At 38.6% G+C, this 130,162-nt stretch overlaps 6 protein-coding genes across 15 annotated transcripts; 3 read left to right on the forward strand and 3 right to left on the reverse strand.

Moving 5' to 3' along the window:
- Positions 1-2,910: 2,910 nt before the first annotated feature.
- LOC105286700 (GTP-binding protein Di-Ras2) lies at positions 2,911-70,583 on the forward strand. Its single transcript, XM_011351836.3, has 6 exons — positions 2,911-3,093; positions 56,462-56,822; positions 58,969-59,600; positions 64,121-64,266; positions 64,605-64,870; positions 65,219-70,583. The coding sequence occupies exons 3-6, from the start codon at positions 59,414-59,416 to the stop codon at positions 65,421-65,423; spliced, it is 804 nt and encodes a 267-aa protein (XP_011350138.1). The 5' UTR covers positions 2,911-3,093; positions 56,462-56,822; positions 58,969-59,413; the 3' UTR covers positions 65,424-70,583.
- A 5,729-nt stretch (positions 70,584-76,312) lies between these two features.
- On the reverse strand, positions 76,313-79,721 carry LOC105286694 (regulator of MON1-CCZ1 complex). Of its 3 annotated transcripts, none has more exons than XM_011351826.3 (11): positions 79,353-79,721; positions 78,970-79,275; positions 78,703-78,877; positions 78,462-78,621; positions 78,272-78,377; positions 78,015-78,168; positions 77,840-77,903; positions 77,524-77,743; positions 77,261-77,430; positions 76,871-77,146; positions 76,313-76,783 (listed from the first exon to the last, which is right to left on the reverse strand). In XM_011351826.3, exons 1-11 carry the CDS (start codon positions 79,479-79,481, stop codon positions 76,525-76,527), a joined length of 2,019 nt encoding a protein of 672 aa, XP_011350128.3. In that variant the 5' UTR covers positions 79,482-79,721; the 3' UTR covers positions 76,313-76,524. The 3 variants fall into 3 exon arrangements, with proteins under 3 accessions (XP_011350128.3, XP_026830654.1, XP_026830653.1); XM_026974853.1 differs by having other exon boundaries at positions 78,970-79,256; positions 79,353-79,489; XM_026974852.1 differs by having other exon boundaries at positions 78,970-79,230; positions 79,297-79,437.
- Positions 79,722-79,825: 104 nt separating this feature from the next.
- LOC105286683 (ribonuclease H2 subunit B) lies at positions 79,826-81,490 on the reverse strand. Of its 2 annotated transcripts, none has more exons than XM_011351806.3 (5): positions 81,246-81,490; positions 80,911-81,149; positions 80,536-80,821; positions 80,211-80,428; positions 79,826-80,022 (listed from the first exon to the last, which is right to left on the reverse strand). In XM_011351806.3, exons 1-5 carry the CDS (start codon positions 81,382-81,384, stop codon positions 79,927-79,929), a joined length of 978 nt encoding a protein of 325 aa, XP_011350108.2. In that variant the 5' UTR covers positions 81,385-81,490; the 3' UTR covers positions 79,826-79,926. The 2 variants fall into 2 exon arrangements, with proteins under 2 accessions (XP_011350108.2, XP_011350116.2); XM_011351814.3 differs by having other exon boundaries at positions 81,218-81,488.
- Positions 81,491-81,908: 418 nt separating this feature from the next.
- LOC105286678 (protein KRTCAP2 homolog) lies at positions 81,909-83,007 on the forward strand. The gene is made up of 3 exons (XM_011351794.2): positions 81,909-82,136; positions 82,354-82,572; positions 82,727-83,007. The coding sequence occupies exons 1-3, from the start codon at positions 82,133-82,135 to the stop codon at positions 82,897-82,899; spliced, it is 396 nt and encodes a 131-aa protein (XP_011350096.1). The 5' UTR covers positions 81,909-82,132; the 3' UTR covers positions 82,900-83,007.
- Positions 83,008-83,176: 169 nt separating this feature from the next.
- LOC105286661 (stomatin-like protein 2, mitochondrial) lies at positions 83,177-85,198 on the reverse strand. The gene is made up of 7 exons (XM_011351757.3): positions 85,009-85,198; positions 84,820-84,933; positions 84,503-84,650; positions 84,176-84,424; positions 83,897-84,052; positions 83,556-83,800; positions 83,177-83,467 (listed from the first exon to the last, which is right to left on the reverse strand). Exons 1-7 carry the CDS (start codon positions 85,069-85,071, stop codon positions 83,288-83,290), a joined length of 1,155 nt encoding a protein of 384 aa, XP_011350059.2. The 5' UTR covers positions 85,072-85,198; the 3' UTR covers positions 83,177-83,287.
- Positions 85,199-86,481: 1,283 nt separating this feature from the next.
- LOC105286621 (trinucleotide repeat-containing gene 6C protein) lies at positions 86,482-114,953 on the forward strand. 7 transcript variants are annotated; one of them, XM_011351685.3, is made up of 16 exons: positions 86,482-86,784; positions 100,308-100,357; positions 100,688-100,800; positions 101,112-101,295; positions 101,629-103,956; positions 104,033-104,397; positions 104,502-104,817; positions 105,858-106,385; positions 106,516-106,892; positions 107,036-107,236; positions 107,964-108,122; positions 109,125-109,571; positions 109,654-109,974; positions 110,172-110,398; positions 110,473-110,851; positions 110,955-114,953. In XM_011351685.3, exons 3-16 carry the CDS (start codon positions 100,732-100,734, stop codon positions 111,294-111,296), a joined length of 6,243 nt encoding a protein of 2,080 aa, XP_011349987.1. In that variant the 5' UTR covers positions 86,482-86,784; positions 100,308-100,357; positions 100,688-100,731; the 3' UTR covers positions 111,297-114,953. The 7 variants fall into 7 exon arrangements, with proteins under 7 accessions (XP_011349987.1, XP_011350041.1, XP_011350049.1 ...); XM_011351739.3 differs by having other exon boundaries at positions 110,181-110,398; XM_011351747.3 differs by having other exon boundaries at positions 104,033-104,391; positions 110,181-110,398.
- The last annotated feature ends 15,209 nt before the right edge of the window (positions 114,954-130,162 follow it).

The raw sequence follows: 130,162 nt of genomic DNA on the forward strand, positions 1-130,162 counted from the left end.
GACAATCTGGATTTGCAACATTGAATGAAGCAAGATCAATGTGTGAATTTTTAGATTAATATAATATTTTCGTTAAGTATGATAAATGCATAATGGAACGGTGCAATTGGACCAATTTGGAAATCGTGTGAACGCCCGACATGAATTTTGCTGATATCGGAAATCGGTCGTACGATCGCGGTCGAGGGATCAAAATGATAATAAGGCCTTCCCTTACCTGTGGATTCAACAATTTAGGTGGAAGGATATCTACTCTTCGGGTTGCGTTCGAGAACGTATCTTTAAGCAAGTTCTATCACATTTGCGAGTTACAAGACTTTACATTTCTATACATTTGAATACAGTTTTTGTAGCAAAAAGGGATCAGAAACCGAGTGATTCAGATTGTTTTTAATTATAAAAATATTTTATAGATAAACACACACACATTCTTAAACTATATTCATTTTTAAGCGAAAGTCGTGTTAAGGCTACGTTTTCGAAACCTTAAGGTAGTGTGCGTTCACAATTTTTTCCATTGTTCTAGTGATATATAAGATAATTGAGGTTACTATTAATAATAACAATGATGATGATGATGATGATGATGATGATGATGAATAATAATGATGATGACAATGATGAGAATGATGATGATGATACTAATGATGGTGATGATAATGATGCTGATCATGATTATGACGATGATAATGATGAAAAGGATACTGCTGATGATGATGATATTTCCTAGAAATCGAAGAGATATATTTTTACTATTATGTAAAGAGCAGATGCATTCGTGACGACGAAAAGCTCTCAGGATCGAACTTACGACCCACTTTTCCTTCCCATTCGATCTACACAAATAGAAGAAGTATAGCGCGGGTGGTTTGCCACTTACTCTGTTGCTTCGGCCAAGAAAATATACGGCTTTTCTTGCTTGCGTCATAAAAACTCTCCGGTGTGTAGCAGCAATACATGGTTTTACATATTCTTTTTTTTATTTTTCTCTGTTGCTCTCTTTCTCTCTCTTTCTCTTTCCCTTCGGTCCTATCCTTTATCCTTACAGCAATCTTTCCGTTCGATCTCTATCGCATTCTTTCTCGCGTTGCGCAGACGCAATTCTTACTACCCAGTCAGTCAAGTCTGCAAAACCAGATTTCGCAAAGTATCTGCTACGAATTGTCTGTTAGCAGAACTCAAAACGATCTGATAACAGAGAATAAGACGGCAGATTGATGGCAGAAGTTGAGCAGCATTTGCCGTTTAAAATACACGTTACTTACATTTAAATAAATAGACCACAATTCTGTTCGATTTCTGTTCTCAATCTGTCGTCAAGTTTCCGCCGGCAAAATATCATCTTAATGCGCGACAACAAGTGATACCGGATTCGCTGCAATATTCTGATCGAATTTGTTGCTAATTCGCCGGCATATTGCTAACATGTTGCTTACTGGGTACATAATACTATTTGGTGATATATTTATACAATAAACGATGATAGACTAAACAACACTGTGTCCATTATTTCACAATGCCAAACTAACGTAATATCGCGTATCTCACATCTAATCTCACTTCTCGAACAAATATCTAATACGTCCAACCGATACGTCACGATTTCCATGATAAATTATCCTTCGCGACTGATTTAATCACCTAGCAATTGTTCGCAACGATCTGTACGATCAATCGAGAAACAGTCGAGAAACCGTCGTACAAAAGACAAGTAACAATGCCGTTTAACAAAGTTGTGGGTAAACTACTGCATAGTATGTTATAAACTATTACCTAAGTAAACCACGCCGTAACATGCGCGAGAGGAAGGTGCTTTCGCACATTATCACAATTTCGTACTAATTCTGAACACGATTAACAAATACTGATTGCAATCAGTCGAGAGAATCGTGTGACGTTTTAGTTTGGAAAATGGAAAATTGTAATAAAGAATTTTTTGCATAACATCATCTACTCTTGAAGTTGTGTCTGATACGGTAGCTAAATTATACAGATGACAAAAATGATTTCAGAAAATTTAGAAAAATTTAGAATGGATCGTTTCCGACTTTAAATTGCAAAATTTAATACATTTAGTCCTTTGGGTCTTTCAAAAACTGAAAATTCGACGAAACTTCCTACCCGATTATGCTGCTTCGCTGTTAATGGAATATCACGTCTATTTTGTTGAACGTCAACAGCCTGTGTATGTCTGTGTGTGTGTATATACATGTGCAACCTATTTCCTGGCAGTTGTACAAAGAGTTGCCTGATTGTCAACGAGAGGAAACTTCCGTTTGCAAAGTTCGCTTTGAAGGGCTTGCAAGTCTTCCGGCACGCTTTGCATAGAATTCGAAATCCGCAGCGAGGAGTTGATGATTGCGTTGAGAGGTGATCATCCGGAAATAATATTCGCACCGACAATTCTGAAGTGTTGTTCGAGTTTCTGCGTGTCGACTAAGTTGTTAAGGGAGAAATGACAAAGTTTCTTTTTCTCTCCCTCTCTTTCTCTCTCACTCGCTCGCTCGCTCAAATTCTTGCGAAGGTATTAAAAAATGACACGAAAATGATTTCCATATAGTTTCCATTCCAAATGTGTAAAACACATCAGCAATCCATCATCACTAGAGCAATCTCTAACAATCTCTAACGCCTAAATTTTTCCAAACATCCAATATTCTACCAAAAAACGCTGTTAACATTAAACTGAGGACTCGATACTTCACGATGATGATGTCTACTCGAAATTAACTCCAGAGATTTAAGGACATATTCCGGTCGCTGGCAAGAAATACTCTGTATCTTCTAGATTCGGATGCAGAAGGGGTAGCAAGAAAAATCGCTGGGGGGTTGGAAAAAATACGGCGGAAAAACGGATCTGTAGAGAGTCCGGGGTGGCAAGTAGTAACGGACGACGCCGCGCAGACTCCTCGAAGGCGATTCAGGCCGACGAGTAGTCAGCGTCAAGCGCTTCGCCCGACACGTTCAGTACCGCCTCGTCGTCGGCTCGAGGACGATTCTTTTTCGTGTTCTTGCTTGTCGCGATCGCTTCAAGTTTCCGGCTGTTACACTTGAAAGAAATTTGGAGCACGCCGAGAGACCAATTCGTCACAGGTGAGTTTCAATCACATCTTTACAAATCACTTCTGAAATGTTTATAAAACTTTACGCCCGGTCTGACAATTCCTCTTCCATTATTGATAAGATTTGACGTTTTTGATGGAAAAGTCGAATAATGCTCTGTGATCGCGTTTAGGAGCAGTAGTTCCGTTACGTTAGATAGCTAGATTCCTTGTAAATGGAATGGAAAGAAGAATAAGAATAGTCTTATGCAATGTCGGTTATAACTTGTGCACGAAGTGGATGTTTCTTATGCAACATGTTGCGCGTACGCGGTGAATTATAATATATAATTCATGGATTGAAACAACATAAGAATAAATCTAGGTTTTGAGAAATTTCGGTAAGTAAAATTGAAGAATCGTGGAAAGGAATAACAGTATGAAAGATATGAATGTATACATTTTTTAGAAAAATAGAAGCAAGCAAACAATATCTTAAATGTAAAAATAATAATACATGTAACTAGTGCAGTCAGAATTGTATATAATTATAAAATAATCATTTTCATTGAAAAAGGGAGATAAAATTATATTAATTAATTATCAATTAAATATAAATAATTAATACTTAATAATTTTTTTATATTCATACATTAGTTATTTAACATTCTGACATAAACTTCTGCAATTTTGATTGAACAATTATACATTTTTGGTGTGCAAATAATATGTCGTATTAATTGCTATATATAATATTATAAAAAAATTAATAAAGATATATTATTTGTTACACGAAAGAGCAAAAAGCGTTTATGATGGAAAGCTGTTTAACTTGTTCTTGTTGTTTGAAGCTGGCATTCATTTCTGAGCGTGCTAATGATCAATCTCTTAATTATCCAGTGAGACAAAAGGAAAATCGCGGAAAACGAATCACTAGCGATCGCTGACGAAACATGGTATTGTTTTAGTTGGAACCACTAGACGATGGTTAATTGCGAATGTTCGTGTTGCGAGATCGTAATCGACCGCCTCGTTTCTTGGAAACGCAAACGGGAAGTTTCCTCTTAATTTACCTTCCGCTCTCGATTGGTGTTTTTCCCAAAAGAGGAGCGAAAATTGACGAACGAAGAGCGGCTTAAAACATCAGCGATGAGGAATTATGAATACCGCCTACTAAAAGGCATTGTTTATTATTTGTTACATGCCGATGTTTCTCGTAAAAATTGGAACAAAAATATCGAATTGTTTGTAGTGTACGACCTGCAAAAATTAAAGATTAAAAGTCGCGCAAAAAGTACATTTTGGACGTACAAATAAATAATAAAATTTTGCTTTGCTTTGTACCATTTTTCGAGTAACCATTGCAGACTCATAAAGAAATCAAGTTGATATTAAATGAAATTTTCACACTGAAAAGCCCCACGAATGATCCCAGAAAATGCTACACAGTTTTGTATAATAAACGCTTCTTTAAATGCACGCTTATGTAGAGTCGTGTGGGATGAAAAAACGTCGAATAAAACCGGGTATAAAAGCATATTTTTCTCTCTCATATAACCACTGCGTGAAAAGAACATAATTTTTCGTCTGAGCGCCGTGCTTTCCCTTAACACCAACGGGTATACAGGAATTAATGTGGTGGCATGCACGAGAGGACAATATTTTTTATGTATCTACACGGAGTGCAGTCTTCAACTAATGCAATCTCCGCGCTAATGCAATCCCTGCGATTTGACGGGCGTGCGAATGGAATTACGTGTCAAAATTCGTGTAAAGGAAACGTATTGTGTGAATTCTGTACCGTCTAATGTAAATCATGATAGTCGATAATGATTCTTCATAATATAGTGGATATTCTTTCCAATCTATTTCTCATTTTATCTATGGATTTAGTTTTATTTTTTATTATACAGATTTTGTTTTATGGTCTATCTAATAATACAGTTCGAATTATTGCACCGTACTGTTAATAATTTCTTTGAATTTTTAGCCAGTATTTATTAATAACGTGTGTGTCAAAAAATACATTTTTAATGTATCCCTCTTTCACATATCTTTTATATATAATATAAAATAAGATATTTTGTATAATGATACATTTATGAGAAACATAAAGTAATGGTTTCCTACTTGAACGTTTCCCCTAGCACTAATACTCCTTTGCGATACGTAATTAAACGGGCTTTTCCTGATGTACGCTATAAATTTCATCGAACTAATCAATCGCGATAAATTATCCCGGCCGCGATTGCAGTTTACGATTCTGTCCTTTATCCTCGGCCTGTGGGGGCGAAATTCTATTAAAACGTCTCTTGACCTCCTATCTTTTCATCTGTCGGCTTATCGGCGTGCCGCGTAATATGATGATCCCATTCTCGCAAGGGACGCGATATTATTTTTTTTTATCTCGGTTCATCGACATTGTTACGGAGGGCGATTATCACTGGCGACGCTATTCGATCGTCGTGTAGGAGAGCCATAACTCCACTGCTGCAGAAGAGACGGAACGAGCGTCGATCCGTGATCGATGAACTTCCGGTAACTCCGCGTTTATCTCGCGACAACCTATTATAGGAGAGCGCGGCCAAGAATGACGTATTTAATCGGATTAAAGTGAACCTCGCGACCGCCTACTTTTTTTTCCTCCGAAGCGAGTAATCGACTTCCAAGACCGATCTCACCCTCACCCCCTCGTTTATTGCGATGCAGCTTGCGTGCCCTTCCCCGACGCGCTCTTCTCCGTTTCTTCTCTTTCTCGAGGGAGCAGCCACTTCAATGGCGTATCAACTGCCATTTCTCGGCGAGTTATTAATGGACTCGATATTCCGATGGCAAAGTTCTAATGTCAATACGAAGCGATAAAAGGGATGCTGCGATTGAGTACCCTTCGTTAGCCAATAAGAATGTTTTTACTATACCCCGGAAATTAAGAAGCACGCGGTTGTGAGATGGGTTTATTAAATTACAGCATCTCTTCATCTATTTTCTTTGCCTCCGAGATCTTAATTTTTATCAGCTATTCCATCCTGTTCTTTATGTATACGTGTGTACATATATATTTTTTTTTTCATAAAATAGATGCTAATATGTTAACAATCTTGGAGCTACGAGCGATGAAAACTGAATATAATCTTGCTTGTGGAAAGTAACTAAATGACGAGATATTATTTAACATTGAATAATTGTTTTCTTCAAAATTTTAACTCCTGATCGATTTTTGTTCATGATAATGAGAAGTTACATGTTTCATGGATTATTGTGCAAACAGAATGGTTGTAATAATAGCTCGCTCTTACGACAGCGAAGAGAGTTGTAGGTACTTCGACCTACTGATCTATAGCCAGTTGACTTTACGAAATTATCTGAATTCTGTAAAGAGGGTTCTGCTTCGTAATGAAAGAGAGACAGTCGGACATATGCGACATTTGAAACAATAACTACAGATCCCTCTTGGAGAAAAATGCTCTTCGCATATTTAATAGAGGAGAATCCCCTATTATGAGATATGCTCCTAATATGAGATAATGGGGTTTCTGCTAAACTAGTGAGCATCATCTGTTAGTTTCACCATGAACTTATTACTCTTGGTGTAAAATGTATTTAGTGAAAAATTCATTGTTCGTTATTGCGTTTAACCTTTGCAAGAAAAGGTTTGTGAAATTGTGAACATGTTAAAGGAACTTGAGGTAAGTCTTTAAACCTTGTTTATTATATGATAAAGAAATGGTTGGCAATAAATTCAGTATGCAATGATAGAGTAGAATCGTAGTAACAGGAAAATACGCAATTTGTTGAATTGCTTAATTGTAGAGGTTAGATTTCATGATCGCGGAACCGCTAGGCGTGTGGCTCGTATAATGAGATATTCAGGGTACTCTTAATATGAGATAATTATTGCTCGAATATGAAGATTATGTAGTGTAATAAAAAGAAAGAAAATACTACTTAAGGTTAAAGAAAAGGTAATACGAATTTATATTGCGAATTTTTATAGAATCTGACCATGGAGGTTAGAGATACGAGGAAGCGTCGACAGTGGAATCGTGAAGATTTGGCGAACGCTGTGGCAGCAGTATTTTTATAAAACTATCTAATATAGTTTTTTAATTGCAATACTGATGTATTTTGCACTTTTAACACCGATTTCTCGAGGTATTTTATATTAGGAGCACATTTTCTTGATTCTGCGTAAAGCTCTTTTTGCAAATTTTTTTAATTTTCAAAAACAAATATTTAAATTAGATTTTTCATTTGACCAACCTAAAGCTTATTAAATTCTCTTCAAGATAACGTATTACATTTTTTAATTCTGCCCATAGATTTCCTTACATTCGGCAAAATCGATATGGTATCTCATAATCGGGGACTTTCCTCTACTATTGTGCGATTATCTTAGAAGCTATTCATTACGAGTCACATTTGGGGTTTATTTCATATGCTCAATTATTTCAATTACATGCTCAATTAATTTTAATGACGTTGTAGAGATTATAGAGATATACGTATAATTTTAATTACGATGAAGTCTATCGTAAAATTATTGCCGTTATTTCCAAGAATTTGGTTCTGAAAAATAATTTTTAGTGATATCGCGTCGCGCACAATGATAATAATTCTGTGTATGTGATCAATAGAACATTCTAGTATTAAAATACAAGGCTGCTGTAATTTGATTGCTGAACTGTTCTCTCAAAGAATTGAAAAGTCACAATTGTTTGCAAAATGGAAGATATATCTTATTCGCTTTCCGCTTCTTCTTGCGATCCTTTTGAGCGAGCAAAGCATCCAATGATCCTCGAAACAAAGCTTTTTCCGGATCTCCCATGATTTGCAGCGAAATGGACGGAGGCTTTGAAACTCGATGCTGTTGTTGGAGACATCTGGCATGTTTTCCCTTTTGTGATAACGGATTAAATTACGAAACCAACGCGTTTCGAATACTGCTAATACGAAGTACACGTGTAAAGCACTACACAACTGACGTAATATTTCCTAAAATTATCTTGAGCGAGCTAAATTTGTTATACAGTGATTTACTCCGTCGCTCCCAGCATAACATTGAGTTAAATTCTTTTGACATGACGTATCGATGTAAAGCGTCGACGTTCGGGTACGAAGGTTCGGAAAAGCGGAGTTAATGGAATATCCTTGAACTACCGCTGCGTCTACCTCGCAAAGTAAATTAACTTGGAACCCAATTCTGTTATAAAGATCTCTACGGTTTAGTGAAATGTGTACTCAGTGATCTAGTAAGTTTGATCTTATTATAAACTTGGTAATTTTAGTATGGGAGCAGAAAGGATCTTTATCCTCCCTATAAATAAATGAACCATAGCACATGTTATACAATATTCTGAAAAATAGCTCACCGGAAATAAAAGAAGTAATTTGGCTACGTTTTGTGGCTCTAATAAAGACTAACATATCACAAATTCAAAAAAGTTAAATTTTTAAATTTATCGAATGACTGGACATGTAACGAATATACATTGGACAAAGTTAATTAAAATAGTGTAAAAAGCGTTGAAAGCCATTTGTTTTTTGACACAAAAAGATAAATTCATTAAGGTTATATTTGCCAATGTGAAAAGGATATTGGTTTTCATTCCTCGTGGACAGTCAATGAATATCGTTTGAAGATTTTAATGATTCGTTTGCGATTGCGATCTGAAAATATTCATTGAGATAATACGCTCCTAAAAACGTCCTAAAGATTGTGAAACGGCATTCCGCCAACGGGACATTCTAAAGTTCCAAACTGAGTTCAACGGAAGGCCTTCCTGCCGCTTTTACTAGTACAACTTCCTTTATGGGATTCATTCAGAAATTTTCTCTCGGTTTTGCCCGAGGAAGACTGGCTTCTTCCCCAGAAATGGAAAAAAGGTATAAGCAGAGGACACTTCGTAATCTAATAAGCACAAACCGCAGTTTGTCGGGATAATTACCGGAATAAAAAGATTGCGCTTGAATAAACCTTACTTCTTAAGATTCTAATAATGTACCTGCAATGTATATCATTTGTTCTTGTATTATAATAATAATGTTAATATGGAGACTTATAGTCAGCCAATTCTTTATGTTCGTTGCGTGAATACGCAATATTAATTGTGGAAATATAAACATAATGTGAAATTTAAAGTTTTTGTTTTTTATATACTTATATATTACATTATATATTTTTATATAATGTATTTTTATGTATATCTAATTATACATCTCCTTTTGAAAATGGAGTATTTCTCTGTTTGAAAAAACCTCGATATTACAATTAATAATTTCGAGCTTTTTTAGTTCTTTCGTAATTTTAGGTATTCCCATTATCATGACTTAAACATGCTGCCTACGATCGTGAAGGTTAAATTAGCTTCTACATTTCTGATATAACTGTAACTCTTTTTCCTCCCATCAATTATGTTTTAATGCTTCCCTTAAAATTCTCTCCCCTTTCGGTACACTTTGCCAAGATCCCTTCTATCTGTACTTAAAGTTCCAGTATAATTTTCTGGATATAACATAATTATAAGAATTCTCGTAAATGTATCTCTCGTAAATATAATGCTATCCGAATGAAAGACGTTGATTACATGCAAGGACTCGAGCCTATTAACCAATTCTCTATTTTAAGTTTATTAATTAACAAAGATAGTCCTTTCCTCCTCAATAAATGGGTTCGTGTTTGTATATTATATTTTGTGCGACTTGAAAATATTATTTTACAGCTTTATTGCATCCTCATAAAACGTGTGTCATTTATGAAGCAATTTCACAATTTCAACAAGTAGAAAATTTTTCATTTACCTTCGCAAAAACGGGGATGAAATTTCGCTTCCAGGACATCAATTTGAGTTATTCGCATTTTTCGATTAATTCGCAGCTGTTATTAACAAATAATGAAATATCGGAACAAGAATCATAAATTTGATCAGATTTCCATCTGTCCGTGAAATTGAAAGAAGCTTCAGATAAGCCGCGTTTTTAAATCGATTATTAATATGGCGAACGTTATAAACGTATTTGAGAAACCATATTAGTTGGTGTACATCTGAAATTTTCAAAGAGGACGAATGTCGTTCCGTGAAAGTCGAGTCAATTATATCAAAGAACTATGATGTCGTATAATCTAAAAAATAAATCAGTGCTCCAGGGAGAAAACAGCAAGAAAGTACACGTGTTCCAATTTCCGTTTGTGCCGTTATCTCATATTACTCTGAAAAATATCCGTTTTATATCGTTAGATCTTGTAGCAGAAAATGCGTCGTCTCTTTTATAATCCCAAGAATTCTAATCTCTGTGCAACAATAAATTTCTGTGATACATACGAAAAAGTATGAAAAATATAAGAACGTTATTTATTCACGTTATTTATATTATTCATACGCAAGCGCAACGAATGTAGAGAAATACATTTGCCTTATGAAGTTTTCATGCACAACGTGGAATTATAACTAAGGTAATTAATATGCATAATGTAGCTCACGCCGTGTTCAACTATCGCAAGTTGTTAATTAAAGTTATATAAGTTGTTGTTATATGTAGAAATAACATAAATGAGAAAACGGGGTCTTTCTGTCGTCTCTTTGTGACCGATTACGCCAACTTTTATAGTGAGGACGACTCAAATATGAAAACATTCGAATTACTCGACTGTTGAGGCATATTGAAATTCCTATAATTCTGAGCATATAGGCGCTTACGGTCGCACGTACACATATACGGAATTTTTCAGCCTGATGTCGATTAATCGCACGAGAGTTTTCATAAAAGAGCATGTCACAGAATAAATTCTCTTATCATTAACACTGTCGTTATATGTACGTAATTATATTATACGTACGTATATTATTATTACATATGCATTATGCATTGTTGAATCCTATCTGTAATGACAAAATATGAGAACCAATGTGTAATAATCAAAATTGCAAATTATTATTTGAAAATTCATTTATTCTATTAAATGTTTCCTTTCACGCGCGAATATAACTTTTTTATAAAGTACAGTAAAATTTGAAAAGTGATGAAGTTTGCATTATTCGGAAATCCCTTTTTTCATTGCAATTTAATTTGTCGTCATTTAAAAAATTCATCGCGTCTTTTCGTCCTAAAGCATCACTGACTCTCGCATCGTTCCGGGAGACAATGTGACGTGTTAGTTTTCTGAAATTGTTTTGAGATAGATTGAGAGCACGTGCAATGGCACGGAGTGCAAAAATTATTCAACAACTGCCCCAGAGAACGACTAAGGGAGGGTGAGAGAAACACCAACTGTCAAAATGCGAGCTCCCTAGGGTAGACAAACCACCCTTCTGCAAATGGAAACACATCGGCACCGCCATTGTATAACAATGCTTTAGAGCCATTTTCAAAATAAAATCGCCTTTTGTCTGTTTTTCAATTTCGTTTTGTATGTTTAATTTAAATCATTTTTCTATTCTTTGCAATCCTTTTTTGTTTCAACATTATATTAGCGATAAGATATCGATGTATCAATAAAAGAAGAGGAAAATTCATTCATCGATAGACGTTTTAGACAGATATTTAAGTGTGTGTTTGGATGTTTAAGTATGTGTTTCTGAAATTACTTTCTATATAAATCTCGCGAAGTTTGATCAGGATTGTTAGGTAGCAGTGTGTGTCGCCGTCGTGCAAAACAAATCAATAAAAAAGTTTTTCATCCGCTTCGGTAAGTTGAGTGAAAGGCATTGATGCAGACGTTCCTTCGTATCTTTCGTAAAACGCCATCCACGCTCAAACGCTTTTAATTAAACGTGCGCTGCCACATGTACGTTTTACCGTGTTAGCCGTTTTGACTTAATAACGAATTCGCGCGTGAATTGTCCGATACGCATCTTCGCTTACTGCTCCAGAAGTCAGGGATGAACAATCACGAAATATCCGTCCGAGTTTCGATTTATTCGGAATTGGCTTTGATTCTTCAATGGCTTGAGTTATCACTCTGCTTTAGGGGACGAGATTGACGAAGAAATATTTTTAATCTAAATTTACTTTGACACTGTTAAATAATAGATCGACTCACAAATATATTCATACCTTTACGTATTGCTTTCCTTGTTTGCATTTTTATTTTCTTACAAACACATTTTCTCATGTTTGTAGTACATAATTCAAACTGGTGGAATTTCCTTCTTTATTATCCTTTTGCCACATTTTGCCACATAAATTTGTACTTCGACTGTACACGCTTTCAGAAATATGACAAGTGTGTTATACTCAATTTCTCGGCATCACTCGGTGTCGATATTTATATTCAATTTTCCATTTTCTCGTGGCAAATATATATGTTATATCTTTATTCATAAGACTTAATCAGTTGCGCCAGCACGCAACGGATATTTATTGCACGGATCTGGCGTTGTCACTGTTTGATGACGTCAGTTATAATTTCAATGCGTTCTAATAAAAAAACACCGTGCTGAGCGATAAAAGATTATCGCGATTACATTTTATTTTGCCGCTCAAAATAAAACCGCTCGGCAGATCCGAGTAGTCACGAAAACGTAATGTCAATTTAATGGCCGGCCTGTATAAGCAATCTTCTCGAGATTACCCCTCGTAATCGGATAATGAGAATGTCGACACCAACGCCTATACGTGCCTGTACTGAAAAGTGGTAAGCTGGACAGCAGAAATAGTAAAAAAAGATTTAAAAAAAAATACGGCGCACGTGTCGCCCGATAATTTCGTGCTCATAAATTTTCTAGGTGCACTTCGCCCTTTTTATTCCGTCGACGCCTAATTTGGGAGGGCAGCCCGTTCAAAGGAAAAACGCGGCAGAAACCAGCAATACTCGAGAGAAACACGGAACTGCTGCAGGAACTGCTTTATTTCTTTTTTTATGGATTCTGCGTTACCTTGCTAATATTGTATAACAAAAACTTGTCGGACGTGCGTTATAAAGAATAAAGAGTGAAATATTAATAATAATAATGATGATAATGATGAAATTATACATTATGCACAGAAATTATGTTTATTTTATTTATAATGATGCACTATGTTCTATGTGTGATTTTTCTCGCTAATAATTAAAGAAAAGTAAAAGACCAATATGGGTCTAGAAACTAAATATGTTCTTTCTGCCTTATTAAAGCAACATCTGGTTGCGTTTTAAGTGCGAACTGTTGCACGCTAAGCGCTTATTAAGTCGGCGTATTGCGTGAAAGAAATTCGCGAAGTGCGGGTGATTAATCGGCTGCCACCGGGCTTCCCGCACCCTCCTCGCGCTCGCACTGAGGTTTTCCCGATAAAAATGCAAACGTCGATAATGCGGTCGGCAAAAACACCGAGAAAAAGAAGGAAGCTGATGGTCGAATCGGAGAATGTCCAGCAACTCGCGAGAGAGGATGCCAGACTAAAGTGCCATCCATCCATCGAGTGGACCAATCCGCCACATTGCGCAATGCATTGTCACTTGTTAATCGTAGATAGAAAAAATGGGCTCCTGAAATTCCTCCGCTTGCCGGATCGAACTTTACTTTCCCATCTCATGCAACTGTTGCACATGTTTAATAAATAAAAAATATTTTGCGTATGAGACTATATAAATATTAATTTTAAAGATAGATACGTGTAGAAAAGCTTCTTTGCGTGTGAGTGTTGTATGAAGAGGGGTAGTTTTATCACCTTTCTTAGTACGTATATGACATAAATTACAACTCGCGCATTTATGTTATTTTTTTAATGATAAGTGAAAGAAAAGCAAGTACAAGAGAACACATGTTGCTCCGGTTCGCATAAACGCGGTGGAAGGAAAGTATCTTGATTTCATCGTACAAGAGAATAAAGGAAAAGTGCCCTTAGGTGCAGCGATACACACGATACACACACACATGTACAGATAGGCAGACACACACTAATCTACCACAGCCTCTTTTAAGAAAAGGATACCACATTGCTGAAAGCGTTCGGCTTTGCACGACGTAACAGCTGGGCGCGATAAACCTTGGTGGATTATGGCCGGTTGGGCTTGAAAGAAGCAGATTAGAGAGAATCCCGCGTGGCAAATAAGGTTTGCGCCACGTCGCGACGATTTTACCCTTACTGGCGAGTAAACGCGATTAGAGAACGTTAGAGAGTTACCGTTAGCGTTCCCGTGCAATTGCCAAGAGTTCCGCTCGCAGAAAAATTATATAAACGACTCGAAACTTTATTCTGAAGAATCAGACAATTATCAGAATTGAGAAATTTAATTCTCATTGAAAAACTTTTCGGAAAATTCTTCCTGTGATTTAATGGAGAAGTTTATATAGATCAATTTATGGAATCTCGCAATGAATCTTTAAAAGATGAAATAATTTGATTCGCCTTGTAAGAACAATCATTTGATGGTAGTATTAAATAACAATATCGAATAATTATATTTCTACATCCATATCCATTTATTTTTTAACAAACATTTATTTTGTGACGAATTGGTAAGCAAAACTACTCTTTTAACGTATAAGAATTTTAAAATTCTCTACCAAAGGCAGGGGAGCAACCAGAGAGGAATATAAAAAATTCCCTCAGGCATTGTACTGTCTTCGGCGTTTTGATAAACGCACGGCCACGTTTGATTCACGCGTGACTTGCCTGTCTGACACCTCATTTTCTCTCGCTAAGTATTTTTACCGTCCGTAATCGTTCTGCCCGAGTCGCTTTCTCGCAATCGATGCATGAAGCTGCTCATCCCGCGATGGTATATTTTCACGACCACCGGCGGGTCCCTCCGGCCAGGGGGATACGTTGGAAATTGCATCCACCTCGTGACATGCTCTCTTTTCATGCACGAACTTTCAGGCTCTCTTCTCGCTTTACTTTGAAACTCGTTCGGAGCTGCTAATTTTCTGCCCGTCGTCTCCTTTTTTCCGCCGCCTCGTTGTCATATGGAGCATAAGAGTTTCAATTTCGCGAGTATCCGTCAACATCTTTTAGAGTATCTACCATCTGTATTCATAAGTGTAGTATTACATTCGAAATGTAAATTTTTATCTAAGAAAGAAAATCTTTCTTAAAGAGTAAAACTCTTGAAAGTTGCGCTAAGAGTTATCTGCAGATTTAAAAGGTAAAGCCATGGTTGATATAATCATACAGAATAATACACGCTGTTCAATCTTTATTTTATATGTTTTCGTAACACTTCTTCGGATTTTTGTACAAGATTTGTAAAAGACGATTTCACGCAACATGAATAAAGTTATGAGATTTATGAAATCTTTAATGGTAGAAATACAAATGGTAGAAATATTTCGAACGAAGGTATGTGTACTTATTCTGCCTACTACATTCACATGAAGACTTTTTCTATTTCACGAGTCCAATAAATTGCTGCTTTTTAAAGTGATAGCCAAACGGAGCGTAGCCAATAAAATAACTTTAACTCGGGCATCTTCGACTCGAACTTGGTGTATTTTCGTTAACGGATCGTAAGTAATGAAGTTTGAATTAACATTGACGTGCGATACTTTCCTTGCATTTCCGGAAAGTAATATTATTTGGAAACGCATTAGCTAATTGTACTTGTCTTAAAGGCAGTCCCGCGGGGGCGTTTAACCGGCGCACTTTTATCGAACGTTCTCTAGAAGTTAATGTGATAGTTCGTATTGAGAGAAGAATGGCTCGAACGCAACAGGAAATCAACTCGAATACCGCTTACTAGTCTGCGCATAAAATTCTTGGAAACTCACACTTCCGACAGAAAGTGTGGACAATAGAGAAAAATCGAGCGCGAAGTAACTTGTACAGGAAAACTTGTACATAAACGTAGAAGCACAAAAATAAAACTGCCAGTGATTCTTGATCCCTCTTTTTTTCACACGTACACGTCATAAGAATTATATCAATTATTATGACACGCTAATAAATTTTATACATCGAAACACATTCTGAAGGACCTAGAATCTAGCGATACAAAGTGACGCAAAACGTTATGTAAGCGAACGTCATTGCGCAAGAGCACGTACAAGCGATTACCAGACTTTACATGTGATACGCAACGCTTGTACACTTCCACCGCTGGAGATATCGTATGGCTTATACGCGAACAAATAGATCGACTGATATACACACGTATCGTACGTAGAAAACGTTAATCCAATAATCATTAGCACGGGCGATAACGAAAATAAACGCAAAAATTAGCGATCTATGGAAGAGATGCAAAGCGAGTGTATGAGCAACTATATAATTAGGAGTAATCCCAAATGGGTTGAGTGTGTCGCTAAAAGAGAATATACGATCAGGATATACGATACCGAAGATAAGATCCACTGTGCGCCACTTACATCAATTATTATGAGCGATTAGAATGAGCGATGCAAGAACGTATTGTTACTGGGGAAGTTAAAGCAGTTTGCAATAATTTTTATTTTATATTATTAATATTTTAGATAGTTTAGATATTTATATCAGCACGTGGATGCATTCTGATTTGCAAGTTAGTTATTCTGGACGCCTCATTCTAGCTTGCGCGTCAATTTCAACTTTCGCGTCTCGAGTTTCACGTGTATTACACTGTCGTGAGTACTAAGCACGCTGTTATCGGATATTGTTATTTGGCATTGTTAGTTTCAATGGCTTTCTCGGTTGCTACCGTGTTTCCATATTGAACGATTGAACGGATGGAACTGCGCGAATAGTATCTCGGTAAACGACGGCTCACACCATTTTGAATTCTGAACTATTATTTGATGATCTGCATAGCAAATTCTACCTTTACTGTCAATTTCGCAATGCGATTCTGATTTCTGATTATGTAATATGCACGTCTTGTCTTTATATTTGATAGGAATCAGATAAAACTGATATAATGTATAAGAAAAGTTGTGATCCTACACATTATTGATTGTAAAATGTTCTTAAAAACTCTTCGATATTTAGACATTCAGACGAATTATTATCTCTTCTAATTTTATTGAATTGTTCATGCTGTTGTGCTTAATTACATAATTATGCTGATAACGAACAAACATGCACACAATGATCAATGCACACAAATTTCACGAAGGACGAGTAATTTAAAGAAGTATACATATTTATGTAACGGGAACAGCAAATAAAAGATATCGAATTACGTATTTTTATTTGATTTACTAATTATCAGGAATTGCGCGCGAGACAGTGAAGAGAAGGCAGTCAGTAATTTAATAAACCCTCTTGTGAAGATGAAGAGGGCCACTCGTGGCATTTTTCACGGGAGACATCGAGAAGCATGATTGTGCTCCTTGACATTTAACGGTAATATGACGTACAGAAAGTTGAAGTTCAATGCGCTATTCATTGTACTCTTCATGAAGAAGCTGCCATAGATCTTATTTAATTATTGCAGAACAATGCGTTGACAGTAGAACAACTAACAATCAAAAGAATATGTCACGTAACGAATAATAAATACAAGTGACAATATTCTTAAAAGTATTTGAGTTGAGTATCAAGATACAGATAAATGTGATGACACGTTCAACAAACAATTGATTATTAATTAAACCTAAGATTTTTACATGTGAGATCACCAAGATATTACTACGTATACAATAATTGAAGAGCTTTTCAATTTGCTTTCAATACAGAAAGTTGTAATTATCGACCTGCAATTACAAAGTTTCAGTGATCAAGAGAATGGACGGATATATTGAAATTTCGATAGATTGATATTACATTTCCTCTGGTCGTCTATGTTAATGGTCTTTTGTGGTAAAACATCGGTCACGTATGCAAAGTTCTGCTCTATAAAGAAAAAAAGAAAAAACCGCTAATAAAATCGATACATCGATCCTCAAACGCCCTTTCCCTCTTGTGAAAAAAGAGAGAACTTGACATGACTTTCTTCGCTCTTCATTCTGTACTCGAACAAAGTTTCCGAAGATTGGATTAACTAACTCAGGATCCGTGGTGAATGTTTTTTAAGATCGCTTCAGTTAAATATTTACTGGCTTTTTACGTGTATTGCGTTTTAATCTCATGCACAACGTAAAATTAGATATTTATAGGATATACAAAATTCTCAAAATTGTATTTTTCCTTTTTCGTTTATGATTCCTTGATCAATCAAAACTACATTTTCCTAGCTCGGAAAATTGAGTAAACATGTTCTTTCACAACTTTTATTAGCTCGTTTTTATTTAAATGGTGCATGGATAAGTGATGAATTCAAAGTAATAAAAAATGCTTAAAGATTCCGAAAGTGCTCGATATTTAAGATACTCCTGAAGTAGCTTTATTCGCAATGTCCTTTTTCATTTTTCGAGAGAGTTTGAAGCCAGGGATCGCGGAATCCAATCAACTGGACATTAGGTCGAATACTCATCAGCGCAATCAGCGAAATTGATCCGCCTCGAATTACAGACAGAGCAAGTCTGCACTTCGGCGATCAAGTAGGATCTCGATCGAGATGAATAAGATGCGCCGGCGATCGAAGGAGAGACTTTGAGGGGCAAATTGGAAGTACGGCCGTCACGAAACCGCGGCTTTAGCTCGAAACGACGGAGCAACCTCTGGTCCATTAAATTTTCCTGTTAGCAACCCGCGCTACATAGGATATGCGTGGCTCATGCTGTCGACGACGGGGACATAATTACAGGCCACGAGCTGAGAAATGCGTTGAATGCCACACCTAGTCACCGTTAAGCTCTCTGTCGTGTCGCGTTCTGTCCCCTTCTTCGACGGCCATCACGAAAGCCCTGTTCCTCTACCTCTCTTTTTTGCTGTTTTACTCTCTATCTCGCATTTGTGACACACGTCACTCTAGCGCGCAATACACAATGTCGGAAAAGCCGTGCAATGCGTACTTACAGCACGAAGTTGACGGTGGCGACCACGAGAGAAAATCAATAGAGCCTTTTAACCCTCTTCTGTGAGAGCCTTCATGCAAGAAAGAAAAAACCGCTGCAGACAGATGATCGAGACTAAGCCTTGTTGTTTATTATTTATCGGTTAATTGTTCGGATTTTTTTAATGGAAGGGATGTTTTTGCTCTCACGTATAAGACAAAATTCATACTTTTTGAATTTTTCGTGCCAAAGATAAAGAGATTGTGAATTTGTTTTTCTCATTTATTTGATAAAGTGCAATATTATGTGGTTAATAAGTGTTGCAATGATATTACAATTTCTTGTAAAATAGTATTCACTGATGACTACAGCGTCAGAAGAGATTAACAATAACAGTCTGTTATTAACAATAACAGACCTGCAATAATTCAACACGATATTACTTCCTGTTAAATGCTAGAGATTACATCAACGCAAACAGGGATTATTTGGGGAAAGCGTTTCCATTTTCCGTTCGTTGATAATAGCGATCAAGTGTACTGTACGTTTCCGCATTGAGAACGAGAACGTGCCAATAAAAGGGTAATTTAAGCGAAGTAACATGCTGCTAACTTGATAGGCAGAGCCGCTGTACTAATCGACGTCAGAAAACTATAGCGAGGAAGCGAGGAAGCGAGGGTGTGGTGTTGATTGAACATTATCGCTGATTAATCGGTGGCGTTCAGGAATACATATATGAAGCAGATACCACAGAAAAAAATTATGCGATGTGTATAGTTATTTATGTGGATTATATTAAAAATATAATTATTTCTCGTATAAAAATGAGAAAAAATTTTAACACTTCAAAAATCAACTTTCTGTTAAAATACTTATTATAGAAGCACTTATATGTTAACAACAATATAGTATTTTTCTAGTATTTTATTAAGATTAATCTTAATAAGGTTTAATTTAAGCCATAGCTATAAGATCAGTAATCGTGAGTTAAAATATCCAATCTGCTGTGTGACTGAATAACGGTCAAGAGCTAATTGTAAGATGTTCGCGTCTCTTGAAACTCTTGACGCAGAAAGGTGCAGATTTATACTCTTAATCTTGGAACAATATTTATGCGATGTACGAGAAAGCACCGCACTTGGTACTTTAACACAACAATATTTTATAATTTTCGCAGTATTTATGTTATCAAACGAGAATATCGTAGTAACTGCATCGCGACAATTGGATTGTGCAATTTATTTTTAATCGGCGAGAAAGTTTTTGTCTCTTTCCTGTGGCAAACGTAAGCTGCCAGAAACGATCTCGCGACTGTTTATGACGGCCGCTAATCTAGATTAAATTGTCGAGGCGCAATTATAAGATCTCTCTCGGTGAGCAAGTTGCTTCCTGCGCGAGATTGTCGTGAAATTTCAGATTATTCGCGCGAGACATTTTCATTAACGCCGCTGTGATTACTCGTAATCGCAGTTTTTGTTCCATATATTATACACTACACGCCTATATTTTTTATGGACGAAGTTTTCCTGTATGATTCATTAATCTAGCGGATAATATGCGCCCACGTTTCTATCACGGCTCTCAAGAGTCAATGAAAAGGAACAAATTCAGGTATAAGATTCTAATAAAAGGAAAAGGTGAGCTTCCATCAAAGACCCCGCTTCAGGAAAATCACACCTGACAACGACAGCGACATTCGACCTTCCTCCTTCCCGTGTAGTATGAGTGAAAAAGTAACGTTCACGCTCGATTTGTCCGAGATCCTCTCGAAGAACCCACTCACAAAAATCAACCTGCACGATCGTCTCTGTCCATTTTCTCCGAGATATAAAGCAGAACATTGTTTTACCAGCGAATCGCTGGATGGAATGGGACACTTTTTCCTCCGCTTGATCCACGAGCTCACATTCAAGGGGACTGCAGAGCCCGCCTCTTCCAACGTTCTTATGCCATCCCAACAAAGCATCTAGATATAATCCTATTGCACAAAATCTCGATTCCACACAAAATGTTCCTTTCCTCTTTTCAACTTTTAGTTTTAGTTCCAACGTTGCACCGTGTCTTTATGAGCTGTGTTTCTCGTGGATAAAATGTTATCAATCTGTAGCGCGATAAAGTTTTCAATACGTTAAAATCTGAATCTTTTAATGAAATTCATTAAACAGATGACAAAAGAAGCTTCATTTTGTTTCAAAGAAGCATAACTATTAAATAAAGTTGCTATTAAATCAAATACAAAATATCATATCAAGATAATTTGACATTTTATTTCAAGGAGATTCTAACGTCGCAGAACATGCACATCCAACGACTGTTGGTTCGTTTGTTATTCTGCTTGCATGCAAATAAGTAATCAAGCTGATTGATCGCTTTTGCGATCGATATTTACTCGGTAAATACAGAAGAGCCGGATCTTTCGTTCGATGAGACAAAGATCGTAAGGGGATATTTATGTTCACCAGGTTGAGTGTCACACGTGCGACTATGTGCGACAGTATCAGCATTGGTGAACTCGTGCGTGGCGTCAATTTCTTGATTTCTACTGAATTGCGAGGAGAAAATGCCACGCGCTGTGTTCGCAAAAATCACCCGTCATTGGCCACGCGTGAAATTTGTCAAGGTTTCAATTTGGAAAATTGTCCCCCGCCCATACCGTTTTTATCAAGCTCAACAGGATGATGGGTATATAAAAGATTATAGATATTATCTTATTGTATTTTACTTTGCACTCTTAATTGATATTGCTTGCACCACAAAGGAAACTTGTCTCGATATTATTCTTGTGTTACATTAATTACATTAATGTCTTGTTGAAGATTCAAATATCTTAATATTTTTATAATATTTTCTTTTTCTCCCTTTCGTGCGTTTGGAGTTTTTAAAAAATTCGCAAAGGATCGAGTTTCCTGTTAACCAACGTGCCGGAAGAACGTTTCATAACAGCCCGGAAATTTTGATGTATATACGCCTGGTCCAACCCGTATATAATAATCTCAGCTGGCCAGACGGTATGAAAAGATTGAGCTGCACCGTTCCACGTGTATTATGAAGTGGGATTGCTATTTCGTTTCCTGACGGTTGCGTAAAACCGCTTCTAAAACCGAACCGTTCGCTCGCATCGCCGGTCGACAAACGTGAATGCCGCTACCGGTCTGCACGTTTCATACTTGTCCAACTCTCTCTCGTGTCTCGGCGGCAGCCTGCTCGTCCGATAAGCATTCCGACGTGGCTTTAAAATTAATGGCTTTCAGCCACGAAGCTTGACAGCACCCGCTATTGACATCGCGCGCCCGCAAACGAACGCGAAGTTGCACGAGTCTCGCGTGCGCGCGAAAATAATTAAACTCGAAAACGAATTGCACGCCCGGTCGATCGATATCTTCCGTTAAACCTTGCGTTTTCAGATTTACTGTCCCTCCCCCGCTCCTCTCCATCCAATTTGGGCAATCTAAATCGAGCTGCACGATAATCTTACAGACTTTTTCTCTTTGCTTTTTTTTTCTTTTTTAACGATGGTGTGAACAGATGGTATTAGCATCTCTTTTCCGTTTTAAAGCATTCTTTCTTTGCTGGTGGTATTTTTCGAGGGAATCCTGCGATACGTCTCGGAATTACGTGCCCGAGACCCGTCGAGCATTCTTTTAATCATAGATGAAAGAGGAAATTGAAGAAAGACGTTCGACGGCAGCAATATTTTGAATTATTTAGATTTGAGAAGTAACGTTTTGTTCATACATCAAATATAAACTACGTTAAGTAATCTTTTGTTATATTTAAGTCATAACGTTGTAAATATTTTATATCCTTGTTTATTTCTTTATAAGAATTTGATGCAGAATTTAATTTTCAAGACATTTGCTTTTCAAATGAACTTCAATTTTCAGCAAGTTGTGACGGAAAGACGCTCTGTACAAGTCCTGAATATGTAAATTGCGCAAATTGAGTTCCGTAAATTATTTACCCGATCGCGAGAAATGGCGACGATAACTCGGCTTAACGAGGCGTTTGCTCCTTAACATTACAAGAAGCGAAACGCGAACTATCGATATGCGCGAGCTTTCAGCGCGACTAATAGCTCAAACCACTTGTTGAGAGCAAATGCACCCGAAATTCCCCTATTTCAATGAGATCTTTGCTCCAAGTGAACGTGACTTCATCTTTCCCAATTTCAAGCAGAAAATCACATATCGAGCGAGTGGTTTCGATCGATAACTGGTCATGCAATAGAAGCTAATTGATTGACATGATGTCTGATAAGAAAGAGGATTTCTTGCTACTTAAAATTTTATATGTAATATACAAAATCAATTTCGAACTACCCTTCGAACGTCACTTGCTTATTGTTCATGAAGCAGAAACAATTGATTGATTGGTCGATCTTGCGACATAACTGCAATGAGATAATTTTGTTCTCCAATCAATAATTCACGATCTGATACGTTCGTTTTGCAGCATCCTGTAGACAATTTCCTGTCGATGTCTACCAAGGAGACAATTAATGGTGCGAACCAGTTTGTGGAACTTCTAGGAGTGCGTCTGGCCACCGAGAATTCATCACCGCGTAATTTCGTCCTGGCTCACAGATATATTGTATTACGGCATCTACATTTCGGTGTCTATGTATTCCTGAAGATACTTGTGATATCTACATAGCGTTCAACAATATTACGTTTGGAGCCTTTTGTGATATTAATATCTTGTTAGTATGAAATAATTTATAACATTGTTTTTGATATTGCGATGTTGATCGAGTCGCAAATATTTCTGAAAGATTTTAATTATTTCAAAATATTCAAATATAGAAAGTATTCTATCTAATTGATATGCATGTCTGTGCATTATTGATCGTGATTTAATGTGTGGAGAAATTTTTCATGTTAAGAAAAGAGGATTAGAATGCATTTGGAAAGAAAGAAACCAGAGTCGTTCGGAGCGTTGCGATCGGAGCAAATCGAAGTGTTGAAGGCAACAATTGCAGATTGTCGCGATGATAATTTGCAAATTGTGATCGGAAAACGATTCGATAGTTACCGCCCGTAGTAACTACCTTGCACGCATGGTGGTTTTGCACGCGCAATGTAATTTACATAACTGCGTTTTCACTCGAGGATTCTAGGACACAGTCGTGAAGCTCAGAGTTGGCAAATATACAGGCTGGATGTACGCAAATCTCTTCTTTCTGCTTCACATAGAGAGATTAAATACAAAAGTTATCAATAACAGAGAGAAAGAGAGAGCTTTCATAATATCCTGCGGTAGTATAGCAAATATCAGAATGACGTATTTAAAAATTAATATGAAAATGGAGAAATATAAGCAGATATAAGGAATAAAGAGGAAAAGTGAGCAGTAATGAGCAAAAAACGGTCGGGATCACAAAATTAAAAAAAAAGACTTTAAAAAGAAAATAACTTTACCCTGAAGTACCGCGAACACAGAGATCTGCGTACTTGAAAATAAAATACCCTACCCTAAGAAGAGTGCACAGCGTCTGTCGCCGCATATGCGACCTTTTATGACGCAATAAATAATGAGGCAACTGTCGTACGCGTTCCTTCTCTACGACCGTGCGGCAAGATGAAACAGTCTGATAGCCCATCCGCTGTGGACAGAAATAGACGACGGATACGGCGACAATCTCGTGAGATATTTTATGGAGACAGATATTATACCCTTGCACCTTTCATAGTGTTGTAAATGTTGCACGCGGTATTCTCAAATTACAGAGAGATAGGCTTCTTGCACCCTCGCCTGTACTCTCTTTCTCTCTCTCTCTCTGTCTCTCTTTCTCCCTCACTTCATTTATAATTAATCGCTAATGCGATTCATTCTCTCTTTGTTGTTTAGCGCATCCATATGATAGAGTGATGGAGGTTCGATACTACTGTTACTTTTTTTTAACGTGTACTTCTTTTAACATGTGCTTTTTTGTTTTTCAAGGTTTATTTTATTTTTGCTGTAATGAATGCAATCAACGCAAGTCAAACGAACTGTAAAATTGCGAACCTTATAAGTTATATTTCTTGCACTTCTGCGGGAAATGCGTCTGGGTTTTAACAATTGGACCGCGGAGAATATTTATCGAGCGTTTAAGAAGTCTTCACGGTCGAGAGATCCACTCGACCCTTTATATAAGATTTTGCCTAACACTCGTTTTTTCGATGACTCGAGCACTGGCCAGCTGCTAAACCCTCTTCGAGAAGCGCTGTCGAAGCATAACAAGGGTGCCGTGAGAAAGGACAAATTTTTTAAGTATTCATAGCGCACATTTACATCAGAACGTGTATTATTCATAAACATTAGAATGCCTAAGAGTTTGGATCTTTTGGAATTGATTTAAATAATTTGGATCTAAAACTTATTAGCGCGTATACATTAATTATTTATAAAACGGTTACTATTACTTTGTCAAATAGAGAAAAATTTTGTCAAATGGAGAAAATGGAAGTAATTAATAGTAAAAGTAATAATAAAAATAATTAATAATTACTAAAAGCAAGACAAACAAAGTATTCGAAATTCGAATTAATATAATTATTAAAAGTTTTTAATTTTAATAAAAATTTTTCAAGTATTCAACAATTATTGGAATAATGATCATTAATCATTCTATACCATTATTAATCAAATTATTAACTTGAAACTTTGTTTCTTCTTTCGCAGTGTGGTATCGAACTAACTCACATTAAATTATCTCCACATAAACGAAATCGCTATCAGGGAAGAGCTTTTGAAAAGTTTTCTTATTCCGAAGCTTGACCTCGCGTTTTCTCAAGTCTCATTGTACGGCGTGCAAGTTCGCTCTTTCGCGATTAAAGCTTTGACAAGGCGCCGCCCGAATGATGCCCGGACTTGGAAAATCGGCCGCCAAAGTTCCACTGTCGGAGCATCGAGAGCAGAATCTCATTTATGCCCGTGGGGAGGCCTCGTCGAGGATTCCTGACCCGGTTTCGCCGTATCCATATCTTTGGATCAACGCTACAGGGCACGCGCGCATCTTCGCTCTTTCTCTCAGCGGTGTGAATCCACCATCGCGTGGAGATTAGGCCTGAGAATATCAGGTCTGAAAATATCAGGCCTCGAGAACTCGCAAACAAGCTCACGGCCGCTTTTGGCAAATCCGCGCTGCGTGATTCCGTGCCGTGAACACCCCCGGTGGGGTGGACTGGAGGTGGTCGTCGTCGCTTTTCGATCTGCTCTTCCCCTCGCCAATCCAAGATCAACTCAAACATTTCAGGAACGTAATAAGGCCGTGACGAGGCACCTCACGAACACCCCGACGTAGGACCGGCCTGTTCGCCCTTCTTAATCATCCGAAACGCTGGGAAACAGCCTCCCAACATTCCATCAAAAACACCCATTTGCGTTCCCCGATCCACAAATGAAGCATCGTTGCGAAGTTGCGAAGAATCAATTTGTAAGATAATAAAATATTTTATTCCAATAATTTAAACTGATCAATTGTTAAATAGAAAGCTGGTTATACCACAAATATCGTAATGTCATACGTAATATATTCAGTAATGTCATATGTAATATATTCAATAGTTATGTATATTAGGATATCATTAAATAACAAGTGAATTACAGTTTAATCAGTTGCAAAGCTGAATTAACTGCAAATGTATTATTTTAAGAACTGTAACAATTTTGAAAAAAATAAGTTTATAATTCAACATTAAATATAATTGATATTTATTAAAACCATGGAAAAAGTATGTTTTGATTAAACAATAGGATTTTGTTATATAACTGCTTTTCAGTAGCTTTATTCGTGAAAAGCCTTTTATTCATAATCGTTTGTAATCTGAAAGTTAATGATACCTCGATATTTCAATGGGAGGAGGAATAAAAGGAGCTGAATTAATCAAAAAACCAATAGTTAAAATGGAAGTCAGGGGTTCTGGGACGCACCTTATATTTTACTTAGAGTGTCTCTACCCGTTTTAATTAGAGTGACACAAAATAATATCACAGCGTAGTCGCGAAAATAACGCGGAAAATTGATTAACAGCCCCCGTTTGTCATTTTAAGAATGTGCTTAGAACGAAAGAAAATATGAGAGCGTCAGAGATATGAACGGAATCATATTCTTCTGAAAGAATCTCCGAGTGGTGCCGAAAGCGTGACAGAAAGAATTTGTTTGAGGAAACCTTATATTAAAGACGAAATGGTTAAGAAAAGAGTCGGAATATTTTATACTTGTTAATAGAACATTTAATTTTTTTGCGAAAATTGAAAAGTTTATTTTAACTTACTTAAATTCTACAATATTAAAAAAATCATTTTTGAAAAATGTAAATGTGAAGATGAGCTCTTTGATTGAAAGCTGCAGAGTTGTCTAGCATCAATCGGAAGCAACAAATTTCGCGATTTGATGCCCCGTATGTAAAAATACAACAACGAGAGAAAATCGCGAAATGCAATACAAGATACTCGAAGCTGTCTTGCGGCTTGGTGCGATTGCGGCTTGCGACTCATCTTCGTTGTACCACTTAATGGATCAATTTGCGAGTCAGTTTGCCGAAGAAAGACAATCGGGAGGAACATCGCGCTCCGGTAACCACCCCATTCTGCGTTACCGTAGCTTCACCGCGAATCTTGTAAATTCTAACGGTCCCACGAACGGTCTCAATCTCGCTCGTTGTGCCATCACGAATAACGTGCGGTGCGGATTAACAAGGCACGAGATTCGTCTCTCATGGAGATTCGCGAAACGTAATAAACTCGCAACGAAGCATTGACGACGAAATTGCACGTTTCCTCAGAAAAGCAAGAAAGAGAGAGAGCCGAATCATTAAGGGGGGAGCCTGCTTTAGAACGTTGAAAATAAGGTATAATTTTACGAATTTTTTTGGAGAAACTATACAGCGGATCATTATAAAACTTTGATGCATTTATTAGTACATGTTTAAAGATAAAAAATTATTTTTTTATTTGAATATATCGCCTGTAGAGGTCGTTCTGGAGGCATCTTAGTGCAGTCGGCATTGTAAATTGGTGAGCATTCTCCTGCCTCCAAATTTCATCCAAACTGAAAAATTACAATATTTTCTTGTTATTTATGAATTCCCATCGTCGATGAACCTTTAATATTCATAAAAACATTAAGTTAAACAATTATTTTTGCATGAAAAAGTTCAAAAACTTTGCCTAAAAATCGTACTTTTGTGTTCTAAGCTCCACCATTTTGGCACTTTTCAACTTTTTTCTTCTCTCTTTGGTTCATCGACGATGGGAATTCATAAATAACGAGAACATATTTCAATTTTTCAGTTTAGACGAAATTTGGAGGCAGGAGAATGTTCACCAATTTGCAATGCCGGCGACGCGGCTGCACTAAGATTTCTCCAAGACGACCTCTACAAGCGATATATTCAAATCAAAAAATAATTTTTTTTATCTTTAAACATGTACTAATAAATGCATAAAAGTTTTATAATGATCCGCTGTATAGTTTCTCCAAAAACAATTCGTAAAATATACCTTATTTTCAGCGTTCTAGAGCAGGCTCCCCCCTTAAAGCGGATCTATTTTTCGCGTGTATCATGCATTCATGTCGACCACGTGCAACGCGAAATGTGCACGAGCTTGATGACCGTCCGTTTTTCTCTCACGTGATCTCATTTGGCGTGTCAGTCGTTAATCATTGCACTCGAGCGCCAAGAAGGACGTTTAAAAGCTGTCGAGTAAGCTCGATCTTGCACCGGAGGTGTAATATTGCATGGCAGGTAGTTACATTTAACAGAGAAATAATGCGGAAAATTTCAAACTCGATAGTATTCACGGTACACCGGTTCATAAAACGCATTTTCAACACGCCATTAATCGTCGACGGTTCTTTACAAATAGTTTTTTATGCCAAACGATATTTTACGCTCGAAATATTACGCACAAAATGATATACATGTGCATAGAGATCCGCACATTTTTCATGATGGAATCGTGTTCATCAGGCAGTCTCTTTCAGCACGGTCTCCTAATTCGACGCGGAACGCCGCTTCAACGAACTCGTGGCTGATACGAGCTCGAAAAACGCGGTGAAAAGAAAATAGCAAGATCGTGACAATAGCTGTGTCGTTCGCGAGATACTTCCTATCAGTCGTAATTTCCGCCGTGGCGTCGAAGCGGCGAAAGGAAACGAAAATGTTCCTTTCCGCCTGGAAAAGGGAAAAAGAAAGAAAACGTGTGTACTGATTTTCCGTCTGCGGAAACGCGGAGGGATCACGCGTGCACGTTCGCGATTTCCAGCATCCCCGAACGTTTCCGGTATTCCTTGTGCCAATTACCGAACCGTTTTGCTCGTACATGTGACGAAAGACCGAAATAGTACCATGCGCTGCGAGCGAAGCGATAGTGTAATCTCGTTCGAACCGGGTTACTTTAGCGACATAGTAAAGGGTCGCCATATACATTCGCGGGGCATTAAACAAAGGAGGAAACGAAACTGGAATTGCAGGCAGAATTGTATCGTGTCAGCCAGCCATGCACGGGCAAAGCGCGGCGGCATATCCGCGAGAATTACGATTGAGGGATTGTTTATTGGTAATTGAATTTGGTACGATGGATCTATAAATCTATAATAGAAGAGTGGACCAATATGTTTTATAATATAGTACTAATATATATTGAAGTTGAATCGAATAAATCGTTAAAAAAATTAACTTGGGAGAAATATTTGTAATTATTATAAATCTTGTTGATATATTTCGATTTTTATGTCGAATCCGGAAATTACCATATCCAATGTATTTTAATAAGAAATTCCTCACAACACATGTGGCATTTATGACTAAATATCGTGCGAAGAAACGTGATTTTAGAGTATCACGAGATTATCTCTCGTCACATAACTGTCACTGATCGTTTCAAAAGAGATGTCTTATGTACGTGATGATCGTCAATCACATTCGCTCTCTGTCGCGTTGCGGGTAAATCATTAGCGGCGGCTGCAGGATTAATGTAACCGACGACGACCACCCCCGAAAATGACGCGTCTCCCGATCAATAACGGTCTCGTATCAGCATTTTTCCGGGGAACCATTATGTCAGATAGAAAACATGGGGTAGTGAGAGGTGTGAATTTCATTTAGTCGCTATATTTTCGGGCGAAAAGGCATTGCGCGTGTCGCTATATCGTCCACCCACGAGACATTGACACGGTTCCACGTGGCATACGCACTTCGTACACGTGACTGCCTTTTCGTCACATCATCAGCGTCCGCTCATAAAACAATACTGCTGGGAAGGAGATTTGGTGCGCTCCTTCATCTCATTCTTGTCAGTCGATAAATGCATTCGGAGGGATTGAGAACAGATAAAAAAGCAGGAAGAGAATATCTCTCGCGTATTATATAAGAAAGCGGATCTCAATCGTGAATGAAAGATATTCTCCAGGTTTCCTCAAGTTAAACTCTCTTAGAGTTCCCAAAATGTGCCAAGAATGTGCAATAGAAGATAGAATTTGTGATTAAATTAAAACCGATTTGCTACGAAGTTGTGAATCGATTAAAGTTGGATGCATGTTTGCGAAACAGTTTTGTGTCTATAATATTACTATCTGCAATTGCGAAGAAAAAGATAATATAAAAATATTAAAGAAAAAAAAAACTGCTTCTAATATTTAGAACAATTTACGCGAACACCTAAAAGGGATAACAACAGTTTTCTAAGTTTTAATTTAAATAATTATCCAGCAAAGCACAACGATCTAATCAATTTTCGGTTGCAAAATTACAGAGAAATTAAGAAACATACATTGCCTCAGCATTTTCTTAAAAGGAAATTGATTCTGAATTATGAGAAGAATTTGTAAATGAAATTTGCGGAACATGCTGTGCGCTTTTACGTGCAACATCAAGCTAAAAGATCGATAACCGTTGGCTATTAATAGTTACCTTAAACACGCGAAAATGTGGGATACATTAGCGAGGCGGAAAGAGTATCTCATGTGTCTTTTTCGAACCTCGCGAGAGAAGACTTAGTGAAATATCAGCGCTATTCGAGGGGTGGGCGAGAACAGGGGTTGTGCGCCAAGGATTCTGATTTTGTGCGATCTATCCGAGAGAAGGGGCGACAGTCCCAGCGAAGAAATAGCAGGAACGAAACAGAAAGGAGGAGACTTACCACGAGGATCCTCCGAAGAGGTCTCGAGGAAATACCTGTGTCGTTATTCAAACCCTCCCGGCCGCCCTTGGAGAACGCTCGCGCTCTCGCGTGGGCGCGAATGGGAAGGAGGTGGTTATATCGTAAGACTCGTAAATTTCGGAGCTGTCGGGTGAAACCCAACTTCTCGTCCCGCGAACCTGCCCCTGCCGCCACGCGGGAAGAAAAATTGGGAACTATCCTCTACCCCGACGAGGGACGATGTCCCCTTCTGCGCAACAAAATGTCGCAACGGCAGGATTTAGAGTTTCAGACCGCCGACTTCAACCTCTACGTAGATTCCTTATTTTCGGGTGGTGTAACATTAATGTGATTTTAGTACCTAATTTTTTTCATCCCACAACATCACGCGGTTTTTCCGGAAATCAGTTGGTCAGGTTGTTTGTAAGATGCGTCTAATAAATTACGCAACTATAATAAAAAACACGAAATATTAAAAAAAATTTTCATCTTTACGTACAACGTTTTAAAAATAATACTATATTGTAATTCGTACTTTGTTGAAAATTTGTGTCACTTTCTCGATATAATCAATATATTTCAATTATGTGCTCAATTATTTTTATATTTGAATACATTCATGTACATGTCTGTAGCAACGAGAATTACATTCATTGAGCTATTTAATTAAATGCGTGCAATGTAATAATGAAAATTCAATTGATAAGTAGATTAGTTAGTAAATCAACGTAATTGATGCATTATTATTATATAAGGCACTTATTGAAAACGTTATTCGTGTTCGATTTATCGTGAAATAAAAATTTATATTTTTGACTTATATTTCAATATATAATTTTTTTAATCTTGAAAATAGCAAATTTAGTAGTAAGTGTTTTAATGGAAATAAATAAAAAAATAATAAAACGGTAATAAATAATAAAACGGAGATGTGATAAAGGGAAGAAAGCAAAGAAGTAGACTATCAGTATTAAAAATTTGCTAATATGATATATAATTTAATATCTGACAAAGGCATGACATATTATTTACTAATTAATGCGCAATTAATTTGAAGAAGCGTTTATGCGTGATGCATTGGAATATTGCCTTTGTATTACGAACATTGCTTCCTGTGCGCTGTGCTGCTGATAATTAGCGGCTTCTAATTAAGCGGTCATTCGATTATGGAAAATCCGAATACTGTTTTTGTTGCTAATGGAATTTTTTCTAATGAACAACTAATTGTAAAATATTTTGAGAAATAAAATAAACTTTATAGAATTAAATGCATCCAAGCATTCTCCATAATATTAATACGTCTCATATTGTGAAAAAACGCAATATATGATATTTACACATATAAATATTCGACTTTTACAATGGCACATGAGGAATTGTTTTATTGACTTTAAATATCTGAAAAATAGAACATAGTGTTGGCTGCAAGTTTAGTAATTAATATAGGAATTAGAATTTTAGCTAGTTTTAGAACTTTAATTAATGTCAGAGTCTGATTTGCAAAGTTGTTCCAGTATATGCTTGACTTTCAGTGATCAGTTATCAGTGACAGATGTAATTAAAATAAAAATAATTATAACGTTCAATTTTGGTGTAATGCATGATGAGATATGATAATTTATTCTCTTTCTTAAACTTTATTTCCATTCATAGTATTTCCTTAAACAGTTTATACTTGTAAGAGAATATACACACAATAGGAATTATATACAGCAATGTTTTCGAATTTTTTGAATATAAGATACATTATGCAACTTATAACTTCTCAAGTATAGGCTGATGAAATAAATCAGATTCTTCTAAACTCTCCTACAATGTCCTGTTCGTCATCATACGTTTTTGACAACTTTTGGTAAACAGGATGCAGTTGTTCATGACGTCATGTATACTGCCGTGTCTGACCGGGTTCCACGGCCTGTCACATGTTGTGCATGTTCGCCGGGAGGCTAGCACGTTCAGTACGTGTGTCGGTATCAGGGGCCGATCTTGCGTGAAACGATCAAAGGCAGGACAACACGTGCGACCAAACTGAGCCACCAGTCGATCTATTTCTACGTCGAGTTGGCGAGCTCGCCACCGTAAACGGAGAGTTCGTCACCACGCTGTGTCCTGCCACGGAGCACTCTTTTTGCGACACGGCCACCCCGTTATCGTCATGTCCGAAAGATCCCAAAGCTCATTTATTGGAAAAGTTCCCTTTAGCTCGCTCGACGAATTATCAAAGCGACGGCACGTCATCGCTTTTCTTTGCCACCTCCGTCTGACAAGAGTAAGCACACACACGCGAGAGAGAGCTTAACTTTATCCCGAGACTTATAGGACGTTCCTTTGGTCGTCTTCGTAGAGAAATGACAGCGTCGATAATGAAAATGTACATGGGTATCACTTTGGAAACAAGACATTTTTGCAGCACTTTTTGTGATGTAATAAGGATTATTCGATCCACGGGATCCAACTTTGCATGGCTACTGATCTCTGGAAAATGTTCAATAACGATATAGTTATTGAAATACGCACCAACGTAATGCAGAGATAATAGTGATAGTAATAACAACAGTGCTTTATGCAAAATACTTAATTTAAATAAACTTGGTATCTTTAATTCAGCTGAACTTTCCATATTCGTTAAAAATGTGATTTTATGCATGCTTCTATTATAATATATTGTATATTTTCATGACATGAAAATACGTGAAAGGAAGTAAAGAATGCAAAGACATTATGATAGATAAGACTTAGCCTTTGTAGAATCGCGTGTTTTTTTGGAAGAGTTCTTCCAGAACGAAGCGAGAGTTATGGAAAAATGCCAAGCAAGATTCCATTCTATTGTTTCTATTGAAAAGGACTTGACAGTATGAAGAGTTTCCCTGTGATCATACTGACGTCAAATTTGAAGATTGGCAGATGATCAATCGTACCTTCAATATTGTTTAACTCAAAACAAAATTCAATATACATATACAAAATGTAAAAATTGTTATTTCTCAAGTTATATTTGAATGTAATTTATTATTTGTAGCGTGCAATTTTTCATGTATCTCTCATTAGCAAACTACGAGGAATTACAAGGATTAATTATTAATTATATCTATGCATGGAGACAAGTTGATATATCTTGCAGAACCGACGTAACAATTCATTACCGTGTCATGCACGTGATAAATCCTTAAAGCGCATCTCGTGCGAAACAATACTGTACTGTACCCGCATTTTGGATATAAATGAATACTATTTACTTCGAGAAGAGTAAACAATTCTCGCAATTTACCAGGATAAAAAGCAGAATGCATTTATGTAATTATAACAAAGCGAAAGTCTCATAATTCGCATTACGGCATTTACGCAACTTCAAAAACGTTTAAACACAATAATCGCCTTTGTAATTGTATTTTTTTATAGCGCGTATTATTTCACGTTATATATCTGTAAACTATAAAAACAAACGCATACAAAAATTGAAGCTCAAATTAGATATAAAATCTAAAATGCAATTTGTAGATTTGATATTGTAACAGAAATACTAGTAACATCATTTTTATGATATTTTAATTTGCAGTATCTGTATTGTGTGATTTAAAACATATATATTTTACAAGACTAAACACGCATAAATTATTCGGAGATTTCATAACTAATAGCTACATTTCAGTAGTTCATAATGATTAAATAATGAAAATGTACTTAGCGCCCTTATGCGAACATTAACTAGTTTGAGAGCAAGAGAGCAAGAGATAGAGAGAGAGCGAGAGAGAGAGAGGAACATTTACCGTAATTTACATAATTTATACAATACAAATTAGAACACTCCACTTCATCAAATTTGCATCCTATCAAACTGAATGCGTTACTGCTGCATACGAGAACATGTTTTACGAACATGAAATACGAGAGAGCCGACACTGTTATACCGATAAATTGATTTAACTTAAATGCAAGCTGCTTTCGCGAGACACATTGACAACAATACAACATAACGGCACTTTCGGGGTAGGTTTGCAGAGTGCTTTGACGGAGAGTCTGCCCGATAGCGGATAGAGAGCAGGATACAAATTCGCAGGCCATAATGGAACTGCATCGCCCCCGGGGAATCTCGTTAAACGGGAAAATAATGAAATTGCTCTTTCTAATTCTACCACGCGTTGTACCTTCTAGCGGCGTTTGAAAAGGGACACTGAAAAAGGTACGGCAGACACGTGCGTTGATGTAAAACGAGCAGGATACGTACCACCGCGCTGTTTTACAATATACGTATAGTCGGCACAATTATTACTTCTTTCGTGCTAGACTCGACGAGCGCGCAATTCTATACAAATAAAATTCCGCGCTTTTGTATTATGCAGCTTTTATAATTATTACAATTATTATATTTCCGTTTGCGTTAATCTTTAGTGTCTTATTTTGTTTTTCATATTTCTTTATAATTCATCATAATCATGCGCGCTATTAAGAATATTTAAAGAGAATCTTGAATGAGACTTGCTTGACTATTTACACGTGATGGATGATTTGGACATTGGAATATTAATGGGAAATGATATTTGGAGTAACTCGTAAGTTGAAAATGATTTTTGCGATTAATGTAATTAATGTAATTCGCTCAAGAATAAATAGAATATTTAGATCGCAAGCCTGTACGCAAGCATATGTTGCTGTTAACCAGGCTGTTACCAAGTATTCGGTAGAATGGACGTGATCGCTTCCATCCGATTCCGCAAAATTCCCATGGGACGACGGCATCTAGTCGAGTGCGTTTGTGGAGTTCGAATTCTACGAATTTTCCGCGCGCGTTGATTTTCCGCGCAGTCCGACCGTACGGGCATGACGCTTTTCACCACGATGCGAATTCCGTCTATGTCGGTCGATTTATAAAAAATACTTATCGCTTTACAGTACATTAATTTCGAATATATCTTGCTTCAACAAAGCTATAATTCTCAACTTTGGCATTTAGCATAAAAACTTGATTCATACCAAGATTTCTCGTTCGATACGATGGACTCAATTTATAATACATGTATGTCTTGTCAAGGAAGATTTAACAAAAATAATTTGCGAGAAAGTAAATACGTAAATATTGGTATTTAATATACTTCGAATCTGCAAATATCGCAATTTGCAGATTACGGTTTTAATAATTATTTGTATCCGACAGCGGATGATGTGTACATTTCAATCACGAATTAATTACCGACCGTTATCAGTCATCGTGCTGTAAACTTTTCATTAAAGCGCGACGGAGCCGAGCTCTATAATTTTGCCTGGCGAAAGATAAATAGAACATTTAGCTCACCTATGCGCTTTGTAAAGTTCGAATACTGTGAAAATACGATGCTCTTCGACTCTCACGAATGACACCCGGTTGAGAATTCCGCGAATACGATCCCTCCATTATAGGAGTTTCGTTTCTCCATATTTAATCCCCCTAGGCAGGACTGAGAATATCTACCCTGCGTTTCACCATCGTTTCGTCGAATATAAATTACCGATGAACTTCAAGATAAATTTAATTAATCTCACGAACAAGGGAACGGATCGGCGAGCGGGAACGACCGAGGCCCGAAAAATCGGTATAGTGATTGATCGGGATGGTCTGGAAGTTTTTACCTCGCCATCTCTACACATTACAGAATTGATTCGATTATCTTGGTACGAAACCGAGCAGACTTCCCGTGGAGAGACTTACAGAGAAAATGAACTGTGAAAGGAAGCGAAAAATACGGAGTAGAATTAAAATAGTTCTCACGTTTGAATATAAAATTTTGTTTCACAGTTTATCGTTTTCCCTCTTTGCACAAAACCACTATTCTGTCGCCTGCGTTGATCTTATAATTACCTATTGTGGAACAATAATGAGCTTTAAGTGGCTTTAAATCACGACGTCAGATTGTAGTACAAATTCTAAGCGCATCGGAATACGATTAAATCGTTGAGGGGAATCTCTGGAAAAATGCAGGCGGAAAAATCCAGCAAGCGATGCACGAATTAGCATGCTCGTTACCGTTGCTCGTGTTTAATCAGATCAAAACCAGTTCACTCGGTCGACTTCAGCGTCCGTCGCGAGCCACGTTATATCAAACCAGTCTACCTCTTTGCATGCTTTTAGTTAAAGTAATTTAAGTGATAGTAAATCGTTCTCGAGAGTGGAAGAGAGATATACCGCGGAAAAAGCCCGGCTGAAAAAGTCGTGCAAGGAAGAAAGAAAAAAGTGGCATCGCGATGGAAGCCATGGTTGGGCATGAGCTAAGTGCATAAAAAAAGTAGTGTAATAATTTTGTAAAAATTAAATTGATTATTTTACGAAAATCAAAGCTCAATGCTATGATGAACACCAAGAAAGCTCAAAATTCTTTTTGACTTTTTTGTTAAATTTAACAGGATGCACGATTAGAGCGAAACAATTCACGTGAAAAACAAGCTACTAATCGGTGAACTTTGCTTATCTTAATTTTAATATGAGAGTAATGTTAGTATTTCGATATTAAGCCATGGAAACCGCAAGATTTATTCGCCGGAATTCCACAGTGCTTCCGGAGCAGATACGATTTGCTATATAGCTTTATAGCTGTGACACGATCTCAATGGCATTCTAAATTGTGTTTCTACTACTGACCGTTAGTCACGCTCGCCTGAACCACTAGATCCTACCAAGGTGAGATTACGCTGCTGGCAAAACGAGGAGAATCGTCTGTCGCGGGTGAAATTCGTGTTTGAATCTCTCGTTCCACTGTTCCATAGCGTAACCCTTTAACGCGGATTAAGTTACACGGATATTTGCATTTACACACCGTGCTTGACTCCCTTTGACTTCGTGGCTAAATAAGCTATCACGAAATTACAGTTACGAAATTACAAGGAGACGTATGTTAATCACGTGTAATGTAGTATACTACATACCGCGTAAAATTATATATCGCTGGTTTATTGAGCTATTGATTTTGTAAGTATCCTCTTTCGTGACAATTAAGTTACCGGGGAGATTTTAATGTGATTAAAATTATTCGAAACATTGAAGAAAAGTATTCGATAATTACAAGATCGAGAAAAGAAATATGTGGCGCGGCTGGAAAAACAAAATTTTGATAATAAAAATTGCTACTCAAAAGAAAATGTTTAATTTATAATTAAATTCAGTAACTTGGCCTTTATATCGAACAATTGATTATTCGTGAACAATGATGAAGAGCATGGTCGAAAATAATGTTACATGAATGATGATTCACAAGTAGAAATGCACGCTGCACTTTGCCTACCTAGCTTTCCTCTAGCGACCGATTTCCTCTATTTCCCGCTACAATGTGATGTCAGTCGGATATAGTCTCTGTCTCGATGGTGGATAGACAGTTTTATTCCTATCATTGACGAGTAACGACACTCGACCTACCGTTTATAGACACTGCCTGATTACGACATGCTGTTCACTTGCGGCGAATTGAAAAAACTACGGAGACGGAACCGATGCAACATCAACGGAAACGTAATCAAATAACGTTATCCATTTAAGAAGATACTGGAGTGACTGCCAGACGTCAAAACATGAAAACATCATTATTTAGATGAAGATGAAAAATGTCGCGATCGATATTGCCGACAATATTGACATTGTCGGGCAGACGTGATAAATTATGAAGGAAAAAAGACATTCGATTTTCTCATTGAAAATCAATGCCATTTACAACTACTGCAACTGCATGCATTATTGCTACAAGCGAAAAAATTGAGTACTCATCAATGCGCGATGAAATCCTACGAAGTCCATCGATGAAATTGATCGTCTGGAATCTCTCGAGCTTGGAATTCCTTGTCTTGTTGCGCATCCCTCATCGCTTGCACTCAGTTTTTACTTCACTTCACTTCACTTTACATTTTACACTCACATTCACAACACGATACTGTTACTAAAGTCGTTTAACGAATATTTATGTCGAAACACAATTCACTTCATTACACTTCAGTGACGGCGTTGCGATAAATTGCTCCGTATTACGACGGTGAAGTTCATTTCCGTAATTCTTAGTGGACATTGCTCCGCAATATGTTTGCAAAGACTATTTCGGAATGTAAATGTGAAAATGGTTCGCGCGATATATTTATGACTTTTTAAGGGTTTTATTTTAATTTAATTTAAAAGAGATTTCTTTATTAAAAAATAATTGTACGTTTGTGTATTTCAATAATATGATGCAAAACGGACACAACAAACACTTGTGATCGCGTTAATTGTTCACGTTTGTTTTAATGTACAATATTCGTGTCAATTAAACGACACAAAAATATATATACTTTCGTTACATCAAATCTTTATGAGAAATTATAATTATACGGTTGCTCATTTAGCTCTTCTAGACGTATAATGTCACAAGTTTTTTCGCAGTAGTCGATACAGGTTTTTATAAAACCTCGTATCTATATCGTATATAACTTTCATAGGCTTCTAACATTTTCTTTCATCTCTCTGTAACCGTTTTACGCTGGCCTTTGAATATTTATTATATATTTATATAGTATATTGTATACGACATGATACATGTACTATGCAATATACCTGCTATAAAATCTCATCTGCATATGCACATGTTAATCCTGGGAAAGGATTTCTATTTCTATAAATTTCCAATAAACATAAAGGTGTTTGAAAAGAAATCATAAAATGGACGATTCTAGGATCCTCTTAAAAAAGAAAAAAAAGTAGATCGAATATATTCGCTCGCGTTATGACGTCTGGAGAAGCATATTACTCAAGATGCATCTCACTGAACTCATTAATTATTGTCTCGACTCTGACACGGCGAATCCTGATACATTGTTTTTAATGATATCTCGTTTCCGATGCCTGACTGCTAACGATGCGAGATGAATGAGATCAGTCGGAACTGGCGAATGATAGCCGGTGGTCCTTGCGGAACAAGGATCCATCTTCGAGGATCCACGCGCTTGAGAAGAATGCTCGACATTTCGCGACAAGACGGCGAATGAGCTTTACGAGTCCTCGAAGCGAGCACAGAACGACGTTGCATCCTCGGGAACGTTCAAGTGGCGAGTATAAATCGGCGGCCAGAGTAGAAACGATGCTACGAATTCACTCCGAGAAATTTACAGTTATAAATGGACTCTTAGGCTTTCTTAGAACTTGCTTCCAGCCAGAGAGAGGCGGATAAAGAGAAGCAAAGTAAATTATATTATGTTTCCAGGACCAAGACATTCTCAAATACGACATACGTGTATACAACATTCATAGATCACATGAAGTGATTAAAAAAGATATTTTACGTGTATCTGTGTTGGTCTATATAAATCACTAAAAGTGTCCTTGTATTCTGCTAGTAATAATAAAATAATATTCTCTGTAATAATCGAAATATCATTGCGAAGATATAAACGTTATTAATATTAAAAATAAAAATGTATTGTGCAGAGTATATTTGACTATCATTAAGTTTGAACTAAGCAAGAGAGCAATAGAGAGAAAAAAACAGAGTGAAAGAAAGAGAGACGAAAGACGCGATGTTCCAATACCGGCAAACGCCTACCGTCCCCGTGTTTCGCTTTATTAAGCCTGCCTTTCCACCAATTAATACGGAAGAAATGATACGGAAGGGCGTCCTCTCGGAGCGCCGTGCTCGATAAAAGGGAGTTTGTGACGCTCAACGACTCTTGGAAGCGATGACGCCGCAATGTTCGAACACAGAAGCGACGATAGATGCACAGAACAGAAAAAATTAAGATACGAAAAATTGCGTGACTAGCAGAATTGTTATTGAGATTCGCGAAGGCAAGCGAACGCGTGCGTATCTTTCAATAAGACTAATTCTGGAAGCTGGAGACACATCATTATTGTTCAAGGTGGTGAGGAACGTACGATGTTGCCGTACAGATCGATAAAAGTAAGTCTCTATAGAAATCAAAAGCAGAAAGATAAAAGGAGAAAATAGAAATGTAAGATCCATTCGTACGAATACGTGATGCATTCGTACGCATTAATTCGCGTTTAAGTCGATTATTTTTAACCTTCCATTTTTTAAAATGGACTATCGCCTCCTCTTTAATTTCTTGGGTAATACGCGTGGTCTATGCCAAATTTGCGAATAAATTTGCATGTAAATTTAATCCATGATTGTCAACGCACTTGCATCCAAAGCGCTCGATTATGGCCTTGTTTCGCCTCGTTTGCATTTTACGCCGTTGCTGTGTATTTCCTTTGACTTACCCTTAAGGTTTCTTAATTAAAACTGATTTTCCTTACGTTACACGTAATCGATTTTCGATGGCGCTAGAAAAGACAGGGAGCTAATTGCGTCAAGACTAAGTCGTCGTGAATGCCGTCGCAAAAATATAGCGTTTTTTTATTGTGTTACTGCTATTATTAACTCCACAATGAAAGCAGTGGAACAATAGCAAGGGGATAATTGCAAATTCTGTTAGAAACACGCGAAGGAAACGCGAAAGTTCCGTTGCAGTTTACGCTTGTTGCAACTCCACTCTCGCCTTTTCGCGCTATTTTAGCGGAGGAAAGTTCTTTGCTGAGAGGAATGTTGCCCGTCATGTTTCGTGACCAAAGGATGTTTTGCGTTTAACACGGAGATATCTGCGTGAATGGAACAATTCCTGCGATAAATACATGGTACGAGAGAGAGAGAGAGAAATGAAAAAAATATGTAGCAACGTCATTATATTTCCGCGAAATTTTCCTTTTATCTCGCTCAAAGAAGATCATTCGAAAATAAAGAAAGAAAGAACCAAATGCGCCTTAGTGCCTGGATGCGAGTTCTTAATCTGCTAAGTCCCAAGCTGTTTCTCTCAAGACGATCTCTTATCCATAATAGCACCATGGAAAATGCTATTTATAAGACTCAACGATTCAGCAGAGGATGAAGAAAGCGCAGAAGAAATTGTAACTAATAAAACACTAATATTTCTTTCTTAGAAGAAAAAGAATAAAAAATAAATTAAAGCTGACGTGTGTGTGCGTAATTAAAATATATGACTGTACGATACTTGGAATCATATTATTTTATATTGCATATTGCACATCATGCTTTTAATTTGCGGATCACAAATACAGGAAAAATTGATTAAATATGCCGGTAAATCAAGTCATACAAGTCCCGCGAAATTTATTACGACACTTTCCAACAACACGCCCAGCTGTTGTCTTCAATTGCAATTAAGAGTGTCAACATTTATATATTTCTGCTTCTCCTCTCTTAGTAGACTTTCCTGAAACTTACATTTTCGCGTGCGCATCTGGCCGCGTGTTGATCTTCCGAAAACGAGCGAAGCGAGGCGCACGAACTTCGCACGATGTTGTACATCTCAATTTCTACACCGTGCAAAAGCAGCGCAATAGCGGAATTTCGTCTTTACATCTAGAGTAAGGACGCGCCCACGTTCTCGTTAGGTCTCGCAATATCGAAATTGTATTATCGAGAGAAATTTCATACGATATATTTGATCCAAACCGAACGTCAATAGTGAAGTTTGCGTGTGCTTCAACTATATACTTCACCATAAACTCAATTCCATGAAAGGGGATTTCAGGAGATAAAGAGCAATCTGTGCGCTGTAAATGCTAACACACTCCAACAAATGAATGTTGATTGAGGACTCAAAAACAATGCATAACATAAGGTAACAAGATATAACATGTAACCAGTTGCAAACGGTTTTTAATAAATTTTAGTACTTGGCTTTAAGACTTAATTGATATGTGTAACTGAAAAATCGATTAACTATGTAATAGACATACGTCTACCCAATTTTCCACGAATTATTAAGTAATCAAAAAATATATTTCTAATTAAATGATGCATTTCTCAATGTGCGTTTCGATTTAAAAGTTAATCACGATATCGATACTTTGCTATTATCGTCGAGACAATACACTTTTGTTGTTCCGCCTTTTCCATAAATCGCGTGCGTTTCGCATATTTCCGTTCCATCACGTCAAAACATATTCTAGCAGGATAACAGAAGCACAATGCCTGTTATCCTCGGGCATTGCCCAGTCCCGTGCAAAATACGATAAACAATTTTCCATCCGACACTCTCAATATTGGATAAGCAATAACGAGTGCGTTTAAGCGATCGCATTGTCGCAATGTGTATATGTATCAATGTGTGTATGTGCATGGAATTGTTTTTATCCTCACCTTATTATCATCACCCCGCCTGCGCGCCTTCGGAGACAGTTACGAGTGCTAATCTTCCGGTCAATCCGGAAATGCGCACGTGCTTGTGCAACGTTCACGTAACCCCGCCGCGCATTCGGATAATACGTAATGCCAGAACAAAGCGCGTTTGAATAAATCGCTGAGAAAAACGAGGCTGTCAACTACAGAATTATCAAGCTCTCGAAGTGCCATTGATGATGAAGCATGGTGAACAAAGTAGATAAGCGTAGCTCCTCTATAAAGAGAGGAGCGATCGATTACGTGATGGACGTGATGGAAAGTCGGGAACCTATTTGTCAATTCTCATGTCGTCTTAAGTTAAATCCTTTTGCACATTGTACACAATCGTTGATGTTTTGTATTATGTACCATTAAATATTTGGTTGACTTGAGACTGCCAAACGCACAACTTTGTATCAAGAATTAATGCAAAGGTTTGCGTTTGAATTTTGGTAAAAATATCTACACGAACTTTCCGGTCAACACAATGGTACCATGTGATTAAATCGATTCACAAAGAATATGATTTCCTTATATTTTTATGATGTACTTTTAATACTTAAGGAATATCTGATGTGAAAATTTATGTTTAAAAAAATCGCTTTGAAATTGAAATTTAGGTAGAGAATATTGTTCTGCTTTGTCAGACGAATTGTTGTTTGATACAAATATTGCATGACAATATTGCATACAAATACATTAAATACCGTCCAGTATCATATTCGCGTGCATCTGAACACTTGAAAGCATTTGAAAGAATCCTTTCACTGCCTGTCGACCCACTTTTATATGCGCACGATCGATATTACCGATTCTAATTTTCGATGCTTTTGCGTCGCACAGAACAATCTTTTAAAAAGGTGTGCGCTTTTTTGAAGTACATAAAACTTTATATTCTTTAATTGTGATATAATGCTTTTAGGTGTCACAAACTTCTTAATTTCATATTTTTTATTTAGAGCTCTAAATGTATGCAATAGAATAAAATAATATAAGAGAAATATAGAGTGTAAAATTAAGAGTCACCTACTAAATCTGAGTTACAAAAATTCTTCCTTTCAACGAATTTGATTCCCGCTTCATCAAAAACAATATATGTATAACTAAAAGACACATATAACAGTAATGCATGTCGTCTTGACATTACAAAAATATATTTTTCGAAATATAGTTTTCGCGGGACACATTCAAGTCCCGCGAGACTTAAACGGGGTTAACGTAATTTAGGACGCACATGTGATGTCACGTGAGAAAGAAATAGCCAGCCAATGCATTCTTGTGCGCGAACAAAAATTTCATCGGACGCGCTCGTCGTCTCGTTGCTCCTAGCTACCCTACAGCGCGATAGATGAAATTACCGACGAAATAAAGACAAAATGACGCAAAAATATTGTGCGCGTAAGTCCACGAGGAATTTGCTGAAAAATATTCTAAAAATGTTTCACGATGCCGGAAAGGGGCTGACGCAGGAGCGCAGCTTCATTTCGTTTCATATTGCTCACGAGATTTGCAGATGACGTCAATCTTTGTGATTACCACAGTGGTTCATGTCCGATCCTTTCGATTTGATGGCCGGGAAATGCATCCCTTCGTGGGGATTTTTACGAGCTGACCAATGTAATAAGTGAGAGAGAGCATCCCTTCGCACGTGGAGAGTATTAAAAGTATTATATAAGCAACATGGGAAGATCTCTCTCCATAAAAGAGTTCTTACGATTGCTCAGCAAATTAGAATTGATGACAAAAATTATGCACCTAATTTTGCCACCAAAGCAAAATCCAGATAAATATGTTTTTCAGATGAAAAAAATCTTGATTCTTTTAATGTCTTATTTTGGAAGTTTTAATAAAATCAAATTTAAGAAAAGTCCTTATTGTTTCTTAAATTTAAGAAAAATCTTAAGCAAAGCGGTATAAAACAAAGAATTAAAAATTGTATAGGTTTCACTTCAGTCATCAATCTTTAAAACTTTCTGAGATTAATCACAAATTAATTGCGAAAAGAATTATTGATTTCTTACCGTTAACTTGTGCATGATGCGGTGCGTTGCAACGATTTATCTTCTATAGTATCACAAATTTGTAAAGAAGACAATTTATCGGATGATAAATGGTCTTTCTCATTATCATTCGTTTTTCCTACCAGACATTTTTCCATTATTAATTTTTCCATCGTATCTTACAGACAGATTGCCTTATAGACAAATAAATTATAAATATATATACAATAATGGAATATCGTCCATGCAAAACTCATGAACAATAGCCTATAAATACCACTCACGTAATAACACTTCTCATGTCATTCTTGTGACGCTCTCGTGATACATGAAGTAAATTGGGCAATTCAGTGTGAAATACATCGCGCTAATGTGCTTATCTGCAGTGAGCTTTACCACGACGAGTAACAAACGGCGAGTCGTGTCGCACAGTCCTTGTGATGGGGAATAATTTCACGCTTGGCAATGACCGAGTGCTCGCCGGTTGATGCGGTGCGATCTTCTGACGCTCGAGCTCGAAACTCGCGTAACTATCTTCGCGACTAAGTACGTTACCATCATTCAACCCCCTTCGTTTGATGTCGCCGGAATATTATGCCATCGGTCTGTTGCAGATTACTTATTAGTCTGTTCACTTTGCACTGTCCAAATTAGACGTGACGATACTCGCGGAAGCTACGAATCAGCCATTATTAATTAGACATGAATCTAATTAAATCGAGCAAAAATAACAGCTGGAAAATATCCCCGATTGAGTTTACTCATGGAGGACACTTGCCATTTAATCAGCGCGACATTTTGCAATTCTATATGCTATACAAATGCTGCTCAGATCTATTCTACGCGTTGTTTCTCATTACTTTTTTGAAGCTTTAATTAAACTCAAATACTTTTAATTAAATAGAGGGAAAATGCTGAGATAAAGCTCCGGAGAATTCTCGAAGGAGGTGTATTGTCTCAATTAGCACGGTGTTTTATAATATATCGTTTATCACAGACACAGCAACTCTCGCGTGGGTATATCACGTGTCAGCAATTATTTGTTTCTTTTTTTTTATACGTAACGTTACGTTGTTATAACCAGTGCGGACGGGTCAGAGCAGCAACTCGTTCGTATCGAATTAATTACGGTCAAATGAACGGTTGCTCGGACGAGAGCATTTTCGATATTCTTGCACCTGGCCGAATCACCACTTCTTCGGCTATTTATTTATTGCTTTTTCTGTCGTCAGAATTTATTCGTGAGTAAACATCGCTTCGTTTAACGCGCGCGTTCGCTCGCTGGGTCGCTGCATTTTCCATGTGAAACGAGAAAATTGAGTAGGGCGGCTTGGTGTACGTATACATAGGATGTTTCCCGGTGTATCGAGTGTCCATTCGGCCATGGTTGCTTTGACGAATTTGTTATCGATTTTATGAAACTATGGAATGCCATCGTTTATAGCGTCTTTGAATTTTTCGCATTAATAAGTTTGAATTCAAGCATACATTAAATCCTTATTACGAGATTGTTTGAGATTTAACATGTGGAAAATGAGATTTACAACATTTTTTCCCCTTCGTTACATATCTATGCTTTTAAGCTTTAATAATGAGAATTGTATTATTATCGGAATTAAGCACGAGTAGCGTGCTTGAATTTAATTTTTAAATCATAATTAAAAGGATCTTCAATGAGCCAGAAATACTCGGTGTAATAAGAAATTAAAAATTAATTAAAAATTAATTAAAATTAATTTTATTGGAACACAAGAAATCAGACACACGCGCTACGTCGCGTCCATTTGTTTTACTGTGAATTCAAGACATCATGCGCCATAGAATAATCATAATTACAACAGGATAACAATGACGACTCGGTAATATAATTCATTAAAATATAAGTGAAGTTAGAGTTCTCTCTGTCTCTCGACATAGCACAAATCCCTGCAGCAGCAAGCACAAAGCTCCGCTTGTCGTACCTAAAACACACCACGACCGCTCTTCTCTATTGCTACAATTGTTTCTTCAGTACCTCAAAGGACCTTTGAGTGCAGAGGAACGGAAAGCAAGTGGAGAGATGTCCGAATATTATTTGAAGGCTGACACGTAATTTATAATGTGTAATGAGGAATACCACAAGTCACGAGTTTGTAAAGCTGTTAACGAAAGGAAAGCTATTAATTATTTATTGTATTCTCGCACATATTATATTTTCGTTATTGAAATTGTTTTGCGATCAAAATAGATGAATCTCCGAGCAGCACTTTGAGAGGGTTTACTGTTAGTTCAGCTGTTACTGTTGTCTTTCCATTCAATTAAACTTGTTAATTAATAACAAGTTCATGGCTTTCGCCCGAGTATTATCTGAGTACACGTGGATATCGACGATGCAAGGGTCAGAAGGCACGGAAACCGAGACTGGCGCAATTGATGATTCCCAGCTAATCAAATAACCGATCGTTTCTCAACTACGCTATTCGACACCGCAACTCGGCGAGAGTCCATCGTTACTTTTGTCCAGACATCCGAGGATAAACCAGAACTCGCGCTAACAGGCTCCTATTGACATATCCCGTTCTACAATCGCGTTCGAAACTAATTAGTGCCACGTCTGCTAAAGCTAGAGAATCCGTAACCCGCCCCTTTTCTATCCCATTCCCCAGACTCCCGCTCATTGTATCGGCATATACATGCATTCGATTCGGCATACCATAAAGAAAGAGCGAGAAAGAGAGACAGAGAGAAAGAGAGAAAGAGAGAGAGAGAGAGAATGGCAGAAAGTGATATAGAGGCTATCCCGTTTGTTAAGCCAGTACAATTAATCGCTCCGTTGAAAGCTGACGATTCTCATAGCGCCTTTGTTCCTCAGAGGTGCAACGTGTCGCTTCTAATTAACACTTGTCAGCCAAAATTCCGGTCGGCGGAAATACGCGACAAGCACGCGAGGCTTTTTTACACCCGTAGCGTTTCGCATGGCACTGGTTTTGTCGCACGTAATGTACATATAACTGCCACGACCGAATCGCGTTGTGAAATTTGCGAGAACACAGATCTCACGAACTTGATACAGGGTTGCACGAAACTTTTTATTGGCCTATTATAAAATATTTTACCTTTATCAAGATAAAAGAAGAGCAAATATTTAAGAAGATAGATTTAGCAAATTAAAGCTCATGCATAATCTTTGCGATCTTAATTTGATCTTAATATCAGGCTCTCTTTGACGGATAAATCTACATTTTTGACAGCAAAGAATATGCAAACTATTAAAATATCATACTTTCAACGACTACAGCCGTTCATCTGTATGGTGAAATACTATGAAAAATTATAGTATGCATATCAACATGAGTTAGTATCGCGGAAAAGAGACACTAACGAAAGTAGCACCCACTATTTTGTTTCCACAAAGTGAATTTTATAATAAAAACGAAATTTCCTTGATTAACACGAGCCTACATATAGCCTCCCTACATAAAGATCCATGCATCGGTAAGTCGAGCGTATACGTGTAGCACGCTGAAGTACCGCGTACCGCTTCGTTCGTAGCTCGTGTCAAGCTGAATCCAATGATAAGCACGCGATCCCCTTTCTAGGCTGATCGAATTTCCGAAACGTTTCTATCACTACTCTCTTCTTGCTTACGGCTCCATTAGGTCGCCGGAACGACGACAGGAAATCGCACGCGGCACCGTAGGAATCGAATTTCGGAAGACCCATTGAAACTTTCCTGTACTATCGTTGCCACTCACGATGGTAATCGATGACACCGATGGTGGCGAACGTTATTGAGTTGAGCTCAAGATTCCTCTCGTACGCGTGACACAAAGTATTGAGTCGAACGGAAAGTTCATGTCGACCACATTAGCAAAAGCCAAATCCCGCATTAAGAATTAGTACAAAGTTTTGCGTCCAAATCCTGTTTAAAAAAAAACAAGAACTCGCACGGACCTTTCGGTTTTAACGCAAAACTTTGTATTAATTCCTAATGCAGAGTGTTGCGTTTGGAGTTTGCTAGGACTTTGCATCGATTTTCCGTTCAATTCAATACAATGATATATCTGATTTCGCCTTGTGATTTATTTATATAATTCACATGTCCCTCTCTCAATACGTAAGCTTCTTTCCGCGAGAGAAGTCCGCCGCGACTTGCATTAGCTTAAAGAAACACCGGAAAGCTATGGTGAAATACCGGAAACGTTGCTGCTGAGAATATTGTCGGAAGGCGAAATTATTCTTTCGGCGCGGATGCTCGAATCGATCCGTAAAACTTGTATCACGTCATTTCCGCCAAAGAAAAGAACAAAGTATATATCTAAATCAGCGCGTGCTACCGTATATTAAGGAACAATAGTAACCATCACTAGTTTTCACATTCGCTGCTGTTATAGCGAATAGTCAATTTCTCCCTAATTCAATTTCGCTTCATTCCGCCCGTCATGCATGCTGGTTAATTGCGATACTATTTAACTAGAATTAATATTGATCCGTATAACTCTATCATGCGAACATATTATACATCTCCTGCTCGATAATTAATAAAACACTAATTACCTTCTACAGAATTGATAATAATAGTGCAGTATCTAATAAGTAATAACGCATTGTTGAAAGTAGCAATTGTAACATGGTACATTTACGTACATGCACTCATGCACATGTCATAATCGAATTCTCGGTGAGCTGAAGGTACAATGGCGCATGGAGCAGAAAAATCGGGAAACGAAATAACGACGGAGTCACGTACCTTTTAAACGATCCTCCAATTTACTTTTACGGAAGCTCCAAAGCCTCAGCTTGTACTTCGATCGAGTTTATTCGAGCGCGATACGTCTGCTCCACATAGCCTGTATAGATTGTTCCTAAAGTGCTTGCTATCCATCGTATCGATGAGACCTGATATCTATTTGCATCTATAGTTTTATGTTGCATGCCCGAGCATCTCTTGACATCTTCGCGAATTCTTTCACGATAATATTTGCAATTCGTATTGACACCTTCTTCTTCGCTTACAATTAGATCCATATTTACATTTAACAATTTTCACCATGAACATAAGAAAGATTAAATTAATCGGAAAACGAGATCTAACTGTAAGCCGCGGTTAGAATTGTCGATGAACGTTTGAACGCTCGTGGAGCGCATTTATGCATGAACAGACTTTTAATAAACCGGAATAATAGTCTCGAGCATTAAGTGGCGAAATAGCGTGCGCTGAAATACATACACCGAGCCATAATTGCGATATAATGAAGGGAAGCTCAAATGTGACGCGAGAGTTCGCGAAATACAGGAAAGAATGGCAGGTTCGCGACACCACTAAATATTCATAGAACTGCCCGTTGGGAAATTGGCATGTGAGAGACACATAGGTGACAGAGGGCCTCGTTTGTATCCTGTTCTAATGGCGACTAATATCCTACAGCGAAAACGACATGCATAATGCATGTCGGACACATATACGAGCAGCGGGGATAAACAGATCACTGCGGTTTAGGTTTATCTATATGAACATGCGGTTTGCCGCTGATCAAATGAAAAAACCAGACGAGAGAGAAGAGAAGAGCCATCGATGCAAAGTGATTGATAAGATACGTTTTTAAGCGTTGTAGCCGAGAGATGGAAAAGTCAAGTTTTACGATGAGAGATGAGTGGAAAGCATGAATAAACGGTGCACTACGAATGGTGGGTACTTGAGTTGATCGAATAAATGCATTTTATTGGTTGTGCCAGGCATACATACACGCGAAAGGCAAAATCTGTCCGCACACGCTTTCATCTGGATTTACAGGCGCGAGATTCGGATTTGTCACGAATGCTTACACGTCGTTCTACCAGCTGATAAATCGTCGATTTGAAGCTGAATGGGCATGTGGCGAAATTGTTCGCAATAAGCGAAAATAGAATTAAAGAAGCTCAAAGTACGTTTTTAGCAAAAACTTGCACTTTAAAAACAGAACTAATTAATTTTAATCTAATTTAATAGAACAGAATTAATTTTAATCAATGAAGACGTGATACTGATATGACCAGAGACTACCACATTGATGACTTGTATTGCTAGTTATTTATGAAATACTGCATATCTCTGACTTTTTCGTAACAAATTATGCAGGAAACTCTAACGCATTTTTATTAATATTCCAAGCGTCGCGTGGAAACGAAAATTCATGGCTGATTGGCCTATCGTAAAAGAAATAACAAGAAAGGATATTTCTACCCCGAGCTAATCTAAGCCAACGTACTCGCTGCTAAAAGCGTAGACTGTATATATTCAGCGGTTTACCCACTTACATATTTATAACCACTCCTTTCCAGCATCGATTTAATGAAATTCCCACGTTGCACAATCGGCGCAGCCGAGCGATCGATAGCGCTACTCTAAGCGTACCGTGAAATATAACGATTTGACGTGACTGCGAGCGTTGCCTTCTCTTCTTGCAGTATGCAAAATCCCGGCAAGTTAATTTGACTTGGAAATATCGCGCGTTAACTTTAAAATCCTTGCTCTCGATCAGATAGTTTGTGCCCACAGATATCATACAGCTCGGAAATCTAGTGCAACCAGCAGATATACATTTTAGACATGCACAGACAACGATCGTGGAGACGATTCAACCGAGGGTAATTTGCGATGATTCGATTGTGCGCTGCTGGAATTACATTGTTGAAGCGTAAACATATTGTTTCACATGCACGTAACTGTGTTTATCATATTATCTTTATCATATTAACAAGGTGACTTTCCCTCACTCGAAACTTCACACGGATTGAGCTTCCTTCAGTAAATCCTTTTTTCCGTAAAAGGATATTTATTACGTGAAATATGAAGGAAAGTCAAATATAATCCGCCGTGTCGATCTCTGGACCAGCGTGTTGTCTTTTGCGGCAACTGTATGATGTGCATTTGAAGCCACATGTGTACTTGATATAAATCGCTTTGAGCGAAACATTGATGAGGGAAACTAGTGCAGTTCAAAGGACGAAGAAACTGCTTTGCGAGCTTGTTCGTGCTTTATAAGCCTGCCGACTCGTGCATTATCCGCATCTGCCTTCCGGCAATGCGTTTGTAACGTATTCGTAAACCCGAAGACCGCATAATTGCACCCGCCACGTCGGGGAAGAGAGGGATGGAAAGGCAGAAGAGGAGAGAGAGAGAGAGAGGGGGGGGAGAGGGGGGGAGAGAGAGAGAGAGTAACCGGTGCAGCTGCATACCACACCTATACATACATAATTCCGGAATACGCGTATACGAGCGAGTCCAATGGCGCAAGCCGCAGAGCAAAGCCACAAACCGCGAAAATATGTCAGCGCCGATAATGAGCTTACATTCTGCCTACGTGGTTCAACCTCGCGGTTCAACATGATTTCCCAAACTCGGACGGGTAACAGGGGTATACCTGGGCAATATTATCTAATAGACTGACGACTGATATCCGTCAACGCTCGAAGGGATCACGGTCCAGTTAATGTCGTCGTCGCCTAACTACCCCGATTTGCATCTGCCCATTTAACGTAACAATTTGCCACGCGCTTGCGGCAAACCGACGTTGATTGATATCCCTTGATACATTAAGATTATACAGAGCCTCGTTTTACTAATTGCAAAGTGGTAACAAAAGGTAAGGCACTTTCTGAGAAAAAAAGGATGTAACAAAATCAAATACATTAATCGAAAGCTTTAGCTAATTTCATCTTTTAAGTAATCAATCCTAAGAAAAATTTAATTTTGAAACTTATTCTCTTTTAAAAAGAATATTATGCGTCGAGGAGTATTCGTTCGTTTTAAGACGGTGAAAGACAAAGAGAGACAGGAAAAGAGCGGCATGTAGAGAAAGACAAGTTACTTATTTAAATTTAAATTGATTTCGATTCGTAATTGGAGCGTAAGATCAGTGAAGATAAGATGTAACTTCCAACTTTGAGTTACGAGTTTCTTATCTCAACACGGCAGTTACTTTATTTATTCGAACGTGTCTCAGAGAGTACTGTCAGTCACAAAGTTTGTCTTGAATAAATACAAGAGAAGAAATATTAAAAAAGTTGCGACCATTCATAACAGTGCCGCGATCTAACTATTTTTGAACATTTGTTAAATTACTATTCGATAAAGTTTACGTCAATTAAAATCTTTCGGTATTTTTTTTATGGATAAGAGAATTCTATGGTAGTCCTCTAAAACAATATCAATTTTTTAACTTAACAATCAAGAGACTAGAAATAAAATTTTATGATTTATTGTAACTCAAACCTTTAACAATCACGCAGTATCGGAAAATATTTCTCAAAAATATTGTGCAGATGTGTAGAAAGAGAGGAAGAGAGAGAGAAAGAGAGTTTGTTTCATAGAAACCGCAAATCTAGCTCGTGCATGAATTTTTCTGAAACAAACACACGATTTCTACATAACGGAGCAAAAATAACAGCACATCCGTATAAATAAAAGCGAAATACTAGAAGAAAACAAGATACACTAATTTTGCAGATGGATATCGATGCTTCCCTTTTATCATTCTTTATACTAAAGAGTGTAAAAATTAATATGCGCAGCTTTTTCTCTCTCGCACCAATTTCTTGTTAATTTTGCTCAAAGGCGATATGCAAAAAAAGGCGTAAAAACGGAATGAACTTTATTACATTTCATGCTCACCAACCGACATCAAACGTGGTAAATTTAGCTGCAATAATTCCATTCTGATTCACGTGATTGTTAGTAGCAAAAGATACAGACTAAGTTCTTGTAAAATCGAGTGCCAATAGTGTTTTATTACTGTTACACGGCATTTCATTCTGTTCAACCAAATGTATCCAATAATCGCGTACCGTTGTAATCTGATTTCTCAAAGAGAAGAAATTTGTTAATATTAATTAAAATCGATTCATTTCGGAATGACACTTGTACTTCATCATTTATCAATCTAGAGTGGATTTTGTTACAGCACGAAGCCCATCAAAACATCAAAGTGCGAGTGATCGCGAATGTCGATACTGTGAAATTGGAATGTAACGGTAAAACAATATCGAATGAAAACGAAACGTATATGTATTAAATTAAAGCAGAAAAGCTAATAAATATGCAAAATTGAGGTAGAATATCACTGGCGATACTTTACAAATAAATAGAGCCAACTTTGACGATTTTCAATGTAAATACAACAGATGGCTAAAACAATTTCCTTCCTAAAAAAAGCAAAAATTAATAAAGGTAACTGCTTTCAGCGATAATCGCTGAGAAAACTTCTCCATGTTTCCAGATACCACAATATACCATCATAGGGGGAAGAGATATTGTTATGAGGAGAAAAGAAAAGGCATTAGCATGTATCGAGAGACGTGACGTGATTAGACGATGAATCGTTCACCCACCATCTGTTTGTACGCGGGCCGCGAATTAACGACTTCAATTTTACCAGCCGTGTCCGGGAAAGCCGTGCGGGAATTTTCGAGCATTATTATGTAAATCGTTGTGCTGATGCTAGCGGAAGTCGGTCGCCAGAAGCTAAAGAGATAGGGCGTGATAACGAAGTTCCTAATGCACGCGGGATGTCACACGACGCCCCTTATAGGATCATTAAAGGATAAGTAAAGCTTGCTATACCGTGCGCATTAGCGAATAAATGTGCACGAGAATAGTCCTGAATCAATGATCAATGATGGATGATGAATTATGAGAGAACACAGGAGAGAGGGGACAGGCGTGCAATACGTTTGTATTTGCCTAAAACAAAGTTGCCAAAATATCAGTTTCTCATTTCGACCGTATAATACATATACGGTTTTCAAAGCGCGTTAATTAAAAGCACACGACGAGCAATACCATAAGGAAAATATTGCGTTGAACGAAAAGTCCATGTGGATTTTTGTAGCGGAATTTAAACGCAGGAATTTGTATTAAGAATTAATAATTTTAATTTAGCAAAATTAATAATTTTAATTTTGCTAAAAATGTCCGTACAGACTTTCAGTGAAGCCAATGTTTGGCAAAGCTTTTTGTTACATGTTGCAATACATACATACGGAATAGCAGCTTTTGCGTCAGAAACCTGTAACGCTATTGCGTAGTTTTTTTTCCCCGCAGAGCTTCGACGTAATAAAAGGATATGTAATACATTATGGGAGATACGCATTCACTCGTGATGTTGGGTATATGTTGTATGGTAATCGGACATCAGTCACCTGCCCTTATACTCTAAGCCGCGTGTAACCACTGCCGAATCGCAAACCTATCCCGTGACAACCATCTTGTATACCGTGTCTCGTAGGATTTTGGATCTCCGGCTTTTCGAGAAGCAGCGTGCTCAGACTTAATCCGGGCATCATTCACGGTACATTAAACTTATATACACGTATTTTTCTATAGCTTACGAGCTGGTGAACCCCAAACGACTTCTTCGCATCTATCATCAATGTCACACAGTTGTTTTAACAAAATTAATGTCGATATTAATGCAGGTATTATCGATATATCGTTAGAAAATTTAAGCGCATTTAATCGTCGAAAGCGACGCAAACGCAAACGTGCAGAATGAATGCATTATTTATGCATGTTAATATATAGTTTACGTCAGTTATTGAAAGTTAAATACGGCGAAAATTGATACGTTTAATTTCCGCTCAAAGTGCGCTTAAAATGAATCATCGGCCTTTTTTATTTCAAGCATTCTCTTATAACACATGTAAATTTCCTCATTACGATTAAAAGCTCGATAAATCCTCGATGTTCCTGATAGATTACGTCTACGAGATACGAATGAAAAATATATTGAAATTGTGAAAAATATATTGAGATTCTCTCCGCAATCGAAATTATACGAATAATGCATATATGAATGCGGGGAAATTTCGAGAAACACTAATGGCGTGAATAATTATCCTAATAGCTCAGGGATGCTGCAGTTCTTCTCGTTGCTCTCGGCAGTTATGATAGGCGGATTGCGCAATTAATTCGTCTCGCTCGGCTTACCCAGTTTTAATCAATTCGAAAGAGAAAGGGCCAAGGATAATTCGTGAACAATTGATCGAACATTTTACATCGAGTATTCGTGTGTATCGTCAACAGAACGAAATTGACACCGAAAACAATCGAAAAAAAGAACAATATGTTTCTTGTAAAACTAACTAAATGGAAAGTATAGAGTCATTAATTTTCCAATTTTCAAAATTGCGATTTCCTTTCGGGAAACGAATCTCACGTAGAAAAATTGTATACCAGTTTTTTCGTTTATTTTTGCACGGCAAAATTTCTTTCCCCGCTTTTCAATTACAGCACAGATGCTCGATCGCAACCTGTGTACACTGCTATAAATATTCTACAGCACGATCCGATCAAATTGCTCTCTTGAGTCCCATTAAACTTGATATTCGCTTTTCTGTTGCAGAATCAAGATCCGCGCGACTGCGAGTGCGTCCGTGGGTTTCCGCGCGCAAAAGAAGACCAGCACCGCAATTGCGCGCGGTTGACGCGCGCTTCCGGGCTTTCCGTCATGGTCGCTTAATGAGGGCACGGCGATTAAGACCTTATTTCATAAAACAAAGCCAGCTGTCGTCGGCAACGTGTTTAGCGACGTCTTAATCCGGCAGAGCTCCCAGGGCGGAACGAGAAAAAGCAGGTCACTAGCAGCCACCTGTGACTCTTGCTGGAAGGGCTAAAAGGGGACACGCGATAGTGAAAAAGGGATAGAGAGGAAGAAAGAGAGGATGAAAAGGTATCAGGCTGCTGGGATAACAGAAGTGAGAGAGGTACGTGCTCCTTCTTTCTTCTCCATAATCCCTTCGGGACCCGGGATACAGAGTGAATTACTATCGTGTCAGGTCCGACACTGCACGCCCACGATGACACGTGCTTTTTCATCACGCGATTGTAAATACCATCGTACCCGTCGGCGAAATTTCATTACACGTATACGTATATTCGTTACCCGTTGTGTTCGTGCACCGAGATAGGATTAAACGCAATTAACACATATCCGTATAAATCTTCATCGGTTTCCGAAGATTCGTGTTTGTACAGGTTGAATGAGTTGGAAGGATTTGCTCGACAATGTGTCCTGTGAAGCGACATATCACCGTGTATTTAATTGCAAAAAATAGAACTTTCGGATACAATTAACGAAATGAAATGCACTCTGTATCCATTAGTCCGTAATAACGATAATCGAACGAATCTCGTTGAATTCAAACATAAAATAGTCTCCATGTTGTTTAAATATTCGATTTAATTAATTTTTCATGTTATCTATAACTAAATGTTAAATATATAAATTACGTTGATTCATGCAAATTTTCTTCCAAAGCAGATTTCCTTTATGCATTTTCCTGTACTCGTGAAAATGATCGATATCGATATCGAGTGTTCTAAAGTGACATCATTATTAGTTTAATAACACATATATTTAAGTGCAATATATTTGAACATAATTAATCACCATCCATATCAATTTCCTCATCAAGAGAAACTTTGTATCTATTTCACATAAATGGAAATCAATATCGTTTATTAATACTTTAATAGACGATACACGATACCTATCAGTTAATACACGATACACCATTATATGCCAATGTACGATAAACCATTAATACACGATACCTTTGAATGCAAAAGTATGCCATACAATGGAAAGAATTTTACGGATAATGAGATAAAATCTGGCGATATTCTGGTGAACGTGTGCAGCCATTAAAGCTTAATTATTATTAAATTTATTAAAAAAGCAGCTATCTTATTAACAGTCACACTTTCTATAATGCATCAAGCAATGAAAGGGATGAAACATTTGGAAATGACAAACGAAAGTAATGTAATAATGTAAATTAAATGTAAAGTAATGTTCAAAGTTAAATGATGAGGATTGATAGGAAAATGTTCTTGAGATCGAGATTTAATACACTGCGCACGTATGCCGCAGTAGAAAGTCTCGTTTCATTACGACAATACATTTTATAGAACGTTACGTATTCATTTCCCACGTGTGCTCTGAAAAAGAAGGAGAACGCGCACCCGCGCATACCGTGATCGCCCATTTGCACATTTTCACCCAACGAGCGCAAAATTCTGCAATGTTTCCGAGCCGCGTTAATTACTGCGGATAGCTTCATTTCTCACAGAAACGAAATATAATTTCATTCAGACTCATCCCTGCTAGTTTAGTGGCGATTTCATTAACAGTTAATTCATTGATAATTTGACGGACATTCGACGGCAATAAAATTTCCGCGACAAACGTAATTCCGTTAAATATTCGTGAATGTTTCAAGCATTGCTGAACTAAATAATGAATGCTCTAGTGCTGCCCAGATATTACCTCGCTTTAAAATTATGCTCGCTCAATTTCGAAAACGTTTTCTGCTAAAAATTATTGTTAGATATATATAAATATATTTCGTTTTGCAAAATTAATGCTCGTAACGATTAATGAAATATGAAAAGCACGATATTAACGTTGATGGGTAGCTTGAAAGGTCCATTACTGTACTGTCTAGCCCACATCTTTTTTCTCTTGACGGTCATTATCTACGATCCAGTAATAACTCGCCTAATCATTACATTTCGTTTCAGTTACTTATTTACGTAAAAAGCTACTGAGAATTTTTGCTTAGACACTTAAAATCTCATATATTGAATTTATTAACATAAAACAGAAGCTCAAGAGGCAGTAACAACGGGAGTTGCTATTCTGAACGTAATATTCTAATTAGCTCGAGGCGTCTATAGTAACATTATTTACCCTAATTTCTGGCTCGCTTGGCAATTCGAAATGACGTTTATATACCAAGTTTCTCTCTCTCTCTCTCTCTCTCTATCACATAATTCGGTCTCACTAATGCTATGCGTTTAGTGCGCGCAGATAAGCAATAACGGAACGTTGTTCTCGTCTGCCAACAGGAATTTTAATTCGAGTCGCGGAGCGGATAGGCGGTCGCAATTTTCCCCTGAGGAGGATGCGAGGCCTCGCGAGGGTGCAGCGTAAAAGGGGTAAGTGAATGGAGAGGCCGTCGGCGGCGGGCGACGTCGTCAGGCGGAGAAACGCGTTTCTTTCGGACCGGCATCGATCACGATCGATCGATCCCGAGGAGCCACCACCATCGCCGACTCGCTCCTGACCGCGATCCTGGCTCAGGGAACCGCCGCGGGGAATCGAATTAGTATCCTTTGGACGAAGAGGAACGGCGGGGGTGTCGGACGGGAGAGCGTGAGGCGATCATATTGGGTTTCCAGGAGGTGGACGAGCGACTTCGACCGCCCGCCGAAACCGATGCCTTCCTGAGGTGGTGGCATTCTCGCGGTCGTGCACGAGGTCACCGCCGAACGGTGCGACTAAACCGTGAACATGGCAGATCTCGAGAGGATCAGGCTGGTGGTGCTCGGCGGGGCCGGAGTTGGCAAAAGTGCCATTATACGACGATTACTCGGCCAGGGTTTCAACGAGCGATATCGACCCACCGTGGAGGATTTGTATTCGCGCGAGTGCATCCTCGGCACTCTCACGCTCAAGGTCGATCTTCTGGATACCGCGGGTAAGATGAACTAATGAACTATTAGCTTGCTGCCCTTCCTTTATTTTTACTGTTCGATCATTTCGTGCGAGATGCGAGATTTATCGTTATCTTGCAAATGAAGAATTAATGAATAAAAGTTACATGGATGTATTAGGGGTGTGATTTAGTTTTGAGGGTTTTTTTGCTCAAAAACGCATGTATTTAAATATGATAATGAATGAATACCTTAATCCAAATATTTTCCTTCGTTTTCTATAACTTTTTCCCATCTTTCTGGCAAGAGATCGATTCCACCACGATAAAATCACTCTTCTTTTCGGTTGATCCATTCGTCGACGAATTTTCGCATTTCTTCCAAATTATGAAAGTGTGTATCCTCTAAAGCGTGTTGCATCGACCGGAACAAATAATAATCGCATGGAGCAATGTCCGGAGAATACGCGGGGTGCGGTAAGACTTCCCATTCAAGCTCTAATAGTGTTTGTTTCACTGATAACGCAACGTGAGGTCGAGCGTTGTCACGAAGAAGAATCACTTTCCGTCGTTTACTCGCAATTGGTGGTCGTTTTTGGTCCAATGCTTGCTTCAACTTGTACAATTGGTGTCCATAACGATCAGCCGTGACAGTCTCATGCGGATTTAACAGCTCATAGTACACTATCCCACCAAATACAGAGCATTACTTTTGAACCATCAATATTGCGTCTCGGAGTGGATGTTGATGGTTCGCCTGGATCCACCCATGATTTTCTGCGTTTCGGATTATCAAAATAGATCCACTTTTCATCCCCAGTAACAATCCGAGACAAAAGACTCTTCTTTTTTTGCCTGGCGATCAACGAAATGGTTCGCAATGGCACTTTCCGATAATTCATGTCGAACCCATTTCCCTTCTTTCTGAATTTTTCCCATTTCATGTAAATGTTTGGTAACTGTTGTACGATCAACATTTAATGCTCTGGCAAGTTCTGAAGTGGATCGTGTTGGATTTTCGTCCAATAATGCTTGGAAGTCTGCATTTTCAAGCTTTCTTGGTTGTCTCGAGCGTTCTTTGTCCTTCACATCAGTATGACCACTTTTAAAGCGTCTAAACCAGTATTCACACGTCTTAATTGATGGGGCAGAATCACCATAAGTTTCCACAAGAATTCTATAACCGTCAGCCGCAGTTCTCTTTTGATTAAAAAACAAAAGCAACGCATGTCGAAAATGCTAAAGAGCTTTCGGAAGTTGCATTTTTACGATGATATAAACACGACTGTTATTGCATCTATTGCTATAATGCTACTAAATGTCATGGATAATGTCAACACTGTAAGAAACAACAGTTATCGGAAACAGCTATTGGAACAAACTGACACTACAGCCATCTGTTGCAAAACCCTCAAAACTAAATCACACTCCTAATAGAAAGTTTAAAGAAGTAAATGGTATACTAATATTGTGTATGTTATCAATTTATGATATTTCTGTCTTGAAACTCTTTCATACGGTATGTAGAATTATTTGTGAAAGCTCGAACCAAAAAAGATAGCAAGTCCACGAGTTATTCCTGTTTTTTTAAAAGCCATAATTTCCTCTTGCTTCCTTCATCATTGAATCTGTACCGTGCAATCAAAGAAAGATATCACGATACAGGATAATACGTTCTCATGCATTCTCGCAGCTGGAAGGGGTGCTGAATGTTTTGATTGAAAACTTAGAAAGTTCCACCTTCTTTCGCCGAGACGGCGCATGGAATAAGCGTAACTCAGTAGCGCGCAATGTAGTTATAATACATACAGATGTGCGCGTGCATGAAAGTATGTGTGATCCAATCGGGATTGCTCGGGGATGCATCTCCTTGGTGACTTTATAACGAAAGAGCAGCGAGTATCGGAAAAAGCGGCCAGATAAACGCGATACAAACATCGTATATACACCGTCGTACGTAACGTGAGTCGCTTAACACACGACGAACATTCGAGCAAGAGAAACAGCATTACGTGGATGACGTTTGCAAAAATGTCGTGATATAGTAAATTGTTCCGACGCAGTCTTTGAATTTTGGCTCTTCGTGTGCCGAGTAAAAACAAGGAGCGGATCGGGTGTAATTAAAAGAATGGAATATTTGCTCGGTGTATGATGAACACAGCCCGAATTTTATTCCGAGTCCGAATGTACAAAGACACGTCCGCTCGCGTAGACGATTACCAGTCGAATCCCTTATTTGTCGACCTCTTGGTCGTCGAAAGCCTACTCTCACGAGCCTGTTTGTTTCGTAGGCCCTCTCGAAGGTCCTTTTGAATTTCCTACGGGAGGAATCGTTCCGCCTATTTATCGCGCCCTGCTTCTTTCGGTGACCCGCGCCTCCATGACGCGATCACCACACTTTCAGCCGCCGCGCGTATGCCTCGTCACGGTCGTCGGTACGGAATCCCCCGACATTTCGCGGAACACTTGCAAATCTGCAACGGCTCATTGGGGATTCCCTATCTAACGGTCTAGTCTATCATCCGCTAATCTGTTTATTTTGACGACGTGTTTTTCGGTCTATTTGCCTCGCCTGAGTCTAGCCGCGCGATACTGCCGACCGTCTAGGCGATGACGTACGTGGCCATATAATCGCCACAGAATAAAAGGAATCAAAAGCAAGTCCTGAATAAGACGTTTTCAAACAGCAATTTCAAGCAACTCAACTGTATAGTACAACGCTGTGGGACGATCCTAAATCTAGCGATGCGATTATCTCGCAAAATATCGAGATCATAGTGTACGAGTACACGATCTCATCGTTCTATATGTCCGTTATTTTCCGTCCAATTTCCGTCCGATTGGTTCAATGATCGGTGTACCTGAGAGGCCATTTTCGTTTGGTTTCCACTCAAAGGTACCATTATACCTCGAGGAGAGATTAATTCCGTCCCGTGAGCGTAAAAATCATACCAGATCAATGATAACGTTACACGTAATTGCGCTTACATTTCTCTCACAGACGATCTCTAATTTGGTTCGTGAACTTTGTATTACATTTTACGATATTAAATGCTGTTTAACGAGAACAAAGAAGAATTGCCATAATTATAGTATTGGGTTGGCAAATAAGTTGGTTCGGTTTTTTAAGGTGGAATAAAATACAATTTTTTTGATACACGAAATAAATTTTAATCAATTATATATTGACCATTTTTATTGATGACTTCTTGCCATCTTTCCACCAACTTCATTATGCCGCGTTCGTAAAACATCTGAGGCTTATCGGCGAAAAACCAATCCAGGTGTCTTTTGGCGTTCTCTTCATCCTTGAAGATTTTTCCGTTCGAAGAGTTCTGCAACGACCGGAATAAATGATAATCGGAAGGGGCCAGGTCCGGTGAATACGCAGGATGAGGCAAAACATCCCAGCCAAGACTGAGTAATTTGTTCCGAGTTGTCAATGATGTGTGAGGTCTGGCGTTATTGTGGTGGAAGACAACACCTTTTCGATTTATCAATTCTGGACGTTTTTTGCGGAGTGCTTGGTCCAATTTTGTTAACTGCGAGCAGTATATGGTTGAATCAATCGTTTTGCTTGACGGTAACAGCTCGTAGTAAATGACACCTTTGAAATCCCACCATACGGAGAGCATGATCTTCTTCGGATGCAATCCTGCCTTCGAGGTTGTTTGTGGTGGCTCGCTGCTGTGTCCCCATGATCTTTTCCGCGTTACATTCTCATAGACGACCCATTTTTCATCTCCTGTCACTAACCGCTTCAAAAATGGATCGTTTTCTTGACGTTTCCGCAGCAAATCGCAGATGGATATGCGAGTGGCCAAGTTGGCCTCGGTTAATTCATGCGGCACCCACACATTGAGCCGAGAAACGTATTCCAGTTGGCGCAAATTGTTTTCTACGCTTTATATGAGATATATTAAGTGCTGTAGCAATCTCTCGCACCGATTGGGATGGATTTTTATCGATGATAGCTTTGACATTACTTGAATCAATCTCGATCGGGCGACCGAAGCGAGGCGCATCATTGACGTCAAAATCTCCAGAACGGAATTTGGCGAACCACTTTTGACATACGCGTTCTGTTAAGGCATCATCTCCATAAACACGGCATATCTTTTTATGAGCCTTTGCAGCTCGTTTGCTCTTCTTGAAATAATAGAGCAAAATATGACGATAATGCACGTTATTTACTTCCATTTTTACAGCTACGCAGCACACACAATATTGATGTTAGTCAAACCAAAATTTACAGAAAGGTTATGTGAAACATGTACTTTTAAATGCACTCTGAAGTTGCGCGATAGTATCGAGAAAAACAAGAGTGAATTGGAAAGAAGTTGCACCGAAGCGAAAACTGAACGAACTTATTTGCCAACCTAATATATGTTCCTTAAATTAGCTTAAATTGAGTTTTGATTTTTAAGTAGCAGAAGTTCATAAGAATCGAAAATTGTTTAACTGCCATGCATGACTAACAGACACAAGAGGCATTAATCACATAAGAAAAATTTTCCAATTTTGCCAGCTGCTTTTGAGCATTTTGTTTGTTTTTATTCTTCCAGGTGATCTACAGTTTCCCGCAATGAGACGGTTGAGTATAGCCACTGCTCATGCATTCCTCCTCGTATATGCGACAACATCGTTACCTAGTTTCGAGTGCGTGAAACGCTGCTTCGAGGAAGTAAGAGAACAACGACCCGATTTTCAGGTACACCATCATTAAACGAATTGTAATATGTGCGCGCGTTCGCGGACTTCTTATCTTGTAAAGCGTGTAGCACGTTCAGCAGCGGCGGCAGCTACTTGCAATTTCCTGCGCGATCTAAACGAAGTTTCCTCTATCCAGAATTCGAAGCAGCACGAAGCAGAATTTCTGCGGTGCGTTCTTTTAAAAGTCTAAGTCTTTATAGGCGATATGTAAAATTGACGGGAGACTTCGTATAAGAATTCTCTTTGAACTGAACCTGTCGATTACGCTTTACGAGAGGAGAGATCGGCTCTTCGATGGATATTGGCTACGTATGTGACGCATTGCCCTTTCGGCAGGAAGTACCGATAGTCGTTGCCGGGAATAAGCTCGATTTGGCACCAGCGAGAAGAGAAGTGCCCATCGAGGACGTGAGCGAATGGTTGTTCTGCGAATTGCCGAAGCTACGAGCCAAAGTGATGGAGTGCTCAGCGAAAGACGACTATAACATAAAGGACTTATTTAGGTGTTTCGTCACGCTCTCCAAAATCGTGCCGAAAAATCCGACCGGTGAGGCCGACGAGTCGGGACTTAGGCGGAGATGCTCAGCGTACGGGTCACGCAGGTAGTTTATTGTTAACGTTATCCCTCCCTCGATGAACTGTCGACCCTCACATATCCGACATTTCTGTCTATCTATCGATTGTACCTTCGTATTATTATGTTACGTCGTAAATATAATTGATATAAAAAAAGATGAACAAATGAGATCCCTTTGATAATAATGAATACCCTATTCTTGGGAGAAGATTGCCCTGACAAGCTCGGGAAGTGATTCTCTCATAATGTGCTATGAAAGTATACGGATATTTAGAATAAAGAAACGTTAATCATGAGTCTATTAAGACAAAGAAAATGAAGAAAAGAGTTTCAATCCTTTGAAATTGCTCATTGTTATTTTGTCATTTGAAAGATCTGGTAGTCCTGGAGGTAGGACTGGCAGTGCGGGTCCCGATGGGAATTCTCAGCAAATTGTCGCGGCACAAGGCTCCAGTGTCGTCGCTGTCACCGAGGAAGTGAAGAGCAAGCCGCGTAGCCGCAGTCTGATCAGACGTGCCTCTCGAAAAACGAAGCAACAGATCAGAGATGCCCGCGCGGACGATTGCAACATCTCCTAAGCCGACTACCCCGATCATAGATTGATGGAGAAACGGATCTCATCGCGATCAGAAGCCTGCTGGTCCTGTCTGCGAGGAAAGCGCAGCTACGAGCAATTGTTTGGTTTAGCAACCGTAAGTCTCTTAAAATAAGGCACGAGTTGGCTTCCACGATTTATGAAGTGCAACTCATGAGGAGAAATCTTTTCATGACCGCTAGATCACGGATCAGTGTTTGCCACTTATATTGTATTGATTTATGGGATTCCGAAGGTTTGCAGCGGGTAAACGGCAAGCCAAAGAAATGACTCGTTCTAGAAGAAGCCCATCTCAAAGTTTGAGGAAATAAATCGATTTTATAAGTCGATTTCATAGGATTCATATCGAGAAACGTGTGTATCAATAGCAGAGTGTATCATAACTAAATTCTGAGTTTGCAATTAGCTTCTTTTGACAAATATTTGTAATATTTAAAATATTAAGTTTTTGATAAATTTATTTTTATGTCAATTTTAATGTTAGAGATGGAAATGTCATACTAACTAGCCGATTCGGTAAATTTATATTTTCAACACTCAGCTGTCAATATACACTCTCTTTGGAACATCCTGTATATACATTAACGGTGTGAACGTGAAATGTTTGATGTTTAATAGCGAACATAATTTTTTTCAACGAATGAATGAACTCATATATATTTCTCGGTGTAAAATATTTTCAAAGATTTAAAGTAGAAGATCACGTGTCAAAGAATTTTATATTTTTAACAAAAAGAACGAATTACGGAATTTTATCGTCATTATTTTTACAGAGTTTTCAGAGCATTCCGAAATATATGATACATAAAGAATACGATTTACTGCAAATGGAAAAAATTTTATATTTGGATATAAAGAAACGTCTCTCTCTTTCTCTAATCAAAATAGTTTTTACTTAATTAATGGTATACAGTATGCGAAGTGTTGAAAATGTTGTCTTGTTTTTAAAAATTAATTGTAAATGTGAGACTTGCTAGAAAAATGCAGAAAGTTATTATTACAAGGAAACATAATAATAATAAAAAAAACAGAGAACAGGAAAGAGAAGAAGTAAGGAAACACTGAAATAATGGAAAGTGCATAATATTGAAAAATACTACAAAATTAGCAAAGCCTCGACCGTATAAAAAGATCAAAAGAACTTTCGTGTGCTCAAAAGAGATAAGTCTGGAATCAAACTAAAGACAAGAATGAAACTAGAAACGCCAATTTAAAAAATAAAGTTGGTTCTTTGAAGAGATATTTTTATTAGAGAAAATTTTTACTAGAGAATGCGAAAGAGATACAAAGTTACGATATTCGATATTGTTTGAAATTATAACTAGCAATTTGCAAATAATTAAAATTTCTTATTTAAAACAGTTGCACACAAACATCTGTACGACATTTGATGTAATTTAATTCGCTTTAAATATAATTTAGACACGAAAACGTTTTGTGACACGTGCACTTAAATAAGTATTTTTTACAGTCAATTAAAATATCCTCGTGGCAAAGAGAGAGACACTTTTCAAAAATTTTTCCAAGCGATGCAAAACGCATCGTTGCGAAAATATCAATTTCTCTCGTGTCACGAGAAACATCGAGTTTGACGCGAGTATCATCGCCGAGTAACAAGAAATTCGTTTTACAAATTACGGGACGCATAATCGTCAAAGCACAAAGTACCTTCTCCTTTGCCTCTCTACTAAACTTTGTCAACAGATACGTGCTTCTTTCTCGTAACGTTTATGAAATAACGACGAGATATTGTACGTTTCACAAATCTTTATGGTTTAATATATTGCATGAGAAGTATATTAAAACTCAATGACCTTATTTCAAATAAATAATTTCCATATGTGCAACAAAAATTTTTGCTTACCGTAAATAATTTAAAATTGGACGTCGCTTTTTGATCAGTTTTTAAATTTTATCTATCTTGGTAACTAATACTCATCTTGCGATTCTGTCAACATAAATTTTAAAATTAAAATAAAATCTATCATTCTTGACGCCGAAAAAATATCTCGATGTTTAAATTAACGACAAATCGAGTTTTCTTTAAATAAAAAGTTCGTAGATAAATAATAATAATTTTAAGATGTTTCATACAGTTTCTATCTTTTGTAAAAGTACACATGTGATAAATTAGGTTTTATTTTATGTAACGAGTGCACAATAATTGATCATATGAATGATTCGCGATTGTTGGACATGTTAATACCCCGAAAGTATACTACAATTTAGAGAAATTATATATTCATAAACATTTAAGGGACATTAGACATTTCAAGAACGCGTACCTACGGGAAATATATCGAAGCACATTATTTTAGATATTCGGACCTAGATAGGGTGCTGATTATAATATAGTTAGGGACGACTCGATAGAGAAACGATTCTCCTTCTTGTTCTGTATTTTAACGTATCTTACTTCGATGCTCTAATTTCTTCAAACTGTTACAATATTTAATTGCTACTGCTTTTTGCAAAACATTCTTTTATCATTGAATATTGAATATTGTCTAAATGATATATGTTATAATTATATAAGTCATTAGAAAAATTTTATTAAGAAAAAACAATAACGATAAAAAATATAAATTTAATGAAACAAGAATTATCAAAATAAAATGGAACTTCCTTTGATTCCTGGACTTGAATCAAAATTGTATGCATCAAAAGTATTATTAGCAATATTTCAAAACTGAAGACTTTATTGATAAAATCAGGAAAAACTCTTTTAAATTGACGTAGGATTATTTGCAGTATAATATGAGGTTTTACATTTTGTAAAATTAAATCTTTTCACTTAAGGTATAAATAAAAATAAGAAATGCAAAGAAGAAGATACGAACGTTTTGTATATAGAATTGTAAAAAGTGGAAAAGAATCAATCTATATTCTATAAAATGGAACAAGCAGGAGAATCACAAGCCATCGTAACTGAACCGATGCACAAAAGGGATTGAAAGAAATATCACAATTTGAAACAACTATTCAGTACTCAAGTACGTGAAATACTTGAATATATATCACAATTGACACGTACATGTTAAAACCGTATAATGTAATACTACTGTTAAGCAAGTAGAATTCAGGTAGCAAAATATGCGAATGTTTCATACAGAAGTCTCGCGCGAACTAATTGCAAACATTTCAGAGTTACATTATATATCATAATTACAATTTTGGTAATTTGCGCTTCTACGAAAACGTAAAAATATCTAAAAAAATTTAACAACTCATGAAATTATTTTAACTTGTATTTTATTCTATATTTTGCGACATTTAATTTGGAATATGTTTAACACATCCTACATTGTAGGATTTATTTAGAGCCATAGAAAGAGATGAAAATAGAAATTTTAGTTGAGAATAAAATATGATTCTTGCAATAAATTAAAGAAAGACTCTAATATTTGTAAAAGAAACTTATTTACGATTATATAATATTACTGTTTGTCTGTCATAATAATTGAAGAGATGGAGCTTGCAAGTGTGAAGCACATCTAATTTACTTGAAATTAAATCATGCCATTACATCAAGAATAAAAATTAACTTACGATATCTTAAATAATTAAGCTAATGAATAAGTTAACAATTGTTATTTGTTAATATAAATATAGAAATCGTAAGTCGTGGATATAATAAGATCTCTTTGTAAATTTACGATCCTATTATAATTTTATTATTTGCAAATAATTTTGTATTTGTGCATATTTATATGGCAATTATAATTTATTATATACGTTATTGGTAAATTCATGCTTGAAAGTTTGAGTCTAAATATAAAAGATAAGATGGAAAGATAAGACAAATTTCAGTGGATTTAAGTAAGAATTATAGATTAAGACAAAGAGGCGCAGATAAAAAATGGAGTAATCGCGGCTCTGTTAAAGTTAAGTGTAATGCGCGACTAGACTATATATTACGAATATTAATAACCGTCCCATTAAGATATTTTTCGCGCGACCAAGAGGAAAATATAAAGGTGAAAGGTACGTTCGGTGAAGAAACCTGAGATCGTGAGACGTTTGCGAAGTATGTTGCAAAAGGATCTGAAACTGTTGCAAAAAAATTATGAGAATTTATCCTTAACAAACACCTCGCAAACGTTCCGCGCAAATGTACGAGTAAAGTTTTGTATTTTAACATTTTAACGCGAGAAAGCAGAATATTTCTATCAGTTCTATCACCTTTGTACAAATGCGTGTGTAGTGTATCGTTAATGAATGTGGAAAACCTGCGAAGAAAATTATGTCTGATTTCTTAAAGCAGTCAGAAGCTGTTGAATATCACCAGATTTGTGTATACATACGCATAGCTTAAACTTAATTGTCATATTTATATAATTTATAATATGCACTGGAAAAATCGATAAAATATCTAAAAAATAAATTCTTCATACGAAATATTAAAATGCCGCTCTGCAATGTCGAGAGCCGTCTGAGAGTTTATAATTAAAATATAAATTAAAACATTTTTTGGACAGACAAGGGATTAAAATAAATCAAAGAAGTATCAAGGATTCTAGCTGGACTTCCGAGTAGTAAACGATTCACGAATAGATTTGATTGCAATGTTACATCTAATCTTGCATGGATCTCGATGCGGTCATCGACGATACACTAACGCGGTTTCATTGCGGCTATTGTGATGTACATTCTATCGTGTGTCCACGAGATTTTGCGCAACCTCAACGGAGACTTCTTAGGATGGAGCCTGTCGAACTTCACTCGCATCTCACAAAGCACCTCCCACCAAGCTTTACACGCGAAACGCATATTCTAAATAACAATCGAGCTAATTTCCCAGTACCTATATATTTACCTAAATAATAATCTGTATCTAAACACGAATGCACAATGGACCAAACGATCAGCGCTTAAAGTTCCGATCCGAGCACACGTTGACATAATGCAAGCTATTATCCTGCTTCGAACGTCAGACTCTAACAAGATAGGTTTTGCAGAGAAGGTTCTTGACAGGACAATGGTTTTTATCTACTAGCTAGTACAAATAATAACCGGTGTTATCCTTCGAAGTCTCGTTTTCAATAGGACGGATAAATGTACGCGGTAAGCTTCAAGATGAAGGCAAGATGAAAATGTACAATTGCCCTTTTGGGTTTTTTTTAATAATCAGACTTTCTCTCAACGGGCCAATACTTATTCTGTATACGAGTACACTTACCTTTAATCCGCATCTGTACCGTCGCGTGGAAGTCAAGGACACAATCCACCCTTCTTCTCGAAGCCCTCTCGAAAGGGATGTTGCGTAAACGTCTGTCCCTCCTGGTTTCGAATTCCTTGAGCTTAATCTCGCAAACAAGCGGAACGATCGGGTAATGATGTCCCTGTAAATAATTGATACCAAAATTTTCCATGTAGTCAAGCATGTATTCCCAATCGACACTCTGCGCGTTATCGATAATCGAAGCGGCCGTGTGATTACAGTACACACACATACACGTGCGCACATACATCCTATATACATTTTGTCGAGAATCCTATTGTTGTATGGAATATTTCTAAAAAGTGTACGCGCATAGTTTGGATATTTATTCGATTGTTCTTACGCAAGGAAAAACAACAATTATATTTATTAGTATTTGTCCATAGTATTATTATAAATGAATATTCACGCGCTCTTAGAAAAATGTAACGAGCGACAGGAACAGACTAAATAAAATTCCATATAATTAATAATGCAAACAAAACGCGATAATATAAAAATCTCAGGGATTTAGAACTTATTATAGTTCAGGTGAGTTTTACTTAGAAATAATATTCATGTTTTTTTTTAAAACGTACAGTTACTATTAGAGCAAGGCATAAATTGTTAAACTCACCTGAATTTTAACAATTCTCATCCTTAGGTAGATTGATACTTGGCCCTCTCTATTTGTGCAAAAGACGGAAAATGTCCAAAGTATGCGTACATTTTTGGCAGCGTGTACATATAGCGAGTAAAACAAAAGGTGGCTAAGCTACGAATCAAAAGTCGGAAACTCGGTTTTCGAGCATCTGTCTAATCTGTCTGCAAGTGCTAACTTGAGGCGGCCGTGCATCTTAACGCCTTGCTTACCGACCGGTGTGAGTGACACTCTTAAAACGCATTCAAGTCGCGAAATTCGCGGTCCCACGAAGTCTCGGACATACCTCACGTATCACGTATCGGCGTGTAAATCACGCGATAAAATTATAACAATATTATTTATAAACGAGTAAATCAGAGCTAGCGGCATGATGAAAGCGAATGGAATAAACAAATTGACCTCATCAGACTGGCGTTTCGCGAAATTAGATTTTTTTCTCTTTTAGTAGAGCAACCGCGATTAACTCAGACAGAAGATCGAAGATGATATTTTTGTTACATCTTGATTATCATTTTCCGTTTCAGCAAAACAACATCGCTACATGATATAAAAGTGATGCTAATAGAATCCCGACTAGCAAATTGAAAAGAAGGCAGACGACATAACAATGTTACTTTGCTATTTGGGAGGACAGGTTATATATCTCATCCGGTCGTTGCGTTAAGATTGTAGAAAATTCCAACGTCGTGCGGTTTCTAGAAGAGCTGGGCGGTAATAAAGACGTTAAGAGAAGAACCAATAAAATCCGAATTCAAGCTGTTGCCTGATCCGTATATCTGTGCTCCTTCTCTCTCTTTCTTTCTCTCACTCCACTCCACTCTCGTTGTCAGAAAACGTAATATGTCGTGAATGAAATTTGATTTACCTGTCATCACCGTCGACGAGCTTATGGAACAATATGACAATGCCAAGAATCGCAGACCGAATGGAACGAAGTGAAGTCTAACGTTTACGCGCGCGTTTATACAGGGTGTTTCCTAAGTAAGTAGACAAACTTAAGGAGGATATTCCTTGGCTTATTTTAAGAAGAAAAGGTCATATAAACATATGTCCTAAACTGCTTTGTTTTCCAAAAAAAAGTATCTGTCATTGTAAATACGTCTTGCTGGACGAGCGTTTCCATTAGCAAGACCGTATACGAAATGCATATCTGCCATTTCGGCGTTTGTGTAATTTACCATAATTAATAAAATTACTAAACTTAATAGGAACTAATAAAGTTTGCGTCAAAGATAACGTGATAGCAGTGATGCCGGATAGCGTGCTTTTGCAGTATGAGTCAACAGCGGTGGGGATGGAACGAGAATGGTCTCGCGGCGGCCGCGCGGCGCAGTCTGAAACGAGTGTTCACTTGCGGCGCCGCGAGACCATCCCCACTCCATCCCCACCGCTGTTGACTCGTACAGCAAAAGCACGCTATCCGAAAAGTGAACGAAAACAGTGATGTACTTTTTTTGGAAAACAAAGCAGTTTAGGACATATGTTTATATGACCTTTTCTTCTTAAAATAAGCCAAGGAATATCCTCCTTAAGTTTGTCTACTTACTTAGGAAACACCCTGTATATGTTCGTCTCGCTCTCATATTCATCGATTATGATTTCCTGAAAAATGACGTTGATTCGTATACCCACGTGTGCTATTTGATTCTAATCAATATTCTATTGCTTAAGATATGCATGGTATTATTACACATTGTGCCATCATACATGTAAATCAATTTCTAGACATTCAAGTTACACGAAACGGTTAACACACTAACCGCCATGATGGTCACCGGTGACCAACTTGCAATAATTGTATTAAGATACGTAAATAATATTGTAATATTGTTATTTTTACTTACTTATTTGAAAAAGAATAGATATTTAATAGAAGTGTAACGAACAAAGGGTATTTGTAAGCTTAATAATGCATTGAACGCAAAGAGAGCTACAATTAGCGGTGAATGTGTTAAAGTACGCGAACTTTGTAAGAAGAGCCAATTCGAAATGACCCAGATAGCCAAGTCTGCCGAAAGCAGATGATGTTAACTATCTGCTATCAACTATTGCCAGCCAAAAGACAACAAATTTGATACAGAAGTTGTTATTAACGATTAATTCGACAAATTGGTGCCAGAAATGTAACAGAGCTTGCTCACAAAATCTAAGAACAGATTGGCGGCAGAAACCGAGCAGAATCTGCAAACATGGCTTGAAGTCAGATTGTCGACAGAAACCGAGCAAGATTTGCGCGCGCGGAATCTAACGGCAGATTGGCAGCAGAAACCGAGCAGAATCTGCAAACATGGCTTAAAGTCGGATTGTCGACAGAAACCGAGCAAGATTTGCGCACGCGGAATCTAACGGCAGATTGGCAGCAAAAACCGAGCAAGATCTGCGCGCGCGGAATCTAACGGCAGATTGGCAGCAGAAACCGAACAGGATCTGCAGCTTTTGACAGTATTCAAATTTACACGGCTATGAATATGTGTTTTCGCTCCGCACCGCTATGCGGTGCACACGTCGAGTTCTTACTCGATGTTAAGATTTAGCCTACCAGTTATATAAGTTAATATACGCGCCTTGGCATGATATTAATTTTTCTGAAAATTTTTGCACTCGCGGCACAGAGGCTCCCATGGACAACGTCCATGTAGTTCACGCACGCCACGAGCAATCTGAAGTTCGAAAGCAAAATTCGGACTCCAGATTAGAATAAATTAACAATAAGAGAGAGATTATGCAACGAACTGTCAGAAAGACACATCAAGCCAAATGTACTTTAATTTAACAAACAAACAATGCGTTCTTTTAACACATGGTAATATAAAATGCCAATTTATAGTGTGTTAAAAGTAAACACATGCTTTAATATATCGTAAATATGAATGGCCAAAAGCTGCGGATTCTGTTCGGTTTCTGCTGTCAATCTGCCGTCAAATGTTAACAAATCCTGCTCGGTTTCTGCCGCCAATCTGCTGTCAGAGTCTGTTAGCAGGCTCTGCTGGCAGATCACTATCCTAATGCGGACATAACGGATGCCAATTTGCTATCAACTTCTGCAGTAATCTGTTGCCAATCTGCTGGCAGATTGCACACATTTTGCTTACTGGGGAAGTAATGTACAGTACGAACCAATCAAAATGGCAGGAAGCAGTGATGCAACCTCAAAATTCGAACTTTCGAATTTGATTTTACGCGCCTCTTTAAAAAATAATGACTGTAAAATTGCTACTTTAGAAAGTAAAATTTTGTAATACATTTTGTTCGCGCGTAATTTTTAGTTAATATGTAATACATTTCTTCATACTTAATATATATTTTTCATTCATTTCAGACATTTCTATATTAAATTCTTTTCTTTAAATTGGAATTATTTTAACAAAGTACTACTGATGAAAATATAATTAACTTTCTAGCTTACTTACTTACGTCTAAGAAATGCGCGTTTTACATAAACATTATTTTAATTGAAATATTTTTCTATTATCTGGATAAAGTTATAATAATACAATTAATGTGCAACCTCTCAATAAAGTTTCTGTATTTAACGTGTCACGTCAGTGATCTTTTTTAAAACAAATACTTATTCAATTTTCAGAAAGAAAAAGAAACGAATAATTATGTTGAAAGCAACAAACTATATCTCTCATTATTCCATAAAAATAATGAACGTAAGAGATAATTGGGCGAATTATTATAATTTATACATCTCACATTCTTATGTATAAGTTTAGATAAATTATCATACAATATAAAATTTATGAAACTTATAAGTAAGATAAAGTTATTATTTATTAATGTTTCAATCTTTTTTCTCGTCGCGTAAGTTAGACTGAACGTTCACAAAACTTCCACCGTCCTTCTCGATAATCGCAAAGTATCAATATCAGAGAAGCCGGAATCGACATAGAACATATTGATCTTTTATAAGTCCGAATTAGCGCTTATTAACAAAATCAAACTTCCACGTTTCAGAGCTTACAGCGGGAGGGCTAAAGTGGACAAATTCCATTACAAACTTTATGATAAAAATAAAGATATTCTGAAAAAATACATTTATAATAGGCGTTGTCGCGAGAAAGAGAAAACAAATTCTTACTACCTTCAATCTTTCATCATCAATTCAATGATGATTGAGAATGTTGAAAAAGAGATTATAAAATTGAAGAAGTTTTGGGAACTATTACTGACGAATCAATCAACTGTCGAGCTTAAATACATCAAGCTAAAATTTATATTGAACGATTCCGGAGTCGCCTGAATCATCGCGATTAACGTATTTGACCAACTTCCGGCAATCTCGTTTCTTCGCGAGCACAAACATAATTCTTAAGAACTCTATTTGTAATTCTTTGCATGCTACTGTGGAAATTTCAATGTTTTGTAACCACGATGATCTAGGTAGAACTATGGGCTCGATGTTACTCGGCTGCAACCAGTTGCAACTGGTTGCAGCAACGAGAGCTTGCACCGAACTTGACCAAAGCAATTTTCCACTTTTCCTTATCTACTCGTTATCGTTGTCTAGATCTATTGTTAGTTAAATACGGCGCCTTTTACTGTGCGATCTTTGGTTCACCGCAACTACAGGCTACATCTACTGTACACAGATTCTGCTGCGTCTCTATAGTGTATATGCACGATCTAACATCCTATTGTAAGCTCTACTAGATAGTGGTATCCTTGTACCTTCCCGACTGGCGACCAATTGTTTACCGTTTACCACATTATCGCGGCACAAGAGGCGATTATTCGTTTTTTATTAAGTAAAGAGAAATCTATATTGTACAATATTGTCTTGAAATATATCAAAAATAAAGAGAACGAATGCTGATTTGAAGAACGTCGTGAGAACAATATCTACTATGCATGCCGCATAATTAAGAGTATTAAAAAAATTTTATAAATTTTGCACGCACAGTTCTCGTTTAAACAGAATTCTGCAATGTGGATTTGTAAGAATAAAGGAATCAGGATGGAATGGAAGCAGCGTATCGTGAGAAGTAAGTAGAGTGCACACATGTGTCGCTTAAAAACTTCCTTCATTTTCTCTTTCTTTTCCATAATAAATAATCCATAACAATGTTTATCTATACAGTATCATAGGAATTCGTAAATTCCTACAATCCGAAGCGGCTACAACGTTCAAGCGTGAGCTCTCCATCAGTTTCATTAAATAAAAATAAAAGGCGAATCATTACCCATCATTCACGCCGATATTATTGTACAATCCTACTAAGAGGTGGTGGTGAGATTTGAGTTCGTATCCGAATTGCACTCATTGTCCGTCTCTTGGAACAAGTACTTGAAGTGCTGAACGTACGGCTGGCAATGTTCCCCCCGCGTGAAAGCCGTGGTGTTGTGCAGTCTCAAGTTACGCTGCTCGAAGAACTTGAACACCGAGTGAAAGAGCGTCGCGTCATCCGTGGCTTTTGCCGCTTCTAAAAATTTCCTCGCCGACACCTGATCCGCCATTCCCACCGATCGAACGTACCTGCAACGACACACGGGGACACGTGAATTCGCGCGCCCGAAGATAGAACGAGGGATGAAAGATGCAGCGGATCGGATCTAACTTTACCGTAAGGCGGGCAAGATATGTCCCTTCGATAGCAGCACTTCGATTATCTCCTCGTGCGCGTTGCCCAATCGCTTCAGCATGTCCAGTGCCAACTGATGCGCCGCTGGGTATAAATTTTCCAGGGAGAGCAGCAGACATGCCAGAGGCTTCGAGTCAGCGACCACGTGGTACTGCAGCAACTGATGCAGCTGATAGTACGCCTTCCGATGTACCAGCGTCGTGATCACCAACTCGTGCAAGTAATGTTGCACCGGTATCTCATGCTCGGCTAATGATCTGGGAAGTCGAACGGTTACTTGAAGAAAATTCGCTAGCTCGATCGTAAGCTTCTGTCTCGGGCGATTTTCATTTATGTTGTCGCTCGTAATGATTTATCTCTTTGACGCGTACCTAATATATTCGAGCAGGACCCATATCACCATCTTTGGCTCTATCGTGTTTTCGGGAAACTTGGATAGTATGTGACTGTACATGTCGCTCTGATCGAGCAGCAGCTTATACTTGAAATTGTCAGCGATCGTCGTCACGTTCTTCACATTATTTTGCAGTGGTGTTCCCATCTGCAGTTGATAAATAAAATCAGCACAAGTGTGAATAACGTTGCCACTTGTCGTAGAGAGAGAGAGAGAGAGAGAGAAAGCCTGCCAAGTTACCTGGTTTTGTATTTCGTTCTCTAAATAATTTCTGTACACGGAATTAAGTTTGTCGAATATGATCGGCATCTCCATCAAGCTTACGGGTAACTGCGTCATAAAGCTTTGCAGAACTTGTATGAGTATCTGTTTAGCGTTAGAGCGCTGCATTAGAAATTCCACGAGGACTATCTTGTCGGTGATCAGCTTCACCAAAGTTTCCAATCTGAGTTCGATATACCTGCAGTAATGTTAAAACGATTGCATAAAGTACACGAAAAATTATTAAAAATGTGTGTATCTCTGAAAGATATTATATTACTAAGTGGAAGCGTACCATAAACAGCCGAGCTTTACGTCAATTATAATATTTGGTTGAAAAACAACCCAATTTGGGGAATCTATAGAATTATGTTAAGACTTGAATCAATTTTAATTAGAATTGCTATTTTATAAACGTGCAAATATGATATTTGCATTAATAACAGTCGAGCCTTCTAATCAAAGGATACATAATTGGCACGGCTGATACATCTGATCAGACAATGTTGCGCCTGGTACCTTCAGATTGAATGGCTTAATTGGCTTGGCCACGGCCACACTGGTATGATGCATCACAGTGCCATCACTCACACCAGAAAGCATAATATCGAATATCATTGATGTCTGTATAAAAGTTAACATTTCAGTCAAGTTCCCTTGTTGCAAATTCTTTCATATATGCTTTTTATACTTAAAATAATTTTTCTTCATGTTAAACAATACCTACTTTTGACGCTTGATGATGAACAATGATCAGATTATCGACGACATTTATGGCAAACCTGCCACCAACGTCCAGTTTCAACATATGGCTTTTCTTAATGGTCATCATTCTGCGAGAGAACATGGATACGACATTATGCAAAGAAAGAAAGAGCAATGTTGGCCACTGTATCTAGAATATCGAGCAAACCCACTTGTGTATAGTATAGACATATACAAATGCAGTTCCCATTGAGCGATTGACTCCTGGTTGATGCCGCAACAAAATTATACAAGGCGTTCCGTACAACACAGCCAATGCCACGTCTCTCTCGGAAACAGCTAACTTTCCTGGCTTCGGTACACTGTGTTCGACTAAAATAATCAGAAAAATAATTGTTATCAGATTTAATTCTAGTCAAAGAAATTTAACAATGTATCGACTGCTGTACCAACTTTCAAACTTGGTTAACTTGTGAAGATTGCTGGGCGTAATGTGCAGCGCTTGTATCTGATTACCAATCGTGCCAGATGACAGTAATACTAGAAAACTCTTGGGACAAAATACAAACCAATTTATGCCTAAACTCAAGCACTTCAGTGCCCTGACGCATCGTTTCTCCGGATTGACCTGAAACAGCACAGAGTTCGGTCCCGATGAGGCACACAATTTTGTTTTTTCAAGCCTCAAGTAAGCGTGAAATAAAATCCGAGGTTGTTTACATGAAACAATTCGACTCCGTGATCCGTGATAACGAGTATTTCAGTGCCGTGCGTCCAGACGAAGCCCAATATCGTGGTGTTCTTTCCTTTGCACGCCTGGGAGTACTCGATGTGATCTAATCCAGACACGGGCGAGTAATTAACAAATTCCACGGACGAGCTGGTGCGTTGGATCGCGAGGACGTTCATGTCCGGGGAAAACTTGATGGAGATCACGGGACCCCTGTCCTCCATGCGAAAGTTCAGGTTCTGGTCCGGGCCCTTAACAAGCACTCCTGTAACTCCTCCTGAGCGAACAGCAAACACCTGTATACGCATCATGTTTACCGTAATTGTGCGAGGTAAAAATTCAACGTTCATGCCGATCGAGGGAAGCGACTAACTTGCTGTTTCGAGTCATCGAAAAACACGTTTGTGAGGCAGCTGACTGATTCGAACCTGATCGGATCAGGAGATAGCTCCAGGTAATAATCATCGCTCTTCCCTCGGTCGTCAGCCTCCATGTCGGGCATGCCTGATCTGTGTATGTATGTACGTTTGACAGTCTCGAGAATCTAGTGCATTAGGCACAAACTACGAAGGCGAGATACCGTGGTATCAAAGCTACGAAGCAGAGCTACCAGTATCCAAGTTCGAAAATCTCTTGTCTAAGTATTCCCTATATTCTCGTCGAAGATAGGAATTCAAAAATCCCTAAACTTTATATATCGAGGTAGATTTCTGTGTCGCATGAAATGTTTCCATGTAGAAAAAAATAAAACAATTCTATATACATATGTAAAGGGATTCTATTTTAATTTTCACAATTATTATGTATAACTAATTATATTCGTGATGTAAAATAAAGTACATGTAAACTTATATATAATAAAATTTATAAAAACAATCTATAAAAGCACAGAACACTAATTGACCAAATAGATCATAAAAATCCCCCCCTGTGTAGTTATTTGAAATTTATTTCTTTTTAAAAAAACTGGTGATACTTTTGGATCCTGCAGCTGCTCTCTGTCTGGCCAATTCCTTTTTACCGGGAGCTGGACTTTTGTGGATCTGCAAAAGATGTTTAGATATCCTAGATTGTAGTCTTGTTCAGAAACATGGATGTCTTAGAACTTATTTTTTTCACTTTCCTACATGCAATGCCGCGTAAATTTACAACAAAAAATCTCCGGTCTATTTTATTGCAGGCAACTTAACGTCTACTAATAATAAGCTAAAATTCACGTAAAACAATTGACCTTTTCAGGTTTAGATAATTCCTTCACTGCCCTCTTCTTTGGGCTTTCCTCAACCGAATCCTTCTTTTGCTTCTTTTCGCTAACTTCATCTTTCGGACTACTTAGCTTGCGTTTCTTATTCTCGGTCTCATCAGGTATATTCAAGTGCTGTGCCAATTTCTTTGAGAGATCTTCAGCAAGATACTCCGATACGATACCATACGCGTATCTCAAGTATTCTATAAAAAGATTGTCATGATTAAACAACATTATCCTGCTCATTCCATATCCTGCTGATAATTTATTTACAGGAAACACAAAAAAAAGCTTCTCATATTTTTCTCACCTGCCTCTGTGGCTACTTCAGATTTAATACTTGTGACGTAAGTAGCGCTTATGGCACTTTGGGACACATGAATTCCCTTCTGTTTCAATACACTAGCTACTTTCTCCGTCTTTGACTGTAACCACTTCAATGATTTGTCCTCATTAAATTTAAAAGCTTGTAATGATTCGTCTCCCTTACGGTCGGCCACTAGTGACAGTTTCAAATTTTTACACTGCGCTAGACGCGAGGTATCTGGAAAGTCTTCGTCCCAGAGACATTGTTCTAAGGGTTGCGCTAATTGCGACTAACAAGAAAAATGTCCGTTAACAGCGAACTCTTAAATTTTTACATAAAAAAAACCAAGGAATAAAATAAAATGAATTCCACAGTTACCTTTCTTAAATACGGTAAAACTAGGAAGATCGGGTCGATTGGGGTCGACAGGTAGAGCTTGCCATCGGACTTGACGCTATCGTTAATGAACCAAGATCTCTTCTTCTCGTCGAAGATCAAGATCTCTTGCACCGTGCGATCTGCAGATCCAAATACAAACATAGCCGGTTTGTTAGAGGCTGGATGCCTGAGTCTCACGATCTCCGATTGATCTTCGTCCATGCCAGCCACTGTATCCGCTAAGATACAAGTATTCTCGTTAATATCCAGTGCAAAGACTGAGCGACAAGTTATTCATAATTTCCACCTTTCGTAAGAAATACCCAGGTATTCACCGACGACTGGCTGCTCGTCGTCTTCGCGCATTTTTGTGGCGAGCCTTTCGTGTGTTTTGGTGGCATTTTTCTCGCGAGTTATTCCCTCATCGGCTATCCAGCGGAATTCAATCAAGTGGCTCGTAATCTCCGCGCGCATAAATACGGAATTTTAATGATTAGTTATCATTTAGAGAGAGATGTTGCTTCTCATGCATGACGTGCCGCGACATTACTCCGTTTCGCGCGCAACATACCTCGAAAACTGCTTGCGAAAACAGCCGGCATTTGAAAGCCGAAGGCGCGCGATTGGACAGAGTCTAGTAAAATCTGGTAACGTGAAGTACAATTCATAGAAAGAGACCAGAGATCATGTTAAGGGGAAGCTGAAGTTGCTAGTGAACTATTTTTTCACTATAGCGATGGTAATTGCAGTTTCGAAAATTCTCTTTATTGCTTGTGCAGGATAAAAAATCCTTTTCCACAAATGAAGTATAGATAGAAAGAAAGCCCGCTCTACAAGATTTTATATTCAAAATGGAAAAAAGTGAAAAACTTGCATTTGTCTTTTCTAACTTTTTTCCATTTTGAATATAAAGTCCTGTAGAGCGGACTTTCTTTCTATCTATACTTCATTTGTGGAAAAGGATTTTTTATTCTGCACAAGCATTAAAGAGAATTTTCGAAACTGCAATTACCATTGCTATAGTGAAAAAATAGTTCACTAGCAACTCCAGCATCCTCTTAGGTGAAGAATGTGGTATTGTGGCAACCGCTGACGTATATCGGCTGTGCCGGCGGTGCGGCGTGAACCGTGGATTGACAGTAGTTGAAGAAGGCTGTGTAGAATTTGTAGAATTCCCGTGAAACTATTTTGTCAGAAGTTATAGTCTAGCCATTTATCAACGATGGGTAGGTATCTCAACATTGACAGGTGTCACAAAATTATCTAAATATCGGAAAAAACTTTGATAGCTGCGCTAGTTGCAATCTAAATATCATTATAATCATTAAAAAAATGATGTTATTGAACATATTGTATATCGGCAATTTAAATTTGCGAATTCGCAAATTCTTTGTTAATTCTGCGTTGTGACGCGTAATCTACATTGTTGTAATATCCTTACAGCTGTCAACAGTGGAGTGTCGTTTGTTTTGTCGTCGATATTGTCAGTGTTGCTGTTCTCCTGGATGCAGATGTACAAAGCTTGGCTCAGCTCGTCGCAATTGGGAACCGTGCTGGGAGGTTGGATGGGATCGCTGTTGTTCATGTGCACACTAACTGCTGTGGGAAACCTTGAAAGTATCTTATTCGGAAAGTACTTTCAACAGAAGCTGCTTCCAGAAGGTAAACTTGAAAGTAAAATTAGCGCATTCGATCACGTTTCACAACATTGCAAAGTCAATTGTTTGCACAGTTGGTGCACGGACAGTCAAACTTTCGAGTTATTAAACGCTACAAATATTTAATATAAATTAATGCATTTTTTTATTCGTTGCAGTGGTTTTCTCATTGACTCTGAGTCTAATCGCATCAGCTCTGATCCATCGTGTGTCCACCACGACGTGTTTAATATTCTCTATGATCGCGCTCTATTACATGAATCGAATCTCACAAGAAACGTATGGTGTGTCCGTGCAGAATCCAGTGGTGCAACTGAAGAAGCGTAAATGAACGTATATATATTGTATACAAATACAAGGATATTTGTATTATATTTTTTCTATTATAACGCTGTACGTGAAACTTCCAGTTTATAAAATTAAATTTAATTTCACTATATCCGTTTAGTCTTGCGATGGATGTTATCTCCTTAGTCTTCATTGAAAATAGATTTCAATTTCCTGGAGTTAATTACCTTGCGTGCACACGAAAGCTTGAACAAATTTTGTGATACGTGTGAAAGGAGTGACGAGAATTGATCACGATAATCAATGAGACAGCTCCAACTTGGTGTAAATTTTTACTTTTATATCGTATTTACAATGTAAAATTTAAACGAACAATATGTAAGAAATAAGAACATATATTTCTATTGCAGATGGAAGTACTTAAGTAATACCTAAGGCTTCTGTTTTCCTTTCTTGTGTTTTTCGGCCTCTTCTCTGTCGCTAAAATACTCGTACGTTTCATCGGAATTTTCCACCTCGACTGGAGAATTTATATGACTATCGTCTGTTATTTGTCTTCGCTTTTGGTTAGTACTTTCTTCTGGTATTATTCGTTTATAAATTGTCATCGCCTGCGAACACGAAAAAAAGTGTATTAGTTGTTACTGAAATTCTAGCCGAAGATCTTACGTTGAAAGAACGTAATGTGGGCTTACAGACCTGTGCGACGAATGTCGAAACGTCTCCCACGTTGCTCGGCAGTATTAACGTATTATTAACTTTCGCCAACTTGTTGAACGCGTTGACGTACTGCTCCGCCACGCTGAGCGCGGCTGCGTTCTTCGCGTCCGCCGTGCCCAGCGAACTTGCGATTATCTGCAATCCCTTCGCCCGCGCATCAGATACCGCCACTATAGCCGCAGCTTCTCCAGCAGCCTTGTTGATTTGCTCCTGCTTTACCGCTTCTACAGTAAAAATTAATCAGGCTCATTATTCTTCGAGTGAAATATTCCCCACTGATTATTGATAAAGAGCATTGTACTCTGATCGCAATGTATTACCTGAAGCTAAAATTTGCGCGAGCTTTTTGCCTTCCGCCACGTTTACCTCCGCCTCTCTGATACCTTCGGATTCCAATATAGCGGCGCGTTTCTTCCGTTCCGCCTCCACCTGCATTTGCATCGCTTCCTGCACTCTTTGCGGTAGACTTATGTCACCTGCAAATGCAGATTTCACATCGAATTCATTATTCTCTCGATAAAAATTGAGACTTCTAGTTATAATAACATATTTGTTCACGTTCGTTGTACAACAAGGCAAGCGTTGCTAGGGCAACTTACGTATTTCATACCGCAGACACGTTATTCCCCATGCTTCGCTGGCCTTGTTGATACTTTCGACGATAGAAACATTTAATTCTTCCCTTTCTCTGAACACTTTGTCCAAAGATATCTTTCCTAGTTCGGATCTCATGGTAGTTTGAGCTACCTGAATTACAGCAAACTCGGCATCTTCGACACCATAAGATGCCAAGTAAGGATCAGTTACTCTTAAGTACAGTACTGCATCGATACTTAGAGTTACGTTATCTGGAAGAGAAGCGTGATTGGATTATCGTAGAAGTGTATGTACTTATAACGTATGTTCCTGTTTGGTAATGTAATAACCTGAGGTAACTGCACTTTGCTCTGGTACATCTATTGCTAATTCCTTCAAAATTTGTACATATCTAACTCTGTCAATGATAGGAAGTAAAATATTTAAACCTGGGTCTAATATCTTATGGAACTTCCCCATTCTTTCTATGATCCATGCCTAAAATGCGTTTATTTATTAAATTATTTTTGTCCAGAATTTTTTATTCTGAATTCAACAAATTAATTTTATTAAAAATGACTTAATACTGTATTTTTAAATATACACACAAGATATACATAAACAACTGCTGATATTTATATTAGAAATATATTAAATAATTACAAACCTGTTGTTGAGGAACGAACATTATGATAGTATTTATTGGAGTTGACGGTCTGTATCGAGAAGCTTGACTAGATGAACTAAGCATTCTCCTTCTAACATCTGCAAGTGCATGGTCCTGCAAAATGTACGTTTTATTAACCCTCTTTTAATTAAAAATGTTTACGTCAATCATGACGAGAGAGCTAACTACCTTAAGAAATCCCAGATTTCTTGCCAACATCGTCGCACATCCAGACACTGTACGCTTATACATTTTTAACTGTATTCGTTTTTATTAGCTACAAAAATATGACACTAAATATATTTACACCTTATATTTTTGTAGGTTAAATTGTCCCGGTAAAAGTATTCCAGTACCTGTAGAAATACATCGAAAAATAATCCAGAATTGCCATAAAATACCTGATACGGTAGAGGGGAAACCGAATAATTTGTAGTTACATTGTAACCAGCACAGTCACTGCAATTTATTCTAGTCAATTGACTACAGTCGCAGCTGCAGGTATTTTATTATACTATAAAGTCACAATGATGTATGATCTGGTATGATCATGATCAAGTATTCACATATTAATACTTTTACAGAGAGTGAAGCTTGCAGCTGATGACTTAAAACAGAGTGAGAAAGTTGAATTGCCCCTAGAGCTTTCTCGCTCTACCAACAACGCTTCATGTGCTATATACAAGATGGTACAGAATAAAACAATAATAAGAATTTTCTTATATAGAATTGACATTTATATTATTTTAATCGCGCACAGATATACAATTATTAAATACGATATTTATCCAACATGATGCTTGACATAAGCGTGATCACGTGATGCCTCTGACCATTCTGACAGTTTCCACATCTGTCTTGTTATATGAGACAGGGTGAGAAAGCTCTAGAGGCAATACAACTTTCTCGCTCCGTTTTAAACCGCCAACCGCCGGCTTCTCCTCTGCTAATAGTAGTATCACAGTATAATGTACAGTAGGGACAAAGAGCGTCGGCACCTTTGATCTTTTTCAGCCGATCCGCCATGTCTTCGGGCGGCAAGTAGCGTATCAATAATATTAGAAACCACCGCTATCGGCAAATATTTTTAATGTGTTTTCTTAAAAACAATTACATATTTTATAAATACATAAGTAATGCATACCTTTCTTTCTCTTTTGGAAAGCGAAAAAATGATATATTATCACTGTGAATCATTGTGAAAACAATTTTGCACCGCACTCGATGTATTCTCTTAGACATTGTTTTTAACAAAAGCACAAAACAAACAATACAATACAATATGCGAATTTTTATGTTTGGTTATGTTTCTCTATCTATATGTGATCACAGTTACGGAGATAATGTGCGTTCTTTACTTTGAACGGGATTGGAAGCCGCCCAAGAACATGGCCGCTTGGGATGCGCGAGCAAATCTGCGCGGCTGACTCGAAAAGGGTGCTTGTCCCTACTGTATATCCTTATACTGTGGTAGTATAGTAGTAGCTATAGAGTATGCGAATATTTGGTTAGGTACATACGTCATCGATCATCGAATATGCTCTAATAACGTCCATCGTCGTCCGATTCATTTATTGCGATACTTCGGTAGACGGGACGCGCCTGTTGCGCATGTGCCGATTCCCCTCCTTCTGGAACCCCCCTCCCCCCCTCGAAGCACGCATTCCTCGGCGGTTGCCGTTCGTCTATACGCATCGAAGACTTGCTTCGTTACACGTCCCGCGCCGGTGCGCGCCATCTTTGAAGCCGTCCGAGAAACGGCCGTCGCTGTCACCGGATGCACCGGATGCCCCATTTAGCCGCCCCTCTCGTTCTCTCTGAGGCGCATTTTCAATAAGAACACTGTGATCGTATGAGATGTGTTTTTTGCGTGTGTGAAAAGTGTGATTTTTTTGTGACAAAGTGAGACCTTCTCGTCGATCCCGGACGACCCGGACGCCGACGCGCAACGGAGCCGTCTCGCAGGTAAGCCTACTTACGCAGGATTTACGCCGCTCGGGAAGATCTCGTGCGGGTCTCGTGCGAAAATAACACGTGTATATATATGTACATAATCAGAGGGCTGAGTGTGCGTTAACGAAACTATTTCATTTAAATCGAAACAAATAAAAAGGAAGAGGAGGAAATATATGTGCAACGTTAGTTATATAAAAGTTGCGTGCGTATATTTATGTATGCATATACGTGTGTATATATATATATATAGATGCTTCATCACGAAGCCGTCATATCGCGAGAATACATATAGAAGCGACTTTAAAGGAAGTCGGCTTATGTAAGACGATCACACAGCGTGCTCCTCGGTTTCGCGTTTCTCGTCCCGCCGCGCCAGCTACCATATTGCATGGCTCTGGCAATTCCCGCTGGCTGCCGTTTCGGAGCATTAGCTTTCTAACGCGAGGAACGCGGTGTCGGGGTCGGGACGGACGGACTCGCCACAACAAGTTCTCTCGGCTTCGATTGCGGAACGAGAACGCAATTGAGGCGAATCGAGGGAATCGATATAGGTAGTGGCGAGCTGCGGGACTCGCGTTGTAGAATCCGCACACTACCTGTTGTGTGGTAGTGCGCTATTATTATCGGCCGTGCTTCTTTATGCTGGACCTCAAACCATAAAAATGCATGTGTGTATATTTACACACCACACACACACACACCTATATATGCCTGCACACGCGCGCGCGCGCGCACACACACACCCCTACACACGCTCGCGCGCGCGCACACACGCACACCCCTACACACGCGTGTGCGTGCGTGTGTAGGCATATATAGGTGTGTGTGTGTGTGTGTGTGTGTGTGTGTGTGTGTGTGTGTGTGTGTGTGTGTGTGTGCCTACACATGCGCATATGTGTGGTACCAAGGTACAGCGGATATCGGACATCGCGATCGCGACAGACGATTCCAATGGCGTGACTCCGTCCTGCGAGAATCAGCGCGGCCGTTTCGCCGGGCGAGAGAACTACTTGTCGTGCTGCGCCACGATCGCATCGGTGTTCTTGGTCGCAGATACACAGAGTCGCCGTGGGTGCGCGAAGGAACGAGGAGAAAGTCCCCCAGGGGCGCGCAAACTCTCGCACTCCCGGCGCATTCCGTGTCCCCGTGAGCGAGAAGCGAGATTTTTGTTTTAACTTGCAGAGTCAAAACCCGATGGATGTTGGATATGTTGTGTCTGCGTTAGCAATCGCGATAGCTCCCGAGGAATTGAACTCGCTCTTCTAGACGCAATGCAATGTAAAATTGTTGATTGAAACGTTTGGAGCGATAGAAACATTTTTGGAGTGATAGAGAAATAATGCTGAGATTTTAAGTCTTCTCTTTTTTTTACAATTAATGTAATCTGCATGAATGTCTTTTAGTTGACGATAAAATCGTTAAATACAATCTTTCGTGTTAAATGGTCTATAATTAGAATGTAAGGTATGAAACTTGAGCTTTTTAAGCTTTAAACTATAAGAAATTGATCAATCACAGTCGATTTCTATTTCATATTTGACTGCGATTTTGGTCAATATTCCTTACAGCTCAAAACTTAAGTAGAATCCGCTTTACAAGTGCAGAAAAGTAGATCCTACGCCACCTGCTCCATTTTTCCTGTCAGCGAGAACGTAAAAGTTATTCTCGTATTTGTAGAACGTCTAAAACATGCGAAATGAATTTAAAAAATTGGATCTACTTCGATTTTCAATTTTAAGTCCTTTTTATCGTACAATTTTTCAGGTTTCTGTGGCTCGCGATAGAAGCACGAAAAGCGAGAACATGAGATCGATTTTTTCTCGATTTACGGCGCTGCGATTCGATTCGATTCAATGACGATTATGCTTATTTCGCTCTTGATGATCTCACGTGTTTCTTCAGTGTGGTCATCGCTTTTCGATTGGTGCGCAAAGTTTAATTGAGCATTCGATCAGATATCCAAATACCTAATGGATACGTAGCATGAATAAAAGGTGCACGCGTTATGTTACACTGGATGCACTACGTGGCATGGCCGGCGCGTCGAAGCCAATCGATGTTAACCGGCTGAGGGATTGACCATTTCTCTTGCTCTCACGCGGCATGGGAGAGCATGCGAAACAGAACGGGATAGACTTCCGATGGTGGATAGGCATAAACTTTCGACAATCTAAATACACGTATATCGAAAAAAATATTCGACTGACTCCTCGACCGTTCCACGGCGTTCCACGACGAGAACGCGTTGCAAAGATAATGCGGCCTTTTTTCGCTTCGCTGCGAGCAAGATAGGTTAGGTATTGCAGAGAGGTTAGGCCGTGCGACACGCGCGAGCGCTGCGATAAAGGGTGACTCGTCGGGTTCGCTTCGTAATTGTGCCTGAAAGTATTGTTAAATTTATCTTATCTTCACAGACACGTACGCAGTCCCGTGATAATCGACGTTGATTATTTTGGAAAAACCGACAATTTCTCCACATGTTTCACAAGATATCCGTTAATGAATATCATTAGCTTGATATTGTTATCAATTATTATTGAAAAATTCTTAAAAAGTTTAAAAAATGAGCAAATTGATAGAAAAATAAATAATATTTCACAAGATATTTATTAATGAATACTATTGGCTAGTTTTGTGATATCGATTATCGTCAACAATTATCTAAACATTTTTAGTAATTTTCAAAAATGGATAAATTGATAGGAAAATAGATTGATATAAGATGAAATCCTTTTCTTCGACCGAACTAGCTACTTTATTAATATCAGTTACAACGTTTCAACCTTCATTTTAGGTCCTTCTCAAGTAAACACAGTTATTTTTTACAATAAAGAAAAAGAAAAAAAATATTACGCAATTATAATAAGTTAAGTCATACACATCAATAAATCGAAAGTAAGAAATGTACAAAAATGATACAAACATCATTTTTGTATCATTTTTGTACATTTCTTACTTTCGATTTATTGATGTGTATGACTTAACTTTACTGTAATTGTGCAATATTTTTGTATGACTTAACTTATTGTAATTGCGTAATATTTTTTGTTTGCTTTTTCTTTATTGTAGAAAATAACTGTGTTTACTTGAGAAGGACCTAAAATGAAGATTGAAACGTTGTAACTGATATTAATAAAGTAGCCAGTTCGGTCGAAGAAAAGGATTTCATCTCATTTGTTATTCTGGCGGAACAAACAATTTTTACTAGATTGATATAATTTCATGTTAATATTGGACGCAAATTATATTGAAAATATTAACCCTCACTCTGCGAATTTTTTAATATGATCGACCAGTAACTTTAGCATACTTTTTAACTAGACACTTCTGAAAGCTAATAATTGCTTTGAAAAGAAAAAAAAACAAAAATCCCAAGTTGTACTTACCCTAACATCATTTGTCAAACACTGATGACAACTGATGCACACCCCGTGTTGCACATATATAGCTTTATAATGTGATATGTCGCTGCAGCTAATGGAGCTATGACGTTTTCTATGTGCATCGGCGGTGGAGTGCAAAAAGCTGATAATTAAATTATTTATTCTCCAATACGCGTTAAATCAGAATGTAAAGTCCGTACTCGACATTAAATACTCGACAGCCCAATTCGGATTCTATTTATATTCAAAGCGATCAGTACAGCCAACATTTAATTCAGGAATCGAACGATTATATTTTCTGCTAATTATGTACAGTTGAAATACGGGAAATCTAATGAAATTTTGATCATTAACAGAATGGGCGGAATATATACGTACGTATTTTATTTGCAGTCGCCACGTGTATTTCCAATTGGATCGCCAGTATTACAAAATTATATTAACGCTACGGTAATACACGAAAGCTTTACACACCTTTTTCTCGTAATAATTGTAACTTCTTTACAAGTTACAATTTTATCATAGCGTTTTTTACGGATTTTGCAGTTAAATATAGTAAAATGTTTTTAATAAGATGCGTATATCTTCGGTGATTTTTAATCAATTTGTTTTTCATCAATGGTTATTAATATTTAAATCAAATATTTTTATGCAACGTTAGTAGTTGACGCTAGATTGAGTGTTTTTATTAATTCTTCCGCAACAATTTAATATTTGTTTTTATATACTATATTTATATTTAACGGAAGCTATAACAATGTGCGCGCGCGCGTGTGTGTGACATAAATAACATGCATCGTAATAGATTCGCAATTAATAGATTCTCGTTATTAATAAAATCGAAAAACCGGCGAGAGAAGAATTACAACTGTGCGGTTGTAGAAATCAGAATAAAATTTACTCTCGTTATTACTTTAGACTGCAGACTGGCAAAAACTTATCGGCTTACACATGCATTCAGTATTTTGTAAAACAATCGAGTAACATCTTGAAATTCGGATGTATTAAATACGTAACTTAATTCGGTGCCTTTTCTTACTAAATTCAAACTTTATTTATACAAAGAGCACACAAATTTAATTTTCAAAATAATCCCCATTTTCGTTTTCTGACTCGTCGTGCCACGTTTCGATCAACCCGAGTCCATCGCAAAAAAAAGATGTGGAGATTATTCGATTCGATGAAGTCATCGGTCGAACGGGCGGAACTAGAGGTGGAACGGAATTAAAATTCGCATCTAGTATTGAAAATATTCCCTCTGTACGCGTTTCTTTCTGCATTTGGTGCGGCATCTTCCTCTGGCTCCTCTCGACTTCCGCGATCGACAGTGAGCAGACCTGTGTCGGAATCGTAATTCCTTAACCCCTTCAGCGGCAAACAGAATATCACTGTTTGTGCCCCTGGTGGCACCCAAAAAAAAGTAATCGGATTGTAAAGACACCTTGTATTTAGGGATTTTTTGGCTCGCGAAATATGAATTTGAGGTACAAAATTTCATAATTCAAAATGGCCGATCCAATATAGCGGTCAAAAAACCAAAATCTATCTATTTGTTATGAAAACTGGTATTTAAAGGGTTTTTGAGCCGCTGAATACGAATTTGAGATACAAAATTTCATAATTCAAAATGGCGGATCCAATATGGTTGTCAAAACACCAAATCTATCTAAGAACAATTGAAAAACTGACAAGTATTTGTATCTTAGAATTGGGAACCCAAACTATCTTTGGAAAGATGCATCCAAAAACTTAGTGAAAAAAGTTTTTATTTATTTTGTGCCACTTCATTGGGTTCGACATTTTGAATTTTGCAATTTTGTACCTCAAATTCAGCGACTGAAAAAATTCTTGGATACCAGTTTTCATAACACTCGGATAGATTTTGCTTTTTTGACCGCAATATTGGGTCCGCCATTTTGAATTTTGGAATTGTGATCTGAGATTCGTATTCATCAGTCCCAAAAACCCTTAGATATCAGATTTAATAACATTCCGAACAAATTTTGATTTTATGATTATATTTGATCGCCATATTGGATCCGTCATTTTGAATTTTGAAATTTGGACTATGGATTTGTATTCAGCGACCCAAAAAGCTTTTGGGTACTAAGTTTTATGAAGATCGGCCCAATCAATCGAAAAAACTACAATGACGCCGAAGGGGTTAAGCGAGCGGGCTAAGCACACGTGCGCGCGCACGCCCGCGCACGCTGTGGCGATATATACGGGAGTTTCGTAATAAATATATGGCTGGGATAAAATAGTTGGGGGAGAGGGCCGACCTTGCCCTGCAACCGCCCGCCCGCTTGTTGCCAAGCTAACTTCGTGTGTATAGCGGAGCGCGTACGGCGGACGCAATCGGTGCGCCGCACACACACACGTTCCGCACTGTGCGATCGTGCGAGTGTCGAGCGCTCACGCGGATATCTAGGGATGCTGGTGACACGTCGGTCGTACGTAGTACCCAGGGCTGCCTCGGCAAGTATTGATAATCGCCGGTATCACGTGTTCTCGGTGCCAATTTTTTGGATCGGATGGCTCTGGCCATCAGCTAGCTGCCGATATATTTGAAGGATAGCATCGGATAAATGTCACGGACGTACTCGGGGTTTTGAATGGAGATGACATTTCTGAAATTCTCCGCGTCTGTTTTTAAAGTGCACGCTAATTATGCGCAGCGACGTTTATTATAATTAAATCTCCAGGGGAAATAATATTAGTTTCGATTACCATGGGAAGTGTGGCAACGTGTATAAAATAATTCGTCAGGTGTAAGTGTCTCTGATGGGTGTGCTTCTGTTTTCCAATAAAACGTCGATACGACGCGTCGATACTTTGTAGGAACGACACGCTATCCTTCCCTCAAAAATATCGATGACGAATTCGAGTTATCTCCTCACGTATCTTCGATATCGTGTATTTCGTTAAAAGTTCGCTCGACTCAAACGCGATAGGCGGAATCGTAGAAATTTCGTTGAAAAAGCTTCGTCAAAAAAGGAACTAGTTGCGATCGATAGACACTCATGTTCAAAAGTATTGAGTTCGAGCCAAACGGAAATATTTCTTCTTCGCTATCAAGCGAAAGTATTATATAATTGTTGTATTTAATTAAATGCCATTGTATTATTACTTCCTAACGCATCACAACGTAATATATGCGCGTATGTATATACACATGTTGCATGTATAGCGTGACGCTCTGGTGTGTCATTTCGGAGCGTTCGAAAATAAAAATAAAGACGTTACGTAATACGTGTATTCCCGTAGCAGTGTGCGTCAAAATCTCGTTCATTATGTCTTGTTGCTGTAATATTAATCTGTTTAGAATGATATCGGTCACGCCGCCCGGTGTGAGATGCACAAACAAACGAGAATCGATTTTCTCATGTGTTTTCTTCTTTCTTCGTTTCTGCCTTTTACGTCGATATATGTAATATTAAAACCGTGTATATTAATCGCACTTGTCATTGCACAGTGCCTTTTTTCATAAAAAATTACATATAAATAAAAAAATATTGATACTTTACCGAATATTTTTTTTATCGTACGAGGGAAAGAAATATACGGTAAATCCCCATATAACGCGGCCTCGTATAATACGGATTCGTGTAACGCGGCAGTGCTTGTGTAACGTGGTAAATCAGCCCCGTTATATATATATATATATATATATATATATATATATATATAACGAAACACAACCCATTCTTATGCAACTAAGATAAAAGAGATTTGCAGGTTTTCATACACAGGCATACATGAAAATAAAAATTTCGGAATATTTCCAAATACATACGTACGTGTAATCCGTGTGATTCGTAGGATTCACATAACGCGAAATGTAGCCCCACGTTATACTAGCCAATATATCTGATTACTTTTGAAAAAAAAAGAAAAATATATAACCTGTTTTTCCGAAAGTTTTCTACGTTAAATAGATATGTTAAAACGTGATGCATATGTAATTCGAGCGCAACAGTTCTGTTAGATAATACGTATCGTAAATAGTGACCATTATTGATAGTACGCATTATCGCGCTAATTTTCAGTGATGTATTATGAAACAAGTGTGCTCTATTGCTGCAAATGTACGTGAAGTAACTCGATAATTTTTCAAAAAAAGGAATGTCGCGGGTATTAGTTTCAGCTTTATCGGTTGAGGAGTACACAGTCGAGGTTTCCGTCGACACTGAATGTCTCTTATTGATCGGCCACAGTGCTTGCGGAAGTGGCTTGCGAAAACTTTGTTTCGCAAACGAAATCCTGTTTTCGAGTGGGCACGGTGGCGGCGTTTTTTGTATTTGCGATCGTTCTGTTTGACTTGTGCCTCGCGTGCATCGAGGGCTTGAATCGAGTTAGGATAGGTTCGGTTACATACAATTTAATTAATCCAAGCCTGTGAATATAACGTGCGATTTTTAATTAATTTTAATTCTTGTTCCGGTGTGTTCACCTTCGCGTTTGTCGGCATATATTTTGTTTTGTCATTCCCGTAATTCAAAGTTAACATTAGTGCCGTAATTAATTAACATTGAAGTTTCAAAATTGGATTAAAATTTACACGATAATTTGTTGATCATTTCAATTACTCCCGCAATGTGTTAATTAGATTCTAGAAGCATTGGCTATTTCTGTCACGACATAGTTTCGTTTTAGAAAAATGTAATATCTCGTTTATAATTATTTTCTGTTCGTGCTGCATCGATATTGATATCAATTGTTCACTCGGTAAAATTGTTTCATCTGTCGTGAATGCGGCCGTTAATGTCTTTCCATCAAGTTGACATGATCGAATTAGTACATTTAAAATTAACATTATCGCATAAATTAGCTACTGCACGCGAATCGTTTTATCGCGCAAAAATTCATTACGGATATATCCATTTTTGCAAATAACCTTAATAACATCTCTGTCTCTCTCTCTGCACACAGCACACATACAGACGATGGAATCGATCACAAATTTTTTCACGTACACTTGTTCCAGAAATATTCGCTCACGCAATATTGCGCAAAAATGTATGCCACACTACCGATACCATATCTGTTGAAAATGCAGTATGTTGAGGCATTTTGCGTTACGTTAGCATTAATTTGAGCAGCCTCGTAGTATTTGTATGCATTTTTAGGTCTACCAAATACGTTTGGGAATCAGACAACAATCGTCAAAAACAGACTGTAATAAGTTAGTAATAAGAATGAAAAATTAGTGCACAATAGGACGATAGAATTACTCATTCTTTTCGTTATTATTATTATTTAATCTTTATTACGAAGGAGTCGTAGATCTGTGCGAGTTAATTTCGTCAATATTTTGAAATGGGAGGATAGTAGTTATAAAATGTAGCTTCTATTATTGCACTATCTCTAGGAGATATTCGAAATAGCGGCGATTCTCATAGCAGAAGGGCAGACGTGCGCCAGAGAGAACAGCGCGTGTACTCGTCGTCGTGTGCATTTACATGGACATGCACACTGTGTGCACTCGCGCATACGTCAGCGGTTCTCAACTGCCGCTACGTGATTTTCTACTCGGAACGACGCAATTCTCCAACCGTCATGATTGGAGTCGCTCGCGCCAAAAGTGAGGTGTTTCAGTTTTGGGAATCTCGATAGAATCGATATAGATTTCTTTTATCGTATCCCGCGAAATACCTGGTTTCTTCAAGTATAAATATTATATTTGAAACAAGTGGACTAAAATATATTATTTTATAATTTCTCTCGTGATTTATCGTTGACCTGATTCGGAAAGCTAGTAAAAAGTTTTATTAAAGGAAAGAGACAGAGTTTTAACATTTGGCGAATGTGAATGTTAATAAATTATATTTAGAGTGAAATCTATATCTGTGTGAAAATTATCAAATTTTCTGCTGACAATGAGTCATGTAGAAAAATTATAAAAATAATAAAACTATCTTTGATATCAACAAATCGAAATTTGAAATACGTAAACTATCAAAAATTGTTTTTTTAATTGTATAAGTATATGAAATTTAAATTGAGATATATCGAACATTACCTTTAGAATGACAGTTTTAGTTAATTAATTATGAAATTGTTTTTCATGGAGAATTATCTGCGATCTAGTCTTTCCGAATACAAACGAAGGAGAAAACTTCTCGTTAAATGTCGAGTGAAGTTCATTAAAGATTTGTTTCAAAGTAGAAGCGCGTCAAGATATTGAATATTAGATCATATGACAAGATGGCACCCACACACGTGCGAAAATCGCTTTTTCCGAGACCTCCGCGGATTCACGCGGTGAGAGTACCTGACCTGGCTATGCAGTTTATGACAGATAGGTTAGGTTGAGAGTTGCTGCGTTGCGAGCGCACACAATGACTACCTGCGCGCGCGTACACGCAGCACACACGCGCAGTAGCATCGAGTGGATCAATAATTTTTGATACTCGCGTACAGGACATTCAAAATACGCGCTTGCCGCGCATGCAACGCAGTACGTCGCGTTGAATGGGGAAGAGAAACGCGCAGAAAAACGCGTATGGCAAACGCGATATTCCTCTCCGTGGATCACGGGATGATGTTTCTTTGCTCACGAGCGGAAAGCAGAGTCGAGAGAGAGAGAGAGGGAGAGAGAGAGCGCGCGCGCATGGCGAACTTGCGTCGAATAGCGGCGCTTCGCGTTCCGATGCGCTAGAGACACTCGGAGTCGCGAGCCGAGTCCGCCATTTTTAATCGATATAAGCCAGTCGGATGCAGTTAATAGATTGAGGAACATGTTGCTCGGCCGTTGCTCGGCTCATCATTTTTTTTCCATGACATTCTTATTCGAGATGGTACATACGTTCGGTCGATTCCCGAAATTCGATACTTTCTAATTTCAGACATACGTGACGACGTGTCGCAATTGATGCAATCTGACTAGATAATAGATAATAGGCTGGCAACGCACAATGATGCAAGTGCCAAAAACACGCTCCACACACATGTGTATTCTCGCATTTTATTTAGATGATATACGTTTCGTCTTTTCTTGATATTGACCGAATTTAATATAAATACAGTTATAAAAATTCTTCCATTTATAGGAACAAAATTACGCGTTGCTTCAAAACACTTGGTTTCAAATTACTTATTACTTCTCAGAAATACTTATTATTTTTAAATGTAAAATTTATTCTGTGTAATTAAGCAATTTAAGCTTCTCAAAAAATTATAAGGTGGATAAAGGAAGAATTTTGCAACGAATTGGACATTTTACACAAACATTTATTTAATGTTTAATAATTTTGGGTATTTAGTGTGCTATACAGTGATTCGCATTCGGCGTCTTGTTCGCTTTAACGGACGCCTGGATTTTTCTACTGCCAGGATCGTGATGGGTTTGCTCTGTTTCGTGTCTCGAACTCGCGTTTTCTCTCGTGGCGGAGATCCGCTCGAGTGTATGCTATAGCGGCAACGCGTCGGAAATTATTCTCGGATGGCTTCCCATTTAAGTCGGCAAGTCGTACGGAAATAATGCGGCCCGTGCGGACGCGAGATTACAGGTGAATAACGCCAAATCCGAATGAAGCGCGCGACCTCGCACAAGATTTTTGCGGCGTCGGTCGTCGTAAAGAATTATTATTTGCATGCGGTATACAGTGAGAACTCTCTTATTGACGGGAAAATAGAGGTGGGGAGGCGCGGAGAAGGCACCGGTGGAGGAGAGACAGAGAAATGTGGAAGGAGAATGATAGGGGAAAAAAGGAGAAGGCAGACAAAAAAGAATGAGAGAGAGAGAGAAAGAGGATGGAGGGGAGAGACGGGATGAGATTGTATGCATGTAAGATCAGTGATGGCGGAGGTAAAAAATAGACATCGTAAACTTCAATCTTGGGAATAATTATATTATATATATATAAAGTGACGTTCTGCGCGGTGATCTACGTAATACCGATTAGTTTGCCACACTTATTTTCCTATTTTCGATAATAATTTTTCTCGAGAGAGAATCATCGAGCAGAATCAATGACTGTGCGAAATAATATAAAGATAATAAATCCTCGGGGGAAAAATAAATGCGTAGTGTAATCGATCTGTCGTACGACAAATCCGTGTGCCCTGAAGTCGGGCGATGAAGTATCGCTCGCAGCCGTTCGCAGGCCCTGCACGTCACGAGACGGCCAATCAGAATGAACGCGAGGATTCGCGAAAAGTTCGGTTTTTTCGATTCGTTGCATAGCAGCAAGAGCGTGGCAGCGGCCGAGCGCGGACGTAACGTAGGTAAGCGCAGGAGGACGGCGAGAGGAGAGGGGGGGGAGGTCGCGTGCATGCGAACGTGGCGCGGCGGACGCGCACCGTTGCGGAGCCGCCGCCCCGCCCGCGCCGCTGATCGCACCGCCGATCGCGCGGACGCGCGCGCGACGGTCGTACACACGCAGGCGGGGGGAGGATGGTCGCTCGCGGGAACAGCCGTTCGCTAGCCGAGCGAGCGGACTAACGCTTCGCTATTCCGTGCGTTCTAGCGAAATAGCTCTGCGCGCGGACGGACTGACCTACGTTCTACGTGCGCCCGGGAGCTGAGTGTAAGTCCGACCGTCGCAACCGTCGCGTACGAATCCGCGCGTCCGCGGGTAGGACGATAGGTCGACCGCGCGCGGCACTCCCCGGTGCGTGACCCTTTTCTCCCTTTCGCGTCCCTGTGCGCCGCCGCCGCCACTGTCGTCGTCGCCATCTCATTATCGTCTAACCTTCTTTGTGGAATTTGCGCGGCTACGCCGATGTTCGTTCGCGAATGTGTTTCGTCGCTGCGAGGGGGCGGGCGGGGGGGAGTACGCAGGATCCGACATCGACTGATTCTCAATCGTCCCGAGTGACCCGATGTGTAACGCTCGGTTCGAGGTACGTTCCTTTTCGGAGCAGATATTCCTATCTCTCTCTCTCTTTGCTCCTTTTCTTCTCGCTCTCGCGCGCGCGTGCGGTGTTTTCCGTTTTCCGTCCAAGTATCTCTATCCTTCTCTTCATTATATGCATATAGACATATTGAAGCTGTCGCGTATCTCACGAGCTACGCTCGTTCCTCGAGAGAAAAGTGCGTCGTGCGGTGCTCGCACAGTGTGACGTTCGCTGCTCCGAGCTGCTCGGCCGGAACGGAGCGCCTCGGAGACGGGAGTGCGAGGTGGCATTACCAGGACGGTTCGTAAATAATGTCGCGCTATAAAACGATCGTGCGTCGTTCCTCTCCGTCGTGCTCGTCGCGATCGAATAATCGCAGGAAAATCGAATAGTTTCCTGCGAAGCCCGCATCGCAGCGAAATGAGTCGAGTGTGCGATATTACTTTTGGGTGTCCGATAAGCAAATCCACTCGATAATTAACATCGTCGTGTAGGTTAGGTACGTGCCTGTGTTATAGGCACGGAGTTCGTAGCGATGGGCCTCGAGTACCCGCGAAGTAATCGCGGCGGTGAAGTACTGCTTAGATATAACCTTGAGCGGATCTTTTACGCACTTCTTACTCGTTTTACTTCTTTGAGGTGCTCCGATCGATACCAACAACGAGCCATGGTCGAGTGTCTGAAGCGGAGCTATAAACCGTGCGCTGGGTTTAAAACCCGATAAAACGGAAGTGGAGAGATTTCTGTTCTCGCTGTTTCTTTTTAAACAATCGATGTTTCATCCGCGAGTTGTTTTATTCTCTTTGCAGTTTGCGAAGCGAACTACCGTAATTATGTGTGCGCGCTGCTTGGACACGAGATCGTTATGTTTGTATACTCGTAATTAAATGTTAACACTGATATCTATTATTGAAATTCAGCAATTAATCTTGCGGCAAAACTTGAGGTTTAAGTAAAGTTATTTTTAAAGCTAGAGCAAGAAAAAAGCGCCAGATGTTTTGATAAATAATACTTAAATATTTTATATAAAAATACAATATAGTAAAATATCTGATTTTTATGTAACTTAAGTGGATTTAGCTCTGACGGAATTTTTATTTGCATAATCCCATGCAGATCTGATAAATGACGCGCACGCGTGTGTGCACGTAATTTCTGCTGAGTTCTTTACTGAGACAATTTGGTCACGAAGTCATTAAATACGATAACTTACATAATATGAATAAAATATAGACATACATATACATATATACATATAATGCAAGTCTTTGTAGTGAGATTAGCATAATATGTTTCTTATACTTTCAGATCTCCACTGGCATGGAGCTAGGAGCGCACTGATAGCGTTAGTTTACGAGGTAATTAATTGCTATCGAAGATAATTACAGATATTAGGAATATTGTTTATTTTACATAATTAAGACGCCTGTTTGTGTATATATTTGAAGCATTTGTTTGCAGTTTCCAATGAATTTATAATTTCTGTCATATATAATTATTATCTACAAAGCAGGAATTTTATTATTCTTTACGAGTACTTACGAGTGGACATTACGATCATTAATGGTTAACTGTTATATTATTTGTTGCTTTTCCATTTCCATGTTATTGAAACGAACACTGAATAGGATGAATGGTTTTTGTAAATATTTCAATAAAATATGCATTTACGCGTATTCTGCTTACAGATCTTGGTTTCTATGCATTGCCTGCCAAAGAAGAACTGAGCCCAATGTTTCCACACAATTCTAGTTCACATGAGATTTCTACAGAAACAAATGCCTTCGTACAAAATTCCATGGTAAGCATTTTTCATGCATTACACTACGTTACTTCTACTGTACATGTGTACATATTGAGAACTTCAAATGAATTACTTATGCTATAAAGATTTCAGTTTTTCAAAGTTTATATCAATTATTTTTGATTATATATTACGCGCATTTTTTCTTAGATAAAAATATTCTTGCTGTACCCAGTACAGCATTCTTGAAGTGTGCATACATCACGCCTGTTAATTATTACCGTTGTTGAAGATTGAATTAATCTTATTTTTACGACGCGGTTACAATATTTCAAGGTACAAAATATATTCTTTTTTTATATGTGCAGGGGGATGTAGTAGTATTAGGGGAAAGCAGTCTGCGGGTAGTAAGGTTGTGGGAAAGGGAAGGATCAGAGCACACTAGGTACTGTGATATCGAATCCACAAACAGCAGCATGATGGCAGCACCTATTAGCCATCCCGAAGCTACCGCCGCCAATGACTTTTCAACCGTCCTGCCGAACCAAGCTGGTGAGTTATTAATAAAATGTTTTAACGATTAATTTGCAGAATGTTGATATTATAATTTTAGTCTTGTATACTTTATTTGCGTCTATCTTATGTTTGCTTAATCAATTGGAAAAGATAAAATTATATTTGCTATTTATAAAAGTTGTTGAAAAGCTGAATAAAATTGTAAGCTCAGCTTTAATAGAAATAAAGGAAACGTAGAAAATTGTATGTAACAAGAATAATTTTGATATTCTTTGAGTATTAAAAAAAAATATTTTGAGAAAAATAAACTGAAATTATAAAGGTTAAAATTGAGTAGGTGTTAGAAATTGCGACAACTTTGAATTACAGGTGAGTTCTACTCAAACAGCAAAGGTAAGGCCTGCCAGTCAGTGGCGCCAGCAACCACAAAATACCCAACAAATCACCTTCTAATCTGCGATAATAATAATAAAATAAATAATCACAACAATGCAGAACATAATCATCACAAGTACAGAAAGCAAAACACACCGGGCTTGCTTGGTCTGCAGCTGGGCAGCTCCGCCAATAACTCTAAGTCTATTTGTAAGGCGTTAAGTGATAATAAGATTAGCTTTAGCCATCTTAACATTAGGGTACTAAGTATAAGTGTAAATCTACAAGTTATAAGGGACGAAGCGTTTCGCGCCGTTGGGGTACCTAGCCTAGTTAGGATACCCAAGTCTGATAGTCCCCAACGGTTGTTGCGCCACCCTAACTCGATCGACAATTACTCCTTACTAGGGTCCTGCCTTGAATCAGGCGACAACAATAAATATAAGGTTAATTTTAGTTATATAAGTAATAACAAGTTCAAGTCTGTGATATTGCTCAGCTCAACCAGTTACAGTAACCATTACCTCCTGTTTAGTGGTGGCTTTGACAAGATAGCTGCTGTTATCCTGGTACTTTGTATTAAAAGGGACGATACCACCACCACATCGAATAGAATGAAACTACTAGGTGATAAGTACGCCCTAGTTACCAGTTTTGCTCAGACCTCCAGACTGCTTGCAAACGATACGATTCTGGATGATGATAACTCTGACATCCGAGTCTCGCTGAGCCGCCGAATAGCGCGACACCTCTCGCAGACGCATTTCAATGGCGACGCTCCGCGTTCGGTGTCGGTCTACGCTCAGAATTTCGCCGCCAGTTCTTCCATTACGCTTATCGTTTCCAGAAACGAAGTAATTGACCACACTTTGCGATCTTTCCTGAAAAATCTCACGCAACTATATGTACAATCTTCTATTTCTCCATTATGTAATGTCACTGTGACCGAGCTGATGCAACACATATGTGTTCCAATATTAATAACGTGTAAAAATAATGATGATTACAAGGTTCGTAATAAGTATAATGAATATTATTATTATAACGGTTACAGTAACGTTGGTAGTATTGAAGAAGAAATTAATATTAGTAATAATAACCCAGATGTTATCCGAGACATTGTTGACATCGCCGTGTGCTACAAGACTAGTGTAATACCTACTAATGTTAGGATTTTAGGGTCTCAAAAGGATCGTATTAGTTGTACCGAAGCAACAATATTTACTGTTGGTGCTCTTTTGTTTCAGGATAACAATAAGCCTTTCAACACTTGTTTTAAGATTAGTCAGTATAGGGAATTGGTCGCTACCAATCGCGAATCTAACTCTATCATTAAGTCTGTATCTAGGTCTACGCTAAGCGATAAGTGTAGTAATATTAAGTTAGAAACATCTCACGCCGCTCGACTTGACGAATCTGACAACAGAAAGCAAGTTAAGTTGACTGTCAACATTCCTATAATGACTACCTGCAAGCCTACGATGACGCTTACATGCCAATCAGCCACCGTCGCATCCCAAACAATTGTTGTACCTGTATCTCGGGCGGAGAGTCGCACGAACGACAATGAAATGCGATTGGAATATTTCAATATACTCCAAAATGACCAAATATCTATCCAGTCTATGCTAAGTCATACCACTGATGATCTTAATAAGAATGACTCGCGTCATTATGACGCGACTAAATTTAAAGACGCGCAAAATTATGCTATTGACCAGCTCAAGGCTACTACAACATCGAAAGATGACGCTCAGTTGACCTGCGAGAATAAGCGAGATGCTCTTCATCATTTCGACCAAAATCGTACCAACCATCACGATCACGATAACGCCATTATATGCAACAGCAACGAAGAACCCATTATACCGTGCGGGTTGCAATGGTCAACCTTTGTCAAGTGTGTGCCACCGTTCCTTCGTTATTATCGAAGAGCAAACGAAGAGACTAACGAGTGCAAACCTCCTCGACTGCACCAATTAAAATACATGTTGGAGCTCCTGGCTCGGAAGCAGTCTCAAAAGTGTAATGAGCCTATCGCGAGTTATAAGCAGCGTTGGGGTATACCAATGACAGTGCGATTGGTAGGAGGCGGAGAGAGTTCCTTGAACAGCGGGGGAGCTACCAATTGGGGAACCACGCAAACTACTACGTCGAATAACAATAACGCAAATCAGAGTGGATGGGGCGGTACACCGGGAAATCCATCCGGTGCCGCTAATGCACCGAATAATTGGGGCGGCAATACTGTCAATCGATCCGTCGCAGGAAATCCAAATCAAAATCAAAATCAAGGCCCACCTGGAAGCCAAAATACTCCAGGTAACAGCACTTAAATATCGCTTTGCCTCTTTCAATTGCATATACATTTAGCGAATAATATTCAATTGCAATTTAGGTAACGTGAGTAAAGTTAATAATCCCAATCAACAATCGAATCAACAATCTGGTCCGCCAACGTCTCAATCAAATAACCCACCACAAGGGAATCAGAATAATAACCAATGGCCTCAGGGAAAGTCTAATAATCCAGGTGCTCTTGGGCAGAATCCGTCAGTGCAAAGTAACAACAGCGGTAGCGTTCAGCAGCAGCAATCTTCCGGTTCGAGCACCAATACTAATCAACCCAACAATCCTGCTCAAGGGACTGTCAGCATCGGTAATACTGCAGCGGCTAATAATCCATCTACCAAACAGCAACTCGAACAACTTAATACCATGAGAGAGACACTCTTCAGCCACGATGGATGGGGTTGTGTAAGCGTATGATTATTTTTCGTATATATAAAATATAAATTTATTCAATTTCTTTATTGAAATTGCTGACAAATTATTCCTATTCGTGATGCATGAATAATTATCCGCAGCAAAATGTGAATCAAGACACGACCTGGGACGTGCCGTCATCTCCCGAGCCAAGCATGAGCAAGGACGGCGTTCCAATCTGGAAACCTCCAGTGAACAACGGCACCGACTTGTGGGAGGCGAATCTACGGAACGGGGGTCAGCCGCCGCCTCAGCAACAGTCGAAAACGCCGTGGGGTCATACTCCGGCAACGAATATCGGTGGCACATGGGGCGAGGACGACGAAGCGGCGGATTCCTCTAACATGTGGACCGGCGCACCGACACCATCGCAGCCGAGCGCCGCTCAGTGGACCGGTGCTGCCGGTAATCAAGCCGGTATGTGGGGAGGTAGGCTGGTGAAGGCTGGAGATGCCAACATCTACATAGGCAAAATCTTTTTTTCTAAATTTCTTGATTTTTCACTGAGAGGTACACTTGATTTTCCTAGCGTATCGCTAATGTATTTCCTTTATGTGACTCTGTTCAGACTCCCGAGTCTCAGATTCAGTTGTTATAAAGTTACGTAGACCTGTAGATAATATGAATAAATAGATAATTCGATTTTGGCCACTCTGAACAAAGTCTTATATATATATATATATATTTTGAAAATTCTTCGAACGAACAATTGGTCACAAAGTGTACTTCAGAACTTACACTTGTATTCGCGCAGTTGAACCTAATGCAAGATAATAAATTAGTTATATTATTATGCCTCCGACACATTCAGCTGCGTTTAGTGTAATATCGTGTTGTCGATATATGTTACATATATATATATATATATATTTGCCTGTTAGAATTGAGACATAGACACTCCGGCATTCACAGAGCTTCAATATAAATGGGGGGGATACAAGCGATTTTCAAGCCTGATTTTGTATATTTGCCTCCATTTGCAAGCGCTATCAGCAGTTTTTATCATTATTATTTCAAAAAGTGTGTTTATATATGAAAATGCGCTTTTTAAGGTGCTTTTCCTTGAACCGAACATGCGCTCAATTAGATAAAACTGGCAATATAAATGCAATTTACATTCTCTTTATTCATAGTCATGTTTTACTTTTCTTGTTTCACAATATCTTACAAATTATAATAAAATTGTAAATGTTGCTACATGTAGAGAATTAAGGATACAACCAACTTAATTTATTTATTGAATATGAAACTGATGATGTTATTATAAGTGGCTGCAATGCAAAATCAAACCAATTCGATTTATGAGTGATCGCATGATAGATGAATATTGCGGACTTAAAAAATATTACGTTCTACTGGAAAATAAATGCAAAAGAATGACGATTACTTATAAATCGATATGATTAATCGCACGCGGCGAAGGTAATTGTGGTTACAAGAATCGATGATTGCGACAGGGTCCAATTGGGGTGATCCTAGAATCGATCACAGAGACCCGCGGGATCTGCGCTCCGTAGAGAGCGTAAGGGAGATGCGTGATCCCCGGGATCACCGTATGTCCCTGGATCCCAGAGATCATATGCGCGTGATGGACCCTATGGCACGCGATCCACGAATGGCCGATATGCGTGGCGACCCGCGCGGGATATCGGGGCGACTGCATGGCGTGAACGCCGACGCGATGTGGAATCAGCCACCCGGACCGCCGCATCATCAGATGGGTCATCAACATCCATCCGGACCGCCGGCGAAAATGCTCAATCCGTCGAACATGAATCAGTGGGCCGCGCCACCTCCGAAAGACATCATGCCTGGCAAACCTTCTGGCTGGGAGGAGCCTTCACCACCGACACAACGACGCAACGTGCCCAACTACGACGACGGTACTAGTCTCTGGGGAAATCCAGGCGCAAATCAACGGGCTATGCCAGGTAGTAAAGTGTCCCACTGGAAGGATTTGCCTACGCCGAACTTGGCTCGTGGAGGTACGCCTGTTATGAAGCGTGTGGAGAAATCTCTTCTATTGTTTTACTGCTAGAAATCTTCATCAGTTTATTTTTCACCTTGAAGTTTTACTCGCCAGCCTTGCCTCAATTCACACGTTCTCTGTCACAGGCATGCAGTGTCCACCGGGAATGCCCCAGAACAGGATGCCAGGTCAACCTGGAATGAAACCAGATGTTGGTAATCCCATGTCGTGGAGTCACCCAGGAGCTCCTAGTAGTCGCAACGGAACCTGGACGGACGGTCCGCATGATACCGCATCATGGGACGATCCCAAGACGCCGGCAACGTGGAATGAGCCTCAGTTGAATCCAGCCTGGGGAGGCCCGACCGCGCACAAACCAAAACCTATGGGGCCCGCTGGTAGCTGGGCTGACTCCGACATGGACCCGACTCCTAGCTGGGCGCATCCTGCCAAGCCGACTCTAACCAAGGAAATTATATGGAACAGTCGCGAATTCCGACATCTCTGCGAATTAGGATTTAAGGTGTGAAATCTTCAGGTTTATTTATTTTGCATTTACACGCACACGCATACACACATACTCATGTTCCAGTGTTATTAAAGTATCATTAAACCTAAATTTATTGAACTTTTTAATAAATAAACTATTTGAATATTGTATTTCAGAAAGAAGACGTTGAAGTGGCTCTGAGAAGTCGTGAGATGAATCGTGACGAGGCACTGGAACTCCTCAATCAGCTGCGTCCTCTGTCTGATCAGTGGAGACGTCACGACACACACTCTGGTTACGATCCAACGCATCAAGCAACCACGGCGCCTGCCTACCCTCGATTCAATCATGTGGCACAGCAGATGTCATTTCCACCGGTAAATTTAATACAGCTAAACAACGCTAATCTTTACGCGCGAAAACATTTACGCATTATGGTTTTTTTGAAAACAAGATTTTGAGACTTTTTTGTGATATTATTCTCTGTGGGATAACACAGGAATTTTTAGTAGTACCGTCCTGATAGTAATTTGTTCATTAACAATGCTGATTTTGGAAATGTGACAAAGAGTATATTTGAAAAAAAGCAAAAACTTGAAAACGCGCTACGGTTTCATGAAATTTGCATTAACAAGCGATTTGAGTGAGTGTATAATTCGTGTCGTGAGTGTTTTATATGATTTTGATGTCTAATAGTTGGAAATAATGAATTGGCAACCGCTATGCGATACAGATGCGGTTTAAATAATTACTAACCGTTTTCTGTGTGTATATTGTGTAATTGTTTTCGTTATATCGTTGAAAGTATCTTGCTTATACATAATATTTTATACCATAATATGCGAGAAAAAAACAGTGACAATTTAGAAATAGCATCAACGAGTTTTAAATACGTGAATATGGAAAGAATTTAGACATGATTTAAATTCTTCGTTGCGATTGATGCTTGAGAAAGAAGAGTATTTCCTCGGGTTTAGTAGAAATTTTGTAAATGTACGTGTTAAAAAAATATACTTGTACATTTCGTGTAACGTAATAATACGGGAGAGAAAGTAGGGAGGAGATAGGCGTGTGTGGGGTACAATTTGTATTTAACACACACAGGGCGGCGGAGTGCCCAGCGGGGCAGCAAGTGGGGGCGTAGGTGGTTCTGTCACCAGTGCTAGTCTTCTCAAGCTTCAGCAACAGCAACAGCAGCAGACAGCTGTTCCGTTACAGCAACAGCAGCCAAGTACCAATGCACCACAACCCCCCTTTAACCAGGTGAAAAAGCTCATGCTTGAAAACATCCTAGATTCCGTCGATTTATGTCTACTTTTACTACAAGAGAGAAATATATGAGAGAGAAAGGGAATATATAATTGAGCGGATATATAATTGATTGTTTACATATGCTGTACAAGCTTATGCTGTATGAACAAGCGCAATAGCAAGTTTTCGACAAAATTTAGTAGTAAGAATCTAAAACAGTAGGTGATTTCAAATAAAAAAAAGTTGATATTCAAGTAGCATTTTTTAGCATTGATAATTCCAAAATTTTTCAAAATTTTATAAAAACATATGCCACATTAGAAAAACTATAAAGAAAAAGATTTCAACAGCGAAAACGTAGCTGCTTAAAGATTACGTTTTCTACACATAATTTAACTGACATGGACGTGCATTTAGGACTTCAAAATTTTGTGAATATTATTTAAATTCATAATAAATAGACGACGTTAATTCTGATTTTTAGTGCTCTATTTAAATGTTGTGAATTTTGTTTTTGATACATGTGTAATTCAATCTGGTTTTGAATGCATGAATACGTGAACAATAATAGTGTTATGCATGTTAATTGTCAGTTTGTTAACGAACATTACTAATTACTGTCAATAAAAGGATCACGATTTAATATATTTAGGTATCGGTAATAATTGTATAAAGAAACGATTTGATTAGCACATATATCTTTAATGACAATATATCGTAGCGTCTTCTTGATCTCGATCAGGTTATCTTAATTTATATAATCATATACTATTAAAATATATTATCGTATGTTATAAAATTATCATTGTCATGTATATCTTAAAGTTGTCAAAATTTGTTCAGTATTAAGCGACGTGTTGTTGAATTATATAATTATATAGGCAAATTGTTGTAACTTATAATATAATTAATTATATGTAAAAATGTAGGTATACCTCTTTTTGCATTTTTTTAAAAAACAGGTTGATAAAACTTGCTCATTAAAGTAAGAACGACAACAAAATTTATTTCCAGACCTCTCGTGCATCTCAGAACCAACCAAGCACGCAACAACTGCGTATGCTCGTCCAACAAATACAATTGGCTGTTCATGAAGGATATTTGAACCATCAGATCTTGAATCAACCATTAGCGCCTCAAACATTGATATTGCTGAATCAGCTCTTGCAGCAGATCAAAGTCTTGCAGCAACTGCATCAGCAGCATGCTGTCCAGAGCACGATGAAAGGCAACAATCAGTCGGCCTTGCAAATCAATGTGCAAATTACAAAGACCAAGCAGCAGATTACAAATTTGCAGAATCAAATTGCTGTGCAGCAAGCAACGTACATGAAGCAGCAACAGCAGCATCCAGCTCCTCCGTCTCAGGCATCGGAATACTACAAATCGTCGGTGCACGATCCTATGTCGGCTTTGCCAAATAGCTTCAGCGAGTTGACAATGAACAAGGAACCTCCAGTAGTACGTATTCTGTCATCCCATACTTTTAAGTTTTCGATGCGACCATTCGACGTGATCCCTACCCGCGCGTTATTTCCAACAGAGTCAACAACAGTCAAGATTAAACCAGTGGAAGTTGCCGTCGCTCGACAAGGACGGTGATTTAGTATCGAATGAATTCTCCCGTGCACCTGGAACTACGAGCAAGCAGCCAGCAACGCCCGGCGGTCTGACGCAGTCACACAGTAGTCCGAACATGAATCCGCTGTTAGGACAAGGCGACGGCACTTGGTCTTCTCGGCTCGGGGATAGCGGCTGGCCTGATCCAAGCAACAGCGATTCTACGGACGGAAAAGATTGGCAACCAGGTGGTGCCGCGTATACAGATCTAGTGCCGGAGTTTGAACCGGGGAAGCCATGGAAGGTAATCCATTTCCAATACCGTCAGTCCTACTTGTCTTTAGCCCTTGTACGTTGTTACGTCGTTGGTGTACGAGAGAGAACAATTATTTGCAGTGTAAAACGATATATTTAAGAAGCATCCACGAGTAGTGAAGCATAAAATCATAATATTAGTATCGAAATCTTATCCGGGTCCACCTATATTTCATGGCATTTTAGGGTACCCAGATAAAAAGTATCGAGGATGATCCTAGCATCACTCCTGGCTCCGTCGTGCGTTCGCCGTTATCTCTGGCTACTATCAAGGATCCCGATACGATTTTCTCGTCCAGTAGCAAGACATCTCCACCTCCGCAGGCAGCCAATCCTGACACGTCGATTCCAAGTCTGAGCAATTCTACATGGACGTTCAATCCACCGGCGACCACACCTAGTGCATTTACTAGGTAATAATGCTACATTCCAGACACTCGATTACAGATACCGTCGTTACTATTTCTATAAATCGAACTTATTGCAGCACTACCAAAAATACATGGGGAGAATCCGCTCCACCGCCGACTGCCGTGACTTCGGAGCTCTGGGGTGCGCCAATGAGCAAAGCACGTGGTCCGCCTCCTGGTCTGAACAGTAAAGGAGCTACGAACGCGAGCAATGGGTGGGGAGCTGGTCTGGGGAGCGTCAGTAGATCTTCTAGCTCGTGGGGTCTCCAATCGTCCACGGTTAGCAACTCGGGTTGGATGTCCACCTGGCTTCTGCTGAAGAATCTTACCCCGCAAATCGATGGTTCTACTCTGAAGACACTGTGTATGCAGCATGGACCTGTTCAAGACTTCCGCTTATATCAGAATCACGGAATCGCTCTGACGAAATATTCCTCTCGCGACGAAGCAATCAAGGTAAGCACGGGACTTCAAACTTGTACGTCTATCTCTCATGTTTTTTTTTTAAGATGTATGTGATTGAAACGTATTATTGGAACGGACGATTTTCTTTGTGCAGGCACAAGGAGCCCTAAACAATTGCGTCCTGGGTAACACAACGATATTTGCCGAGTCGCCCGCGGAGAGCGAGGTGCATACGATCCTGCAGCAGCTCGGCCACGGCGGACAGCAGCAGGCTGGTGGTTCTGGCGGGGCCGGCTGGGGCCTTAGACCAACTAACAAGGCTGGCCCACCGCCCGACACATGGGGAGGTAGCTCCAGTCAACTCTGGGGCGCCCCGCCCACCAGCAATTCCCTGTGGAGCAATGCGGGGATAGACAACAGTGACCAGCAACGAGCAACTCCCAGTTCTCTCAACTCGTACTTACCCGGAGATCTTCTGGGAGGTGAGTCGATGTAGAGAGCGAGAGGCCATCCGCCCGAAATCTCGTCAGATAAATGAAAACAAAAAATTCACTTGCTTTGTGACGCAAGTCCCAAAGATGCAGCTCGGCTGATGCATATTTCGTGATCGAATGCGTATTACTTCCCTCCCGATCCCCGCTTCTTATCCTTCTAAGATTGCACGATTACATTTTGTATAAGTATTATCACGTATTGTCTTTGGATAGAGTCAGTAAGGTATGTCCACTTGTCCCCTGTATCTTCTGTGGAGAATAGTGAGAAGAGACGAAGATGAGAGGCGTGTGAGAGGAAGTGGGAGAGGGAGGGAGAGCTGAGAAAGTGATAGAAGGGTGCGAAAAGGAGAAAGACAATGAGATGGACGAGGTCTTCACGAAACGTCAATTATATTGCTAGTAAATGCAATTACTGTAACGAGTTACTTAACAAAAAAAAATTATTACCCTCGTATATCCGCCTTCAGTAGAACACGCGTAAGAAGAAAAAAAAAGAAAAAAAGAAAAAAAAAGAAATCGCAGTACGGCGTACGGCCAGATCGTGCGATAGATATCTAATTTTACATGACAAAACTACACATAACACACATAACACACACATAACATACTCATTAAATAACAAAAAAAAAGAAGTATGCGAGTACTTTTTAAGTACGAATTTTTGCGGTCGCGTCTTATTCTGAGAAGAATGCGGAAGCTGTAGAAGATCAAGTTGGACCAATCGCAACGATCTTTTCGTCGACTTGTTGGAGCGTGCCGATTCATCACGATGCATACAACGACGAAAACGGCGTTCTTGTTGTTCCAAGCCGATCCAATAAGCGTGTATTTCTAATCCGAAGATAACGTAGATGAAGAAGACGAGAAGAAAAAAAAAAGAGGAAAGAGAGATGACTATCTGCGTTCTCCATCGTTTTATTACGGGGAGAGGATGCTTTCCAATGAAGATTAAACGGCCGAGGGTCTCTGATCAGGTCAAAGAGTGTTCCATTTTTGCTAGACAGTTCCGAAGACTGCAGCGAGTATCAAATGTAGACTGTATCAATCTAATCAAAAGAAACAAACCTTACAAAAACGAGCATTGGCGTCGCTGCCTGGTGTTCTGTCCCGACTCTTCTCCCCACCCGCCTTTCCCTTACTGCATATTTCTCTGGATCCCCACGGATGTGGAAGAAACGAGGAATGAAGGGATATCAGATCAACTGGGCAACGACGCAACGATACCAAATGTTATCGCAATAACGTAAATTTTATTCTATATTAAATCTAGATGCCACCTGTCGTGCCAATGTCAAGTGTGTCTCTTTACCGTTTATTAACGTAGGATTTAAATGAAGAAGAGAAGCGAGAGAGAAGATAAACTGGAGAGTGGGAAAGATGGAAGAGAACGGCGAGATGAGGATTCGCGAACGGAGCGTTGGGAAAGACCGTGGGGCGTTTCGAACGAAACGAGGTGGTCTAACGAACCTACCGAGAATCGGATTTACATTATAAGTAAATGTATGAAGATCAGTAATGAGAGAGAGAGAGAGTACATTGCGCGTACTGCAATTAGTACCAGTACCAGTAGTGTAATTACGCTTCTCGTTAATGGTATTCGGACGAGGAATCGCAACGGGCCGCGTAAGATATCGATACGAGTGGTGATGATGATGATGCTTATACGAATGGATGGCATTTATTACGGGCGCATACTACTTGTCATATGGAGAGAGAGCTCGGTCTAAGATGAATTTAAATTAGTTTTTCTCTCAACGTGTGTGTCAAAGGTACCTGAACGGACTGATAACCAAACGACGAACAAGCGAATCGTTATTTACTCATGCACAACAGTTTCCTTTTTATCTTTCTGCTTCTCCGTGTCGGCGGGGCGTCTGGGAACATTTTTGCCATCGATTATCGGCGCAACTGCGATCGACGTGAAAGAGATGACTTTCTTTCCTTCGTGAACCAAGAACAAGAAACTAGAGAGAAAGAGAGAAACAAAACAGAAAGAAAATAGAAGGAAGAAACAATCACACACAAGACGCTGTTATCATAGCGAGACAGCGACGCGCGCAATAAAAGTGAACAACTACATACACACACGCTGATTACACACGTTTGCCACGCATGGACCTGCATGCCTGCAAATGTCGAACACGCCAAGCTGAGGAAACGTACATAGTAGCATTGGTCGACGATGACTCCGCCGCTTCCATACGATCGGTCGATCCTCGCGGACGCCGGACCATTACAATCTTTGGCGTACCAGTAAATCAAAACAATATTGGGAATTTTTATATCTTTTGCCTTCCAAGGGAGAGTGGAAAAAAAAGGACGAGGAAGAATACTTTATAGGAGATATCATCAAAAAGCAACGTCTCTCGCGAAGTATATGTGACACGGGGGAAAATTAGTATATATTGAGTCTCTGATGTAAATGCGCGATAGAATCCGCGTGGTTCCGCCGGTCATGTCGCCTCGATTCTGTCGGCCAGTGTTGTTACGTAATGCTTAATTTTAATATTTTCGTAAGGGCGCATTATATATATATATATATATATATATATATATACACACATATAAAAGGTATTTATAATTATCGCACGTAGATAAAAAGTCCAAGTATTGAAAAACGATACGGTACGATTTATGTCGACTGTACAATTGCCTCCGTTGCAAAACAAAAGAAAAAAAGGATAAGAAAGTAGTGTGGAAGCGCTGCTTATGAGAACTGTTCTGTACATAATTGTATCATACTCCCCGAGAAAAGGTTGCGACGCAAGTCGAAAGATTGAATTTACAAATGGAGCGTTTAATAAAATCATAAATGCAGAGTGGAACAGTATTTTAGATCGACGAGAGTAATTGCATAAGTTTTATTATCGATTCTGTCTGTTGTATGCATCTATTCCATCTAATAGATTCCAATTTATCGTGCACTTTCTTTTAATTAAGTTGACGTATTGAGAGGGACAAAAGTAAGCTTCTCATTGCAATCGCATTGAAGATTCAAGTCATGACAAATCTCTCGGACAGGAGATGCGAAGGATTTACGTGTAAATTTTCTAAAGAAATCGAATTCAATGATAACCTGCTCTCGGAAGTGCGATACATATATAAATATCCTATATATTATTATATTGTATACATACACAAGCAGACCTGTATATGCATACCTGTACACATACATATATGTATGTAATATGTATATGTATGGTTAACGCATTCATGTTTTACTTAACAAAGTATAGCGATATGCGGGAAAGAGAGGATGTGGAAGTGCGAGAAAGTTACTAGGTATAAGGACAATTATATGATATAGCATTATACTACGAACTTATGATACTAATAACGAGGCCACAACGTGAAGTTTGTGTGTGAATTAGTCTGTTATTCCTCACGAATTAACTACTTTGAAAGATATCGATTACAAGCTGCACTGGAATGGCGTTCTAATGACTTTCGAGTAAATCATAAGACTTAGATGTAAGTGTCCGAACACACGTAAATGTATTCATGTACCATAAGCCAGCTAGAGACTGTGAGAGAGGAAAACAGAGGTAGGGAAGAGTAAGAAAACGAGTTATGAATAGGCAGAGTACGTATAAAAGTATCGGTATCTGCGAGAAAGGGAAACGGGAGCACAGAGCAAGAAACGGAGGAACGGAGAGGAAGAGAAGGAGGAAGAAAGTGTGCGAAGTGTGAACGAACGTGGTGCGAATGCGAAATTGACAATTGCCTGCTTTCATAAAATCAATTATGAGAGCAACGAGCGTGAGCGATTCGTTTGCATTTCTCAACATGATCCTTAGGTAGACAGGTCTCTTGTTTACGACGGTTTTCTTGTTTGCCTCGTTTTACGTGCAAGGAAAGTCGTCACGGCGCTAATACGCGGATAACGGTGAGGAGAGAGGGGGAGAGGGGGAGAGGGGGAAGAGAACGAGTAATGAATAGTAGTAATCGAATTTAGTAAACGAATCAAAGTGAAACCTTTCTCAAAGTTTGCCCAACAGCGTCGAGATGGATTTGTTGTGATAACAGTGATTTATAGCCATTTAGATATTTAGGCAATTAAGGTCTCTCACTATATAATAATAATAATAATAATAATAATAATAATAATAATAATAACAACAATAATAATATTAATGCTATCGTTTCATGAATAAATTTTAACCGCGTACATAAGTAGTAATAATAATAATAATATAATAATAATAACAATAATAATCAATTATAATAACGATTATCTCATTTAGGACCGGTTCAAGGACCGGTGAAAATTAATCGCTTAAAATATGACTTTCATATATGTAGAGAGATCTAAGAGTATCAGAAAGGCGTAAATTGCGTAAATATTTGTAAATGTGCGTGCGTGCATCTAAAGTCTTTATTAAGGTAATAATCGATCGATCGTCGCGGTAAATATACAAAACGGGGATATGCGTAATGTACGGAGTTCCGCATGTGTGTCGAAGAGTAATACACACTCATACACTCATATACACGTACATGTACATTGCGCGCGTATTTTTAATGTGGTAATAAGGGTCTAATAATGATTTTTAGACGTTAATAACTTCAACAATTGTGGTGCAACAAACTATCGGTTAATTATAATCTAATCGGTTAATGATAAAGTTAACTTTAATCTTGACTCGTTGCCTTTATTTGATACATCTTACACAATACTTGCATACATGCACTTACGTATACTCGGGCTCGGACACATACACAATCGTGAGACGATAGGTAAATAAATTCGACGAAAATGGACTGATTAGCGGACGTAAGATAAACTAAATTCGTTGACACGAACACATACACAGCTTACAAAAATGTGGTACAAAAAATACAGTTACTTTATTGACTATTAACAGTAGCTGGAAAAAAAGAGAGGAAAGTAATGGGCACTGTAGGAAAAGAGACACTGGTTGACGAGAATGAAAGAGAAAGTTTTCGTAAATAATTTTTATTCTTCTAAGAGCTGAATTATAACGTCATTTATTTTTAATCTGTTTTAATTTGTATATAGAATATGCATATAGCGCTGTATTGTCCTCTTTTATAATATCGATTAACTCGGTCAGAGTTGAAAAGTCAATGGGGGAAAATCTGTAAACCGAAAGATCAGTTTTAGAAACCTGTTACACTGATTTTATGTCTCACTGATATTATATGAAACAAAATATTTATATAGCTAATATATATATATATATATATATATATATACATATACATATGTATATATATTTAGATTGAGAACGGATATTCTATATACATATATTTATATATGATAAAAGTACATAAGGTGTGTCTCTGCCAAATCCTATTTTAAGGAATTAAGCTGAAAATGTATCGCGGTCGTTACAATAACGATGTTTAACGTTACGTGTTAAATCGTATTGATTTTAAAAATAAGGAACATTACAAGGCGCAATTGATGTAATGCGAACCAGATTTCAGAAAACTGTCTTTAAAAAAGAAAAAAAACGATAAGATGGTTAACAATTAGATGAGAAAAACTTTAACTTACGGATTGGTCAATGTCAGAGACACGTCATATAGTAATAATAATGGTGGAATGGCAGCGTGTATTTTTCATTATCTGTATCGTTCATGTCGCATAAGATACTATCATTATGTAATTGATTATAAGAAGAAGAATAAGATATATATATATATATATATATATATATATATATATAAGAAGTTAATTTCAACTTTTATATATATATATATATATATAGAAAAAAGAAGTTGAAAGACAAACGCGTTACAAAAAAAGTATTGCAGCATATTACTTACTATTGCATACGATAACGTGTATGTTATTTGAGAAATTATTTGAGAAATTTTTTCAATTATTAAAAATCTGTAATTTTTTTGAAATTATATTACGGTAAAAGTTTATTCTCACGATTTTCTCTCACGATAATCTTAATTATTTTCTAAGTAAAGGGAAGAAATCATGATCTAAACAATGTTTGCTCGATATCAATTCATAACTAGTATAAATTATTGTAGTACTAGGCAGTACTGTTAATCTTACCCGGCAGTATTCTACTTCGTTAAATCGTATTGCAGGCGATCATACACTGTCGCGTGTATAATCATGTATATAATAATGTGCGTGCAATAATTTCTTAGAACGCTTGTATAGACTGCGAACGGATCACGCTGCCATTGCGCCATTAATTGTGCCTGACTGTTGCGCGAGAAACTTCTTCGCGTATGCTTTCTTTTTCATACGTTTCTTTTCTTTTTTTTTAAATATATGTAATGTCTAAGATTCATCATTTTGTACTGTTTTGGTAAAGATTGGGCTTTTGCGACGGTGGATATTATCGCTGTAATGTGATGTTTAAGTAGATGCTGCTACGAGGGATCAATGTTGTAACAGAATCATTATTAGACCAGTCAGTATTTCCTTCCACGTGGGAAGGGGTGAGAGTCGCTTACACCACGACGACAGACGTCGTAACTTGTTCGATGGAGCCGTGCGTGGTGGTCACGATTCTCCACATTCGTCATTCTGAGATACACAGCGAATTGCCCAATTGGGGGGAAAATGTATTAACGTCTTTGTACAATTGTCATTACACCATCTTATCGCGTACGTAACATACCAAGCACTGTGCTATAACAGCCACTGTTACAACAGCTAGTACAGCAGCTGTTGTCCAGCATCAGCTGTTGTACGACAATACTAAGATTATCGCGTCGTTAGCAGCTTATGACAGGAGCTACGTATACCGTGGATCAGAAATGCGACCGAGGCGTATAATAAGCTTAGTTTATTGATATCAATCGTCATCTGCGCGCCGAAAATTCCGTTGACTCTTCTCTTCTTACGCAGTAGATTGTCCGGTATGCGAAGTTTAGAATTTCGAGCGGATTTCACGTTCGGTAATCCTATCTGGGAAAATCTGTGCAATGTTATAGATTGGCCATACTACGAATATTAGGATAAAAATTGATACTTAACCGTTTGAATGCCAAAATATGTGATCGCACCTTTGCTGCTTTTTATGTCTGCTGTAATAAAACAGGCAAATTTAAAATTTAGCATATATGCGATTTATTCATTTACTTTCTATGAAAATAAAGGAGAAAGCACTGATTTAATAACGTGCTGATCAAATTCGGCAGTTATGATAGAAATTAAACACGTTAATAATATATTTATTGCTTGATTGGCATTTTTTGGCATATATTCTTGCGATCTTTAACACTCAAACGGTTAATATTTCAAAGGACTGAGGGAAAAGTACGTATACATAGGATTTTGGTGAGATGCAAGATGCAGTAAATCTATTCACACCAATACCGATTATCAATAATCGTACGATCTTGGGAAAAACGCAGTTAAGTGCAAAGCTCGAATCTCGAGTTGTAGAGTATCACTTTGAAAAGTCACTAATTGGTACTGATTCAGGATTATACCTGAAGATAATCAGATACATTGTGGTGTAAAGATAATTTACTCTATCTTGAGGGATTGTGTCTCGGTCATTAGTCAATCTCGTTAAATATCATTGTTACGTTCGATTTCCGCAACAGACATTTCCTAGTAATCGAGTCACTAATTTAGTAGTACCGTGAATGTATATGATATATATGTATGTATATATGTGTATAGAGCATTGAATTTCAATTTAAGTTTGATGTACATTACGATCTTGGTCATACCGATGAGGAAAAAAAGGAACACCATGAGAAAGGGAAACCAAAATACCGTTTCTGAAAGCAAGCCGATTCGAGAAACGAATGAATGATCATTGATTTCTAATTAACAATTTTGCAATTAGTTTCTTAATTCCGCGTTAACTAGCCACTATCTACTTTACGTTATTGCTTTGATGATAACGGGAGATAAGGTGAGTTAACCGGAATTAAAATTGTTAATATTTCTTTGACAAATGACTCATAATAGATAAAATGAATTCTTATGCTACACAAATTTTCTTGGAAATAAATGAAATAGTCGAGGATGTTTCAAGCTGTGCATACTCTCTTTAGGCTCTTTGTACAATAATCTAAAATTATTCAAAATTATCCAGATTTTGTTTCTCGGATCGCTTCGATTATTTGGATGACAGTATTATATCTGAAACGCGCGCATATACATAACACACACGTACACGTACACGTACAACATGATTCACGCATGAGATTAATCTTGTATCGACGTTCGGACTCTAAGAGTTACTCGGGGTATTAAATCCATTTCAAATCGTCTAGTCTCATCACATTGTGCTCATTTATCGTACTTGTGTTCAAAACAGAGTGTTTCATTGTTATGTATTATATTTTTTAATAGAAATTGCTACGCGAATCGGTAATATACGATGACCCTATAATTTCGCTTTCTACGCGAGCAAACATGCCGCTGAAGTACTTACTAGAAAAACAGGAAAAAGATAATTATCGAAAAATTGAATAAAAAAAAAAACAGGAACTTATTAAAACAGTAGTCGTTCGGCTGCGTTACCTCGCGTGAAGAAGTCACTCTAATCAAATAAGTGTAACACACAGGTAGATATGCTCCTCGGAATACAGAATCGCAATTCTGAACGCTAGTTTCGTATGCAAATAACTGGAATAATATTTCGACACCGAGTATTCGAAGGCCGGGAGTTGCAGTATTTACTTGACGTAATTCGTTTGTGGCTAAGGAACAGACGCAAATGCTAAAATTATTAGATAATTGTTAGGCAGTATCAATAGTTATTTTCGATTGCGAAATCACGGAAGAGTCATAGGAAGTTATCTTACGCGTAGTTCATAATAGTAATGTTCTGGTTAATGCTAAGTCACAAGGAGACATCGGTGTAATTTTGTTAAGAATCCTTTTATGACATCTTTTATGACTGACACGATCAGGTAACCGTAACTGTGTTAGATAATCGTGCTGGCTTCGTCATCGTGAAGTAGCAAATTTGTGGCCGTTTAACTATTTTAAAATATTTATATTAAGTTTTACACATTCACATGCGCTTTATCGTCAATTTTACGTATATATTTATCGAATTTTCACGTTTTTGCTGAGACCGAAAAAAAGAGAGTCTATTACGATACTAATAAGCTAGACTAGCTATCGATTCGTTAAGTCAGACCTGACAGCGCCGAATTAATCCACCGTTGTGCGGATATACTTCATTGAAATGATTTAGATTTGTGTAATGGTTTTAGTATTTCTAACGATAAATACACATACACGAGAGAGGGTCAATGTTTCGCGCACAAAACGAACTTTTATTGTGAAGCGAACGCAGCATTATTGTAACTAAGACTACATACGAGCTTTATAGACTGAATATTTTGCGAATAATTCTATTATACAAAGGAAAAAGTTAAAGAAAAAGTTATAACTGCAGTCTTATATGTTGGCGAATGCTCTTGTACATTAATGTCTAACCACGCGATCGGCATCACTCGAAAATAAAAAAAAAATGTTTAACAAGAAAGAAGGGTCTTTAATAAAGACTTTAGACTGAATCATTGTTTTTTATTTTATTTTATCTTCTTATGTAGGTGAGACGACGACACAATTTGATTTACAATAATCTTCACGGACAAAGAATTAAAAGAAAGAGAGAGAGAGACGCATCGAAGTAAAGCACGAAAGTCGTACAATCGGTCCAAGTATTATGAGAATCCATTGAATGATGTCTTGTAAGTCTCTGCAACTGACGGCGGTTACACAAATGTGCAGGTTCGTAAATTCGCGACTGATTTGTCCAGTATATACTCGGTATACCACTTAAAGAGCACCGATAGTCACTGCGATTTTTTCCTATCCCCAAAGAGGGTAATATCGAAATATTATTCCAGATTCCTAGCGCGCGGAGACGAGTATTCGAAGCGGCAATAAAGGATAAACACAAAAGCTGAAATCTTTGCGTAACTGTAATTTAATCGTACGCATATATGCAAGAGCGCACCCCGTAGGCGCTCGCTCTTGGGTTCTCTGATTTCTGTCGGTAGAAACAGGAGGGAGGAAGAAAGACGAAGCTTTTGGAGTGCCTCGAAGTGCTCGAACGAGAAACGTTCGTTAATGCACACTGCGGAGCTCCAGCATCTTCCTCAGACGCGTACACAATGCTAATATGATGATGACGCAATTGACGCACGAAACGCAGCGTGCCAGAAAATCTGACTAGACTCCTCATTCTCACGTACTTTCGTCGAATTAATCCTATCAGATCTTCGCGCTGCGTCTTATCTTCGCGATTATCGAGATGAGAATCTGACAAAAAGAGAATGAGAGAGAGAGAGAGAGTGAAAAGTGGAAAAACATCGATCCTGACGTTGATCGAGAGAGAAAAAAGGAGAAGAAAAAAAAATGTGCCGTACATCGTACGCACGTATATACGCACACATCGCACGCGCGCCCATTATCGTAGCATGTAAAACTCGATGTAAGAACTCCTTAGCTCCTAAGCGACCATATAGCGTGCCGCAAGAAAGAGAATTAACATACCCCACACATATACACGGTACACACACATACACATACGTATACATCTGCAATGTGATATTCTCGTGTCTTGTCCGATAAGACAGACGTTCATGCGAACGAGTATAGTTGGCGTTTGTCCTTTTTTTTCGCGTAGCTCGTAAGATATATCTATAATTATATTTAAGAGGAAACTCTTTACATACGTAAGGGATGATCCCCGGGGGATGGTGCGCGCGTCTGGAAATCTCACAGCCGAGAGCCGGGCAAGAGAAAGAGGAGGTGAAAGAAAAATAAAAAAAAAAATACAAAAAAGTAAAAAAAAAAGAGAAGCGAAGGAAGAAAAGAAGGGAGGAGAGCAGCCGAGAAAACGACCAAAAATGTGCGGAAAGCGTGCACAGCGGGATTTCATGTTTTAGCATAAGGGGGACTCTTCGGGGAGACCTGCATTCGCGATTACGAGGGAGAGGATTGCGCCTTTTATAGACTCTATCCGTTCGTTCTTCCCCCCTTTCTCCATCTTCTTTTCGTTCGTCGAAAGAGCAAAAGTACTGCGTCCCGCGTGGAAGGTTGTAAAAAAATGGCTCGTGCACGAGCTTCGTTCCACTCAGTCTCGATCTGTAAGGGTGTAAAATTAGCTGTAAAGCGCACTTTAGTTAGATCCACCCTAGTTACGTATACCGCGACTCGCGTAATCTCGCACACTGCTCTGTGTACGGCTATATAAGCGTTTAGTATACCGCTGAATGAAGTACTATTTATCAGGTGTATCGTATACCTGATCGCGTACATGTTATAACGCGATGATGGTGGCAGCTTCGCTGCTGCCATCGATCGTGATGCAATCTCACGGCAGATGAAGTCCAGTTGTTTGCCGAGACGAGTCAGTGAATCAGGATTACTCCCGCAGCAATTTTTCGTTCATCCCCTGTTCGCGCAATTTTCCGTCTGACACGCCGTGACATGACGCATGGCGACAGCTGGCGTTAAACGAATCGCCGCTATTTTTGCGTTAATCCCACAGATACGCGCGCGTCTCCGTGAAATAGTATTTTATTCGCGCGCTGTGTAAGTAGCGTGTAACTTTAGGTTTGATCCTTTAATTGGAGCATCATGCTTCTCTCCGACGATGCTGCTAATTTTCGTTTTTCCATGCCACGCTGTCCGATTCTTCACTTCAGTTAAGATTCCCGCTAGAATAGCTGCGTTCTGCTGTGTTTCGACGTACCTGAAACCGGTGGTGAGGGTTCGATAAAGTATCTCGTAATTTCTGCGTTCTAACGCAAGTATGTATCTCCAACGACTTTGTAGCATTCGTAGTATTTAGCTAACAGGAACTTTAGACACGCGCCGCGTTCGCGGCTTCGTGCATCGACGAAAACAATCTCCTTTTCGTGATGTGATTGTTCTACGAGACACCATTGAGAGATCATTTCATCGATCGGATCGAGCGAAACGGTTTATTTGCTCGCCCCTGTAGTCCCCTACCTTTAATTTGTTTCTTTTGTATTAATTACAAAGAGAATTAATGCGAGATGTTGCCGTCAGCCTAATAATTTCCGACGGGGAATTACTAAGATGGGGAAAAACTAACAAGACGGCTGTCGCTCCTAGATGATGATGGGCAAGGGGAGGAAAGGGGCGAAAATAGTCCGCAAAATTTATGAGTGTTGCACAATGCCATTTTTTAGTCCGTAAGCGTTTTCATACTTATTTTTCTACTATGTATATATATATAGCCGCTCTATTATCTATATTGTAGCTCGTAACGCTTTGTTAGTCGTTATAGGTTTCTCGCCAGCGTGTCTGCCTTGATTATTATCGATATACTTCTCCGTTTCTACGCACTTTAATCCTCGTACGTTGACACAGCGACCTAGTTTCCTCTCGCAATTTGCTCGAATAAACTTCACGAGTGAACCGTTTTAGAAAGAGAGAAAGACGCCGCTAGTGTCGTCCGCTCGGAGAAGGATGATAAAGGGTGATTTGTTGCGCGTCAGTTAATCTTTCTTGCGTTTCTTAAAAATTGAAATTGCAACGCGTCGATAGTGCGCAGAGCGATGGCTCCAGTTGACTCTTCTCTTCAAGTGAGATCTCGCGACTTATCAAAGGACTTGTCGAACGATGTTTGTCGGGTTCGCACCGTCGAACGAAGCATAGGATCGAAAGAAAATGAATCCAAAATCCTCGAAATATGCATTTGAACGTGACGTGATATTAAATTAATTATCAATTGAAGATATGATACTAAGATCAATTGAAGATCAATTGAACATATATATATACTATAAAAATATAATATATGATAAGATCGTTGTAGGACTATAGTGTTCATAAATTTTAATCAGAGAATATTTATGTATTTATTTAGCATATTATTTTTCGTAGGAATACTCTCTTTAAGAAAATGCTGCTTTTACCTCGTAAATGTCTGAAATCATTTTTAAGATTTCTCTTTGGATGCGAGTAATCGACTGAGATTACGACCAAGATACTTGTTTCGATATTAAGCTATAAGAAAAGACGAAATTTTATTTTTAATTCTTCTCGACCTCTCAATTGACCGTAAATTATTCTTAAGCCTTCCGTTCGGAGATGCGAGCTCTTCGAGTAAATCAATTGAAGTGATGATAATACTTGTCTTTTCAATATCAACCTGCATAGTCAAACGTGTAATTTTGTTCCGGATTTCTTCTTTAACGGATTGACGCTCAAGTTTATTTTTATAAACGGTTTAGACAACACTCGATGTATCGTTTTTAAAAATTGTATAAAAGAAAATTGTAATATTAGATAATCTTACGTAAAACCATCCATATCTCTTTATCGACCTAAGAATCAACATCTACCTGCAAATATTATATGAAGCGTTGGCTTTTTATTGTACATTCTTTAATCGCGGAATAATTGTCAAAATGTGAATGAAATCTCTATGCGAGTTAATTTATTTCTATCTCAAACTCAGTGTACACGAGGCTTTATCTTCAATGCAATAAATTGTTAATTAACATTAGTGGAACGTTTTTGATTGCACTACCGTTGCGTTATACCGCGCGCATTACAGTGTACTTTATTTTATTAGTCTTGATTTCTCGCTTCCTTAAACGAGATTTAATCTTACTTGGCTTCATGAAGGAAAATCGAGAACAATGGGCAAAATGAGAAACGATAAGATCGAACGCTTAAAAAGAAGCGACAATATTTCGTGTTAAAACCAGAATTTCCTGTACGTACATAGATCCATATCGTTTATTTACTCGATTACATCGTAGGCAATATCAGTGTCACTACATTTTACGATATCAATGATAGCGCATCAATTCTAGTTCGTTTTGTATCTCTTAGCAGTAATTATTTATATACTATCATTGATAATTATTCTTTGTGTTCCGTAATAACAATCTCGATGCAATCTATAAGTGCCGGTAAGCGTTATCAAAGGTGGTCTCACATTATATCTACTAAAAACTTATTAAATCGATAAGATAATCTCGGGAGCTCGTCGATCGAAAATATCTAATATAATAATAATAATCTATACTAGCAATAATGGCTGTCTAATTTAACACTTAACGTAAGCTAATGGCTGTCTATATAATCTAATATAAACTTTTAACGGTATTTACTTTCCGGAAACCGACACGAAATCCGTTTTGGGGGCAATATCGCGCGCGATCGATCGGATCATATTAATGCGTGCGCGCCGATCGACGCTGATCAATTAATTAGACCGAAATCTTGCCAATCTGCGCGCGCGTCCTCGATCTCGAGGAAAGGAGGAATTACGATCTAATACCGTTACTGACAATAATGGTCCGGAAGTGATGTTCACGCACGTGCGACTTGCGTCTCATGGAATGCGGTAGGCTCGGCTGCTGAAGCAGCCCGCACGGTAGAGACCGTAATGATCGCGCAGTAATTTTCTTGTCGGCGATCGATGCAGCATATATCGAGGACAATATTGTCGACAATGAAAATCACTGCGTGACGATGATTTCCAATATTCGATACCGTTTACAGTAGTCTCTCTGTGCACAAACGGCTGTCCGGTATTACACAATTCCCGCTCATTTCTTCTACGTATTGCTTGACAAAAGTGTCTGAGGGTCAGTACGTGCCAGTTGCAACAGTTGCGTTCCCTTCCTTTCGGATCGCCGGTGATACTTCAGTTTTATATTACGTTGCAGATACGTTTCATCGTAGATCGGGATTATCTCAGGTGTGATCCTTTATATATGGCTTAAAAGCAGCGTACGAGAGATGTATCGCTATAGGTATCTCTGTCGTTCTCGCTTACTTGAAAAATCGTGCCGTTACGAAGCGATACACTTTGCAGAAACGTGAGAGAATACATAGAAGAGAGACAAGTACATATATTTGCATATACAGGACTTTATAAAATAATTTCTCGACCATAAATAATGGAATATCAGACGCAGAGACGTTCCTCTTGCTTTTGTCGTGCAAATTTCCGTCTCCGGGATGTCCCGCAATCTCAACAGTCCATTATTCATCGCGAAATTGAAGCTATAATACTATATAATCATCATTATTAACACCACACAACGCTATACTATTATCGCTAATATTATCGGTATTACTATCGCTGCTGTGTTACTATAATGTGTCACATTACTATCTATTGTCACTACTACTATTACAGCTACTGCTATTACTATATTATTACAGTTTTCGCTATTATTGCTAAACTAATACTGCTCCTATATGACCATTAATTGTTACTAATTATTGCCGTTATACTTACATCGCCGCCGTTCTCGCGTTTCCGTGTCCAGCATGCAAATACTATTTTTACTTGGCTGACTACTTGAAATGGCGCTATTTAAACTCTCGTGTAATTGTTAAGTACAAAACCCAATTAGTTAAGGATAAATACACACACGTATACACACGTGGAGATTAGCGGGAGTTTCTTTATTATTCTTCACAAGTCGGAACAACGCTTTGCCTACCTCCGAAGCGCTGGGTAATGTCGCAACTTCGTTTATTTTCTTACGGGATGGGATCAGCCTTTCTATGAAGCAACGTTTCGTGCGTCCTGTATGGAATGCACACGATAATTACTATATCCTCGTTTGTACTCGATTCACGATCTACCGATCTTCAGTTCGTCGATATGGAGCACAAATCGCGCAAAACGTCGAGATGGGAGACACTCGACGTCGTGATACTTTTACAGAAAGTAAGCAGACTGTTTAGGGTAATGCGAGCGCTAGAGTTCGGCAGGCACACTCAACGATTAATCCCCCTGTAATCCTAACGCGCGTCGATGTGAACGCTGCTACTGACGGAAATCAGCAATATTACTACGTATGCAAGAACTCGTCCTCCGTAGAAGCTGTCTTGATCGTAGACGATTTAATTTCGACTGCGAGGATCTCTCGAAAAGCGCCAGAAGCAACTTGTACGATTATCTTATTTAATCTCGCTCTTCTTCTGGATCACACCGTATTATCCTTCTCCCTCGTGGATTATCTTCGCTTACTTTGAAGGGACATTGACTGCGGATTTTCTCAGCAATCTCGTGAATCTGTTGACTAATCACATCACGGCTGAGATGACGTGAATGTACGCCAGAATTTATGCTAATTTGTCATTCAAGTCACAAAGATTGTTTTCTCCCGTTTGCTCGAATTTGAAACTAATTTCGGCTCGCGATCCCATTTCCCTGTGATTCGTAGAAACTTCGAACAGCATTGCCTCTAACGACGACGATAAATGTGCAATATACACACGAGACGAGAACGAATCGCTAGTGGTACTTCTGTATTTTGTACTCGTAGGATTTAGGATTGTGATTAGATTTAAGTTTTCCGTTCTCACTGATTTTACGCGCTTGGCAGTATTTTGGGTTGTTGGGTAGTTTGATTCCGTACCGAAGAGAATGTTCTTGTCGTCCTATTGCCTTATTATTACTACTTATTACTGTAACTAGTCATTTCTATCTGGCTTGTTCGGTTCATCACATATTATGGATATAAACACGTTACTGCCAAGGCATGATGAATTTATATCTTTAATCATAAATTTTATAAGAAATCGTATATACTATATATACATGTATACATGGCAGAAAATTATGAGTTGAGCGTGGTCAACATGTTCCAGTTCTCTCATTTTGTTCTCAAATTTTGTTTTTATGAAAAGAGTATCCCATTATCTCGAGGTTTCTGCGTTTGAGTTTTCATAAAAACAAAATTTCCGACAAGAGCACAAGTTCGATTGTCGGACGCATGTAAATCGAAACGTGATTGGAACTCCGCATCCCTTAGCGAAATGCTATCTATTGCGAGTACACGGACGTACCACTGTACTCATCATCGCGATACGTGGACTGGTACCAGATGGTAGCCACGGGACTGTGAGCAGTATCGCGCTCTTTCCAATCGTGACCTGAAGGAGTTTCGCCAATCTTACTAAACTCTCTTCATATTGATCATTACGCTTCGAAGGATTAGGTCGAATCCTTCTTTCGAGACTAAGGAGAACCGCGAGCGTGCTGACGATCGAATTGTAAATGCCTGAACGACTTCGTAAGATCGATCGCGAGCGCACTTCCGAGGGATCAATGTAATCTTCACGATATCAATTCGCACATATTTTTCGATCGTATTCTAATCTCTAAAACGGAAGTTCGAAAACGAGATGTCGCTTTTTACCTAGTCGGTGCTTATTCCAAAACGATAATGAAAAGGAGAAAAAGAAAACGGGAGAAAAAATGACAAAAAAAGGAACAATCTTCTAAAAGACGGAACGCTCTCGGAGTACTCTCTGAGAGCATTGCGAGGAGGATGAGTAATTAGCGAACGCTTTGTGATAACATGTATAGTCGACGTTGACTTTACTTACTGACTAAGTTTCCATAAATCTCATTTCGCGGGCTTTATCGATGATCGACTCAATCTTGACGTTTAAATGTAAGGATTATCGTGAACCCCCTCTTCGTTGATTATTTAAAGCAAGGTCGGTATCGTAGAACGACCGTGGATTCTATCGCTAAGTTCTATCATTGCAGCTAAAATTCCAAATTGCCAGTTAAGAGGCGTTCGATACCCGGGATGGATCAACCCTCCATCCCCCATGAATATTTCTCGAGGCGGATATCTCACACACGCGTCGGGCGAAACCGGTACAGCACCGTGCAATAATGATGCCGTGAATGCGTTTTACTACAAAATGTTGCTGAAATTATTGCAAAGAGCAGAAATGCTACTGTATATTTAAACGTTGTGTAGATTGCAGATTAATCAAAACTTCGCCGGAAATTCGGAAAATCGACGGCAGGGCGACATATAGACAAACGCGAAAGCAACTCTTACGAGATTGAGAGAAATAATTTCTTCGGGACAAAATGCCGTTGTTTTTAAAACGAGCAACAGGAAGTAGTAAAGTACCGACGTCCCATCATTCCACATAGCGCTTCTGCATCAAGCATCGTTATTGCATCTTCGTACAAGTCATATTGCCGCACTTCCTGTTGTTGTCTACCGATGTGAATTTCCGTGGGTCTTCGAAACGTGACTGTCTACTTTTACGTAGGGTCGGACGGTCTGTACATGACATCGCGAGTTGAAGGGAACGGGAAGGGCCATCACGGCGAAAAATTAGTTCGCTTGAAGGGATTTCAGAGTGCTTCAGACTCGAATCCGCGGCACGTTTCGTACGTTACCGTTGCACGTTACGGTGAGAGCTCTCTTTCTCTCTCTCACCACGAACACGTCGCCCTGAATTTCCCGTCGGTCGACTGAGTCACCTCGAGTGTACAGGGTCAACAAAGGTTAAACCGTAGACCAGTCGCGGAAAATAACGCGACGCAGTCAGACGAGCCACAAAAGCCGGACGCGCGCAAACAACGTTGCGATTGCAATTTCAGAAGGACAAAGATCCCGTTTCTCGCGAGATATGAAAACGGATGAGACTTGCGTTTTCTCTTCTTTCTTCCTTTTTCCACGTACACCGTGGCGTAAAGTCTTAATACTAGAACTGAATATTAAATTCGGATGAAGAACGCGAGAGTTGATTCCATCGCGAGTTCAGCGATCGTTATTGCCTCGTAAGAGCTTTACGATGAATTCGCGGTGACAGAAATGACAGAAATGGGTGTAAAAGAGGAAAAAGAAAGAAAAGGAGAGAAAACAGAATAAATAAAAGAAAACTTATGGAGCTTGAAGGCGGACGAGTGCACGCACTCGGTCTGAGACTTCTCTCAAAGGATCGAACGCTATTTAAGTAATTATAAGATAGTAACATTTAGGAGCTAAGTTACTATATAATGTCGATGTTATATAAGTCGAAGTGGCAAACTGAGGTGGCAAGTATTTTTAATAATAATAATAGTAATTGTAATTCTCTTAAACGAGGAGCATGTAACGAACATAATCAAACGTCCTTCATGTGTAA

The sequence above is a fragment of the Ooceraea biroi genome, chromosome 14 (assembly GCF_003672135.1).
Source record: "Ooceraea biroi isolate clonal line C1 chromosome 14, Obir_v5.4, whole genome shotgun sequence".
Classification (NCBI taxonomy): Eukaryota; Metazoa; Arthropoda; class Insecta; order Hymenoptera; family Formicidae; genus Ooceraea; species Ooceraea biroi.

Bases quoted from the DNA above. Each gene is read 5' to 3' on its own strand.
- LOC105286700 (XM_011351836.3), top strand. From the start codon at position 59,414: ATGGCAGATCTCGAGAGGATCAGGCTGGTGGTGCTCGGCGGGGCCGGA. The intron at 59,601-64,120 runs GTAAGATGAACT...TTATTCTTCCAG, and splicing joins CGATCTTCTGGATACCGCGG to GTGATCTACAGTTTCCCGCA. The intron at 64,267-64,604 runs GTACACCATCAT...CCCTTTCGGCAG, and splicing joins AACAACGACCCGATTTTCAG to GAAGTACCGATAGTCGTTGC.
- LOC105286694 (XM_011351826.3), bottom strand. From the start codon at position 79,481: ATGCCCGACATGGAGGCTGACGACCGAGGGAAGAGCGATGATTATTAC. The intron at 79,276-79,352 runs GTTAGTCGCTTC...ATGCGTATACAG, and splicing joins TCGATGACTCGAAACAGCAA to GTGTTTGCTGTTCGCTCAGG. The intron at 77,744-77,839 runs GTACGCTTCCAC...ACATTACTGCAG, and splicing joins GTAAAGCTCGGCTGTTTATG to GTATATCGAACTCAGATTGG.
- LOC105286683 (XM_011351806.3), bottom strand. From the start codon at position 81,384: ATGCGCGCGGAGATTACGAGCCACTTGATTGAATTCCGCTGGATAGCC. The intron at 80,822-80,910 runs GTAACTGTGGAA...TTTTCTTGTTAG, and splicing joins TTTTACCGTATTTAAGAAAG to TCGCAATTAGCGCAACCCTT. The intron at 80,429-80,535 runs GTGAGAAAAATA...ATCTTTTTATAG, and splicing joins TGAAGTAGCCACAGAGGCAG to AATACTTGAGATACGCGTAT.
- LOC105286678 (XM_011351794.2), top strand. The intron at 82,573-82,726 runs GTAAACTTGAAA...TATTCGTTGCAG, and splicing joins ACAGAAGCTGCTTCCAGAAG to TGGTTTTCTCATTGACTCTG.
- LOC105286661 (XM_011351757.3), bottom strand. From the start codon at position 85,071: ATGTATAAGCGTACAGTGTCTGGATGTGCGACGATGTTGGCAAGAAAT. The intron at 84,053-84,175 runs GTAAGTTGCCCT...CTGCATTTGCAG, and splicing joins GTGTCTGCGGTATGAAATAC to GTGACATAAGTCTACCGCAA. The intron at 83,801-83,896 runs GTAATACATTGC...TTTTTACTGTAG, and splicing joins CGCGCAAATTTTAGCTTCAG to AAGCGGTAAAGCAGGAGCAA.
- LOC105286621 (XM_011351685.3), top strand. From the start codon at position 100,732: ATGTTTCCACACAATTCTAGTTCACATGAGATTTCTACAGAAACAAAT. The intron at 107,237-107,963 runs GTAAATTTAATA...TAACACACACAG, and splicing joins AGCAGATGTCATTTCCACCG to GGCGGCGGAGTGCCCAGCGG. The intron at 108,123-109,124 runs GTGAAAAAGCTC...ATTTATTTCCAG, and splicing joins CACAACCCCCCTTTAACCAG to ACCTCTCGTGCATCTCAGAA.